This window comes from Tursiops truncatus, chromosome 12 (assembly GCF_011762595.2).
Source record: "Tursiops truncatus isolate mTurTru1 chromosome 12, mTurTru1.mat.Y, whole genome shotgun sequence".
Classification (NCBI taxonomy): Eukaryota; Metazoa; Chordata; class Mammalia; order Artiodactyla; family Delphinidae; genus Tursiops; species Tursiops truncatus.
In genome coordinates, this window is record NC_047045.1 from 35,872,798 (window position 1) to 36,016,976 (window position 144,179).

The following is a 144,179-nucleotide window of genomic DNA, read 5'->3' on the forward strand; positions in this document are numbered from 1 at the left end:
CTCATGAATTAGTTTTCCACTCAGATAATAAGGAACATAAATAAATACCATCAGTGCATATTACAAACAAGTATACTAGGTAATGAAATCGGAATGACTGGGTCGGGTCCCTGGCTTCCCCCACTTAGAACTGCATCTGCCGGTGACATCCAGATCCAGTTTGTGTGAGGCAGCGGTTATGCACCCTGACATCTGTTTCAAGGGTAGGGACGTAACATGCCTTAACATTCTCCCCTTCCATAGCCTGTTACAGAACTACAGCTGATGGACTTACCTAATGTGTTTCTAGTAATTCTGTTTTTCAGCACATATGAAGTCTTGGAAGGCATAAGCTCCATAAGTTTGGATTTGGAGTACTCTTGTTTATTTTTCCATCACTTAATGTCTTGAATATCGTGAAGGGTTCCTAGTGGTATTATTTAGACTTAACTCAACAAACTTTATCCTTTGCTTCCTCGACACACAATACTGTGTTGATATGGTGGGAGGAATACAAAGATGATCTGAATATTTGTGGTCTAGAATATAATAAAATGCAGATAAGTCTAAGGTCTGTTTTCAGTGATTCACAGGGCACTTTATGAGCTTACAACATCACAGAGTCATTCATCATTACGGACATCAGTTACTATTCTATATGATCACGTTTATAAGGAAAGGCTGAATAAGGTCTATAAGATACAAAATAGTGGCAAAAGAGTGAGTTGCTTTCTTCATGCTCCCACAGAGAGCACTCAGCTCTGCATGGAACTTGGAGATTTGTAGTAACTCAAATGCAGAGAGAATTGCCCTCCAGATTCTGATGTGAATTCAGATTCAGATTTTTGCATCCTCAGTACCTAAAATCAGGTGAGGCATGTAGTGCACACTCAGTAAATGTGGAGTGTTGGCTGGACGGATGGATATTTTAGGCTTTCTCTATTTGTTGCCCTAGAAACTACACAATGGTAAACGTTGATATTAAAGACACTCTACTAGCACACTGAAGCTTGGCATTAGCATCGCATCTAGTGATGCTACCATTTTGACAGCAGCATATATGACTGTGAGTAAAGGGTTAACATCAGGCCTGGCTGAGGCAGGCCTGCCTGAGAATGACCTCGGTCTCCCAAGGCCCTGTTTCCTAGGAAACAGTGGAGTTAAGATAAATAGGGAACAGTTGTGACTCCCTCTGTATTGTGTGAAACAAAAACCTGGGGTGGGAATCTGCAAGCTGGCATGCAGACCTCAGGCTTGATGAAAACCATATACCAGACTGAGGGGGGAAGGGGGCTGTGGCCTCTTTGTGACAAGATGACCCCACACACCTTGGCCCTGCACGTGGGTGTGGTGGCAAAAAAAAAAGCGGCTACTAGGGGAGCTGCTGCGCCTCCCCATGAGCTGATGATGCCGCATCTCCTTGCTATGTCTCCTGCTGTCTTCCCTTCCAGAAAGCTCAGTAAGAGTAGTATCAGATTAAAGCCTGTCTGTGTCTCCCGAGTTTGATTTGCCAACTCGGACTCATAACGGCAGCTGATGAGCTGTCACAGTCAGTAACCTTCATACCTGTTCCAAATGTCACTCTCAGCACAGAGAAGAGGCAGTTTAAAAGGAAGAACAAAAGAGAAGCAAAATCTTCTATACTACGCCCACAAGGATGGAAAATAAAACGTGTATATATTTGGGGTTGCCGTGAACCCCAGGCAAAACCCAGACCGGCTCCCAAGAGGTCAGCATACTTGATGATCGTGTCCCAGCAAGATCAGAAGGGAGGGGATTAAAATTAATACAAGTGGCAATGTCTGGAGTAGGCACTGCACAATTTAAACTGCATCACCAAAGAAAGGCCATCTGGGAAAGGAAGCGCAAAAGAGAAAAAGCAGGATGAGGGTAATTTGATGACTGGGAAAAGGTCAAAGGGGCATATTCGCTAAAGGTCCCTCTGGATCAGTGAAACAAGATGGAATAAAAGCATATGCATGTTCATTGAAATTAAAAACCCTTTTAGGTTGTCCTCTCTGCTAAATTCTTATGGCTTGAAAATGACTTTAAATTCCTGAAAGCAACTCCTTCCCCTCTGAGTGAATGCGTGGCCACTTTAAGATGCTTTGCCTGGGAGTTTCATATGTGCCTTCAGCCAGGAAAAGTTTTAACGGGCTCTACTATTCCCTTCAGACATATGGATTTTTTTCAAGCACCAAACAAACAGAGTCCACAAGCTAACAAATGCCTAAAAGTGCCACATGGGTGACATCGGACAGAGTACCACCCAAAGCACCAGGCTAAGAGCCCTTAGGACTCACGTCCACTAGGCTGACCATCTTCACTATCCTTCATTATCATTCTTTTTTTTATTGCATTGAGAGCCCAACATGAGCAAATCAAAGTGGCCCTACCATGTCTTTTACTTCATTTATTCCATGTGTTTATTTCCAAAGAGAAGAGCACTACAGGTCATTACTCTCCGTATATTTTAAAACATCTAAACAACTTTCAGTAGGTCAAGTCTAAAAAATATTGATAGTGTTAGTTACATCAACATAATACTAAAGTAGATGTCTGTGAAATCATGCATCTTCCTCCAATAAAATCCTAAATGCAATATATTTAGTCTACATATACTAATATTATTTTAAGTAAAATTGCTTATATTGCTGTAGTCCTTTATATGTCTAAACATTTTACATAACTCATCTCATTTGATATTCTCAATAACCTGTGATATAGTAAGGCCAATATTATTATTACTATTCAGCTCTCTTGGAAAGAGAAAGTGGTTTAAAAATATCCATAAGAACACAGCGTTTTTAAATGACCTTAAACTACATCCCAGTTAGTCTGACTTCTAGCAAAATACTCTATTACAGAACTTAATAAAAATTAATGCAAATTTTTTCAGTTCATTTCTTCAAGATTTCAGTCAGTTAAAACAATAAAAGTTGTTAAACATATCTCCTTCCCTCAGTAATAAGGTAACTAATTTGTCTGTAAGTAATTATGTAAAAATTCAAGCTTTTGAAAAACATGTAGCCATTTTTGTGAAGCTACTGGGTAAGGAACTTACCCTATTTCTTTTTTTATTTTTCAGGAGGGATTTGTTAGACAAATACCAAGTTTAAAAATTCATATAGCTCAAGCACAAGTTCAAAAAATTTAATCCCAGCAATACGAATACTCTAACTTCCTTGGAAGAAAAATTTTTTAAAAATCAAAATTTGGACCCACTTCCTTTACTACTCATTCTAATAGTTCATCAAGCTCCAAATTTTGTTTCAGAACAATTCTAGTGGGCAGTCCAACCCATTCGGGTAATCTTGAGATTTGATTTAAATTCTTCTGGAAGATTCATACTTTTATAGTTGGGAAAGGAAATTGATGACTTCTATAAAGTATAGAAAAAAAAAGTATTTATAATGGGATTTCGGGGCAGGAGCTTTGCAATTAAAAATACGATTTAAACATTTTACTTAAATCCCACCAAACCGGAGTGTCAGCAAAACTCTATTCGTTAATTTTGACATGATTTACTGAGTATAATCCCCTTAAGCCAGAAGCTGACCTCCACAGCATTCAAGCTTCCTGTGGGATCAAAAGGAATAATAAGAAACATGTTACTACTGTAAATAAGCAAGTCTGGTGTTGTGTGCAGGTTTGTTCCTATGTTGTCAAATAGACAAGCATGCAGCAAATACTCAGCAATAACCAAATAAATGTCCGGAGACCTTTTCCCAACCAACCAAGCCGACAACTCAGCAACTTCAAACAGACTTTTTTTCTTTCAGAGCCAATTCACTTGCAGTGTAGGCTGGTAAAGCAGTATTAATCTCCTGCTTTAAATCACGTTTCTGTCACTGGGCTCCATTAATCTCCCCCCTGTTATCAAGTGTCTCCATGGCAGGAAATTATATTTCTAAATTGAATTTTGTTCTGTTTCAATGTAGTAAGAAATATTTTCCAGACTACTAATAGGATGCATAAAGATTGTGACTCTGACAATGCCGTTAAATAAATAAAAGCTATAAATTAAAACCACCTTCACTCACTATCCAGCAGAATAGAATAGAAAGCATTGATTACCTGGAAAGAGTAATCAAATAAAAGATTTTAAATGAAAAGTGAGGTAGCAGATGGTTAACTTTTTAATTTACCTTTTTATAGCAATTGCCCATAAAGGTAAAAAGGAAAAAAAAAATCAATCCAATGAGTCTCTCGGTGCTAATAAAACACATATTGATTCTTAGTGCATATGCTTACTCTACAAGATGCTAGAACTTGGTTCTACCACCAGTAATGGAAGCAGATACTGTTTACGAGCGCTTCAGTGGAGACAAATTTACAGTAAAGGAATATCTTTGGACTAGATTTATTATCAAAGAATAAAAACTTATAACCACAAGAACAAAGAGATTTCATTTTATGGGCAGGGATCCACTCATAGTAGGCCAGGACAATTCAGCCAAATGGCAGTTCAGTCACTGGAAAAGGTCTTCAAAATGACAGTCTCCTTTTTTGTTGGTGAGCAATATAGTGATTTCAACAAAGTTTAGATTTTTTTCATCGATACAAATTGCTTTGTACTACCTCCTTTAACACAGGTCTAGGTTCTCCTCGACAGTAGCAATGTGGGGAGAGTCTCTTCAACCTGCTATTGAAAGGATGCTCCCAAGGTGGACCATTTAAAACTCCCCATATTTAAAGGTACATTGCACGAAAGAAGCTTTTCATTAGGCATCAATGTAAGGAACTTGTGGAACACATAACAAATGCTACCTATCCTAAGATGCTTGAAAGATAAGTAGGATTTAACAAATGTACAAAAGAAACGGGTAAAAGTTTTCCAGACAGAGGAGAGATGAATGGTTTACCAGCACCTCTTTCCTACTCTAACCTATAGATTTGGCCTGAATAGATAAGATATTCAGATCAAATCACATCTACCCTCTTTAAGTTCAAATTCAGAATATTTCAAACAGAATTATCGTGGTAGACTGAAACCACTGTTACACATACTATCTCCATCAATTTAAGTATTCTGAAGCTCCATTAGATTAAATACATAAAGGTTATTTATAATGGGTAAAGAAATAATAATCTGAAATCACGGATCTTAAGGTTTGCAAAAGTAAAACTAAGGATCTGATGAAAACTATAAAGAATACCTTCAAAATAAGAAATAAATATTAACCAGAACTGGAAAGCACATTGAAATGGAATAAATTACATTCAGAAGAGGAAGAAATACAACATGTTCTTTTTTATAAATAAAAGCAGGTGGTAAAACGGAAGTCAGCATTTGAAAAACATACATCCTCCTCCTTTACGCTTTGAATGGATCTTACCTATGCTCGTGAAAAAGAAAGAAACTGCAGCATCACAAAGTAGAGATAAGTCACATTCCCAAAGAACAACCAACTGGTAATGGTAGGTTTGAAACCCTGTGAAGCTTATCTATTATTATTATTATTATTATTATTGTCATTTAACATAATTTTGACTAGTGAGCAGAAAATAATATGTTCCTGGGAGTAATGGCAGCAAAAGAGAACAACGATCATTATTTTTCTATAGGCTGCAATTTGACAATATATTTTGCATAAACACCACCATCAGGTGTCTAGCCTCTGGACTCACTTTTTATCAGAAAGGCCAGCCAACTCATCCAGTGTGATGTACATTTCAAACATTAATGCCATGCTCCATTTAATACCAAAAGTTTTGGTGGGGTTCCACATGGAATTAAGATCCTGAAAGTTAGCTTAGGACATTCTCAATTTTAATCTAAATCCAGCTGCCAGAGAGTTGCTTCACACATGAAATGTACTCGCTAGTGGCTAATTTTCCGAAGCGTCTCATAGTCACCTTACTGGCACATAAAATGTATACTTCAATTGCTTGTTCATTAAGGGGGAAAAAAATCTATATTGCCTAAATGGGGTACAAAACAGAAGTCACACACAAGGGAGGAAAAGCACTGCAGTCTTTCAGCAAGAGAGTCTTACACCACATTTTTAAAAAATTTTCCAGCACCAGGCATTCTCCCTGGCTAACTGTTCAAGATTTCCATTTTTACCATTAAATAGTCCCATTTTAAAAGGACTGCCTTACTTGGCAAAACATATTTAGACACCCAGTTGCGTTGGTTCAAAGGCTTCTAGTTCTAAATATTTATAGGTAGAAAAGAGAAGGGTTAGGAGCCTACTTCACCTTGCCTTTTCCTGAGATTTGTAAAAGACTGGCCACACACCAGAATGACAGGATGTGGCCAGAGGGCTTCATTCTTTTGCTGAGACAAAGTTTCCCCAGGAAGGAAATCTCAAGTAAGAAAGGAATCAGGAAACTAAGGACCATGGCAGTCATCTGTAAAGAGCTCAAAACACTTCCGAGAGCAAAATGCTCAAACCAGCTCTTTTTCTGAACAGAGAAATCAAATCCCAAGATCAACCAAGAAGAAAAAGATCACAAGGGATATTCTATCTCTAGCTCCAAAAAAAAAAAAAGGACCCATTCTCAATTTTTTAAATGCATCTTTAGTCACTTCCAAGTATAGCTTTAAATATATTGCTTTGAATAATGGTGCTGGACTTTTCATGCCCATGTATCCCAGGCCGTTCACCTTGAATGTCAAAGTGCCCAGGATGCTTCTTTACAAGAACCTCGCTTCCAGAACATACCAGTCCTTAAAACTTGAGCTGAGTAGGAGAATAAATGCTTGATTTTAAGGCATTTTGTCAAGTTCCAGCTGAGTAAAAGGGACAACTCCCAGGCCTAACATAAAGTGTCTTTAAAGATCCAACTTTATAAATAACTGGCTAATCAAGTGTGAAAGCTTAAAGAGGAAAGAAAGTTCACTGACATAGCTTCTTAATACCTAACTGGTTCTAAATAGCCAACATTTATACTAAAAAGCTAAAGTTGATCATTTTTTTCCTGTCTGTGTCAGTGTTAACATATAATCTCCTAGAACTCCTTCAATTATATTCTTTAGCTACATCTATCACCAATCCACAGCACGCTGAAGACAAAGCAGGATACAAATAAACTAAGACAGCAGGGCCCCTGATCTTAACAGAGTTTTTAAACTTTTTAATTCATTGCTGCCATTTAAAAACTTGGAGATTTCCCATAAATTTCCAGATTTCCTTTTTTTTTTTAATTGGAAGATCCAGCATCACTAGGCCCTCAGTCCAGTCTAGCAATAATTGACCGGCACTGAGCGACTGCTGTGTAATCCCTGAGACAGATAATCTCCAAAATTCTGAGTGCCTAAACATGACTGTAGAAAGTTAAACTTTCCATTCAAATTGCATTAGCAAAATCGACTTCGTAAGTGTGAAGTTCAGTACACTTCTTTGAACTTTAAGTGAATTCCAGAATTGTCATTATTTAAAATGACTGGGCAGTTCCTCTTACACGAAACAGGATTACCATGGCAACAACACATCATCAGTAGGGTGAAACTCACCTGTCCCACGACGGAGAAATCCCAGCTCACGTTCCCTGTTAGTGGGTGAACAATCCAAAGCTTGGTAAACTGTGCTTCACAATGATAGGAAGAGCCAACGGCAAAGGACGGAAGAGCAGCATCGCTATGAATGCTTCGTCACCACAAGTCAGTTACGTAGCTCTGGTAACTTTTCTGACACCTCCTACTTAAAACTCAAAAGGTCAGGAGGATTGTGAGGCCCCACTTTCACAGTCTGTATTCATACTGAAAATCAAGATCAAGCGAGTTTTTGCCCCTCTGCCCTGATGGCCCCAGTGCCGATGTGCTTGTTGAAGGAGATGTTGGGAGATGGGAGGCCAGTTCTAGCACTCGATCATGTCGAAGGGGGTCTGAGGCATCATGTTCATCCAGGCTCATCTGCTCGTCTACTTCTTCCTCTTCCTGCTCTGCTCACCTTCTTCCAGGTCTACAGCCTGTGGCGAAAGCTGCTGAAGGTAGCTGGAGGGGCCTACATGACGCTGGTACTCATTGCTGGCTCCAGTTCCGGGGCTTCCCCACGATGGAGCACATCTGTGCCAAAGCACGAGAAGCACAGGCAGGGCCGGCCGTGGCCCCTGCAGATCCCCTGGACCCCAGCCAGGAGCCAGGGCCCGACAGTCTCCAGGGGGCTCTTCCCTGCCACAGAGATAGCAGTGGCGGCCATGGCTGGACCATGCCACAGTCATCCACTCCTGGGCGTGCTTCCTTTTCGAGTCTGGAGGAGAAAGCCCAGACCGAGAACCGCAGGCCATCGGCACAGAGCGCCTTCCAGATGGACTACCAGCCGTGGGTGGCCATGGCCCAGGAGGTGCTGAGGCACAGCGTTAGGAGCGGCCAGGGCAGCTGCCCATGGGAGCCGGCCTCAGCCAGGAGGCGGAGCCGGCGGTGGGCCCGGAGGACAAGGTGGCGCGGGCCACGGCCACCTGATGCAGAGAGCGCTGAGCACCGGGCAGCTGCTGGGGCTACTGGGGCGGGCGCCAGTGGGCCAGCTGGCGGGCCGGCTGCCCACCTTCACGCGGCACCAGGGCGTGGGCTGCAGTGCGCCTCCTCGCGGGAGCCCCTCAGGGGCGAAAGGTGCACAGGACCAGCTGTAGGTGAGCGAAGCGGAGGCCGCGTTCCTAGGCCCCTCGGAGGCCCGCGACGCGCCGAGCACTGCTCCCAGAGGGCTGGAGGCCGAGGAGCTGCTGAGCAGGCCCCTGCGCATCCGCTACAGCCCCCGCAGAAGCAGCAGCAGCAGCGAGGAGAGGGTCACTCAGCCCTGGACTTCCCGCGCGGCGCCCGGGAGCTTTAGGCCCCGCGCTCGCACGCAGACGCACTGGGCCCCCGAGTGGCTCCTCGCAGGGCGCCTGCGCATCCAGAGCCGGAAGAGGCCGAGCGGCTCGTGGAGGGGCGGGCCAGAGCTGCCTCTGCGGCGGACGGTGGGCCAGTGTGTGTCGCGCTTCTCAGAACTGCTCTGCTACTTGGTCATTGTCCTCCACCACGTGGCCACCGCCTCGCCGCCTCCCTGGTGCTGCCCGCGCTGTCTGGCTGTGGGCCAGGCCGTTTCAGTCTCAGTGAGTGGTCCTTTGTTCTGCTCAGTGGCCCTCAGGTGCACCCCCTTATTTCAGTATTTCAGACCCACAGAGGAGGGGTTGAGGTACTTCTGCTGTGGGCCGAGATGGGTGTGTGAAGGCCGACTGCCGTGTGTCAGCTGCTGCGGGGGCAGCGCTAGCTAGAAGTGCCCGGCGTTTTCTGTTAGAGCGCATCTCGCTGCTCCATCTATTCTGTGTGAGTAAAAGCTTTGCTCCGGGCAGCACTTGACAGTGTTGTGTTTTCCTTGGTGACTCTGATACCAAGATGCAGTGGGCAGAATGTTTGGACTTCTCTTCCCGGTGGCAGGCACTGTGATGATCTTTGCTATCCTCCGTGTACATGGCGTTCTCCCCTGGCATTCATTCCTGGTACACAGTGCTCTGCTCAACACACTGCTCATAGATGCCTGGGTTCCTTTGGAGTGATGAAAACGGTCTAAACTCTGTCATCATGATGGTCACACAGCTCGACACATATACTAATAGATGGACATGGTAATGATGCTCTTTGTTGACAAAAATTCACTACAAATTCACTAAAATTAAAACTGTATAACCAAGGCTTTCTGTAGCGGATTATACTCTCAGGGGACTTAGACTCCTAAGAAAGTAGATAGGAGCCCATCAAGCGAGGCTTCTCATCTCCTCCTTCTCTCAGGCAGCCTCCACATTCAACGAGATCAAGAAGCCTAAATATAAAAGGAAGCTGTGATAAAAGCGATGGTATGAGACTTTCCTCTTACTCATACTCGTGTCACTCTATTTTGCCCATCCACCAGAGATAGGTTGGATGTCAGCTTAATGACATCTCAGCCTCTTTTTTTTTTTCTAATCTACTGCTCATGCAGGCCGGAAATGTAATGTCAGGCATTAGGCTTAAATTTCACTTAAATGAGATATTCCACTCATTTTTTTAAAAGATGATTTAAATCTTATCATACTGCTATTTCATTCTCCTTGATAGTATTGTTTCTTCTATTAAATTCCTGGGTCCATTCAGAAAGGGGGAAGTGTGAGACCCCTGCCTATATCTCCAAGTACTTTCTATTGTTCAGCCAGAAGATGAGTCCTTCCTACTCCAGTTCTAACGGTGGTCAGTGTTGTATGAATGTGGAGCAGAGCGGTACCTCACACATCCATCACCACCTTCCCAGTACATCGGGCACAGATACAGTTGCTATTAAAAGCAAAATACACTCCCCCCCCCCCACATATGCCTAGGGTCACTTTTGTTTGGCATTTACACTCCTTCGTGTTATTACAAAACCATACCCCGGAGTATTGCTAACTCAGTTTTCTCTTCACTACATTCGATGTAATTTTCACATCAAGGTGTTTCTATAGACTGGACAGAGTTAGAGTTCAGCTTCTTCTAGCCAAAGTGCTAAAATTTGACTAGACAGCAGCAATTGCTTTTTAATCTAAGCAAACTGATCTGTCAAAGGCAATCCACTCGGGGAAGCTATTCCTGGAGGATCCTAATGATCCTGATGAATCACACTGCCCCATGGGAAACTCAGCTGCTGAACTCTTGACATAGCATGTCACGAGTACTTAGAGGAATAAGTACATACAGCCGAACTCTGTGTTGACACACAAACTCTAGCCTCTTGTGCGTAGGTTAATGATCACTGCTTTCGGTCTGGTGGAGGAGTACCCTCCTGTGCGTGGTGATGTCAGTTCACGTTTAATGATATTACATCCACTAGGCTTCATGTCATACAACCCACTATCCTCACAAGCACCTACCAACAGTGTGCTCCATTCCTCATGATGTAAATAAACCTTTGCCTTGTTGTTTTTAATGACCTCCTATCCTTTAAACAAGGGTTCCCAACCTCATAATAATGCCCGTACCAATTTAGGGCTTTACTGTTACCAAGATCTTTAAGTACTTTATCTTGTTTAGTTATCACAACAACATTGAGAGGTCAATAGAGATGGTAGCATCATTTACATCGTTAGTAACTCATAGGACTGAGACTCAAACCTAGATCTGATGACTTCAAGTTTTGAGGTCTTCCCAATGCTGGAAATCTTGTTATTGGAGCTTCTGTTCTAGGGTTAGTCTAGGGTAGCTGGGTTAGGGAGGGATAGCAGTGGTGAGGTCCTATTCCTGAGTAGGGCAGCACTGTCAGGGTCCCTCTGCTCCCTACAGAGAACTCTTTCACATTTCAGATAAGGAAACAGCAGATGTGGAGGCAGCACTAAATGTGTGGGGTCTGGTGGAGGGCAGTGCTGAAAATTCTCCAGTTCTCCCTAAGTGATGGGACAAGTGTTCTTTGAGAGTGACCTCCACTTGTTAACAGTTGGAGGAGAGCTTTAAGAAAAATATTGATACGTAGTCAGTGCAATCAAAGGGCAATGAAAAAGTAGGTTGGCTAGAAGGTATATGAAGGAACGACAATAATGGGAATAGTAAGAGCTAGGGAGTTCCCTGGTGGCCTAGTGATTAGGATTCTGGGCTTTCACTGCCGTGGGCCTGGGTTCAGTCCCTGGTCGGGGAACTGAGATCCTGCAAGACATGTGGCACGGCCAAAAAAAGAAAACAACTAATGTATAATGTATCAAGCACTTAATGTTTTCCACTATTCTAAATGCTTTATGTATATTTATTAAATTCTCATCATAACCCTATGAAATAGCTACTGTTCTTCTGAGGAGAAAACTGAAGCAACGAGAGGTTGATTAACTTACCTGTGACCACATAGCTAGTAAATGTTAAAATTAAGATTCCAGCCTAGGCAAACTGATTCTCCAACTTGTGTTCTGATTATTGTGTGGCAATAATGATGAATTTGGGAAGACTTCTGAATTCTGAGAAATTTCATTAATTTTTCTAAAAACAATAATGAGTATTTCCACATCAGGCCATAGCACAGCCTAGATAGTCAGTCTAACTGATCCTCTCACTGAAAAACACCTAAAATTGATGCATAAAATTAAAAGGAAAACACTTTTAAAAACATGCTAACAAGCTGGCAAGAAAGTAAGGAGGGGCTTCCCTGGTGGCTCAGTGGTTAAGAATCCGCCTGCCAATGCAGGGGACATGGGTTCAAGCCCTGGTCCGGGAAGATCCCACATGCCACGGAGCAACTAAGCCCGCGAGCCACAACTACTGAGCCCATGTGCCACAACTACTGAAGCCCGCACACCTGGAGCCCGTGCTCCGCAACAAAAGAAGCCACCACAATGATGCGGTGCAATGTTGCAGTGCAATGTTGCGTGCACTGCAACAAAGAGTAGCCCCCACTTGCCACAACTAGAGAAAGCCCGCGCGTGGCAACGAAGACCCAACACAGCCAAAAATAATTTTTTTTTAATTTAGAAAAGAAAAGGAAGGAATACTGAGGTGCCTACAATTACAAGAAAATGTGGGCCTAGAGAGGCAAGCTGAACGGTGAAGTCTGACAATATTCACTGATCCTGAGGACCTGGCTCTCTGATTTCATAGGGTTGTGGGGATGGAGACACAGGTCAAAGTGCAGGGCCTGAGCAAAGTGGGGAGTGGGAGACCTCAGTGACCCAGAGATCCACTGCCCCCTACGTCAGAGATTAATAAGAAAGACTAATTTCTCAATCCCTAGTGCTAGGAGAGGAGGAAAAAAGTCTCTCCTAAGAATTCATAACCACAGAACAGACCTTCATTTGGGTTTCTAGCCCAAATGCACATCACTGGAGTGGTACCAAAGAAACGTCAGGACAGGAATAGGGTTTAGAACGGTTCTGGGCTGGTGGTGCACCCAGATGCCTGGCAGAATCAAAAGCAGCCCAACTCTAAAGGAGCCAACCTTAAGAGTCAGATGCCACGACATCAAAGTGTCCCTTGTGAGAGTAGCTGTTTGCAGAGACAACTGTAACGCAGTGGCTCTCAACTAGAGGCAGTTTTGTCTCCCAGGGGACAGTTGGCAATGTGTGCAGGCATTTTTGATTGTCATGACTCGGGGGCAGATACTACTGACGTCTAGTGGGTAGAGGCCAGGGATGCTGCTAAACATCCTATGGTGCCCAAGACAGCCCCTATAACAAAGAATTATCCAGTCAAAAATGTCAATAGTACCAAGGTTGAGAAACCCTGCTCTACCCGGATATATACTCCATACGTAGCCTGAGAAGAAAAAAACAGTATGACTACTATCTCTCTTTGGCAAGAAACAAAGAGGGTTATTAATGCAGCTAGATACTTCGCTGACTATTTAGCATTCATTCGTGTCACATTGTTGGCTTTTATGAAGCTACTTAGTGGTCCCCGAAAATCCTCAGGGTAGTTTCCCCCTCATTAATTACTCTCAAGCCACATGTTCCCTATATTTTTCAACTTTTTTTTGGAATCAAGATATAAAACTTTAAAATTTAGCTGTTTAAGTTTCATCTTGTTTTTTAATTCTTATTTTTCCAATCCAGAGATATCTTTTTAAAAATTGAGATATAATTGACATATAACATTGTTTCAGATGTAAAACATATTGATTCAATATTTGTATATATTGCAAAATGATCACCACAGTAAGTCTAGTTAACATCTGTCACCATACAAATATTCTTCTTGCAATAACTTTTAAGATCAATTCTTTTAGCAACTTTAAAATAAGCAATACAATATTATGAACTATAGTCACCATGATGTACTTTACATCCCCATGACTTATTTACTTTAGAAGTTTATACCTTTTGACCCTCTTCAACCATTTTGCCCACCCTCCACCCTCCTGCCTCTTGCAACCACCAATCTATTCTGAGAACTTGTTTTTTTGTTTTTCAAGACTCCACATATAATTGAGATCATATGGTGTTCATCTTTCTGACTTACTTCACTTAGCATAATGCCCTCAAGGTCCATCCATGTTGTCACAAATGGCAAGACCTCATTTGTTTTTATGGCTGAAGAATATTCCACTGTATGTATGTACCACATTTTCCTTATCGATTTATCCATCTATGGACACTTAGATTGCTTCCATATCTTGGCTATTGTAAATAATGCTGCAATGAACATGGGGGCACAGATTTCTTTTCGAATGTTTTCATTTTCTTCAGATAAATATCCAGAAGTGGAGTTGCTGGATCATATGCTGGTTCTATTTCTAATTTTCTGAGGAACCTTCATACTATTTTAGAATTTGACTGAGAATATTAATTTTACTTGAATACTGTATAGACATCACTTCAAGCACTCTTCCCCACTTTTTCAATAAGCTTATCAAAAAGAATCAGATATGGCCACTCTTCTCAGAAAAATGTAGAGCCTTGTGGACACAACAGCCTCCAAATCATGAAAGCCACCAGATCAGAATTCTCAAGGAATAACTAGAACATAGAACTGAGCAAGCTAATAATACACTAATGAAATATTTTAGAACTCAATGACTAGCACACATTAGGTTTTTTTTCTAAGTTTATCATGTTTAAGCTTTTCAGTTAGTTGCTCAATCAACAGGCTAATCAATTTCTTTGTCTCCAAATCTAGAGGGCAATTTAATAATTCAATTAGGCCAGATGCTTAAAGCTGCCTTGGACACTCAGTCTACAGTAAACCCTTCTTCCCCTGCACCAATACTTTTCTGTAGCTGGTTTTTACACTTAATCATATGCTACACAGCAGTTTTAAAACCTGGTCAAGTAGGCCTTCCATCTGCCCAACTGAATTTTATTTTCTTTGAGGGCAGGGCCTGGTCACAGTCCCTAAACCAGTATTGAATACATAGAAGGCATTAAAGGGAATTTGCTGAATTGATTTAAAGTTTTCTACACTAACTGTATAACCAGCACCCACCTAGGACTACTTCCCCTCCATTTCACTCAGCATCAAGGGGGAGTGCATCCCCTCGATGCACTCACACAAGTCTACCATTATAGTCATTATATGCTGTTTATGGTTTTAATGGTTTTGCAACATTAGAGGCACAGTGTCTTTCCAAGCACCAAGTAGGCTTGAAATTGAACATTTTTATAAAGATAATAAAAGTTAATGACGACCCATGATCTACAGTCTGACATCTGTTCCTTTTCATCCCGAGATGGTAAAATACCCACCCTAGCTTACTGTGGCACAGCGGGAGAAAAGAAATACAGTCCAAGTAATCACTCTTAACTATCAGCTTAGTAAGTTACAGTTTCCCAACAGGTTTGTCTTCCATGTAGGAGGCTGCAGGTGTTTTTCTAAAAGTCTTTTTATAAATGCGGTTATGCCATAAAGAGACAGCATGGAGTAAAAGAAAACCTAGTGGACTAAAAATCAGAAAATCTAGGTTCTAAATCCTTCCTTGGTTAAGGAAGTCATCGCCTCTCCGGTCTCAAATTTTCTCATCTTTAAAATGAAAGGACTGATTTTAAATTAATTTGTGCCAATTTGCACCGGACCAATAGACAAGTAACCATAATCCAAGACCTAAGAATTTCACAAAGGACATTCTAACAGAAATCTTGTCCACATTAAAATATCTTAGACCAAACTATAAAATTGGGATTTCTGTTACTATTGTTAACCTTAAAATTAAGTTTGTTGCCTAACAACTGTGAAATACGTAGGAAACGGGGGAACATATCTCACACAAAAAAACAACCGTGACTATAGATATACATAGATATGCCTAAATTGTGGTGAAAATAACCAAAATTTTAATATTAGCTAAATGCCCACTCATAAAGACAGCTATTACACTTTCTCCAGCTGACAAAAAGGTTGCACTCCAAAAGACTGTAAGTCCATTTGGGGGAAACTTTATAAATGGAGGCTAAGTTTTTAGTTTAATCCATAAGCACGTAAGTGACCCTTGATGTAGATGAACTATATAACATTAAATGCTTGAGTTCTGGGTCCTGAGACTGGGGCTTGTGTCACATAGAAGATGAATTTCCTTCCCTATTCTTGGGAAGAAGACTGGAAGTAAGCAATTATTAAAACTAATTTACCTTTGTCACAGCTTTCTACCTCCTTCTAACCCTTTTACATTCTGGGAGGGTACATAGCCCTAATCATGCTGTTGGCACAATCCTATCAGTCCTGCTTAAGCGTTCTATGTTCCAACAGCCCCTTCCTAAGCCTTCAAACAGTAATTCCACAACTATGGAGCAAGTGATGAACATTTCAACAAATAACCCAGAAAATGTTACTACTCTGAGACTATAGTGTTGAAAGAGGCCACCTTTTATAAAAGCAAAAAATATTAGAGGGCTTCCCTGGTGGCGCAGTGGTTGAGAGTCCACCTGCCGATGCAGGGGACACGGGTTCGTGCCCCGGTTCAGGAAGATCCCACATGCCACGGAGCGGCTGGGCCCGTGAGCCATGGCCGCTGAGCCTGCGCGTCCGGAGCCTGTGCTCCGCAACGGGAGAGGCCACAACAGTGAGAGGCCCACATACCGCAAAAAAAAAAAAAAAAAAAAATATATATATATATATATATATACATATATATAAAAATCTAAGTGTTAAAAATTTTAGAGAGATGATCAAGTAAATTACGAAACACCTGTATAACAGAATATCATGTCATCCTTTTTTAAAAAGTTTACAAATAAGCTGTTAATAACATATGTTTAACATATAATGCTGAATAAAGAAGATACTAAATGCTATGTTCTTTATGAACACAACTATTGAAAAAATGCATTGAGAAAGATTAGAAGGAAATACAATTGTTGGGTAGTGTAATTTATTGCTTTTTTCAAGTCAGTACATGAATCCATGATTTCCAGATTTTCCCATGTTAAATAAGTACCACTTTTTGTTATTTTTAAAAAAGGAAGGTCTTCCCTGGTGGCGCAGTGGTTGAGAGTCTGTCTGCTGATGCAGGGGACACGGGTTCGTGTCCCGGTCCGGGAGGATCCCACATGCCGCGGAGCGGCTGGGCCCGTGAGCCATGGCCGCTGGGCCTGCGCATCCGGAGCCTGTGCTCCGCAACGGGAGAGGCCACAACAGTGAGAGGTCCGCGTACCGCAAAAAAAAAAAAAAAAAAAAGGAAAATTGGGGGGAAGTGTAAATTCAAATAAATAATTAATAGAATTTGAGAGAGCTATAAACAGTGCTAATTATCAGGCAATATGGAAACAGAGCTTTGTGGGCAAAGGAGCATTCCTTTCTTTGACTATGTTACCAAGAGTTTAATTAGGATACTCATTTTAAATTAATCATATTATAAAATAAGTTTTGTGATTATGAAAACATTACTTATCACTATTGCTATTGCATTTTATAGATTCAATAAAACCTATTACTGAGTCTTCTCTTGATTTAGTATTCTGGACATTTTATATATATCATATAGAAAATAACACAGGGTTGTGATTTAGACAAACAGGAAAAAAAGGTTATATAGTGAAAAAGTCTTAATCCCATCTTACGTTTTCCCAGATATTGCAAGTCTCTGGGCCACAAACTTTTCTTGCATATAACCCTATGTATACTGTATTTACACACTAATAACACTTCTATACACCTTATTTCACTTAATGTACCTTAGAAACATTTACGAATCAGTATGTATACATCCACTGCATTCTCTGTACATACTTCCTATTGTATTTACATAACACAATTAGCAACCCCTTAACGATATTTAAATTATTTCTGTTTTTCTCTGTAACAAGTCTTTAGTGAACGTTCTTGTACAAATATGTTATGTATGGGAATAAGTATCTCCACAGATAAATTCTTATAAGTAGAATTGTTGATTCAAAGACTATGGTGTACATTTAAAAAATGTGATCTTGCCAAATCGCCTTCCAAAGAATTTGTATCACTTTACACTCCGGGGGAACATTTCTAATCAACACAGATTTTTTTTTTAAAGCAAACTCCGATGCTGTCAACAGCCAGGAAAATAAATTAGTGAAGCAGGCTGGGGTAAGAAAATGGCAAACTGGAGAGCATGTTCAGTCATTGCAAGAAGCAGCTTCTACTCAATTCCAGCCTACTAATAATGCCTTCTAGGAATCTCTGCCCAATGTTAAACTGTCAGATTTCTCACAAAAGCCAAAAATCTGGACTTCTGCATGAAATCTCCAGATTTTTAAAATGTTGACAACTCACGAAAAATTTAGAATTGGTGTAACAAACAAAACACATGTGTGAGTGGGACTCATCTGTTGAGCCTCCAATGTGTGACCTATGTTTAAAGCTATCATTGCCCCACCAAAGCCAACAAAGATGTCACCACAACCGGCTGTGTTTAGCATCTTGTTGTAAAACTAGGATTTCAATAGATTACATTACGTTTTTGGATGAATTAGAAGATGGGTTTTATTAACTACGTGGTCACTATCCCCACAAACTATTTGAATAACTTAATCTACTCTTGCCCAGGTGTTTTCGTTAATCAGTTTCCTACAATATGCTCCCTTGCCTTCTAGTTTCATTCCTGTAAAGTGCTGTATTTCTGTTTTCTTCCTTATATGAAACTACCACATGTTTTCTTCCTTATATGAAACTACCACAGTTATTTTCCTGTTAGTGTAATCTTCTTTTACCCAAAGGAGAAGAAAATCTCTAATCATTTTTTTATATTTGCCTTCAACATATCCATCTACTTACAGAAGAAATTGTGGGAATAGAATTAAAAAGACTTGCTGCCTCTAGTTTAAATAGGATTTTTAATCCATATAAAATCTTTTTATATTAGCTAAATTCTTATTGTTTAGAAACTAAAGATAATATAAAAGAATAAACCCTAAAATTGCTAGCTCTATATAAAAAAATATTCAAATTCATGGATATAAAACCATGAGATTTTTAATGTTTTATTATCTCCTCTCCATAAATACCTGCAAAAGAACCAATCTGACAAAGCCAATGTATGATTATAAACAGAAATAAATGTTTGTAAATACTAAAATTATAAGCAATGTAATATTAAATAAATCAGTTACCTAGCTGAAGTTAGAAGGCAATAACCTCTTGTACAATTAAATTTCAAAAACCAACATTTTAAAAATTATTAGCTTCATTTGTTGTAAATAATGCATCTGAATCCTAATTTTAGGGCTAATAGTAATTTTAAAAGATTTCTGTTTTTAATGTAATCTGTTGAGAGATGTTTTCTTAATATTAAAAAAAAACCCACAATAACAAAAGAAGACCAAAAAACATGTATTAAAGAAGTTTTATGACTTAGCAAAGCTTTCAACATATATGCCTAAATACATGTATATACAATACATATTTGCCTATATTGACATATATACATTGTCTACATTTGTCAGTGACAAACACAGTGGCTGCTCATATGAGAAAATATGCATATAAGAGTCATTTTACCAATAATGATGCCACTGGATAATCTATTTTTAGTTTCCAAAGGCAAGGTCCTAAACATTACAAATTCCCCTGTTAGTATTTTTAAATGTCTGAGTGTTCCTACTTCCCCTAAAAGGTATGCTGTAACTACTCAACTGTGTCTTTTCCAAGACACCCTAGAGGCTTCCCTGGTGGTGCAGTGGTTGAGAGTCCGCCTGCTGATGCAGGGGACACGGGTTCGTGCCCCAGTCCAGGAAGATCCCACATGCCGCGGAGCAGCTGGGCCCGTGAGCCATAGCCCTGGGCCTGCGCGTCTGGAGCCTGTGCTCCGCAGCAGGAGAGGCCACGGCAATGAGAGGCCACGGCAGTGAGAGGCCCGTGCACCGCCAAAAAAAAAAAAAAAAAAGACACCCTAAAATTAAACCCACTGCTTTGTATTACATATACATCACTTGAACTCAACATTCTAATAATAAAAAGAAAGTTTACGGAAAAATTAAATTAAATTACAAACTTAAACTGTAATCTGCACATCAGATTACGTTTTCAAATGTATCATTAGAGCTCACAGATAAAACAACAGTAACAAAAAGAAACCCAGTAAAATATCGTATTTTAATTTTATCTAAAATATAAATTAAAATAAGGCATAAGAAAAACTTTGAGACAATATATGTATGTGAAAAACTGACCACTGAAAGATGCAAATAATTCATACAATATAGCATAAGCTTTAATATATAAATTAGATGTCACTGCATCAGCTGTTTATTAGTCACATCAGTCTAAACTTTACATATTAAAATACTGAAAGGCTAGAAAACATCACTGCAATATAGATTCAATATGGGAAAATACATATTTGTGGCTTTATACACAATGTAAATTAATCCATTCTATACAACAGTTTTCCAAAATATAAACGGCACTTTACATGCAATAGGACATACCAAGCTGGATGTCCTAATTAATTTACTATATAGAAAAATAAAGGAGACAACACCTTTTTAACAGAACAGTTACATAGCAGACATGGAATGTAGAATAAGATTCTGCCCTAACACACTCTTGGATAATATTAAAGAAATATGAAAAAGGAGTTTCTACTATTTTCAATTAGCATTTTTTAAATGAAGACTACTGTGATTTATATGTTCTAATTGTATCACAAACTGAGAAAACATAAAAGGGAAAAGAGATGGGGAAGAAAGAAAACCTGATCCTTTATGAATTTTAAATATCAGCCCTGCCTGTGGGCTGCATTTAGGCTGCTTTTCTGTTGACGGTTTCCTAAATTACTTCTGCGACTCTGCACTGCACATCAGCAGTCAGATGAATTTTCCAGACTTCATTATGCCATTGTGTAACCATAGCTGCCACAATGTAGTGCCACAAGAAGCCTGTCCTTGAGTATTTCTTTACTTGGGTATTCAGGTAACTTGAGCATGTTGATGCTTTAAAAGAAAAACATACCACTATTAACTAAGAAATCTCTGAAATTTTTTATTGTTTTGTCTAGCAGTGAAAACACTACTCAAAATTAACGTAAAACCACCCTCTTAAATTTGCAATCAAATTGGAAAACCCTGAAGTAGTATTTACAAAGGAAAAAAAAAACAAAACCCTGCTGCATTGCAGTTTCCTTTAGCATGCAAATGTAGTAGAAGAAAATAAGTTCCCTTCAGCCTAAAATAAATAAGCAATAGGGCAATTTAGTTTGAAATGATGGTGTAACTCAGTGATACTTATGACAGTGTAACTTTAGTGATACTTGAACTACACATATTCAATTAGAGTACAGGTAGGTAGTTTCCTCAAACATTTTCCCTACCAAAAAAGGGGAAGGCAAGAAACTATGTAGCTACTTATTTATCAGTGATTACAAAATGTTGAATAGAGATCACTGTTGAGATTTTCCTCTCAATGCAGCAATACAGTAGTTGGACCTTTGATCATTCAAAATTAATCAGAACAATTTGCAATGCATCTAAATAAACCAATTTAACATACCATGTGCTTGAAGTCGGTAGAAGATTTGGAGTATATGGCACAGCAGCAATTGTAAAGTTCTGCAATCCACTTCCACCCATGATATTAGCAAATCCACCATGTGGGACCCTGGAACTAAGAGTTCATATCTTAGTAAGTCGTAATCATGCAAGGAAAATCTTGGTAACGGGTATATTTCGAATTAGCAAAATGACTAGTATCTAGTAGATGTTCATTAAATATTTGCTGAATAAATAAATGGCTTACTTGATTAATTCAAGCAACAGAGGCTCTTACATGTTATCCAAATGATTTCCCTGTCTGTGAAAAATATCTAGAGTCAAAGCGTTTTTGTTTTGTATTGTTTTACACGGTGGGAAAACTAGAAAATTCTTTACACTTCTCTTTCCAGAGATTTACACATTGGTTGTATTCTTTTCAAATGTCCCCTAACATAGTGAGACCACAGGAAGGTGAACAAACTCAGAAGTCTCACAGTTCCTAATTTCCAAACTTAAACTACAAAACTGCAGTCATCAAAACTGTGGCACTGGCATAAAGACAGATACATAGACCAATGGAATAGAGAACCTCAAAATAAACCCTTAAATATATGGCCAAATGGTTTTTGACAAGAGTGCTAAGAATCTCCAATGGAAAAAGGACAGTCTTTTCAACAAACTGTGTTGAGAAAACTGGATATCCACTACAAAAAAATGAAGCTGGACCCTCACCTAATGCCATATACAAAAAGTTAACTCAAAATGAATCAAAGGCCTAAATGAAGAGCTAAAACTATAAAATTCTTAGAAGAAAATACAGGGGAAAAACTTCATGACACTGGATTTGGTAATGAGTTCTTGGATATGACACCAAAGGGACAGGCAACAAAAGAAAAATGAATTAGACATCATCAAAATTAAAAACTTGTGTGCCAAAGGACACCATGAACTGAGTGAAAATGTGAGCCACAGGAGAAAATATTTTGAAATCATAAATATGACAAGGAATTAATATCAAGAAAATATATAGATCTCCTACAACTTAACAACAACAAAAAATAGGGACAATTTTTAAAATTTAAAAAATAGGGGCAGGACTCAAATAGACATTTCTCCAAAGAAGATACACAGATGGCTTCTAAGCATTCGAAAAGATGCTCAATCAACATCACTTGTCATTAGGGAAATGCAAATCAAAAGCTCATTGAGATAACCACCTCATAGGCATTAAGATAACTATTAAAAAAAAAAGATCACTAGAAAATAACAAGTATTGGAAAGGACATGCAGAAATTGAAACCCTTATGCAATTGCTGGTGGAAATGTAAAATTGTGCAGCCACTGTGGAAAACATTATCACAGTTTCTCAAAAAACTAACCATAGAATTACAGTAAATATCCAAAAGAATAGAAAGTAGAGACTCAAACAGATATTTGTACATCCATGTTCATAGCAGCATTACTCACAATAGCCAAATAGTGGACTCAACCCAAATAACTGTCCATGGATGAAAGAATAAGAAAACTGTGGTAAACACATACAATGGAATACTATTCAGCCTTTAAAAGGACATATGCTACAATATGGATGAATCTCGAGGACATTATGCTAGGTGAAATAAGCCAGTCACAAAAAGGCAAATAATGTATGATTCCACTTACATAAGGGACCTAAAGTAATCAAATTCATAGAGGGACTTCCCTGGTGGCACAGTGGTTAAGAATCCACCTGCCAATGCAGGGGACCTGGGTTCGAGCCCTGGTCTGGGAGGATCCCACATGCCGCGGAGCAACTAAGCCCGTGAGCCACAACTACTGAGACTACTGAGCCTGTGTTCTAGAGCCCGCGAGCCACAACTACTGGGCCCACGTGCCACAACTACTGAAGCCCGTGAGCCTAAGACCCGTGTGCCTAGAGCGCATGTTCCACAGCAAGAGAAGCCACCACAATGAGAAGCACGTGCACCACAACGAAGAGTAGCCCCCGCTCAATGCCAACTAGAGAAAGCCCATGAGCAGCAACGAAGACCCAACACAGCCAAAAATAAATAAATAAATCTATTTAAAAAATTATAAAATTCATAGAGACAGAAAGTAGAACGGTGGTTGCCAGAGGCTGGGGGTAGGGGAAATGGAAAGTTAGTGTTTAATAGGTACAATTTCAACTGAGAAAGATAAAAAGCTCAGGAGATGAATGGTGGTGATGGCTGCACAAATATGTGATGTACACAGAACTGTACACTTAAAAATGATTAAAGTGTTTAATATTAAGTATGTTTTACCACACACACTAAAAAAACCTGTCGAATAATGCACCAGGATTTTCTGTCTGAAATCACAGATGATATGTTTACATTCACAGGCGAAAAAAAAACAATCCAATATAAACAGATCTCTTCCCAGCATTTTTCTTTTCTAGCTGGGAAGTAGTTTGGTTGCTATTAAACACTTTATTGATGAAATGCCTAAGCTTACTTTAGAAATCCAAGTGAACGTTAAAAGGATGCCTGCATCAAAAAAAAAAAAAAAAGGATGCCTGCATCTTGCTAACAAAACACTAACACATGAGCAATTCCTACTTAGGGAAAGAGAATATCTAAAGACCTGAATATGTCTATAAACTGAAACATTACTTTCTGCATATTTCCCTTTGCCTAAAAAATTAACAAAGGTGACCAAAAATGAAAAGGAATAAAAGGCAAGCTGTTTTCAATTTCCTACAGAGGCAAACTTTAAAAACAAGTATTCCACTTCACCAGGACAAGGTGAGAAGAGAGCCTTGACACTGATTCTTACACAAATTATATCACAGTATTTCAATAACAGAATGATCAATCTAATGTCTTTCATATAAATAAATTTTGAAAAATAAGCTTAAAAAAATCAGATGATCCCCCAATTTTCATATCTAAATTGAAATTATTCTGTAAACTGATATTCACAAACAATCTCTGAAACCTTACTCCTCTTCCTCTAAACTACAATGACTGGGGCCCACACTTGAATAACCAGTGGATCTTAGCTAAGATTATGGCTCATCAAGCTTAAGCATGTATGAGAAAAATAAATGGTCTTTGGTTGAGTATTATGACACCTGACATATACAATGTAAAATTACAGTTAATAAAAATGAAATATTTCTATTTTATACACAAATCATCAAGTCTGACTTTCATTATTCTTAAGAGATAATGAAACAAGAGTAAGACATTTAAGACAGCCTTGTAGATAAAATATTGTCACCACCATAAAAATATTTTAAAGTTACTGTTGATACAGATTCTTGCTTCTACAACTGGAACACATTTGACTCTTTAGTAAGATTCTTTTAAATTATACTATGGACACAGAGAAAGACATTTTACAATCTAAATATAAATGATAGAATTTTCCAAAAAGTGGAAAAAAAAAACCACACACACACACTCTAGGTCTAGAATGGCAAATGCAATACCTATTGATAACTGGGTCTAGTGTAAAAGGAAAGTTAAGGTTTAAAAGAACTTAAGGGCTTCCCTGGTGGCGCAGTGGTTGAGAGTCTGCCTGCCGATGCAGGGGACACGGGTTCGTGCCCCGGTCCGGGAGGATCCGCGGCTGGGCCCGTGAGCCATGGCCGCTGGGCCTGCGCATCCGGAGCCTGTGCTCCGCAACGGGAGAGGCCACAGCGGTGAGAGGCCCGCCTACCACAAAAAAAAAAAACAACAATAAAAGAACTTAAGACTTAGTTTGAATTCAAAACAAGGACTCCATGTAGACTAAGTGCTGAAAAGTGGATTCTTCAACCTGAAGGTAAAGCTTAGCTCCATGTAGTTTCCCCTCAGCTTCCTTGGCTTCTACTTTTTTTTTTTTTAACCTCTTTATAATTGCTTTACAATTGTGTGTTACTTTCTGCTTTATAACAAAGTGAATCAGCTATACATAACATATATATCCCCATATCTCCTCCCTCTTGGCTTCTACTCCTTATCCACATTCTTCATCTCAGTTTAAATGGATTCGCAGCTACACTTCTCAACCAATTAAATAGTAAACAGTACAGATCTTTTCAGCACTGCTAACTATGAGTGTACTATTGACACGGGAGACGTACAGTGTATTACTAATCAAAGTGTTTTTTATTCTACAAGAGCAGCAATCTAACAGACATTTTTAGTACTAAAGAACTTGAATAATTGTTTCCTACATCTTAAAGACTCATACCAACTGAATCATGAAGGAAAATATAATAATTTATTAAATGGTGTTTAAATATAAACTGCTTAGAAAAATAATCAAAGAGCCCTGCCTTATAACATAAACCAAAATAAAGTCCAGATGGCTTAAAAATTGGTATGTAAAAACAGAAACTACAAAAAAGTTACAGAAAAAAAGGTAGATAAACATATATATACAAAATCTTGGGTGTACGGAAGAATTTATTTTAAAAACATAAGGAAAGTACTGATAATAAACTTGCAACCTAATTTAGCACTTTCATTATATAATTTTTATAAATTAAATTTATAATCTAAATTACAGGGAAATCTGTATGTTTAACTTAATATAATTAAAAGGCAAATGATAAACTGGGAAAGATATTTGCCGAGTTAATGTCCCTATATATAAAGAACATTTAAAACCAAATTTTTGAAAATGATGGTAGAATAATGTGCAAAAAATAAAGGAAATCCACACCACACCATACATATATGAAACTATGAAAATAAAAATGATTACATCCTGTATTGATAGAATAAAAGAAATAGGCTGAGGTGAATACTGATATTTTTCTGAAGGTTAAATGAACAATGTCTCAAGGTTATAAAAATTTATATACTTTTGTATCTAAAAATTTCCCTTCTAAGAATTTATCCTATATTTTTATCCTATATATCCTATATATCACATTTATCCTATATTTATAAATAATCAAACTGGGCTGCAAGTGTATAAAGCACAAGATTTCCTTATTCAGCATTATTCATAAACAGGAAAATGTAGCAATAAAGGACTATATCAATTAAGGGAGGTCCATAGACTGAAGAATAGACAGCCATTTAAAAAACTAGATCTATAAATGAAACAATGTTTAATGATATATTGCTAAATTCAAAAGTTATAAAATAGGAACAATGTTTTTCAAAAATAAAAATTTATATATGTGAGAAAAATTCTAGAAAAATAACCAAAATGTTAAGTGATTATATTCAGAGACTGATATTAAAGGTGATTTTTTAAAAATTTGAATTGTCAGGCTTCCCTGGTGGCGCAGTGGTTGGGAGTCCGCCTGCCGATGCAGGGGACATGGGTTCATGCCCCCTGCATCGGCAGGCGGACTCTCAACCACTGTGCCACCAGGGTAGCCCTTAACGCTTTTTATTAAATTACCCAAATCTCTAGGTATTTCTGGCACTAAGTAGCCAAAAAAAAAAAAAAAACTGACAAGATTTTCTTTCATAACTTTAGTCTATAATCTGTGAATAATTCATGTTTTATTCTTTGAAATTAGGTACATAGTATATATTATATATTGTATAGGTATATAGTGTATATTTTTCTAATTATATACCTAAAAAACTAAGAAAATACAGCAAAATATTAATAGTGTTATCTCTAAATAGTAATTAATTAATGGGATTTTCATTTTCTTGTATCTATAGTCTCCATTTTCAAAATTTTCTATAATGGTTATGAACTACTTTAAAAATAAAACAGTTGACTTTAAATTACATATATATAAGACAGATATATATTCACACTATGTTTTTAAAACAGGTAGGAAAAAGATACATCAAATTATTTACAGTGCTTATTGCTGGCAGGTGATAGTTTTTCTATTTCTTCTAACTTTCTGTGTTCCAACTTTCTTAGAAGAACCATGTACATTTATAATGGAATGACTAAACTATATTTTCATAAATAGAAGGACACAGATGAAATTCTAACTTATCAAGAATGAAAATCAGGAATTCCCTGGTGGCGAGGTGGTTAAGAATCCACCTGCCAATGCAGGGTACACGGGTTCGAGCCCTGGTCTGGGAAGATCCCACATGCCTCGGAGCAACTAGGCCCGTGCGCCACATCTACTTAGCCTGCGCTCTAGAGCCCGCGAGCCGCAACTACTGAGCCCACATGCCTAGAGCCTGTGGTCCGCAATAAGAGAAGCCACCGCAATGAGAAGCCCGTGCACCACAACAAAGAGTAGCCCCCGCTCACCGCAACTAGAGAAAGCCCATGCGCAGCAATGAAGACCCAATGCAGCCAAAAATGAATAAATAAAAAATAAATTAATTTTTTTTAAAAAGAATGAAAATCAGACCTTTTCTTTTACATCTTTCAGAACTGTAAGTTAGAAGAGGTTTAAATCATCTAGTTTTCTAATATCTATGATATTTAATTGGTTCCAAAAGTAGACTTTCCGAAGTGTGGTATCACAAATTATTTTTCAGGCCACAAATCTTAAGACTTTAAAGTTTGATAAGAATTGGAGAAAAACTGCTGTGTATGGGTATTATTATGTATTGTGTGCACGTGTGTGTGTGTGTTGTCCCAGCAACAAATGTTGGCTACTATCATTGACTTACCTGCAGAATGAAAAGACTACCAGGTTATAAAATATAATATACATGCTGATAGTCCTGATTGGAACAGTTTATCTTTTATACCTTAAATAAACATTTATTGAGCACTACTATATGTTTTAACTTTAATGCCTAAATAAACCTTTGTTTAATATCTAAAAAAATGGAAAAGGAGGTAAGAAATTGACAATTCAGAGTAATAATTCATTTTGAGTTGTCTATGTCTAAGCCATTAGAAATGGAATCTATTAAATTCTTTCCACATTATCATAAAAACACTTCTTACCTGCCAGTAACAAACTGCAACAGAAGAACTCTCTCCTCTGGAGTAATATCTTCCACAACTTCCCAGAACCACTTAAAAACAACAATAAAAAACTTAGCTCATATTTCAGAGCAACTGCAGGCTTCTTAGTACCAGAGAAATATGCAATATTCATAAAGCATATTTTATTCCATGAAACTCATTTATCAAAAAAGATTTCATACAAAGCGCTCATATGCAATTCCCATGAGAAGATTTAGGGGAAAACTTTACTTTGTTAATTAATGTAGGTTTTCATCCAATAGTGCTGAAAAGCTTACAAGATTAAATAGCAAAACTTAACTTCATTCTAAGCTCTGGAGAGACTTTACCTGAATAACTGGATCTTCTCTTTCATAGCCACTTGTGTATTCAGTATTTTTTATCCAATCACTCACATCAATTTCTGGCATGCCAGAAAGCAGTAGCTCCTTTGGGGAAGAAGCAAAATATTTCATTAGTCTTCTCTGGGGAAAAAAAGTGATTACATTTAAATAGTAAATTTGCCTTAATTAGAAACTTTTACATTTAATCCCATGTAAAACTGATTTATTTTTGTAACAGTGTCTGCAAGTCATCAATAACAAGTACTACCTGAGAGAGAACCCTTGATACTAATAATCTCAAATATTGTGAGATGTGGAGATGTCTCTACACTGATACAATTTAATTAAAACATGAGATAGGGCTTCCTTGGTGGCGCAGTGGTTGAGAGTCCACCTGCCGATGCAGGGGACATGGGTTCGTGCCCCGGTCCGGGAGAATCCCACATGCCGCGGAGTGGCTGGGCCCGTGAGCCATGGCCACTGGGCCTGTGCGTCCGGAGCCTGTGCTCCGCAGCGGGAGAGGCCACAGCAGTGAGAGGCCCGCGTACCACAAAAAAAAAAAAAAAAAAAACCATGAGATAACAGTTTACCTTTATATAGAAACACACATGCCACAACAGTTTATATGTGCAATAATTTTGTGAACATTATTATCTTTGATTTATATATATTTTATGAATTTGTTAAATTCTATAAAAATACTATACTCTCAGTATGAAAGTGAAAACAAAGACCTAAATAAATCTGGGTTAAGCAAAGGAAAAGATCAAGAAACCCTAATCACTAGGAAAAAAAGGAGTTATTATAATAAAAATAGTTATTATTTTTAAAAAACCAAAACACATTTAGGCCTTTGAAGAACTCTATTCCGGAATAATTCCAATCCAACTTTCAAGTCAAATTTCTCCAAGGTGAAAAAACAATGCAATTTTCCTACTAATGACTTTTGGTATCCTTCTTTTTTCCAGGAAGATCATCAAACAAACAAAATATCAATCCAATAACTAAGAATGAATTAATAATGGCAAAAGTATTTACCATCATGATCCCCAAGAGAAAAGAGAACATGAAAAAGGCTTATCCAAATCTCTGAATCAGCCCGTATTACACAGGTGGATGTGTTTACACAGTAAAGTGAGGTAATAACTAGCCTAAGCTTAACACCGACAAGCCAGAATAGCAGAGTTTGTTATTGCAGAGATAGATACCATGTGGTTCAAAATCACTTCTCCTACAGCAATTCCTCATAATATATACCTGCCTAGTATAGAGTATGCTCCTAGTATAGAGTATGAAGGCCAATGTAAGGTGGTGTCTCAGAACTCTTGGGTGTTTCTGGGATCTATTTAAGGAGTCTGCAAGGTTCTCCCTTTTCCAACGTATCTGAGGCTGGATTTTCTCCATTTAGTTCAACCAAGCAACATATCACAACAGATTATAAGCAGAAGCAGATATGAGAACCCAGTTTCTCCTATTAAGCCAGATATTAAAGACACTTGCAAAGATATAAAACAATGCCACTTCTCCCACTATTTTTGTTTTATTCTGGAAAATGCAGTTTTAATTTCTTAAATGTTTTATTTATGTTAATATGTAATGAATTGTTATTTTTATGTGAATTAATAAAAAATTTTACATTTCTGTTTGAATTTCAAATACAGTTAAGTATCAATTACTATAAACCACATAAACAAACTCTTTTCTTTTAAGGGGTCCTAAGACCAAAAAGTTTGAGAACTGCCTGTCTAGGGTGTGTTTTAGTCCTCCTTGCCATAGTATTATAAAATACTTTAACTAGACGAAAGCATTCTGGTAGGGTGCATTTTATCACCCCCAAATACATTTTCCATCTTCCTTTGCACATTCTATGCCCCAAGAGGCACAGACTGGCTCTCTTGCCTGTTGGTTTCAGGTTGGGCTCCATCACTGGGCAACAGGCAGGCGTCTGCAGGTAAGGGCATTTTCTGCTCCCTCCCTGCTTCAGTACATCTTTGCAGTAGCTATGTCTCCTCAACTAGAGCTGCCACCTGGTGGCCCCCGGTGGTTCAGGCTCTCACCGGGCTCCTCACAGTACTTCCTCCACTTGTCTTCAATTCTAGGGGTGATAAGGCTTTTCCACTGTTGCTATTCTCTGGATGCCTCAACCATACCTTGTTTCTTCTTAACCTGCCCATGCCTCTTTAAGTTCCTCCATTAAAGTTTCTTTATCTGAACCATCTGGGGAAATTCTGCTCCCTGGCAGTACCCTGACACAGATCTGCCAAAAGGAGTATGGATGATTGTTACATGTTTCTTGTACCCATGAGTTTAATCCTCTTCCCTTCTAGGCTGAAGATAAGCTTTTAATAATATTAAGTATGCTTTCATTGTTAATAATTGTGAATAAAAATGAGTGAGAGGATATTCTCTCAAGAAATTTGAAGCATTTCATGAACATCATATGTTATGACTTTGTGAAGAGGACAAAAGATCTTTATTATCCCATTTAACACCTGGGCAAAAAAAGTTATTAAACTGACTGAAAACAGATGAAATGGGAAGTCCACAATACAAAGCACATATGCATATAACAAAAAGATTTTAAATCCCAATCAATAATTTATTATTTTTTTAATATATATATTTTAAAGTTATATACTTTATTTTTGGCTGTGTTGGGTCTTTGTTGCTACGTGTGAGCTTTTCTCTAGTTGCGGCGAGTGGGGGCTATTCTTCATTGCAGTGCGCGGGCTTCTCATTGCGGTGGCTTCTCTTGTCGCGGAACACGGGCTCCGGGCGCGCGGGCTTCAGTAGTTGTGGCTCGCGGGCTTAGCTGCTCCGCAGCATGTGGGATTTTCCCAGACTAGGGCTCGAACCCGTGTCCCCTGTATTGGCAGGCAGACTTTTAACTACTGTGCCACCAGGGAAGCCCCTATTTACTTTAAGATTTTTTTGATGTGGACCATTTTTAAAGTCTTTGTTCAATCTGTTACAATACTGCTTCTGCTTATGTTTTGGTTTTTTGGCCCTGAGGCATGTGGGATCTTAGCTGCACCCCCTGCATTGGAAAGCAAAATCTTAACCACTGGACCACCAGGAGAGTGACAAAATAACTGAATTGGTCTGTTGGAATTAATTAGGTACAACATATATAACCCATAAACTAATAGTCAGGAACTGAGTCATGCAGGTGTTCACAGCTCTTAGCTTACCTAGCGTTTACATGACTCAGTGTTTTAATATCCTGGTACCACCATGGATAAACTCATAAGCAGCACAGTATGGCAGGACAGTCCCTCAGACATTTGAGGAACCCCTCAACTGTAATAATGTTATAGATACAGTAATCACAAAATGTTGTCACCATTTTTGAACCTGATAATCACCTCTTGACTTGAGACTGCGTTCTGTCCACAAATGGATGAATACACATCCAGTTAAGGACACTGATGCTACTGGATACCTTCTTTTCACTAAAACTCTAGAATCTAACCAGTATCCTTTAACTCTGATTAACATCTAGCTTAGATGTTTGCACAAACTTATTTAAAAAGTTTTCTATCCCAGTGTAGCAGAGCCCTTTCCTACGAAAGACACAAAGTCACACCAAAGGTTCTAAAACCAAGTCCTACTTATATAGTTCACGCCACTGAGAGGCAATACTGATGAAGAGAGACTGGGCTGTGGTCAGAGACCATGGGTTCACAGTCTGGCTGTAACACATACTCTGTGAACATGAGCAAGTCCCATACCTTCTTTGGCCTAGTTTTCCTCATCTGTAAAATGGGAATAATAAGTTACCTCAGGGGTCTGATGTGAAGGTTTTAAAAGTTAATACATATGAAGTACCTGGCAAATACTAAGTGTTTAATAATAATAATTATCATCACTGCATAAGTAAGCATCATGCCAACAACACTGCTCTTCCAAAACAATCCCACCATCTGAATCAGCTCAACTTAGTAAAGCCAGAGTAGAAGACAGACTAGGAATCCTGACCTAACTTCTAATGTAAGAACCACAATTAAAAACTTACCAGTAGCAAACTTAAATGTAAAAGACAAAGGAATAAAGTTTTCAGAAGAAAATACAGGAAAACACTTTCATGACCTTGGAATAAGAAACAGTTTCTTAAACAGGACACAAAAAGCTCCATTCATTTAAAAAAAAAAGGGAAGAGAAAAAACAAGTGATAAACTGAACTGCGTTAAAACTAAAAACTTTTATTAGTTAAAAGACACCAGAGTAGAAGATCTTCATAATACATATATCTAACAAAGACTCCTATAAAGAATATATAAAGATTCCTACAAATCAGTGTTTAAAAAAACACAAAAAACAGAAAACACAACAGAAAAATGGACAAATTACTTGAACACTTCAAAAACAGAGTACACAAATGGCCAATAAAAACACACTCAATACCAGGGAAATACAAATTAAAATCACCAGGAAATACCACTACTATTCCACCTGAATGGTAAAAAGAAAAAAGAAAAATATCAAATGCTGTTTAGGATGCAGAATACCCAGAACTCTCATAACCTGTTGGTGGGAGTGTAAACTGACATACTACTCTGGAAAACTACTTGCTAGTATCTACCCTAATGGAATAAATGCACCCCCTAAATCCCAGCAATTCCACTCCAAGATATATAATCTACACAATAGCCTGAAACTGAAAACTACCCACCAAATGTCCATCAAGAGTAGAAAAGACCAAAAAAAAAAGTATATTAACACAATGAAGTACTACAGAGCAATGAAAATGAACACATTACAACTGCTTGCAATAATACACATGATTCTCACAAACAAAAAGCTGTGCTAAAGAAGTCAGATATATTCTAGGTGATTATTCCATTTACATTAAGTTCGAAAACAGGTAACCTAGTCTATATTATTAGAAGCCAGGAGAGTGGATACCCATGAGGGGTCAGAGTGACTGGAAGAGGACATGAGAGGGATCTGGGGTGTTAGGATTTCTCAGTTTCTTGATCTGGGTGCTGTTTCATGGGTGTATACAGTTTGTGAAAATTCATCAAGCTATACATTTATGATGCATGTACTTTTCTCATGTATATTGTAGTTCAATAAAAAGTTTCATTAAACTCAGTATCAGTAAATTATGAGGCAAAGTTTTTCTCAGTTATTTGTGTTGTTGCTATTTGTTTTTTATACATAGGTCCAGAAAATAATGTAATTTTCTGCTTAACAATTCATAAGTACGCCTCCATTTTTAAATACTAAAAATAGTAACTTTTATGGTTATACAAAAACTAGACAAGTCTATGCTAAATAAAACCATTCATCTTAACCGTAAAAACACAACAAAAAAACCTCAAAACTAACATTTAGTGAAACTAAGTCACCATGGACTTCAACATTATTTAGCAAATTTTGTCCACTACTATACTAAGACATACTATGAGTGATAAATTGAAAATACTGGTATATGTAAAATTAACCGGTACACACCAATGTACTTATTCATATATTAAAATGAAAGGCACAGGGTGAAACTAATTTTATGAGACAGAATAAAAGCCAAAGGACACTTTTCCACTGATCTAAAATTTATTATTCCAAATTATAAAATTTTTTTATTCCAAATCTAAAATTTATTATTCCAAACTAAGAAAGCAGCTGTACTCTATTTAAAATATTGTGTGGTTTTATTAAGGAGTTAGACAACTCAAAGAGCTTACAAATAATTTATTACCAAAAATATAAGAGAAAAAAGGAAATGGGGGAAAATGCAGACATAATTCATATAAAATCAGAAATCCTGTTAGATCACAGTAAAGGGCAAGCAAATTAAAGAAGCAAAACAAAACATTCATTAAAGACTAGGGGCCAGCAAAGACAGTGGACTCCATACATGGTTAAAATGGAAAATTATAAAATTATATACATGATGAAACAAGAAGCTGGAGAAGATAACAGAAATACAAGAAAATCCCTCAGTCAATTTTTATTTTTGGAAAAAATAAAAGGTACAAGAAGTTACTATCAGTATCCTTTACCTCATACAGCCAAACAAAAAATTTAGAAATAATGTGAATATTGCTTTTGGGAAGATTGGCCTTCAACATCTCCCATGTAGAACACTTTGGAAATACATTACATTTTTCTTTATCACCAGCTCACTCCATTCCACATTAAGAAATTGCTAATCTGGTTATTAACCTTAAGAGAAGCACAATCACAAATCTTATACCTCCCTAAAAATCAACATTAAACCATAATGTCTTCTACATTATTCCATTCATCATTGTGCTCCAAAATTATTTCTAAACTACATCAATTGGAGTTTTGTGTTGTGTTGCATAACAACAAAAGAACGGATGTTTGGGACTTCCCTGGTAGTGCAATGGTTAAGAATCCGCCTGCCAATGCAGGGGACACGGGTTCAAGCCCTGGTACAGGAAGATCCCACATGCCGCGGAGCAATTAAGCCCATGTGCCACAACTACTGAAGCCTGCGCGCCTAGAGTCCACACTCTGTAACAAGAGAAGCCACCACAATAAGAAGCCCGAGCACCACAACAAAGAGTAGCCCCCACTCGCCGCAACTAGAGAAAGCCCGCGCGCAAAAACGGAGACCCAACACAGCCAAAAATAAGTAATTTTATTTATTTTAAAAAAAGAAGTGATGCTTTTCCTTACCAATTCATATTCATCAAAAAGTTGTATGAGGGAAGGTGGAATGAACATATGAAAGCCCTGTAAAAAAGCATTAATCTGAGGCTGAATGGCTCTTGTCATTCGAAGTTCAGTGACAAGCTGGACATACTCCGCCTATTAGAAAAAAAAAAGTTTCTGTGATGATTTCTTTTTAATTTCACGTACTTAAGACACTATTGATATAATCATTTCTCATTTAAGAGGTAAAGGTTTAGAATTAATTTGGCAGAAATATTCATACACCTCAGCAAACCAGTAATCTACCATTCACTAACCTGTTTAGGCCAAAATCCTAAGAATCAATCACCCAGGTTTCTCTCACACCCTCTATCAGCAAGTGCTATCAGATCTACCTGAAAAAACATTCTCAATCAGACCTTGTCTCACGACCTCCACTTTTAGCACCTTGGTCCAAGCCGTCATCATCTCTCACCCGGATTACTGCAACATCTGGTATCACTGCTGCCTCTGTTTGCCTCTGTTACTGCTTCTTCACCACACCAGAGTGACTTTTTAAAATTACGTATAGATTTTTTATATATAACTCAGATCACATACCCTCCTTCTCAAAACCCTACAATGACTTCCTACGACACTTGGATTGAAGTCCAAACTCCTTTCCTAGTCCATAAGGCCCTAAATGACCCAGCCTCTGCCTTGCTCTCATCTCATTTCCTTCCACTTTCCCCTTTGCTCCCTCACTCTATCCCCCAAACACAAGCTTGCTCAGGCCTCCTTGTCTGTATACTTCCTGGTTTCTCTGACTGAAATCTCTTACTAGACTGTAATCTCTCTGTAAGCAGGGGCTCTGTTTTGTTTACCAGTATATATCCTCAGCTCTTAAAAAAGAGGCTGTCACTTTGTAAGTGTTCAACAAATAATGTGATGAATGCATACATTCTACAAATTCATTTAAAACACACTTAGAACCTGATAAAAAGACTCATTTAAGTGTAGCCTATTTGATTCTGAGTTAAGGTAACCTATTTTCACACATTTTCTTTTAAAATACACATCACCATCATCTAGAAGAGTGTCTCTTAAAATTTAACTAAAAAAATGTATTTTGGCTCAAACAAAATGAATTATCATCACTCTCTGTACATAAACCCTACCATTGTCATTATTCATATATTTTAAATTACAACTAAGTGAAACTTTTAGAGTTAAAAGCAATATGCTGTATATGGTTCTCACCTCCCAGGAATGAATGCTCTAAACACAGAGGGAGAAAACCTATTTTAGGCCCCTTCCTTTAATATATTTTTTTTTTTTGGCACTCATCTGATGCTCTGTTCCCCCTGCCAAAAAAACGTCAGGCACTGAGCCAGCAAGTTATACATGATTCTGGCTATGAATTCTCCATACATCTCAGACCTACAGAATTGTCACAATGGATTACTCACAGCTCTCCCCAAACCCTGCACGGCTCCTTCTGCAATCTGGCACGGGGAAAGCTACTGTCTCTGCTATTCAATCTACTCCCACCCCAAATCCCACTCCCAACCGCCCAAAGGTTTTTCTCCATTGTATAGGAATTAATCAGTTTCTACAAGTTACATACAGGTAGTTACTAGAGAGAGGGAAATAGAAATGTGTGCCAAACAATCAAACAGAAACACAAACTAAATTTTCAGGATCCAATCTAAAAAAATAGTATATATAACACACTTCCAAGTAATAACCAGCAATGATTTCAGCATTAACACGTGATTATCTTTTAACTGATGTCTGTTCTAACTAAACTGCTTAATGAACATACTAAAATTGTTCTCCTCCATTCATTCATTAATAATTATATATTTCTCTCAAGATGTTTTGCTTTTATAATCTTAAGGTACTATTCACTAATAATTATTCAAGACCTCAAATTATGAAGCATGAACTGCTCAAGTACACTTTATTTTAATTTGCCATTGTATTCCATATTTATCAGAATAGTACACACTCTTTTCTATCAATTAATTCCTATTATTTCCTCATACATTCTATTTTTAAAAATTAATTTCACAAATATACTAATGTCCCCTCTAATATTATTTCCCACATTTATTTTTGTAGCTCTGGCCCACAGTTATTAGATATCAATTTGTGAAAAATCAGCTCCTCCAGATACCAGTCTCCACATTAAGTTAATTTAAATATGGACAAATCTTGGTCTAATTATTTCTCAGTAAAATAAAATCCAAGCCATCACAAAGTCTCCTGAGTTGTTTAGTAAAGTAAGAGTTTTCCAGGTAGTTGAAAGACAACTGTGTTTAAGAGAAAAAATCTGAATCCAGCTGCTTCTAAAATGTTTCCCTGCCTCCTTAAAGAGCACATCCTCAGAGAGAGTAACACACATTAACGTGTTCTTGATGACACAATTATTACTATGAACATCCACTATTATCATACACTAACATTCTGACGGTTCATACTGTACAGAAATACACTGGTTGCATTCCCACCACCTACGAAGGCATCGAAGTGACTCATCCACACACTTCATGCCCTTGAGTAACTACATCAAATACCTTAAATGCTCTAAGGAAACAGTCAACATGTAGATGACAATCAGTCCACAAAACACTGGAGTTGTTCAAATAAACATTAAATATAAACATTAAATAAACATTAAATATAAAGGAAACCTAAAATCCCACTTCATTCTAAGGTATTTAAAGAGATGATATAACTTGGGTGTGGGGGGTATTTTTATCCCCAACAGATGTATACGTGCTCCCACCTGAGTTGTACTGTTAATTCTTTGAGGGCATAAGATAATACCAGATGCCACAGAAGTAAATTGGAGAATTAACTATACTAAAGAATCTGAGTTAGTACCTGTTCTGGTGAAATAGTTATGTTTATAGAAAGCTTTCAACTTACAAAGCCTCAGCATAGAGATAACAAAATTAAAAAGAGCCTTAGCAACTTTTTCCTAGCTCAACCTCTGAGCCTCATAACTGATATAAGATAGGTAAGCAAAGAATAAGTGCCAAGGGAAAAATAAAAACACTAAGATTGAGATTCAACTTTCAGATATTACGTTCCAGTTAAATTGCATGTCTAGTTACAGAAACATTTTGTTTTAATTATCTCCTAGTCTTCTGAATGTGCGCAATGAATAATATCACCCCTTGGAAATCTTCCTTAAAATTTTAACTTCTTTTCAGGCTTTGAATCTAAATTATGTCTTCTTATGAGGAGTGGTGGTAACATTGAAAATTGACACCTTTTTTTTGAAGCTATTTTTCTTCTTGAAAATTTTTTTCACGATTTTTGAAAGAGATATATATGTATCATGTTTACTTAACTAATAGTTAACTTTTAATAGTGAAAGCAAAATGTTCTTATCCCAAGTAAGCTGATAAACTTGGACATACTTGTAAAACTGTTTGAAATAGTTAGTTTTACTTTTAAATTAATAGTTTAAAATGGCATTATGACTGGCATAATTCAATTCACCATTTGAATATAAATGCTTTAGTAATAAAAGCTTCTTTCCTGGGCTTATCCACTTGATTATTATTGCTCTAGTATGTAAGAGTTTTCACTGAAAATTTCTCCACTGAAAACTCAAAGGATACCAGATTTCTTCTGCAGGAATAAGCAGATATAAGAAAAAAGAGAGGCACATTTTTACAATGTAACATTTTCCAATAACTTATCCTTTACCAATATATTCTTATTTTTAAGGTCACTAATTAGTTATAAAGATTGATAGTCTGATAAAAATCCTATTACATCAGTTTCCATAGAACAAATTCAGTCATTGAAAATAGTGACTCTTCAGGTTACCATTACAAGGATTTGGTGATTTTTTTTTTTTTTTTTGCGGTACATGGGCCTCTCACTGTTGTGGCCTCTCCTGTTGCGGAGCACAGGCTCCGGACACGCAGGCCCAGTGGCCATGGCTCACAGGCCCAGTCGCTTTGCGGCATGTGGGATCTTCCCGGACCGGGGCACGAACCCGTGTCCCCTGCATCGGCAGGCGGACTCTCAACCACTGCGCCACCAGAGAAGCCCCGGATTTGGTGATTTTTAAAGTGAATTTTTAGAATATACCGACTAAAATGCAGAGGAAAGTATGTCCTCCTTCACTGACAAAAAGATACTATAGATAATTTAAAACCCAATCTAAAAATACATACATACACTCAATATGGAGAACCTTAGACCTAAACTGTTTTAAAAGTTTTCAGAGTAATAAAAAGATCTCTCATAGTATACTTTTCTGAAGATACACATAGGAATCCACTTTAAGTCAATAATCTATATAGACAAGCTTGTATTTTGTACTTGGATGGGTATCAAATGTGCTTGTATGTGAAATAAATCAAATTAAACTAGCAATAAAATATAAGGTATTAACCAAATAAAAATGAAATGGAGGAAAACATACTAAATTTTTAAATTGAACTATAGTTGATTTACAATGCTTTGTTAGTTTCAGATGTACAGCAAAGTGATTCAGTTATATATATATATGTATATATATATATTCTTTTTCATACTCTTTTCCATTATAGGGTATTACAAGTATTGAGTATAGTTCCCTGTGCTATACAGTAGGTCCTTGTTGTTTATTTTATATATAGTAGTATGTATCTGTTAATCCCAAACTCCTCATTTATCCCTCCCTCCCCATCCTTGCCCTTTGCTAACCATAAATTTGGAAAACACACTAAATTTGTATTTGCTACCTTGTTCATATTCAGTGCCTTAGTATATGAGAGGCCCAGCAGTTACACAACCATACAGACCTCGATTAAAACTGAGGGTCTACCAGTTACCAATTTTGGGCCCTTAGACAGTTATTTGACTGTCTATATTCTAAAGAAATATAGTGTCATAGTTACAAGCTCAGGCTTGAAATTTATAGACTGTCTGGATTCAAAACCACCACTTATTAGTCTTGTGATTTGGAGGAAAGCTACTTAACCTCTCTATGCTTCAGTTTCCTCACCTGTAGAAAGGGGTATCTATACCTCATAGGATTGTTTAAGTGTAAGTTAATACACATAAAGCACTTTTAACAGTGCCTAGCACATTATAAACACCTAATACATGTAAGACGCTTTTATTATTAAAGCTGTTCCCACACTGAATGAATAGAAATAACTATCTCAAAAGGCTGTTAGAGTAAATGAGAAATGCATAAAGAGCACAACTCGAATAAATGAAATATACACAAAGTACTCAATAGGCAGTGGCTATTATCATCACTAGAGAATACAACTGATGTGATGAGGTTGATGACTAGGAGAATGACACCACCCCCCATCATTCTAGAGCCCATCCACCTAAGTGGCTCATCCTGGAGTCCTTCTTCTTTTTCACCTTCCCAAACAGCTAATTACCATGTTCTACAAATTCTACATCCTCAAAAGATGTCTCATTTTCTCCATCCTCACTGCCACTGTCTTATAAAATCACTCATGCATGCTCCCCAGAGCAACGCCACAATCACCTATCAGTTGCCCTGACTCCAATATTGCCCCATTTCAACCCATTTTTCACACTCCAAGTTGAGATTGGTGTTGTTTTTCTTAAAAAACATAAATTCAGTCATGTCAGTGCCCTCTACAGCATCTGCAATCATCCCTAAGCCTTCAGAATAATTTTCAAATTTCTAATTGTGGATGCAAAGTCTTTCAGAATTTGGTCCCTGTCTACCTCTCCCACCTTATCTTTTCCCACTCGTTTACTTTGCAATCTACGCTAAGATCTACAACTCTGACCTACCTGTGGTTCCCCAAACAGACCATGCTCTGCCATCTCTGTGCCCTTCTATAAGCCCAGAACATGTCCTTCTCCCTTTCCTCACTCCTATCTGACCACTTAATGCTTCTCCTCTATAACTCAACTTCCATGCCACCTCCTCCATTCCCTGATATCTGTCCCATCTCACCCCCCCATTTTGTTCTCTCCCAGACTTAATGAACTTTATGATTAGTATGGTAAAAGTGTTGTTAACACTTAAAAGCCACGGAGCTTACTCTTCAGTACTAAGAGCTAGAACTGAAGGCCTAGCAAAAATATGTCACTCCTAACTTAAGGTTTTATGGTTCCACAATTTTATCGTGTGGTCAAGAATTTAAAAGTGAAAGTGAAAAGTTAAAGCAAAACTTTTAAAAATGCTGAAAATACTATTTAAATGTAAATGTTCAGCTCCTGGTAATTCAGCCATTTTCTAAAGTGAAACCAAGTGATCTTATTTTTTCCTCTAGATTTTAAAACAAATCATTGACAGATATAAAATTGAATTTAAAAGAAATTTTATTTCAATTATGGAATATATACTGTTCTGCCTACATTACTTGTATTTATTAATATACTTCTTTTTAAACAAAGGTATTTTATCTATTTGGTTTCAGTCTACAATTACCAAAGCCTTTCAATAAAATTTAGGAATAAATGACTCCCCCATGTGGAGATTAGCTTACATCGACTTTTTCTTACTAACATGCTTGGCAAGTTACTTAAGCTTCAATATGCTTAGAAATTCTGACGTTGATGCCAAATGTGACAATTATAACTTTATACCTAAAGTTAAGTAAGTAAAAGGCTGACCCTAGAGTAACAGAAAAAGTTCATGACAGAAATGTATGTTAAAATATAACAGTAACACCTCTAAAGAACACGGTTTGAAAATTTTATTTGTAAATTGAATAATTTAACAATTCTAAATCAAGTGATCAATTTAAGATGTTAGTATGTTTTTAAAGATTTTTAATTTTAAAAAATCAGGTTGCTTATTGCACAAACATTAAATGCTTAAGCATCAACAATTTGATATACAATTACACTTGACCTTTACTAGTAATATTAGAAAAATGAGAGGCTCATTTTATTGTGAGAAATGTTTGTATCAGAAAAACAAAAGCTGAGAATTAACATATTAATGATTGAGATCCTGCTTTTACCTCTATATTACTGAACCTCATCATCAAAGTTAGCCTGTCATTAACAAAACAATGTCAATAATATAGTTAAATAAAAACGTGCTAAACTTAGAAACAAAACATCCAAGCTCTTTCATGTTACAGCAATATTCCAGCCTCAGGTTAGACTCACGATCAAGCCTCAATATAAGTGTATTCTTATTTGTTATTATTTATTAAATATCTTCCTTCTTTCTAGATTTTAATACAAAAACACAAATGCAAAAGAATAAAATACATATTTTAAAAATCTAAACAAAAATCATGTCATATGGAAGAGAGGCTGTTAGGAGATACAAGTATAAATATAGCTATCTACCATGCAATTGTTAATGAGCCTTTCCACTTTTCATATATCTGAGAGGAGTGACAAATCCAATCACCAGAGAGCGTATTCACAGATAGGAATCATGTATGAGATTCTCTCATGAAAAGCAATCACTTGCTTATAATGAAGATTTTATGACTTCATTACCCCTAATTGAGAGGAGGTAGCCACTGTAAAATAAAATAATAAATGCACTATGAGGTGGACAATCTAATAATTAGAAGATTTTATAAAAATTTCCATTCACTGGCAAGTTCATATAGATTCAAAAAATTATTTTAAGCATTTTACTATTTTAATCTTCCAGAGTTTAACGTGACTCATTATATTAAATCAAGTAAGATCTACCTCAGTGTGATTACTTTTACTAACAGGATGAAGAACCTTATACTTGAAACTAGGAGACCTGGGTTTTGGCCCCAGCTTTACCATTAACTCTTCAGGCTTCAGTGTCCTCATGTGTAAAACGAGAGGGTAGACTAAAACTTTACTAAGTATAAATGTACAAAAACTCAGGTCCTGATTTTATATTCATAAACTAAATTTCTTTTTTTTTTAAATATGTAAAGTATCTAAGTTTCAAAAGGTAAAATTACCTAGCTTAATTTAGGTCTTCATTCCTATAGATATGTGAAACCTAGGAACCTATTTTTATAGAAAACTATCCAATAAAAACTAACTTTTGTGTTGTGTTTATCAGTTTAAAAAATGCTGGTACCAATTCTGTATGGGAGGTATTATTATCCCAAGCACACAGAATAGAAAACTGAGGCTCAAAGAGGTTAAAACACAGCCAAGTCTTTTGGCTTTAAAAAAAAAAAACAAACAAACTACATTTTACTATATCTCTAGTCTACAAAATGATTCAGTGGACATTACTTTTTAAGTTAGCTGATTCTGAAGCTGTCTTGGAATTATAATCCAATAAAAGGAAAGGAAAAAGGTTTTAGTTCTGTTTTACCAGAAGTTGCTACTGGTAAGTGATAGAAGTGGAATTCCAAAACCAGATTTTCTGACTCCCAATTTCCTACATAATCTATCAAAACATAAAATAAAGCTGTATTATATATTAAAGTAATATTAACTTTCAACAGTGTAATTTAAAACGTGCACCAAGTTTTTAAAAAATATGTACAAACAGGAGATATAATAATAAATAAAAATAATCAAGTTATAAAGTTAAAAAAAGATCAAGTTCAGAGGTCCCGTAGAATTTACTGCATCCCAAAAGTGTGTACAAAGTTTAAACACTGGGATTTCTTCTCTCTATTGGAACTATTAATATCGTACTCCTAAAACATGAAATAGGGATCTAGTGCAAACATGATATTGATGTAAGTTTATATTTCTAATCAAATGTTTTGATATGCAGATGCCCAACTTACACAGTCAACTGAACTATGCTCTAGGCTGCTTCAGGAACTGCCTCAGCATATCTAACACAACAATGAAATGATCCTTTATAATTCGAAGTCTGGTATTTGACGGTTTAGTTAATTTAAATATTTTATCTGTTATAAATGTTACAAAAGTCTAACAGTAAAAGTTTTCCTGGCTAGTGCCAGGAGACTTAGAGTAATTAGCAAACTATCAGGGCTAAGTTACAAACAATGGCTAAGGTAAAAATTCAAATACTTACTTTGTTATTTTGTGTTACAAGAATACTTCCACCCCCAGGTTTCAAAGGCACCTCTTCCATTGCTCCAAACACATCAGTCTCAACAGAAAAAGTTAGTTCTAGACCCAAATCACTAATATCATTATCTAAAATCCACTGCAAATTTTTGGCATATTCTGGATCAATGGATGCCACATCTTGGTAATTCACAGGAATACCTAAAAATGCAAACATACAGCAGTTATATTCTAAATGTTTCTGCCTTTCCTTATCTGTTTAATGGTGAAATACTGCCCTCTACAGATACTCTGTAAAACTGCAAAATATAATCCAATTCACAGCATGATTTAAATGAATGTTAATTCCTGAATTTGGAAGTCTGTAAATTTAAGCTTACATTTCTACAATGTAACCTTTCTTTGAAACAGCTATTCAGGAACTTATTATAAACTTTAAAAAGTGCCAATTCTCTTAAGTATATTCATATTAAAATGCATTTTTAGCATAAACATACACACACTAAAATGGAAAAAAAAAACTTTTTTTAATCAAAAATGTAGGTTATTTTTTCTCTCCCTCAGGCCCCCAAATGCCTTACATACACAGTCTCCAATCAAAACAAAAATTATTCACCCAAAATGCCACCATTTATCTACTTAATTTTCGCTAGAGCCTATAAGAAAAACACTTTAAATAAATGCCTAAGGAAATAACAATGGAGCCATACCAAGAATGTGCTTGTAGAATGATCTCGTGAAGTAAATGTTCACCAGCTGCCTATGGTTCAGAGCTAATCCCAAGATCTGTCCAGCAAACCGGAAATAGTTCAAGTGATCGGGATTTACATAGGAGTTGCTATTAGGTTGAAAAGTTGTTCCTATTAAAATAAAGACAAAATAATTTATTTTTAAGACCATGCATAAGAGAGATCATTTCAATGCAGGTAAATTAGTTCACATACAACTTCAGCAAAGCTAAGGTTACATTATGTATAAACGTTCTTCAGCGAAGAAAGTTCTTTGTGGAATATTTAATAGTGGAATTGGAAATACTAATCATTAATTCACACATTTATCAGAATAAGTCTTTGTGCAGAGAGAAAATTTTAGAATACTTTTCACTGAAAGTAGTTGGAAGAGGTGTCAGAGAGATCCTAGAAATACATACACACAATAGTGGAATTGGAAATACTAATCATTAATTCACACATACTTATCAGAATAAGTCTTTGTGCAGAGAGAAAATTTTAGAATACTTTTCACTGAAAGTAGTTGGAAGAGGTGTCAGAGAGATCCTAGAAATTCATACACACACACACACGTTTTCCCAGGCAGTGTGGAAATAACTACTTAGGCTATGAATTAGGGCAGACATTGTTTCATTCACCTATACATGCCCAGCGTAGCAGGTATTCACTACCATTTTGCTCCTTAAGGAATTGACCACTACAAGAGAATAACTAAAATTTTTAGATGTACAACTGTTTTCCTCATGACAAATAATCAAGTTTGAATAAGTACCACTGAGGTATAAAAGTAAAAACAGCATTAGCAATAGTTATTGACTATTGCCAAACTCTAGTGCAATGGAGGGTAATTCCAGTTACATGAAAAAAAAGTCTGGGAATAAGATAGTGGTGAATGTACTTAATGCTACTGAAGCGTACACTTTTAAATGGTTAAAATGGTAAATTTTATGTTATGTATATTTTACCACAATAAGAAAGTCTCAAAAACAAAAATATAGTGCAATGGAAAAACCTAATACCAAGATCTCAACTTTAAATAACCTTCCTTATTTTTTCTGTGTGACCACTACCTCTCATTCATTCAACAAACATTTACTGAGTTCATGCTATCTACTTCTCTTCTAGGCACCTGGGCAAAAAGAAAGACTGATAAATCTAATGAAATAGCATCAAAAATAAATAAACAAAGGAAAAGTGAAAGTATTGGAAAGTGAAATGTTTGGCCATTGAGCATACATATTTTAACTCTTTGTGCTTTGCTGGTCTTTGATTTATCAGTGCTGGCACTGGACTATATTGCCATGACCAGTAAGTTTACTTAGATACAAGGTACACATTTGGAAGCTTATGGCTGAATGACTTAAAAGGGCCACATGAAGCTAGTCATCCACTGTTAAGTACCTTTTGAGACTCATTCCCAGTCATGATATAAGATTGGGTATTAAAAGTCAAAGCAGGGACTTCCCGGTGGTCCAGTGCTTAAGAATCCGCCTTCCAATGCAGGGGACGCGGGTTCGATCCCTGGTGGGGTAACTAAGATCCCACATGCTGCGGGCAACTAAGCCCACGTGCCACAACTGGAGAGCCCGCCCACCGCAACTACTGAGCCCGCGAGCTCTGGAGCCCACGCACCACAACTAGAGAGCCCACATGCCACAACGAAGACCCAGCACAGCCAAAAAAAAAAAAAAGTCAAAACAAAGTTTTGTGAGATGAAGAAAGACTTCAAAGACAAACATAACCATTATTCCAAAAATACAATATTCTGAGAATAATCAGAAATACTTTTACCTATTTCCTCCCCTAGGTCTGTGTATATTTCCTTCTCTAAGTACTTTCCGGGAAATTTGGGTTATTAAAAAGAATAGATACAGAGAAGTCAAAAGAAAAAAAGGAAACACACGGGGGGAAAGGTCTTCAGGAAATTAATAATTTTTAGCTCGAAAGTGAATTAAGATAGAATATAAAGTTTATGTCATGTTTTAAGTTCAAAACCAATAAAACTGTGACATTTCATCATCTCAGAAAAACCCTATTCAATAAGAAAATATCATTTTCACAGAATAGTAATAATAGCATCGGGCTTCCTTGGTGGTTCGAGCCGTGGTCCGGGAAGATCCCACATGCCGCGGAGCAACTAAGCCCGTGCACCTAAAGTACTGAGCCTGTGCTTTAGAGCCCGCGAACCACAACTACTGAGCCCATGTGCCACAACTACTGAAGCCCACGCACCTAGAGCCCATGCTCTGCAACAAGAGAAGCCACCGCAGTGTGAAGCCTGTGCACCACAATGAAGAGTAGCCCCTGCTCGCCTCAACTACAGAAAGCCCACATGCAGCAATGAAGACCCAACACAGCCAAAAAAAAAAAAGAATAAATAAAATTAATTTTTAAAAATATTTTTTAAAAAATAACAATAATAGCATCTAATATTTATTTCTGATTTCTATGTGCCAGACACTGGGCTAACCATTTTTACACAACAGCTGATTTCCCACTATATTACAAAACATAGGTTATCACCATATTCAAATAAGGAAATCAAGGTCCAGAAATACTACATTTATTGGATCAAGATCATAGCAGAAAAAGGGACAGAGCTAGGATGCACATTCAGTGGAATGTGCCAAAGGCCAAACTCTTAGCCACTCTACTACACTACTATTGCTCTATAGTAAGCATCTTAATTTAATTAGAAAGCAAGTTTTAAAGAAATTACTACATACATTAGGTCTATCCAAACATTCCCCACATTTAGGAACCCTAAATGTAATTTTCTTCTTGTCAACTAAACGTAAGAACATGAAAATATTTCATCTATATTTTATTAATATTACAGCCCCAAAGAGAAGACATACATGGCTCACAAAAAGGACGAATCAGAAACTATGGTCTATGTGCTTCATCATATTACCTGCCATAAATTTGCAGAATAAGCACCTCAACTAATGATTCCACACCAAATCTGTTTTTCAGTATGAAACTAAATAAACAACTCAGAATAAGTGACTATAAAGAAAAGAAATAAATCTAAAATACAATGTTTTAATGCTAAATCTTGCTGCAAAGATTAGGCCTAAAAAACTAGGGCCTCATCATACTTGTCGTAAAATCACAAAGACACTAAGTTCATCTCAGAGCAAAGAATCAAAGGTTACAGAATTAAAGTAGGAAGTCCCATATTCCTAAATAATTTCAAATACACTGAATGTGTCTGAGGAGCCCATCACATAGGTGAATATCTGCAGTTCTCTAGCATCACTGCAGCCCACCCCCGCTTGCCTCTCATACAGTCATCCTTCTTATTCAATGGAGATTTGCTGCTGGTTTGGTTGGATACAATAGGAAACTACAATTAATAAGACACTCTCTCCTTATAGAAGAATTTAAACATTGGGAAAGAAAAATTTTTCAGGAAATAAAAGCAACTGAACAAAGCATTTAAAAACTGAAATCCCACCTTCACTTGGATGTAAGTCTTTATTAAGTTAAAGAACTCTCAGGTATATCTTATACCAATGAGGTGGTAACCATTGCCATTTAGCGTATCAAATGACAATTCAGTAGGTAGCAAACATCATTTCGATGATGTTTTTATTTGCATTACATGGTTAAATAAGAGCTTTTTAGTTACCAAGTCTTAATCTTTTAAAAGGGCTAAAAACAAAGTTACTATAAACAAACAGATTATAAGTTAAGATTTAACACACCATGATTTCTAGACTTTGTTTTTAATGACCAATAACTTTTAAGAGTTGGAAACTCAAATAGGGTTAGCAAATTTTAACTTTTCCAACACGGACTTGTATTTTTTTTAAGTTCATCTACTAGCACGATTTTATAAAAGGAAATTTTAACTCAAGAAAGGTAGACTAAAGGACGATCCTTAAATTGAATAAATTTAGTTTTATTTTATACAAAGAACTGATGAAAACTTCCTTGAGGCCAGCACTAGTCCTTGAGACAAGCATTTGAGAACCAACTGTTCAGAGGAAAGAATGCTAGGCTGAGTCAGGTTCCACTCAAGATCCTACCGCTCATTAACTGCTAACATAAACAAAAACCCTGAATTTCAATTTCCTCTTCTATGAAAAGGGAATATCCAACCACCCTAGCTCACAGGGCTAGTATAGGAATCAAAGGATAAAATGCACTGAAGTAGTCTGAAAATGTGACAACTCACAGAAAAAGTCATCTAGACTGTACAACTTACCATCAGCTGACTGGGTAAACAATGCATAATCAGGATTGACTATCTCATTAGACAGAATATCAAACCACTCACGCACAACACCTTGACCCTGAGTTCAAGAAAATAAGATTAAGTATCAACAGAAATATATGGTGAAAATTTTTTCTAAATAATAATAACATTAAAATTATATTAAATTTCTTCCATTATCAATTAAATATTAAACTTTACTGAAGGGCATTTCAATCTTTTAGAGACAGTGATCTTAACAACACTTATTTTTATACCCACCATGCCTTCTTCCCCATGGAACCGTACAGCAATTCCTTGCTTTAGCTTTGCACAATTTGCTTTTGACACAACTTCACAGCTACTCCTAAAAATAGAATCTAAATATGTAGCATTGGTTAATTTTACATATTAAAATTTACAATAACTAGTATTTTGTGCCTCACACACACATCACTTTGTTAAACATACCTCTGTGAACTAGCAGGATATCATTTTCATTCACTGGCCTGTGCACCATGTCTGAATCTGGCTGTCCTGAATGCAAATGTTCATAGAACCATTCACAGCGATCTTTAAATGGCTACCCCAACAAATAACAGTGAAATATGTTAGCAGTATTTCAGTCACTTAACTGTCAGATTTACTTAACTAGCATGCTAAATGCCCTTTCTACAAATAATCATTCTTACACCTTTATTTATAATAAGTAGTTCTAGATAAGGTTCTGACATTACATCCACTATTCACAAAAAGGCAGATCTGAGCTGAAACACTTTGACTACCTAGAGAGCATATTTCTTTTTATTCCCTATATTATCAACAGAAAAGACTTGATAAATTAAAAAGAATTCAATATCAGACATACAATTGAACACACTCTCAATTTCTTTTAAACCCAAGAAGGCTTGTAAGAATGAATTTCCACATCCAGAAAAATTATGTTGCATGTTCATTTAATTTTCTATGAAAATAATCTTTATGGCTAATTGTAATTTCCATCCTCTGAATATATGCAGCAACTAGAAAGGAATTTGTTATCCTTTTTTCTTCCCTTCCTCCACCCTAAAAACTGAAGAATAAGATCTCGTGAACAGTAAATAAAGTCTCTACCTTTTGTTCTTTTGCCAGATATGCAAACTGTAAGTGATTTGTAATTTTATTCATCAGAAAGTATTATTGAGTACCTAGGATGTGTAAAATGTAAAAATTTCATTGCTGAAAACTGTTTAATACACTTAAAGAGATGAGAATAACATTGGAACAATATAACACATAATGATATCAAGTTCTAAACAGTGAAGTACAGACCACAGTGCACTAAGAATTCAGAGATTGTGCGGATAAGTGGAGTACAAAGGCTTCATGAGGTCCTGGGTAGGTCTTGCTCAAGAAGGAGGAAAAGAAAGCACACCAGGCTAAGGGAGACAAGGAAAAAGGCTCAGAAGGAGAAACTGTCACTCCACGGAAGACGCAGTGAAGGCGCCGGCATAACTCTACACATATTGAAAGAAGGAAGTTTTTGTAAGTAAATCAAGGACATAATTATGGATCCTTCGAATCAAGTAAAAGACACAGTGGCCACTGAAGATACTTGGCCAGAGGAATAGCATGGTAAATGCACTCACTAAAATGAGAGTACTACCAGGATAAAGGGAGGCCATCTAGGCAGCAGTTGAAATAATACGTATAGACTGATACGGTCCTGGTCATGGTAGGAAAGAAGAACAATGAAGTAAATCTGAAAGACATTACTCCACTGAATAAAGAAGAAAAGTAAAAGATCTCTAGGGGCAGAACTTAAAATCAGAAACAGCTTAGAGGGGGAACCCCAGCACCACCACCGCCTACCCCACTCCTAGAAGGCACTGGTGGAAGACAACGAATGAGGTTTTATATGTTCTGAATTTAAGGTTACTTAGGATATAACTACTAAGAGCTTAGAAATAAATACTAGAACGTTCTGCAGCTGAGACATGAGAAAGAGAGTCATGAACAAAGCTGAAATGGGAGACAAGGTAATGTCCCTTGTTCAAGAGATTAAAGACACAGGGACAAACACCAAGAACAGAGAAGTTTATGATCACAGGTCAGGATTGAGAATTTGCTTATTAGCAAATGATACACACAGCTAGAAAAGTCAAAGGAGAACCAGGGTGGTGCAATACCACAAAAGCCAAAAGTTTCAAGAGATAAATACGATTCATGTCCAACACCACAAAGAGGTTCTCTCTCATGCAATTTTTAGGATACCAGTAAATTTCTTCATCTGAGCTAAACTAAACATTTGTTTTCTTCCAAAGACTTAAACATCTTTTTATTAATTCTTAATAAAAATATTTTTATGAAAATAACTGGTGCAAGATTAATTGTTGCCTTTTAATGCCTGTTCTTTCAATAAGAAAAGAGTAAATGCTCCCTTCTCCAAAGTTAAATGTATAATTTTGTCCATACTTCTAGCAGTTTTCCACATTTTAAATAAAACGCTGCTGTTGTTATATTCATTACTGGTCATATAAATAAAATATTTCATTTTTAGTAAACAGGCTAGAATGTTAAGTGCTTGAAATTTTAATGCTGATTATTCCTAAAACTTAGGTAAAAGAGGAGAGAAAAAATATTACACAGAATTAATGTATTTAAATATGGGCTTTGAAGTTTGATAAACATGGTTTGAAATCCTAGATCTGCCACTACTAGGTTTGTGATCTTAGGGGAATTACAAGTTCTCTCAGAACTTTAGTTTTCCTACCGGTAAAATGGGGAAAATAATACCACTTCAAGGGCTAATTCTGAGGATTAAATGAAATAATGCAAATACAGAACAAAATAATAATAATCATAAATTAACTAACGTTTATTAAAGCATCTATAAGCCAGGTACTGTTTTAAGCACTTTACATGCATTTTCACATTTAATCCTCACAACACTCTGAGAAAAAGGGACTTTTATCATCTCCATTTCATAGAAGAGAAAAATGCAGCACCAAGAGGTTAAGTAATTTGTGCAAATACTCAACTCCCAGAACGCTAATAGATGTTGTTCTTATCACTCACAACAACGTAAAAATTATTGCGAATAAGTATTTTAAATGACAGTAAACTTATCTGCCATTATAAGATATTAAATATTAAATTCTATCCTTCATATAGAAAATGTGGACCATTTGAAAATAAATACAAGTGGCAATTTTTTTAAAGTAATTCAAATGTAACATTAAAAGGTACAAAATGCTACCTTCAAAAGCTAGTAAGTTATCTGTTAAGATCAAAACATCCACACACACATCCATATACCTACAAAGCCAAAGACCACATTTCTGTATGTAAACTTTCTGAGTACCTGCATTTCCATAAAATAATTCACAAAACAGGACTGATTACAGAGGCTCTTCTTAATAGTATTTGTACAGCAATACAAAATGTCTCTCCCTTTAACTAGCAGGCCACCTGAAAACCACCAACAGAAGAAGAAGTCAATCCCTTAGCAGAGGTAGCTGTTTTTGTTTTTACTTTTTTTAATAGCCTCCAAGTTACAGAAAATTTCTTAGTATAGTACAATGGTGGGGTTTTTTTTCCCCTAAGGTGAAAGTAAACTGCTAACATGAATAGTACAATGGGGTGTTTTTTTTTCCCCTAAGGTGAAAGTAAATTGCTAACATGATGTCCAGTTACCCCTAAATACTTCAGTGTGTATTTCCTACAAACAAGAGAATTCTCCTACACAAGCAGTTTACAATCATCAAAATCAGGAAACTGACACTGATATATTACTATATCTAATCTTCAGACCCCATTTCAAGTTTTGCCGGGATCCATATAATGTCCTGTATAGCATAATGACTCATGAACTGCGTTCAGTTGTCCGCTTTCATTCAAGCACAGCTGTTCAGTGTTTTCTTAATTTTCATGACCTACATTTAAAGATTGCAGGTCAGTTATATTGTAGAATGTCTCTCAGTTAGAGTTAGTCTGATGATTTCTCATGATTAAATTCGGGGTATGCATCTTTGACAGGAATATCAAAGAAGTGACACCGTATTCTCAGTGCATCCTATCAGCTGGCACACTGGTATGGCTGCTGTGATCACTGCCAAGCTTCTCCACTGTAAAGTTCCTTTTTAATCTTTGTAATTAGTTAGTATTCTAAGAGGAGATACTTTGAGACTATAAAAATATTCCACCCTTCATCAAACTTTCCATTTATTCATTAATTCTTTCACTATAGACTTACAGGTTCCGACTTTATTTGCAATATTTTGCCATCATTATTTATTTTGATGTTCAAATTGTTCCAGATTTGGCCAGTAGAATCCATTCAAGTTGATTCTGAACCGTTTTGACATAACCTCATAATTCTCTACACAACTTTCTGGCACAATAAGATGATCCAGGCTCATCTTGTACTTTCTCTGAATTAGCCATTTCTCCAACAGGCCCTCGTTCATTGAGAATGGTATTCAGAGACCAAGAAATGGATGCCAGGTTTGCTGTATCTATCTAACCACATAGGAAACTATAAGTTCACAGTGATATCTCCAATTCCAATCCAATAGTACATGATTCATCGTTTTCCTCCATTTTTTAACTTTCTCCAACAGTGAGACACATTATCTTTACTATACTGACTTATTCAATCAACTGCCCCACCTCATATATAATCAATCTTCTGTCACTGACACGGACCATTCACTGCATAGATACCCTATACTCCACTCAAGCTTTGTCAAATTACTCTGAGCAACTGTCACCACCCTGCACACTGGACATCCTCCATATACCGTGCCAACTCACATACTCCGTGCTGAGCTCCTCTTCTACACAAACACCCTCCTTAGCATGTCCAAGCTCCTCACTGGGCCACCACTATGCATGTGGACACCCGCACTGGTCAGGCAACAAAACCCCCTCTGTGGGTCAAAAAGGTGGATAGCTAATGCAGATGCTTTTGCAGGAACGGAAGAGGGAAAATGAAGTGAAAAGCAGAGACAGTGTTAAATATAGCAAACTACCTCTTCCAAAAACTTAAAGCTTCTTTCACCTATAATCTCATTTACCCTAGAATGGAGTAATTTAGTGTAGATTAAGAAAATGAACTTAAGAACCAGATGGACTTTTAAATTCTGGTTTCCCCACTTAGTAGCTGAATGACTTAAACAAGTTGCTTAACCTCTCCGGCTTCAGTAAAAGAGTACCTATCTCACATGATTGTTACAAAAATAAAATAATCTATGTGAAAAAATGTATGGAACCTGACATAAAGTTAGCATTAAATAAATGCAAGTTATTACTACTACCTTATCTTTTACATCATCATTATTAAACAGATGCCAAAGGAGACCTATATACATGTGTATAATTTTATAAAGATTAGTTCTTAGCTTTCTTTAATTTCTAAAAGGATCAGTGTCCCTGAAGACAATTTAAAATATCTATAGCCTTTATCTTATGACTACTAACCAAACCATTACCTCCAGTCTAGCCTACATTTCAGACAAATTATTTCCTAAAACTTTGTAGGATCATGTCATTCTCCTAAAATTATTAGTGGCTCCTGACAGCCTAGCAAATGGAGAGTCTGCAATCTGGCGATCAATGTTCCATACATTGTAACCCTAATCTACCTTCCCAGAATTACATCTCATTCCTCACCTACACAAAATTTCTGCTTTAACCCACTGTATTTTAATACACTTTTCCAGCTATATGTCCTGACCCATATCTTGGCTAGAATGTTCATCTTCCCCATTTACTCCTTTCAAAATTTTGCATGTTTTTTAGATTAAAATCCACCTCCTCTTTGAAATCTCCCTTGACTACAGCAGCTAAAAGCAAGCTCTTCCTCCCTTAAACTCCTAAAGAATCAGGTCATACTGTAATTACTGTATTTTACGGGTACGTTTATTATCTCCCCTGCTAGACTGAATTAAGATCCCCTTGGAGACAGAACATATCCTTTCTATCTCCAAAACAACTACCATTTATTGAACATATATACAAGTCACTATTTAAAACTTATTATTCACCATGGAGGTTTTATGAGGTTGGTGTCATTATCTCTGTTTTACAGATGAAGAATCCAAGGCTCAAAGATGTTAGAAATATGCCCAAAGTCACATAGCTGCTAAGTAGCAAAACAAGCTTTTCCCAAGCATGTTTCATGAAACATGAGATATATGGAATGAACCCTCATCAGGGAAAGCTCTCAGGTCAATTAAGTTTGGAAGACTAACAAAGCTAAATTATTATTTTTACCAAAGGGCTTCTCAAAGCCTTTAGCAAGCTGCTGATATGCTTTATCAATCTCCAACAGGGCATGTGTTATACTTCCCAAATGTATTTGGGGATAAAATCCCCAAGGACCATCAGCCTTATAGGACTAGTGTTCCATTTCAGCAATGTGGCAACATGTTGTCTTTGCACATAGTAGGCACTCAATGCACATTTCTTAAAGTTACTCCTCGTACAAAAGTTACATACTAATGTAACTCCATATACTAAAGTAAAGAATAAGGTAACGTCACTCCACTTACAGCAGGTGGTCTCAAGTATAATAATTACTGAACAGTATTCAAATTAGCTGAACAGTATTCATTAGACATTCTAAAAACAAGATCAAAAAAAGCACTACCTGTGCTTTTATGATATGCATGAATCTTGACATCAGTTCAGGACATTCAAGGAGGAAGTGAAAGTGGTCAAATATAATCTTGGGATTCCTAAAAGAAAAACACATTGTTTACATGGATGGGAAGGATGAGCAGCATTAAGTGACATGCAAATTTAGATATACAGATATTGAAACAGAATAAAAATACATATTAATCCACACCTACTATACTTGTACTTGTCATTGAGCATTTTTTGAATAGTAACAGAAGTAATATTTTTTCTGTTGAGATAAAAACTGTAAGAAAAGGCTACAATAGTAATCCATGAAACCAAGAAAGCTTTACCTGTTAACAAAGCATTTTAAAACTTCATCATGTTTGCAGACAAATTCAATGAAACGGGGTGAAGTCATTCTGTGGGGGGTAAAAAACAATCAGAACACACAGACCAAAGTTGGTGATATGGCAAATGTGACTACGCGTTGAATTGGACTGGCTTCTACACACACACAAAATGGGGTTTGGATTGTCTTTATGGAATCTGAGGCATGCCTAGTCAATTTATAATATGAAATATATATACACACTCAGATATATATATATAATAACTTTTCATTAACAGATGATATAAACAAGTGACTTTTTAAAAACCTTGAAATTTTAAGCATCTCTGTCTATATGTTTCCGATACATGGTTAAATGATCCTATAGAAAGTGACATTCACCATCCAACATGTTAATAACATAAATGATGCTTAAAACTCAAATATTCTGTACTAATTCCAGATCAGTTCAATAAGTATCCTAAAGATCAGAAAACCAAAAACAGCAAAGTATTGTTATTTCTGCAATTATAAAAAAAATTATAGCTTTTCTTCATCTATCAGAAAAGGAAATGATAAGCATGTAGCGTAAGCCCAGATAACTGGGTTTTCTCTACTCAGTAATGCAAGTGCCTGACTTAAGGTTTGATTGGCGAACTATCCACTTCAAAGATGGCTATCTCGAATAAACACAACGCCAGGCCCACAACTAGATAAAGAGCCAGGATGCCTCCCACTGAGTCTCCTGTTTCAGAGATCTTGGTTAATTTTGATAACTGACCATTTGGGCTACTTGTTTTTTTCTCTTCTCATGCTTTATACTCCCACTCTTACGTTTAAATTCACCAATAGTGAGCCCTCGAAACCCTAGTCCCCTGCCCTCGACCCCAGGCTTGTGTGTGCTCTTTCCCTCTTTCTCTCTCTCCCCCCACTCCCTAATGATGACCTGGCTGTGTGGCCCCAGGTGTGCCATGTAATTTCCAGGTCCTATAAGTAAAAAAACTTTTTTCCCCCTAAGTTTCCAATGGTTATTGCTGAAGGACATCCTGTAATCATACGAAGAATCACAAGGGCCAGTCCGGCCACGACATTGGTCATTGATAGGTGGAGACTGGCACACAGAACAACTGCCGTACTCAGCAGGACTGCATGACTGCCCTGCAGGGAACCAAGAGGAACGCCCTTTGGCTGCAGCTTGCTTACCACCACCTAACTCAGGTAAGTAACACCATCTGGGAAAGGAGCACCACTTGCTGGGGATCTGCCTTGCAGCAACGTGCTTTTGCGTACTGCCTCTGTCACGTGTTGCCTGAGACATCCAACCCAAAAGGTCACAGCTGCCAACAATCTCCTCAGAGCAGTATGATCAAGGCCATACATGGTCTAATGAGACGATGAGACCACTAATTATAAAGGCCTTGAATGACTATTAATGTGTGTGAGGATCCTCTTCGCCTCAAGGCCAAGGAGAGCTAAGGAAACTGAAGTGGACAGCAAGGCTATCACCGCAACCCAAGGAAAGGCTCTGGGCTAAAGGCACGAGAAGATTCCGTAGGTGAGGAGGGGAGACCTCTGTCTGTAACCACAGTGTCAGTATGTTGTGCCTAGACTGAGTGTCCTAACCCAGCAGAGTAAAACAGCCTCACAGTGGAAACCAATGGTACCACCTGACGGAAAATACACCAGAGGCCCATGGTCTGTGTCACCACTTCACTCACTACTGTCACTCTTTGTCCACTAACCCAGTGGGATATCGGGTCCAATCCCTGGTATAACGCTACTGAAAAATGAAGCGCCAGTGCTTCCTAAGAACACTGAGGAGGTACACCAGCTCTTTGATAAACGCAAAACCCCTTGGTCGCTACCTGGGCATTATTCAACGCTATGCATACTAACATGCCAAGAATTTGATATTATCGGGTTGGCCAAAAACTTCGTTCGGTTAATGAATACATCGTTCAATAACGTTCTTGGTGAAAATGAAAAATGTGTCTTCTATTTTTACTTAAAACCGAACGAACTTTTTGGCCAACCCGATACATTCCAAAAGGCTGGGGGCTTTTCCCAACGAGCCTGAGTATCTGGTGCTAATAGAGGCCGACCACAATCCTGGAGTATTCTCTTGGGAACCCTTGAAAGGAAAGCAGGCACCTACGAAGGGGCTAACAGTGACGTCACCTAAAATTTTCCAGTAACAACACATAAGATTAAGGTAACAGGAAAAAAACAAGAAGTAGAAACTGAGTTCAAAAACCACTCCTTAATTCAAAATTCAAACCCTTCTCAAAGATTTTATGCAACAGGAAGAGGAGAAGGGAGCAGACTACTGCAGGTTTTCTTGTTTGTTTAGAATGAGCTCTAAATTGTTGCGACCACCAAAATGCATCAACTGGTCAGTATCTCTAAAGACCCTAAAATCCATAACTTTGTTAAAGATCCATCTGGACTACAAACTTGTTTCCTCCAAGAGATCACAGATGCTGAGCCCCTTTCCGCTTTCCCCTGAACGGGGCAGAACTAAGAAAAACGCCTCACAAGGCATCCCTGCCACCAAGGCAAAAGCTGACAGGGTTAGCAAGGCCTCTAAGTGAGGAAAAAAAAAACGGATATGAGAAGGCAAAAGCACCCAGAGCCACAGATATTCATACCAGGGCACCTCCTCTCCTCACTTGGATATTTAATGCCTGGCACCATGCCGACTCTTCCATACTGCTAAGGCTCACTGTGAATGGAAAACATTACGATGAGGCCCATCTCCTGCTGTGCAAAACTGGCATGGTCCAATGGATTTATCATTTCCATGACCATAGTGACCCAAGTGACCTCCTCTTCATTTCCAACCCTAGAGAAGCCCCATTTGACCCTGAGTCCAGGGAATTATTTTTACAGGACACTCCCCCTAATTACAGGTTGGCCCTACTACATTTTATTGGGACTGCCAAAACCATCCAAAAGGCACTAAAAATCCTAGGAGGAAACTTACATTCTTTCTCTGTCCCTTAAGATGTAAGTCTTACCATGTTTTTGAAATACAAATACCCTAGGAGGTAACTAAAACTCTGCCCACAATCACCTGAGCCTGAAGGAAAAAGAGAAAGGGAAAGAGGCCTTTTAAAATATAAACTGTTGTAAAACCTCTTACCCCAAATCTAGTCCACACCCTCCTTAAGAAAACATGTCAAAGACAAATACAAATCTTAAAAGTCTTCTCCACAAATATTTGTAAAAAGCTTTAACCGCTGGAGCAGGTAACCTTAACTTGTTCCATCTGCCAGACACAATTTGGACTCAAAGGTAGTCTGTAAACTAGTAAGTTGTATATTGTTGTACCTGATCCACAGCTAAAATTTTAGAATGGAAGCTATAGGGTCTCTGTGTCTGGCTGCATGCTTATGTATGTCTATACAGATGTATGTTACATGCAAGTGATTTTTTTTTCTACCTCTGGATGGTATTGACAAAATTAATTTGTAAAAGAGCTGTATTTAATTGGCTTAAAAATAAATACTATGAATTAAGTATTCCTAAAACTCAGTAATAAACTAACCCTAACGTTTTTCAAGTTCATGTGATCTGGGATAATCTTCTGTAAATAAAAGGTAGTTTAAACTTGCTGGTTTAATTTAAAAAGGCATATCTCAGATTTATCAACATTAGATATAATGCAGACATGCAGCTTTTATTCTACTTGGGTTTACAATTCAAATAAGTTCATATTATCTAGGTTACACAATTTGTGAGCAAGAAAAATAGCTTGGGATGATGGCCAATTTTGTCTAATGCCTAGTGAGACTTTCATGAATAATCTAGACGTAATTGTTAAGAACAAGTGATTTAAACAGATGTAAGTGGAGTAAAGTTTAGGTGAACTTTTCAGCAATAGCTATGTTTCATGCTATGTCTACTTAAAAAGAGTTTCCCAAATCTCTTTGGTAACTTAAAAACTTCAGAGTTTTGCTAAGTTAAATTAAATGATGGAAAATTTACTGAATATCTAGGTCATTTCCAAATAAGGTAAGATATTGAAACATTAATTACTAAACATAGGTTTATCCACTTTTGGCTTTCTATTACAGAGGAACTAATGATAAATTTGGTTCTCTTACTAAACATGTCTTGTACCACACTGAAAAATTATACTATAAGAAAGCACTCTTGTGGATATCAGATTCTAGTCCTGTTAACTGCCTTTGAGGTTTTCTTTTTCTACCTGTAAACTGTACTGGACGCTGAATTTTCATTTCCTCCAATATCCAGCTACAATTCTTCAAATTAATGTTTCCAATTTTTCTCCCACCCTTCTCACTTGGAATCACTGAGAACTAAAACTGTTCCTTTTCCAAATCCATACAATATAAAGTAGAATAACTTGATGTAAAATTCAGAGAAACAACAACAACAGCTCATATATGGACAATCTTTGTGCCTGTTGCTATATGGGCCACTCAGAAAAATCACCAGATACATTCAGACTGCAAACCAGGAAAATCTAGCAGATTGCCTCCACTTTATCCACTTCAAAGAGGCATCCGCTTCAAAGATGGCTATCTCGAATAAACATAATGCCAGGCCCACAACTAGATAAAGACCCACCCCTCCATCTCCAAGCTCCTTTGTTTTAGAGATCTTGGTTGATTTCAATAACTGACCATTTGAGCCACTTGTGTTTTCTCTTCTCATGCTTCAAATTCCCACTCTCATGTTTTAAATTCACCAATAAAGAGTGAGCTTTCAAAACCCTAGGCCTCTACCTTCAACTCCAATAAAAAGAGAACCCCAGGCCCTCGAGCTTTCTTTCTACTGGCAACCTTGCTGTGTGGCCCCAGGTGTGTCATGTAATTTCCACGTCCTGTAAGTAATAAACCTTTTTTTTTTTTTTCAAAGTTTCCTGATGGTTATTGCTGAAGGGTGTCTTGCAATCATAATAAGAACCACAAGGGCTGCTCCAGCCACAACATTGGTTATTGATAGGCAGAGATCAGCACACAAAACAAGCAGAAACCTTCTTACCCTGGAGGCATCTGACAAGAACAGCACATGTAAAAAGCTTGAATGACAGCACTTAGCCGGTTAGCTGTCATAGAAATAACATCCTGGCAGTCTGCACTGGCTTCCTGTTTCCCTCCAAGAGCATCTGGTTTAGATTCCCCTGTGCCAGTGGATAGATTTTCATAGCTCCCAGGTCCTGGAGGTTCAAATGCAGGAATGGAAGTACCATCTTGATCTTGGCCTTTTTGTTTCAGTAAAATAGAAGTGATATCCGTTGAGTCCTTTTTGTTTTTCATTAATTCTGTAGCTATTAAAACTAGCCATTCATCTAATGAGTGCCAAAGCAATTCAAGAGGCTAAGAAAAAAAGAAAGTGTTTTTTTAAAACATCATTCTTAAACTGCAGGATAAAAAACCCACTCAGACAAATATTATAGAAGAGAATATTTACTCTAGATACTTTTATTTTCCCAAGTTTATGTGTCAGCAATGCCTAAAGGTAAGTAACAAAAACATAAACCTCATATAAATGACAATTTCTTCATTTATAGCAAAAACTTAATTTGCACTTATTTATTCCTTAGAATAAAAAAAGGAAAATTAAACTCTAACCAAAAAATGCATAAGCAATATTTCTTTTAAAAGTTTTCAAATATTTAGTTTTAAACCATACATTACTTTTATGAATACAATCCCCCTAACCTTTACTGTATTAATGTGTCAACTATTTTTAATTATGTTGTTTTTCAATTAAAAAAATGAGAATTCATAAAGAGCTTAATAAACTTAGTTTACTGCACTCTTCTTTACATGGAATCTCTGAGATTTTGAAAATTTATGATGAGAAACTTTAAAATATGATGTGATATTTACATCCACACATACACACACACACACACATATACATATACAGGCATACCCAACCACACACGAATCCATCTCTAATAACTAGAAACTATCAAATATTGGCTAGCAAATCCATAATTCAAAGTAAAGATCAACAGCTTAATAAAAAGGAACACATAGGAGTAAACAGTTTCTTAATTCTATACTATTTTAAATATTCCTTTTGAGAATAATGAAATGTCTTTTGTAAATTAACAGCAAATGAAATTTTATCTTTAAACTACTATGTGATCACAAATGCTATAACAGGACTAAGTACTAGAGAAAAATGAAATATATGTATCATCTCTAGTGAACAGTAATTTTTAACACAAGGAGAAATACAAATGCCCAACTACTATTAAAAGACATGCTACTGGGGATCTAATGTACAGCATTGTCACTATAGTTATCAATACAGTATTGTACACTTGAAAGGTGCTATGAGAATAAAGCTTTAATGTTCTCACCACAGCAACAGCAACAAAGTGGTAATTATGTGAGGTGAAGGATGTGTTACCTAACCTTACTGTACTAAACATTTTGCAAAATATACTTGTATCAAATCATCACACTGTATACCTTAAAGTTACTCAACCCTATATAACAGTTACAGCTCAGTAAAGCTGGGGGGAAGAAAGACCTGTTAGAACATTTTTTAATCCCAAATAAAGATGAACAGTGAAGGCGCAGGGGAGCAGGGGGGATAGTGGTTTAATGTCTTCCATTCCTACACTATTCTAAATATTCCTATTGACAGTGATAAATTGTCTTTCTACAAATGAATAAAAAGTTAATCTTACTTTTTGATTCTTATATGATCACAGAACACTACAAACTAGACCACATGCTTCTGAAAAACCCACCCTAAATATTTCAACTAAAAGAAATAATCTTACTTTTAAAGACCACTATGTAAAGAGATTATACAACCATATTTGGAACTTTAGGAAATGTTTAAATAACCTGTTCTGCCAAGCAATTCTTTACAATTATTATCTAATAAATCCCCCTGCTGTTATCGTCAGCCTTTCTTCAGATTTCCAGAACACTCTCTATTTGAGAATAATCTACTTATTGAATTTGCAAACAATTAAATCACCCCTAAGTCTTCACTTAAAAATTAAACCAAAAAGCAAGAAGGAAAAAACCCTACCACCATCAACAAAAAACCAGTTTACTCATTCAACAAATATTTAGTTAGTACAGCCTAGGTAAACAGGTAAGCAAAGTGAGGTAAGCAAAGGGTTTCTGAGAAACCCTTTCTGAGGTTGAAATGAGCACCCTTCTCCTGCACAAAGACGGCTTTTCCATGGTTAGTCACAGCAGTTGGATGCCTAACTTCTTAAAGGGTCCCTGAACTGCTTAAAAGAAGGGCAAGAAGCACCAGCTGCCATCAACACTGACATGGTACCTTCACTGAAAATGTCTTAATTTTAATCATGATCCAAGTTTGGGTCTATAGTCTCTCTTCATGAGAAAAACATTAAACCCTGCTATAAAAGATGAAAAGAACTTCTTATGTCAGCAAAACTATTTAGCTTTCATCAAAAAATGAACTTCCAAAAAAGAAAGAACAGGTGGTGATGAAAAACTGCTTGAAACAAAAGGAAAAAGGAATAACTGGCCTCTAAGTGAGAAGGACTAAAACCCAGAAAATCCCCACACTAGATAGAGATGAAGGCTAAGGCTGGAAGTGATACCTGCTCCTCACGTGGATGAGAGTGCTGAGCCTGAACTACGATCATCCTATTCTCAAATACTGACAACCTGCAAAAATTAAAGGTGAATTCTGAATCATTCCAGAAATAATATCCAAAAACAGCCAGATCTGTGTAAAAATGATAGTGACAATAAAGATACCGAGAAAAGCTAGAAAGAGTTTTCAATAGAGTAGCACAGCAAAGAATTAAAAGAGAATGAGGGAAAAAAAGAAGTAGTAAATCATCTTGGGCTTTTCTTTAGTTTTCTCTTTTCCCCACTGTTTATTTATTCATTCACACATGCACTAAAACTAAATCCCAACCTTAAAGCATTTTTACCTAGGGAGTTGTCCCTTTGAAGACTTGTTCAGAAAATTCATTCCTCAATAACAAAAAGAATACCGTGAAAATAACTTTAATTTCTAACTGTAGTAGCAGTCACAGACAGAAAGGGTTAAATTTTAAAAATTAACAATTGCAAACCATGTCTATGAGGCTTTTTCATACTCATACATAATAATGATAAAAAACATCAATACAAAGTACCATACATATTAACTGTTACAGAAAAATGAGTCAATGACTATGGAAAATATTAGGCTTCTTGGCACTATGGAAGTATTACTTCATTTCATATTATTGAGTGATCTTCACCACAGAATTATATTCTACCTATAACAACGATTTGACAAGCATACATGATTTTCAAAAACATTTCAAGTTAACAAGTCAAAGCTATAATATATAATCCCAAACTTGTTGGACAATTTAAAAAATCTCAAGATCCATGTGTTAAATAAGATACAAATTTGACAGGAAAGCATTACTAACAAACTTATTAATAGCATCTTGAAATTCTGTTAATCGGACTGTTCTCAACTCGATAATGTCAAATGCCACGATCCAAAAGATAAGATCTTAAAGTTAAAAGTTTCTCAATCTTTCTTGGCTTCCAATTATAATTCTATGAAACCGTTAATAGTCGCAGCTTACTACTCACAAAAAAGGAGCATATCAAGATTCAAGAAGCCTAAACTCTCTTCCCCACGCTCACCCTACTTCTATAACCAGAACTACTTTCTCCTTCAGATGTTCCAAAGTTCACAAGGCTCTAGATAAAAATCTCTTAACACTGAAAGAAGGGCTAAGTGTTAAGATTAACTTAAAGGACTTCTAAGATAAATCAGGAAACTAATAACAGGATGTTAAACAAACCTACTACAAACACATGGCCTATAAACCCACTCATTCTTAATGGAAAACCCATTAGCTAACCCCAACAATAAAGTGACATAGTAACTAGTTAATGAAATAGAAAGTAGGGATCAATTGCTACCATAGACAAAATGTGGTAAAAATTAAAATGGTATTTCCAATCTAAAATTGCAGTTAACTCACCAGATGGTTCAGATTTTTACAACTTCAATCATCCCAAAATGAAAAGACCTTAAATACATGGATGACAGTGTAGTTTCTATTTTTATCCATGTAAGTGGGAGGGCAGATCATTTTGCCATCCTCCAAAGAGTCCACATTTAATTCATAAAATTAGATAGAAAGAGATTAATCAGTTCCTTAAGAGTAACACTTGTTAATGTTTTAAAAAACTGGCTGCGTTTGTAACAAAAATGTTTTACCAAAGTGAAAGGTCAAAATTTAAGAGAAAATAAGTGCTCAGAGACAAAGGCAGTTGTCAATGATACAGGGAAAAAAAAAAAAAAACCTTAAAAAGAGAAATAAAGATACTAACAAATGAAATAAAAGAGAAGGAAAGAACTTTATATATTATATATATCATTGATATATAACAATGAAAACAAAGAGTCTGGATTCCATAAAAGAAAAGCTAAAAGAAAAGCAATAATATCCTTTTCTACTCTGTTTTATCTGTACTGACGGTCTAGATAGAAAAATAACATTTAAATCAAGCACTAAACGCCTATAAAGAGGTTACTTAGCACATAAGTATTTTCTGATATCATTAGCAACAGGTGGCAAATTGAAATTTTAACAAAAAATAAGACAATAATAAATATAATATATACTCAATTTGTCAATAGTGACCATATCTATACTTGGTTTGATTTTCATTCATCATTACAGATGAGTAGAAGGACAAGTAGAAAAATCAATCAGGAGAAGTTTCAGTAACAAACTGCATGAGTCATATTAGAACACATTAAGAACAACTTCCTGTAATATGAATGTTTGAGCAGTGAAACTCACTTAAAACAGCACTAACAAAACAGAGGATCAATAATTCAAATTCAAATTTTACAAAGACAGGAAGCTATCACTTCTAACTAGTATTAAAGGAAGTGGTACGTTGAAAAGCTAAAATCTGAATTACAAGAAGATGCATAACTTCCTTCTTCCAGGAGATGGCACAGTAGGGGAAAAAAAAAGAAGGAAGAAAAAGACACATACACACACACACACACACACACACACACACACTCGCGCGCACAACTGTGGGGGGAGGGAGAAGCATGCACACATGTGGCTGAACACTCCTGCACCAATGTAAAGAAAAAAGAGCCTGAAGCAGACGAACAGATGCACAGAAACTGATACATACCTATTCTAAAAGGTTATCATACCTATTCCAGGTATTAAAGAATTGACTAGTGTCAAAACGCTTGCTAACCATTTATTTGTGTCTGCCAAAAACTTGCCATGTAAGACTAGAATCATTTAGCATACATCATTAATTTAACTTTATATAACTTCAAATTTTATAGATAAGTAAAGCTGTCAATCACAACTCATTTTTGAGGATGTGGCACGTAAAAACTTTTATATCACCTTTTGGACAGACAACCTATATTTATACCCAAAAGACTGTTTAAAGAAATATAATTTTTCATGAACCCAAAAGCTAATTTTATACTATGAAAAGCTCTCCAGATAAATTACCTTTAAAAAAATAACATGAAAACAATTATTACACATTTGTCCAAAATCTGAGTTATCTGAAAATATAATGCCACAAAAAAGCATTAACAATAGCAATTATAGTCATGTACATTTATTAGCAATAGCCATTATAGTCATGTACATTTTGCTTACTTCACAAAATTGTAATTTGACATGGTTACACTGCCTTGGAAATCTTTCTTCCAAGGATTCCATTCATAAATGTGCTTGTAAAGAAGCAGCAGCTGAAGCAATATAAAATACATTAAGAAAATACCTCAATGTTTCTTTCTTGAAGTAACCCAAGGAATTGTTAATAAACCCAATAAATGAAAGTAAACTTATTTTTAAAAAAAATACACGGACACACACAAAACACAAACGATAATAAAACCTAATTAAAAACCGGATGTCTTCCTTCTGAATAAGACATATTTTTTAAAAATCATGATGGCTGCATTTAGGACCTATAATCCAATTTAAAAAAGTAGATTTAATTATATTTAAACATTAAATACCTTTACCCTTAGAATAAAACACTACTGAAATTAAAATTTTACTTGTAAGAAAAACAGAAAGCTCACCAAATGAGACTTGCTGCTGATTAGACAGAGATGAAAGGAAAAAGGTCTTAGTTTACAAAGTGTCAATCACTGGTATAAACCAAATTTACATCCTGTTTATGAGGTTTCCAATTAATGAATGTATGCTTTGTCAAATTCATCTCTTTTACATCTATCTTCCTAACAACATCATATACTTCTCTGACCTTGAACACCTGGCTTCTTGGAGTTTTATTCCCATTGTAGCCCATATCGATTCCATTACTGGGAGAGGATGGACCAATTCGAAAGACATGACAAAATATCCTCACAATCCTTAAAAGGCTCTTCATTTGAGCATCATAATTACTAGATATGCTGAAAATAAAAATTAAAATATGAACAGATTAGATGGAATAAAACAAATTACATCTTAAAATACTGATTTTAAAACATTTTCATTACATTTACCATCTGTTTCATAATTTAACGAGTAAAATTTCTTTCCTGCCATGATATGGGATGGAATGTTTTGTTTACCAGGAAGTTAGCAAATGTACATTATTTGGATTGCATGTGGATGATTTATTTACTTTTAAGTAACTAGAATATAACCAATGATCAAAGCATAAAATATGAAGAAAATCACCAGTATAGAACAGTATATTTATAAATTAAACTAATTCTTTAGAACTCTGAGAACATTTCACTGAGAACCAATAGTAGGAATGTTGATTATGATCTTAGGCCAACCCACAACTGAATTGTAGAGGCTGAACTCTACTATTCTATCCATAACCCCATTTTCCCTAACTCATCCCAGAATAGTAACCAATTGTTCACATACAGAACATGTACAAATTGAATAATCTTAAAGTTACTATCTGTATCAGGGTGGTTCTCCATATTATGGGTTGTCTTATGACTGTATATAAATAAGGGAAATACATCCTACTATGAAAAAGACTGATCCAATTAATACTAAACCGTATTAAATATAATATAAACTTTCTTTGACTAATCAAAAAGCCCTTCAAAATCCCAGTGCCTGGGGATTGTTCATCATCATCATGAATATCAATCATTACTCTTCCACAGAGAAACTGTAGGAGTTAGGGTAAATGTGTATTGAATCTAATGATAGATCTTAAAAAAAACTTGTTGTTGTTTTTCAGGGGTGGTTTTATTTTGAAACCTCCAACATCAGTTATCTTGTATTACAATGGTTACACAAAAGCAGAGTAAAGAGTTGCAATGACATTTGGGCAGAATGATATGACTGCCTTTGCATAAGTTTAATCATCAAAGCTTACTCTATCTTCCTCAGTTCATTAAAATCTTCCTCTATGGTATTTTTAGGTATCCTCTAACACGAAAAACAATAATGATTAGTTATGTGGAAATAGCAAATGCCTATTGTAAGTATTCAGATTTGATAAGTGAAAAATCAGAGAGTATTTTCTATTCTGGTGACAACTGAACCAAAATTTCCTGACATTTTTACTTCAACATTCATGTTGTTTTCTCATTCTAAAAATTATTAAATTGTTAAAAACAATACATAAAAACTAGCTATCAGTTACAAGTGTTAGTAAAATACAATAGCTATTGCTATCCATACTGTATTTGACTGGGATAGCTACAACACATTAGCAAAACTTTTTCTTTGTTTTACTAACTTTGAATCAAATGTGTATAGAATCATTAGTTTAACTCACACTGATTTTTACATATTTGCCTTTACAAAGTTGTTTTTAATTCTATATCATAAGATTGTTGAGACTGACAAAAGAGAAATGCAGTATGGTTGAAACTATTTCCTTCTTTTATTGTGTTGCAGCTATTGGAAAAGTTAACTCCAATGACTCTCAAATTCTTCTATGAGAAAGATGTGAATTTAATTTTCCTCTGTGAAATTACCATATATATAAATATTTGTTTTAAGTACCTGATTTAGGGAACTTCATGAGTTACCTTAAGGTAAGAAGTATTCTCTTATACAATGGAGTCTGAACATCATCAATTATTAATATAGTCTAATAACAGTCTAATATAAGATTATTAGACTATATTAATATTACTTTACCCAGTTTAAACTTCTTCCAATTAAGTCACTGATCTAAAAAATGTCATTTTTCACTTTCCAACCAGTGAAATATCTCTTTCATATTATACGAAAAGATCATAAAATCCAAACTTCATCACAAACTGCTCCAGCTCATCACAAAATGATAATTTCTTCCCAAGCCACCAGGTCTCAAAATAAAAGTTTAAAAATTAGTTTCCTAATTCAAAGCCCTGTCAATGTACTTACCTTTGTTAATATAAGATTATACTTTCATTCAGTATCTTACTTAGCAAATAGCTGTGAATTCTCTTTTCATTTGCACATTGGTAACTATCTTTACCTTCAATCATAAATATATAGAAAGCAAGATGACTCACTTATTTAGTGAAACACAACACTATGTGCAAAAGGGCCCTCAGTAAATATTTATTATCTTCAGCAAATATTCCTAGAATCACTTAGACAAAAAGGCTAACCATTTTTCCGAAAGTATGCTAAATAACACCTCAATTGCCGCTAATTAATATGTATTTGAATTATTTTCTTAACTAAAATATCTATTAAAATAAGTGGCCAAAATTACATCACATTGTGGGTTAAGAAACATAAAATGATTGACAAATGAACAAAAGGAAGACAACCTGCAAAAGTACCATTAAACTAAATTGGCAGGGGGGAATGATTTGTATTTGAGGTCCTCTTAACAATCTACTTCGGTAGCTGTGAGATAACAGAAAAATATATATGTTTTCTGCCCCCAGCCCTTTTCCTGGCACAGAGCTCCTAAAAACCCTGTAATTTCTGAAGTGATAAGTGCACTAGGAGCACCTTCTGTTCTCATATTGGGTCTCTGACCCTGGTTCCTGACACAGAGCTCCTAAATCCCTTGGAATTTCCTGGGTGATAGCAGTAGCTTTTATTCTAATGAGGCAACTCTTAGTGGGCTTTTGGATGGGGGCTGGTCACCAGAAAGACCAAGCAATGATTAGAGACTTGGAATTTTCAGCCTTATCCCTCATTACCCAGAGAAGGGCTAGAAATGGAGTTAATGATCAACACACCCATGTGATGAAACCTCCATATAAAAAACAAAAATATGGGGGGTTCAGGGAGCTTCCAAGTTGACGAACACATCCACAAACAGGGAGAGTGACATTCCCCAACTCTATGGGGACAGAAGCTCCTGTACTATGGACCCTCTCAGACCTCATCCTATGTATCTATTCATCTGGTTGTTCATCAATATCCTTTATCATATTCTTTAAAAAACTGGTAAACAAAATTAAGTGTTTCCCTGAATTCTGTGACCTGCTCTAGGAAATAACTGAATCCAAAGGGGAGGAGGTCATGAAAACCTCTGATCTGTAGTCAGGTAACAAAAGTTGTGGGTAATCTGGGGATCCACTAATTCCAAGTGGCATCTGTGGTGGGGGACAGTCTCCTAGAACTGAGCCCTTAACCTGTGGGATCTAATGCCATCTCTAGGCAGAATTGAGGTAACTGTAGGACACCCGGCTGGTGTTAAAGGATTGCTTGGTGTGGGGAATAAAAACTCCCACCTCTGGTTTCCAAAGTGTTGTGGGTGTGGTAGTAGTGTGAGAGTAAATGAATGTGGATGTGGTAGTAGTGTGAGAGTAAAGGAGAAACGCAGCAGGAAGACTAGGTTTTGCCAAGATGGTACCAATACAGTAAATTCTAACACAATACTAATAACCAATACTGGTTACCAATCCCAACAAAGAGATGTTTACAGACCAAATTGGCCATAATAACATACTCTATAAGACATATGAAAGGTATCATTGTAAATGGTGAGGCAGTAAGTCTAGCAAGGTAATTTTAAAACTTGTTCTGGCATGGATCCCTCTTTCCTACCCTGTTTCTCCTGTACCACTAATATCGCTGTCATTTTTAAGAGCTAAATTGGAGCCCAGGATCTGCTCTTTATCAATTAGTAAGGATGTAAATCCTGGTTCTTCTAGCCTAGCAAATCACTGAACTTCAATTTTCTTATATATAAAATGGAGATAATATCTAAATCACAAAGTCACTGTGAGGTTTAAAGGAAATAATGTATCTGAATGTTCTTTAGCTTATTAGAACCTGCTTAAGTACGTATTAAAGGTGAACTTAAAATAAAAACAGAGAAACATAAATGCTTTCTGATTATTAGGAAGAGCAGAAAATAGGGCAGAGATTTAAGTAGAAAAAAGTTTTCTAATGTAGGAAAACAGGTTAAGGTATTATGAGGAATTTAAAAAAGAACCATCATTATCACCAGCATCATCATCATCTCTACTACATGCCAGACATAATGGTTGGCACTAGGCTTACAGAACCTTATCATTTCATTCTTACAACAATTCATTAAGATATTTACTATCATTTTCCAAGAAGGAAATAAAATCCTGACTAGACTGTAAATTAAGTGTAGGGTGAGATCTTGTCTGTTTTACTCACTGTTATCTAGCAGATGGCCTAGTGGATAGCAGGCACTCAAAAATATGTATTGGATAGATGGATGGATGATGAAAGGAAACTCCGAAAAGTTACTTGCTGGGGTCACACAGTAAATGGTGATGTCTGGATTAAATCTGAGTCTAGCTGACTCCAGAGCCCATGCTTTTTACTCAGTATGTCTTAGAAAGTCCTCATCATATAAATGGATTAACAGAAATGGCTAATAAAAGGAGAGCATTATGTAAAGCTGGAATTCAATGAACCTTATAGACAAAGTTTAAAGTAGCCTCAAAAGTAGAAAGAGAATAATAGAAAAATTAGCAAATGGCATACTGAGTAGGACTGCTGAAGAAAGACTTAACAGCTAAAAAGACACAAGAAAGTAATCTTGGACCATGAAGTGTAAGGGGCCTTCTAAGCAAACAGTACAGAGTGTGATTCTGGTCTGAAGTATATGAAAAGTACGAAGGAAGACAGGAATAAAGGGCTAACATAATGGACTTGACAGCTGATTTACAGAAGCAGCATACAGTTGGGAGGAACAAAGTCCAGTTCCACATACATAGGTGAGAGAAGACCACGACCTATTCTAATACTGTCAATGTATTAAAAGTTGACATGAAAAGAAAACTATTGGGTTAGCCAAAAATTTCATTTGGGTTTTTCCAGCTTACGGAAAAATCCAAACGAACTTTTTGGCAAACCCAATCAAAGGAAGAAAGCATCCATAACAGAAGTAGGCCAAATTTAAGCTAAGAAATAACACATTAACCATTTTTAAATGGCTGTTTACTCCTAACTGGGGTGACTAACCACATACAAACAAGCGGAGGTACAGGAAAATATATAAAGGCACTAACTTCATGGACTTAGTGATGAGCCATTAAAAGCACAGATTTGCAAAAAAACAAAGAACTGAACTGAGCGGGACAGTTCAGGGAGAAAACTTTATAAAGAAGCATGAGGGTATAATACTGCAAGGCTGAACAGTAGCCTATACCCAGTTTTGTAAATTACTGATCAAGATTCCTAAACTACGTTCTTGATTCTTTTTTATGAACATTTTACTTACATGACTAGTCTAAGCAATCATTTTCTAAAATTCTAGACACATAAGTCCAAATCCACTTAAGTAAGTCTCTATTTTTAGTCTCTTTAGACAGGCTAAAGTCTCCTCAGGAATAACTGATTGCCCTGATCCTTTAAAACAAAACAAACAGTGATAACTCAACAAATGTTTAGAACATCTTAACACTGACAAAAGACATCAACAAAATAATCAACAAAATACACTATTCCCAGAAAAGCCTAAAAAGTGACGAAGCTGACAGATATTGCTGCCTACCGATTTGCTTATATTGTGAAACACTTACCTCAGCAACTTATGACCATTTGTTGTGGCAACTTCAGCAAGGCTTGTTAGAATCTTTAAATACTGGTTCTCACTTTGCTGAGATAAATGCTCCAGAACTTGCCGTAACTAATTTTTTTACAAATAAAAAAATGTGATTACATAATAATCCACTAAACTTTGTCAAGAAATTAAGTACCTATTAGTTTAGTAATCATCCCAAAGCTCAATTAGCTGAAACCAAGTCCTTTACAGTTATTTGGTCTTGCATAAAATCAAAAGCTTATAGAGAGATAAGATGACATACAGTATTTGTTCAAAATCACCCAGTGAAAAAGTATAAACAGAGAGAACAGAAATCACCAAGTTTATTTATGGAAAATTAATTCCAAACTTCTAAAAATGTAAGAAAAAAACTCTGTAATTATTCAAAGAGTAGAACTATTAACAAATACAGAGCTCAGTAAACTAGTGATTACTAATTGTAACATGATATTCCTCCTTAGATTCTTTTCCTCTACCTATGGGAAATATTCTAATTATCTTAAGGAGAGATCAAAGGCACAGAGGACAGAAGACTCATAGCGCCAAATATTAGCATAAAGTTTATTAATTCTTATATAATTCATACTTACCCTATAATGCAGATAAGCCAATTCAAATTACTTAAATATTTATAATAATAAAATCAATAAACACATTTGTAAGATGCCATATACACCAAACATGAACAAAGCTTGTTCAGGGGCTTCCCTGGTGGTGCAGTGGTTAAGAATCCTCCTGCCAGGGGCACTGGTTCAAGCCCTGGTCCATGAAGATCCCACATGCCACGGAGCAACTAAGCCCGTGTGCCGCAACTACTGAACCTGAGCTCTAGAGCCCGTGAGCCACAACTACTGAGCCTGCATGCCACAACTACTGAAGCCCACATGCCTAGAGCTTGTGGTCCACAACAAGAGAAGCCACCACAATGAGAAGCCTGTGCACCATACCAAAGAGTAGCCCCCGCTCGTCACAACTAGAGAAAGCCCACATGCAGCAACGAAGACCCAATGCAGCCAAAAATAAATAAATTAATTAAAAAAAAAAAAAAAGCTTGTTCATTTAATAGCTACCAGCACAATTACATTACCATGTTTTCTCGGAGATCTTCATTCTGTGTCATTTGAATAATTGTCTGGAAAAGCCTAGGGTGATACTGAATTAATACTTCACAAGTCTCTCCATATCCACCCTAAAAACAAGATTTAAAATTATCTAGGTTTAAAAACAAAACTCCTAAAGGAAAACATTTCTTCTATATATAAGTCTGACACCAAACATGTGGGATTTCCACACCAACCAATTCTCCAATTCTCTGTGGATACCGATTGGGTGTCCAATTTAATTCAATTATCATGCTAACTGCCTAGAGTTAGGGCAGACCACACAGTAGGGTTCCGTCCCACAAGAGTGCCCCCCACTTCAAAAGCCAATCACAAGTCCAGGTCACCCATACTTCTGACTAACCAGCTGTACGTAAGGAACTCCCTCGACCTCCTCCTCAGGTTTGATAATTTGCTAGAACAGCTCACAGAACTCAGGGAAACACTTTATTTACCATTACCTGTTTATTATAAAGGCTACAACTCAGGAACAGGCAAATGGAAAAGATGCATAGGGTAAAGTGTGTGGGAAGGGGCACAGAGCTTCCATGCCCTCACTGGGCATGCCACCCTCCCAGCACTTTGATGTGTTCACCAACCCAGAAGCTCTCTGAGAACCACACTGTTTAGGGTTTTTATGAAAGTTCCATTACACAGGCCTGAATGACTAAACTCAGTCTCTAGCCCCTGACTCCTCCCCGGGGGTGGGGGAGGAAATTGCCTTCTAATTACATGGTTGGCTCACCTGTCAACCAGCCCTGTTCCTGAAGCTACCTAGGGCCTTTCAGCCACCGCTCATCTCATTAATATACAAAAAGACATGCTTATCACTCTGGAGATTCCAAGGGTCTTAGAAGCTCTTGTGTTAGGAACTGGGATAAAGACCAATATATATTTCTTATACTATCACAGTTCCTTTTAAAGATCATATTCTTAACAGAATAAAAATCTTTGCACCCATCCTCTCATTTGAGGAAAAAAAGTGATCTTGTCGGTTTCTCTTACAAAGTAAGGGACTAAGAATATACGTGAACAGCGTACCTGCACACATAAATCCAAAGGGCTTACTCCATTTTTATCCGGCAGATATTTGGCTCCTCGCAACAGAAGAATCTGTGCTGTGTCTCTCTGACCATGACTGTACAGAAACAATGTTTAAACATATAATCTTTTTAATTTTAAGTCTTTCTCTATAAATTATGGACAGTTAGCATCAATCAACAGAGGATTAATAATCTTAAAAAATTGAGACGAAGATCTGAACTACAACCTCAACCGTTAGAAAAACTTCCCAACGTTAAGTCATACTTTTTACAATGTAGATAAGAAACTGGCCTACTGAATCTTAGAATTGAACTTGGGACACATTACCTACAATAAATCATAATATTTTGGGATAAGTTGCTGGTACTCAGGCTTATGCTTTATTTTTTTCTTCCAATCTTTTCCTTCTCAACTCTAGCCTGACCACCTCCCTACACATACGTCCAAGTCTCCAGACTTCTTAGTCCAAAAGAACCTCAATACTCAAAACAAAAGTACATTTTATGACACTTTAATATGTGGTAAAAAAATAAAAACAAAGGAAGGAGAAAAGACAAATATCAAAATGAGTAAATGGGGGGGATTCATTAGCCAAAAATACTAACTAACTGCCAACCTTCATTTTATCCACCCACTCAGTTTGGCTTCTGCTGACAGCTATTCAATCTGACATGGAATGAACAACTCTCATCCACATGCCCCATTCTCTCTAATTGTTCTTTCAAGTAGGTTTAACAACCACTCTTTAAGCTAGGAGGAAGCTGCTTTGGGGGTAATAATAACTAGACTCTACATTTCGTTATTAAATGAGCTAATCTGATCCTAGACAGACAATAAATAATAAATTTATAATGCAGGGACATTAAAGTTTAAAGCTAATTTTACAAAATGCCCAAGGAAGTCATACAGTTTGGAAGAGTATCTCATCAAAGAATTTTATTTTGTAAATTGATACAGCCACTATGGAGAACAGTATGGAGGTTCCTTAAAAAACTAAAAATAGAACTACCACAGCAATCCCACTACTGGGCATATACCTAGAGAAAACCATAATGCAAAACGACACATGCACCCCAATGTTCATTGCAGCACTATTTACAATAGCCAGGACATGGAAGCAACCTAAATGTCCATCAACAGAAGAATGGATAAAGAAGATGTGGTATGTATATACAATGGAATATTACTCAGCCATAAAAAGGAATGAAATTGGGTCATTTGCAGAGACGTGGATGGACCTAGAGACTGACATACAGAGTGAAGTAAGTCAGAAAGAAAAACAAATATCGTATATTAACGCATATATGTGGAATCTAGAGAAATGGTGTAGATGATCTTATTTGCAAAGCAGAAATAGAGACACAGACATAGAGAACAAACGTATGGACACCAAGGGGGGGAAGCAGGGAGGTGGGATGAATTGGGAGATTGGGATTGACATAATACACTATTGATACTGTGTATAAAATAGATAACTAATGAGAACCTACTGTATAGCTCAGGGAACTCTACTCAATGCTCTGTGGTGACCTACATGGGAAGGAAATCCAAAAAAGAGGGGATATATGTACACGTATAGCTGATTCATTTTGCTATACAGTAGAAACTAACACAACGTTGTAAAGCAAATATATTCCAGTAAAAATTAATTTAAGAAAAAGAATTTTATTTTGTAGATGAAAAAAATTACTATTCAAGCACAAGTGAAACTAGAACTCAGATCTCTGGTCTTCTAGACCAATACTCTTCCCACAGTACCATTACCTAAAAAGGTATGTTATTTCACAAAGACTACACAGATTCCTCAGAAACTTAAAACAAACAAAAACAACCTATTCTTTCTTTTCCACAAAATGACGCTGCATAAAGTATAATTGGACTTAATTTAAAAAAACAGGATCATACTAGGAAGCTGGTGGCAGGCATTAGGTATATCACTCTCTTGATACTTTACTGTAATACTGATTACCTTCCTTAATACAAATATCGACAGACGAAAACTAACTTAAGAACAATATCTAATTTACTCCAGAAAAAGCAGAAAATCAAGAAAGCAAGTACATCAGCAATCCCTCCAAAAGCAACAGTAACTAATTTTACTAGTCTACATTAAGAAAATTCTTCATCAATCATCATTTGTCATTTGTCAGCTGGGCATGCTGGCCAACACATTATATATTACAGCTAATAGGAATTACTTTATAATTAACACTGTTCTATTCTGTATAATACCTAAGTGAAAAGAAACTAACCTGAGCTTAATTTATTTAAGGAGTCAGTGATTTCTTTCCGAGGACCCAAGGTTCTGAGAAACCCAGATTTGCAAAGCTATTCTGCTCAACTTTAATGACATTTCTTTTACAGTTATTATCTGTGTTAGATGTGCTTAATCTTTCCAACTAAACTATAAACTTCTTGACAATACCCTTGTTCTATAACACCAAGCATGGCTTATAACATGTACTCAATATACTTGTTGAGTTGAGGGCTTTAATTTTAGATACCATTCACCTGACAAGTAAGCATTAAATAAGGTACTAAGCTACACAAAAATAACAAAAAGACCCGAATCGTTATTTAGGATTAATTTTGTACCACATATAGCAACAAGAATAATTAATATCAAGAAAAAAATACCACTATGACATCTTTAGAAAGCTGGAGTAATTTCTAAAACTACATTAAAATCTCATCTGTGAACAGGTGGCATTTCATTTCAAAAGTAAATTAAAAGAAATGATTGCTAATAATATATAAAATCTGCATAACTTCATTAGGGGCTCAAGTGCCCCATGTGTAATATTGCAAAAGGTAAAGATTATCCTGTTACAGACTGCTCAAAGTGTCGCATGAAAGACTTTTCAGTTCAAATAACTGCAAAAATTTGCTCAATGAATAAGTGTTCTTTACAATTGAACTTATTTTTTTTATATTGATTGAGATAATACTCCCTTCAAGGAAATGCCAGTGTATTTTCTGGAAACTAAGAAGTTGGCAAAGATTTAACTAATAAGAAACGTGTAGTGCTTCTAAAGCACTTAGAACTGATTTCTCAAGCACTTTCAAGTCTCCTAACTTCAGGCTTTGCAGTGATACAATTTGAAAATTTGGCTAACAGTGCATATGTACTATATATATAACAACATTTTTTGGAGCTGCTTATGAAACAAAGAGGCCATATTTTCTAATGGTCCTTTTCTATTCTAAAAGTTTGCAATTTTGAATCTATGGACTGTTTCACGTGGCTACTTCGTGAGTTTCCTAATTGAAAGGAGTTGCTTAGCAGTAGCTGCAAACTATGTTCAGAATCTTACCTGTTTCTCACTTTATTACAGACCTCCAAAATTCCATAAAAATCTCACTAATTTACTGTATCTTTATAACCCCAGCTAAACCTTGCTTTCCTTTACAGAATAAAAGTTTTCTGCAGATACAGAAAATATTTGAAAATCATTATACATCCAAACCTTTATTTGAGGAACCCAGTTAAGGGAATGGGAAGTATTATGACGAATATAAAACCAATCTAATCATTTAAGGACCTGAAGCATTTGCAGATACCACATAAAAGTCCTGAAAACAAAGGCACCTGAATGGGCGGGGGGGGGGGGGGGGGGGGGTCAATATATGTGTGCCTATAGTCCACATGAAAGAAAGCTAGTGAATTAGAATGTCTTGTACAAAATACCTAGAGAGGAAAAGTGGCTGGGAAATAGTTCCTGTCATAATTTTAGGTCAAAATCAATCTGAAATGACTCACTCACAGAAGCATTACTTTATTAAATAGTGCTCAGAATTAGAACAGAATACAAAGGAAAAAAGAAAAGGCCTGCCTGTATGATGGGATAAGAGTCAAATTTCTTAGAAAACCATGCATTGCAATGAAATTGAAAGAGGACAATACAACTTTGCGCTCACTGGGTGTGGAAAAGTGTACTAGAGCTTACTGAGCACCTACCAACTACTAAGTATAAAATCCTCTGCAGGATGCTTTATATAAGCCACCTCATTTAATTATCACTGTAGTCCCACGAGGCAGATATCAGCATTTCCACTTTACAAAGAAACAAAGCTTCAGAGGTCAAGAAACTTGACTAAAGTTGCATAGCTTTGGGGATGGGATTTGAACCCTGCCTCCCATATATTTCAATACAGTTTCAATTTAAAGAAACAGTTTTAGCAGTTAATCACTGAATTAGACATATGACATATCTAGTAACATCCCTCAACAATAAAAATTTACATTAAGTTCAGCTTTATATCTTAGAGCCCTGTAACTTGTCTGCAGGATCAACTTGTTCTATTTCTCACATTCCTTTCCCTTTCATTTATCAGAGACAATACATTGGGAATAATTTATAATTTTTAATGTATACCTCTATCTAGATATCATGAATATAATTAGAAGTCTGCCTATAAAATGAACCATGTTCCATATTTATCATCCTGCAACAATGAAGAATTTATATTCTAGTTTCAATTTTAATCATATTTGCTTAGCCATCTCCGTTCAAAGAGAGCTAATGTTTGCTAGATAAAAACTTAATGATGGCTATACAGTACTAGCAGAAAGTACTTCTAAAAAATTCTTTTACCATAACCCTATGCTCAGACTAACTATACAAATATCACAGTTATGTGAACACTAATATATACCTATATTTTACCAGTATACATGGCATTATTTTATATATTTTTATATATTTTTCAAAAACGTAACTATAGTGATTCACTCATTCAAAAACATTTACTAAGCATCTAAGCACAAAGCACTATACTACACATGGAATATAAAGTGATGAATAAAACAAAATTCTTGCTTTCATTGGGCTTTCAGTCTAGCAGGGGAGACACACTATAAACAAGTACATAAACACTATAAAGTACAAAGTGCTACAAAAGAAATGATCATGATACTGTGATAGGAAATATGGGGAGAGGCCTACCTAGATTGATCAGGAATTCTTTCCTAAAAAGTAACAGTGAAGCACTGACATGGAGGCAGCCACATAAAAACCCTACGGAAGAAGGTTTCAGGCAAAATAAATAGAACATAGAAAAGCCTGCTGGAAAGAGTCTGATGTATTGGGGGAACTCAAAGAGAACCAACGTGGCCGAAGCACAGTGAGCTAAGCAGGGTCAGACCATGCAGGTCACATGGAAGAAGGCAGAGTTTGGATTTCATTGGAAATGCAACAAAGAGGCACTGAAAAGTTTAAAAACAAGGTTTAAGCACAAAGTGACAACAGCCGGTTCATTTTTTAGAAGGTCACTTTGGCTTCTGAGGAAAGAACAGAAGGGAGGGAAAGAACAGAGGAATCTGGAAGACCAGTTAAGAGACTACTGCAGTATTCTAGACAAGAAGTAAAAAATTTAAGGTGGTTTAGTGAGGTGGAGAGCAGTAATGAGATTCAGAATGTATTCAGAAAGTGGAATTTACAGAACTTACTAATATATTCCAAGTTGAGGGTCAGAGAGAGAGACAGAAATAAAAAATAATGACCTAGTTTCTGGTTTACACAACTGAGAAGATAAGGGTTCCAATGACTGAGATGAGAAAAACTGGAGGAAAGGTTTGAAAAGGAAATCAGAAGCTATATTTTGGACATGCTAATATCTGAGATTCCATGAGACTTGCAAGTGATGATGTATATCAGGTAGATGGACATTCAAATCTGAAGCTTCAAAGAAACGTCTGATCTAAAGATAACCCCTCAAGATAGGATATGATTTCAGGGAATCAAACAATGATATTATTCATAAATTCAGGACACTAAAAAAGTAATTTGTGTTCTAGCCAAGCAATCAAATTGTAAGTATAACATAAGAAAAAGCCTGGATTCAGGTAAGATCGAGAAGTCTAGAGGTCCAAAAGTCCTTGTATTGTAATTCAAGGCTGTTCAATGATGATTTGAATCAGTCAGACCAAAGCAACATCAGAGACCCTAGAGAAAAGCTAAACGAGAAGAAAAGCAGATCTTTCATTTTAAACAAAGCTCCAGGGAATTCCCTGGCAGTCCAGTGGTTAGGACTCAGCACTTTTCAATGTCAGGGCCCAGGTTTGACCCCTGGTCGGGGAACTAAAATCCCACAAGCCACATGGTGAGGCCAAAAAAAATAATAAAAATTAAACATAAAACAAGGGCTTCCCTGGTGGCGCAGTGGTTGAGAGTCCGCCTGCCAATGCAGGGGACACGGGTTCATGCCCCGGTCCGGGAGGATCCCGTGTGCCGCGGAGCGGCGGGGCCCATGAACCATGGCCGCTGAGCCTGTGCGTCCAGAGCCTGTGCTCCGCAACGGGAGAGGCCACAACAGTGAGAGGCCCGCATATGGCAAAAAAAAAAAAAAAAAACATAAAACAAAGCTCCAGTAAAATGACATAAAACAGGAAAAAGGATAAGAAAAGAGGAGCTTTCTGGAGAGCTTTATATCTAAAATAGAGCCTAAATAAATACTACAATTCCTGTAATCTAAACCAAAAAGAAAAATCAAGTGAACTGCTCCTAATTGCAACTAAATTTACATAACATATTATGGGGGGGGGGCCGGGTATGTGTACAATTATTACACTGTTAGCTCCTTAAGGACTGGGGTTTATTTATTACTGTATCACTAATGCCTATAATAATGCATGGCACACAGTGAATGCTAACTAAATGCTTATTACATGAATGAATCAATGAACAAAACATATGCTTTAGGAAAATGAACCAGAAAAAAAGAAAATGAATCAGGAAAGAGTATTAAAAACAACTTAATGCATAACTCAATATCTAACAAGAATGATTCAAGAAACTTTTTAAAGTTACAAATACAGAGAAAGCAAAGACATGGCTCTGAACTAAGGCATACTTTAATAGCTTATCCCATTGGAACTAACTTGATAAAGAAAACTATGAAAGTTACTGGATTATTGGTATGTCTTTTTTATTACTAAGTAATTCTAAAATCTAAGTAATCAAGTAAATCAAAAGCTCCCACTTACAATATATAAAAACACTGGCAATATAAAACACTTTTCATCATGCAGTTAAGTAACAGAACCATAATGCTATATACTTCATCTTAAAAGGGAGCATAGTATTTCTAGGAAAGGAGGAGTTTTAGAAAATACACACAAATGTTTGTGTTTGGAAATATAGCAGATTCAACATTCTTTAATGAGAGCATCTGGCAATATAAATTATCATACCTGCAAGCAAAGTACAATGGAGTGGCTCCTGATACATTCGGCCTGTTAATATCAGCACCACTGTCTAGCAAGCATTGCACTGTCTGGGGGAAAAAGAAACAAAAGTAAAGCCAGAGAAGTTGAACAAAGACACAGTTATCACAATTTTAGTACATATAAGGAAAGTTCTCACCACAACCTGAAGCTTTAAAAAAGAAAGAATAGGAACATGCCAATTATGACGGCTGAACAAATTCCACTTTTTGGTAAGCTCTGAGCCTCAGACGCTACACAGTATATGTGGAATTATCAATGTAATGTAAATTGTGTTAACCTGGGAAGGTTCCAGAAAACCACTGACATGTGTAGTAGCTACCAAAGGACTTGAAATGTGGCTAGTACAACTGAGAAACAGAATTTTAAATTTTATTTTATTATAATTAAGTTTAAATAGCCACATGTGGCAGCACTGGACAGTGCTGCTCTAGATTTCTGAATTTCATTACAAACCAGAGTTTTTTGCCTCTAAAAACAAAAAGTTGGTACCAGAGCTCTTTCTCAAAATTCAAAGAGGATAATTATTAAAGTACAAAATATTAAAAAGCTAAGAAGTCCTTTTGCTACTGACAGTCACCAATACTGACTTAGTTTCTCTGATTGTCCCCTAAGCTCTACTTCTGCAATCATTTGATGTGTACTAAGGGAAAATAAGTTAATATAAAATTTTAAAAATAAATATCTTATGATTTGGGCTTCCCTGGTGGCGCAGTGGTTGAGAGTCTGCCTGCCGATGTGGGGGACGCGTGTTTGTGCCCCAGTCCGGGAGGATCCCACGTGCCGCAGAGCGGCTGGGCCCGTGAGCTATGGCCGCTGAGCCTGGGCGTCCGGAGCCTGTGCTCCGCAACAGGAGAGGCCACAACAGTGAGAGGCCCGCGTACCACAAAAAAAAAAAAAAAAAATCTGATGATTAGGAATACGGCAAGGCTTGCCTGAAAAACCTTAAAAAAGAGAATCTTTTCTGGTTTTAATTCCTATGATCTTCATTTTAGTTTCTCCTGCAAAAAGGAAGACAAGATGTAAAAACTTAAATGTTTTTGGAATTAGACTGTTTAATAATTACTTCTGGATTGAACACACATGTTCATCTTTATTGCTGCTCTAAAACCTAGTACATTGTCAGCAAAATATTAAGACTACAAACTCGAAGGAAGAACAGCAAAGAATACAACACATACTAGATAAGTCAGAAGTTTTAGGAAAATGGCAAGCAAGTGAAAGAAGAGTAACTGACTTAGCAGATCAAAGAAAGCTGAAGTCTAAGTGTCTGCAAATGCAGATTCCAACAAGAAACCACCAAATTCTCACTACCGAACACACACACGCAACACAGGAATTGGAAGTAACAGGTATCTTGGAAGACAGGGATAGTTATATAGAGCTAAGACAGGAGAAGTAGTTGAAAACCTAACAGCTGGGCCCTCCCCCAGGACCCTTCCTCCCCATCCCATACAGTTAGCCACTATCCCTCCCTATCTGTCTTGGAAGTAGGGAGGTTTATTATCTGGACAAAGTGAACAGTGAGGCTCTGGACTGGCAGACAAGAAATACAGGGAAGAGCAGGGATGAGCAGCCATGCTGAAAACAACTAATTAAGTGAAAACCTCCAGCCCCCACGCTCCACTAGGCTCCCAGAAATCCAGTAGCCAGGCTTAAAAGCTTAAGCAGGAGGAGACTGAAGGTTTCCTCTCTGGAAAGTGGCACCAGAGAAGAGTCTGACTGATACTGGCATTACAGACACCAGTGAAACAGCCCAGTTGGCCACAAGGGGACATTCAGCAATGCTGGGAGACTTTTTTGATTTTCATTACTGGAGAAGGGAGGGTCCAGTTGGCAGCTAGTGGGTAGAGGCCAGGGTACGTCTAAACATCTGACAATCTACATACAGGCCCCACAACAAAGAATGTTCAGGCCCCAAATATCAATAGGGCCAAGATTAAAAAACCTTGACGTACAGTGAGACCAGTCAACAAACCCAGCTCATGTACACAATGCTTTCAGCCCCATTTCAGTGCCTCACCACTATACATGAATGGACAGACAATGTTTAAGACACAACTGAAGCAGGCCTCTAACCTGAAAAACAAACAGAAAAAGGAAGTAAGAAAAATAAAGACAATAAAGGGAACCAAAAAACAGCAACAAAAATTAGAAAAGTAACTGATACCCTCAGAGAGAAAAGAAAAAATACTATCCATGGGACAAAAACAAGATGCTGGGGGAAAAATATTCAGAGAATAAGATATCAAAAATATGATGGAAGAAATAAAAATTCAATAGAAGTTAGAAATACAATGTTGAAAAACTCTACAAGAAACAAAAAGACGAAGAAAACAGGAAAAATGAGAAAACTAGTAGATCAATCCAGGGAGTCATTGTAGAGATTGAGAATAAAGAAAATGAAGGAGGTGGGAGACCAAAACGAAGTAATCAAGAAATAATACCAAAAAATTTCCCAGAACTGAAGGACACAAGTTGCCAGATTGAAAAGGCTCACCAGTGTCCAGGCTAATAAATTAAAAGACCTTCAACAAGGCACATCAAAGTGAAATTTCATAATACTGGGGATATAAGATTCCAGAGATAAACAGAATTCAGATTGACATTAAACTTTTAAACAGCAACACTGAAATTTAAAAGGTGAAATGCCCTCAAAATTGTAAGGTGAATGACTTCCAATGTAGAATTCTATAGCCAGCCACACTATCATTCAAATACATGCTTTTAAATAAGAAATAGGCTTAGCTATGTAAGATTTCCAAAAAAATTACCTCCAACGCACCTTTTCTCAAGAAGCTACTGGAGGATATCCTCCTCCAAACAAGGGAATACATCAAAATAGAAGATGTGGAATCTAGAATACTGAAGATCAAACACAGGAGATATCAAGAAATTCCCAGGTTTAGAGAAAAACAATGGAGTGACATTATCTAATGAATTTGTCTTTGAAGAAAACAGTACTGAAAAAGATTCTGTGGGAGCATATAGGAAGAACTACTGATTCACCAAAAAAAAAAAAAAACCTGAGCTAAGCTAATAGTCACCCTAGTAGAAAATTTTATTATAGTTCACTACTTGACTCAGCAGTAAACAATATTTACCTAACTGTATATGCAACTAATATTGTCTCATTTAAATTTATGATATAATTAATTTTAGAAATGGGGCGACAGGGCATGGGAAGAGGATTTAAATGAGTTAAACCCTCACTCACCATAACAAGAAAAGATTCAGTGATATCTAAAAGTCATAAATTGAGAAAGAGCAGTAGAAGCATATTATGTGGAAATAGATACCAGAAGAAAAGCTAAAAGAGCTGAAAATTGCCGCCTAGTGATTGTGAATTGACAAAGAAGGGTGATTTAAAGGACTATAGTTTTTTATTACAAAGATTTTGATAAAAATATTTTAAGATATAGTATTCATGTATTATTACTATTTGAATTTACTTCTATCTCACGAGGAATTTGAAAATCTATGTAATAGAAACATTGTTACATAAAACTTTATTATCAGCTATATAATTCTTAAACTGTGGACAAGCGGTCAAGTACTGCTCTCAAAAATATAAGAAAATAAGCATTTAGGTTATTATAAGGCAAGGCCCACTTGAGCCTTTTGATCATGGCTTTGCCCTTTTTGATATCTGACCTAGAAGTTGTGTGTATGTGGTCCAAATCAGAAGTGAGATGGATAGCAGCAATAATTTTCACTGACTGTTACAGAAATTATATAGACAATAAGCCATCTCTCCAAAAGGCTCAGGAGAGATAAAAGCAATTATATCAAAAATACATATTAATATTCAATTAAAACCCAGCAATCCAGAGAGAAGCCGAAATAAAGTAATTATTAACAAAACATACTATGCATTCATAAAAATTATATAATTGTTAAAAGTATATAATGATATAATAGTATGAATAACCTTAGCATGTGCCTGGATACTGTGCTAATAAGCATTTATCATTTCATTTACTGCATCCTGATGGAAGTTGATATCCTTCTCTGCACTTTCACAAGTAGGAAACTGAATCTCAAAGAGGTCAAGTAATGCGCACCCCAACACACAAATAAACAGGGGAGCGGGGATTAAAACCTAAGCCCATGGTCATAACCACTAAGCAATTTACCAAAAAACAGAAATTCTAAATTCAGAATACTAAATAGTATTCTGGCTAATTTGGCATATCTTCATAAGCTACATTAATCACAGATGATCTACTAATTCCCTACTAAATAACTATTTGAGAGTCAAGCTCAAGAGCCTAGACAGTTATTTCCGTTCAGTTTTTAAATAATGCCATTTCTAAATTCATATACTTTTTACAGTATTTCTGTATTTTTATTTATACTGTAGAGCTAACAGTAAAACAAATTAGCCATTAAACTAACACTAGACTAACATATTCCTCTACAAAGTGGTAAGACAAACTTCAGGCAAATCATAGCAAGACAGCATGATTTGTTTTAGCAAATTTCTCACCCCAAAACTCCTACACACAAATACTTCTGTGTCATATGTTTCTATCATACCCTTGTACACAGGAAATATCCTATGAATACATTAAAAATTCTGTTCTTAACAGAGAAAAACTTGATTAATAAAGTGGAAAAGCTCATTCCAGCATTTTCTTTTACGTTCATAAATCTGCTTTTCTGTTTTAACAAAATTATCTCAATTAAGATCCTCAAAATATACAACTATTAAAAGAAACACATATTTTAAAAAAGCTTTCAATAGCTCACTTGTAGATAAAATGTTGCCTGAAGTCAAAGAGGGAGAAAAACCCATTTCCCTCAGAGTAAGAAGAAAAAAAATACATAAAGGGATTTGAATGTAAAAAGTAAAAAAAATTGCCTTGCAGCACTGACATGAGTGAAAAGTCATCAATCTTTGTGATTTAAAAAAAATGTATGCAGATTTCTTTTTGTAAAATCTCTGAAACAGGAGGAGTAAGGATAACACAGAATTCAATTATTGATTAAATAGCATAATAAAAAAAGCAAGAAAGTCACATAACTTAAGAGTTTCGTTTTTTTTTTAAATTTCCAATCTATGTAAATGAAGGGCAAAATAACTTTGAAACTAGGAGAATTCAGGTGGAGGAAACTATTAAATTAAAAACGTAAAAGCCCTTGAAGAAACAATACTGCTTGAAGATTTTAAATTATACAGAAGCATAAGGCAAAACAAAATCAAAGAGAATAAATTCTGGATTCAACCACTACAATCCCTAAGGAGTCTCAAAAGCAGAAATTTTCAGCAATAAACAAACCAGATACAATCTTCTATAAGAATCAGCACTATCAACATACGCTTCACTTAAAGGTACAAAAGAAAAAAATTACAAACATTTACAAACGGAAAGAAAATGGCAGAAAAAACTGCTTGGAATGATACTGCATTTGACTAGCCCATTCCGTTTTTCAACAAAAATTTCAATGTTGGTATGTGCTAGTAGTATGTGCTAGATGTTAGAGTCACAGCAATGAACAAAATGGACAAACATCTGCCTTCATGAAGCTTACATTCTAGTGGAAAAGGAAAACAAAGGGACGTGAGAAATAAAATATGTAGTATGCTAGATGGTGACTAGTGCTATCCAGAAAAACTGATAGGATTCTCTATGACAGATTTGGATTCAATTTGTTTTAGCAAATTTCTCACCCCTAAACCCCTACACACAAGTACTTCAGTGAAAACTGCATTGTGTCTGTTTAACAGACTATAAGCCATGAAGTCCAAAATAAACCACAGTAATTTACAACGGTCATAAGTTCCCCTGTTTTCAAACTTTTATGGCTTCTCATTTACTTGCAAAAATTAAGCTCAGCAGCTTACAATTTAGTAAATGTAAACATGTAAAAGTATACTAACAAATATCTGTGACTGAGAGCTGATTACCTGTATCTTTCAAGTTAATATAACATAATTTTAAGAAGTACACTGAACTAAAATCATTTTATGTGTGTAATATTGATCACCAAAATATGTTTTTAAAATAATTCAGACCTTCAAATTCCCTGTCCAACCCTCTCCCCCTTAAAAAACAAAAACACATTATTATCCTATTCCTAGATAATCTACAAGGGGAGTCTTCCCCCTTACAGAGTAAGGAAGAGCTGGGAAGGAATACTGAAAGAAAAGCATGGAAAGGCGATTTTCACATAGGCGTCAAGAAATCCTCAAGAAAAAACACACTTTCAACACACGTCATGACCTTTCAAATGATAAAACAACATCCTGAGTGGAAAACTAATGTGCAAAGCTAATGTCTGGGTCAATCTCAAAAGTCATTTAATTGAAGGCAGTGACTAACCAAGACCACCTGTACCCAATACACTGATAAGTTACAAAGCAAGAAATCCAAGGCAGCTCTACTTTATCAATGTCAACTCTCTGAACGACACTGACCAAAGTAGAAAGGAATATTCAATATTAAACCATAAGTAAAAACCAATATTAAACCATACAACATAAGTTGTATCCTCATTTACTAAAACAATGATAGCCAAACAACAAAAAAAGCATCTTTCATCTCTTATTAAAAGTAATTCTGGGGCTTCCCTGGTGGCGTAGTGGTTGAGAGTCCACCTGCCGATGCAGGGGACGCGGGTTCGTGCCCCGGTACGGGAGGATCCTGCATGCCGCGGAGCGGCTGGGCCCGTGGGCCGTGGCCGCTGGGCCTGCGCTTCCGGAGCCTGTGCTCCACAATGGGAGAGGCCACAGCAATGAGAGGCCCACGTATGGCAAAAGAAAAAAAAAAAAAAGTAATTCTGATGACAGAACAGCAATGCACAAACAACTTATGCACTAAGAAAAATGGCCAACTCACAAGTCAGTGACTGGTGTTTATAGGTCTTCTCTAGAAACCTGTCCACCTAAGCCTATCAAGACTTTGAACCCTTATGTAATACCTAGCAAAAAAATCAATATTACCCAGTTGTGTTAGGAAAAAAAATCACAGTAATAGAATTTCCTATTATTTGCTCACATTTCTCAGAAGTGATGAAAGGAGAATTCTAACATTAGAATAAATAAAATTACTCTGAACCTAAAAACATATCCTGAAATGTTAAGTACATCTACCTTCGTGCTTCAAGGCTGAATCCAGTTAATGTTTTTGCAAAAGCTTTCAATTAAGTTTGCATGGCTGCCCTGTAATTCTCTGGATGAAAAGCTTGGAAGCTGGCTAAAGATATCAAGAGAGCTGACTGAACGTAGATGAGCACTGTTCCTTAACAAGCCTACAATTTCAGTTAAAAAAAAAAAAAATGCAGTCAGTTCTATCAAAGGTAATCTACTCTAAGCAGGGTTCAACTATCATTTCATATTGTTTGTGAACCATCATATTCAGTTATCTAAATTTAGCAATATAAAGTCTATTGTGATAAAAATAAAATTTCCTTAAGTGAACTGAAATTAGTTCAAGAACTAATCCTGCTGTGTACTTTAACTAATAGAAATTGAGATTGAACCGTTTGACAGTTCTCTAGAGTTTCTAAGTCCAAGTTATTCCAGGAAAACAGTAATCAACCATTTGTGGCAATTCAACACATCAATACATCTTAAAGACCTAATGACAAAGAAAAAAATTACCAAAAAGTAAGTTCAATTTATGGCCAAAAGAAAATGGAGTCAATTATACCTATGTAGAATAATATTAGGTTTTACTACACTTTCTAAAAATGAGATTAAAAATCAAACAACACATTAGGCCTAGCTTACTGCATAAGAGCAAATGAATGAAGAGTCCAGGTAGTGCTCTTTGTACTGTTCTTACAGAATCACATCATCAATATTAATAATGGTAGTAACAGTACCAATACTATCATTACTCTTTTTGGTTTTTTTTAAGATGTTGGGGGTAGGAGTTTATTAATTTATTTTATTTTTTGCTGTGCTGGGTCTTCGTTTCTGTGCGAGGGCTTTCTCTAGTTGTGGCAAGCGGGGGCCACTCTTCATCACGGTGCGCAGGCCTCTCACTATCGCGGCCTCTCTTGCTGCAGAGCACAGGCTCCAGACGCGCAGGCTCAGTAGTTGTGGCTCACGGGCCTAGTTGCTCCGCGGCATGTGGGATCCTCCCAGACCAGGGCTCGAACCCGTGTCCCCTGCATTAGCAGGCAGATTCTCAACCACTGCGCCACCAGGGAAGCCCCTATCATTACTCTTAAGTATCTTCCAAAATATTCACAACACTTTCCTTAATTGTGTAATCAGCAGATTATATCTTAAGAGGTAGATAAAGGCAGGGGAAGAAAAAGTTGTCAAAGACTATATAATAAGCCGAATGAATAACCAAATTCTCTAATTATTTTTTATTTTAAATCAATATCCAAAGACAAACCATAATTCTGGTATTGTATAGCTAGTAACAGCTGACCTAAGGAAATTTATAAAAAATTAAATTATTAAGGAGTTGATCATTTCTTTCATCTGATCATTTTAAAATAGGAATAGAAGTCGTTTAAAATCATAGTGCTATTATGTTACAAGAACAAAAATGGTCACGCTGCACTCTTCAACTGCCCAAATCACTTCCTTCCAACAAGATGATGAAAAGACCCTTATCTTGGTTTACCTCTAATTAAACAGATGCATGTATAGGAAATCATGGCAAAAATTACTTGATTTCTTAGTTATGACAAAATCAATCTTTCTTCCAAATCTTTTACCTGTAAAAAAGTCATGTAAATCTAAAAATTATTTGTCATCAAAGCAAGAATACGGTATTCAATTATAAATTCTACAAAGCTTTAGAGCTCTTAGCCAGTTGTTCAAAATCTTTTCGTGCATTCTTGAGATTTACCTTAAAATGAGATTAGAAAGTAAATTTCAGAGCATTTCTTTATCATATCATCCTCTTTTTTTTTTTTCGTATCATCCTCTTTAATTTGAAATGAGCTGATGTGCTTTTGAGAATATTTTTAAGGGAGTTTCTTTAAACTTTTACATTTAAAGTTTTACATTTCATTCTATAAAATATATATATAACCAATATATATAAATCTTGAAACCTATGTGCACTGGTATATGTCTACATGGACACAAGTTTTGAAGACCTTTTAATGAATTTATGCAAAAACTGACTACTTTGAGACAATGAAAAGGCCATTTTCATTTGCTGAAATCTGACAGAGCATTTTAGACTCTGTTCAACTTATGGAAAGATATACAAAGGGTTAAAAACAAAATCAATAACATCTACCCTGTAATAACATATCTCAGAGCTCTTAAATCATATCCAACTCAAGATAAAAGAATATTCTCATCCACTGAGATCTGAACATGTCCCAGAAATACATGAGTAATTATGACACACAGGTAATAATAGCACAACTATCAACACAGATTTTTAGGGGTATAATTCAGCCTGGAGGCTAGCAGATGGCCTAATTTTTCAGGATTCCTTTTTGCCCTATTGAAGGATTAAAGGTGCATACAATGAATTGGAAAATAGTGCTAAACATTCTCTTTGTATACGATCCTCACAGATAACTATAATGGGCCAACTATGACAGAAAGGAATCTCACTCACTAATACAATCAATCACAAGTCAACATGACTTTTTGTACTCTTCCTCCTGTATCATACCTGCAAATCTCACCCTGTGAAGCCCATCACCACAGTGAAGTCAGGCCCCCTATAAATCTTCTGAAAATACAATTCTTCAAAGGCATATGCTATGAGGACTATGAGGAATTCTCCCTTACTTTACCACGCCTGCTTTAGGTGGTAAACCATATGGAGCGTATTATACTTATACTAACTACTCTTCAATAACTTCAGAGGCAATTCTAAATTTTTAATGCACCCTGTAATGCACATGTTTTGAACCAAGGTTTTTTGCGTCATTCTTGTTTCTTCACTGGCTTAAGGCAGCTAAAATTAGCCTTTGTAGGTAATTCCTAATCTGAATTCCCGTTTTTTACTACACAAGTTCCCGGGCAACAAGTAGGTTTACAATCTTAGTAAATGACACGCCACTCGTTCGTTAACGGCAGGGAGTATTTCTATTAAAGCGGGTGCTTTTCTGTCCTGTAAGAGCTACCAGCAGGACTCTTTCTCTAACAGGCAGCAGTTGCTTACTGGGGCCAGTCAAGATTAGAACATTTCAGATGATTTTTTGTTTTCCACACAGAATACTTCTTAAATTTAGTAGTACTGACATAGAGAAAGTAAAAGGTAACGAAAAGGAATACTCCTTGAATACAAATGGGTTAGTTTTCAGATGATAAAAGACAAAAGAATAAAAACGAACATTGGTGTTCAGAAGAAATGCCAGGGAAGAAAAAAAGGAAAAAGCATATATCCTTCCTTTTATCCAACTCTTATTAAACATAAGACAATGTCAACCTTGAGCTCGCTATCTTAAAAGAAGTGCAGTATTCTATGAATTGAGGTCATACATAAAGCATCTAAATACGTAGGATCTGACATCCTGAACCTAGGTTAGGAAAAAAGTGTTTGCACGGGGCTTCCCTGGTGGCGCAGGGGTTGAGAGTCCGCCTGCCGATGCAGGGGACACAGGTTCATGTCCTGGTCCGGGAGGATCCCACATGCCGCGGAGTAGCTGGGCCCGTGAGCCATGGCTGCTGAGCCTGTGCGTCCGGAGCCTGTGCTCCGCCAACGGGAGAGGCCACAACAGTGAGAGGCCTGCGTACCACAAAAAAAAAGTGTTTGCAGAGACAGAAATCTAGATTCTACTAGGAATTCTCCCAACAAAAAGATAAGACTCAGTGTATACAAAAAAATAAATATAAACAAGCAAACTTCTGTATCTTTGTAGATGCTGGTGGTGTTTTTTGGTTTTCAATTGGTTTTTGTTGTTTAGTTAGTAAATACATAATATTCTATTATCCATAATGTTAAATGTGGGAAAAAAATGAAAGTAACCAGGATAGGAAAATACAAAAAGCAGAAATTCAATCTAAAATCTTAAGCTAACAATCTTTAAATAAAGCACCAGTCTTCTAATGAGAGAGAAAACTATTAGCAATTTTAAAAGCCAAGTGTTTATACATAGGGATAACAGGAAAGTACTGCCTAAAACAAATGCATGATTTTAGAAATCAAAAGTAAGGAAGAAACCAGCTGTGACTCTAGCACTTAAATCATATTCCAAGAGAGTAGAAAAATAATTAATCCAAGTTGAATTATTTAAGCAATGTCAGAGCTCACTTTCTTCACTAATTCCAAAACTTGAGGCTTAAGGGTAAAAATATGAAAATGGTAAAAAATATGAAAAAGTTATTTGATAAAACTGAGGACAAGAAACATTATAAACTGTTAAAATTATTATATGTGAACATACTACATTTAAAATTTAAAATATTCAGCTATTAGAATCTATGAATCAGAAATAAAAAAAAAGAATCTATGAATCAGAAATAAAATTGAAATCCAAATTACAAATACATTAAACATATTTAAAAACACTATTTTCTGTTCCTTTTATCCACATAGAATATATTAATCAGAAGACCACATGACACAGAAAATGTTATAAGATTTTGCTTCATGTTTCCAATTATACACAGTGGAAAACTTTTCATGAATTCAAAGTTTAAACAGATGCAACTTAATTTAAAGTCCTTGAGGCTTTATTTACCGTCTTGTGACCGTTCTGGCAGGCCACATGCAGCGCTGTCTGCCCCATCGCATCCTCAACATCGACATCACTGACGTGCTGTACAAGGTCATGGAGTAGTTCTGTCCGCCCATTCACAGCCAGCCAGTGTATCTGTGCAGCCATTTAGGTTACTTAACATTTGTGCAAGAGTGTTTCATATAAAAGCAGCAGATAAATAATGCAATTATTCATCAACTGTGAGCATGATACGCACACTAAATATTAAAATTTAAGCCAATATACTTTTTTCCTATATTTTTATATGGGGAAAAAATATGCATCAGGATGTAGGTTACACCACCATGTACTTCAAAATCAAGCATTTCATGGTTTCAAAGTAGTTAAAAATCCTAAACTTAGGATCACCAAATACTCTGCTTCTTAGATGACCATGGACTGTATGTATAGCTTATCTCTAGAGAAGAGGTACTGGATATTTTTCCTCCCCCAGAAACAAACATAAGTTAAAAAGTAATTAATATGACAGTAGGTGTCATATTCTTTACTTCCTATATTTTACACATAATGCATGTAACATATATAAATAACATATATGGGGAGGATTAAAAAAATATAAAACACCTGTAAGTCTACCCCACAAAGATAATCAATGTTAAAACTTTGGACTATGCTGTCCATGCATTTTTCATCTGACTTTTTTTCCATTAAAAAAATATATCATTAAACTTTTGTTTTAAAATGGTAACTCTGAAACCATGCATCAGCTCCTACTTCTTCCCCGAACATCACTGAAATGACAGTAAAGAGTACTTTTTCTTAAAGGACAGACCTATTAAGAAAAAGAAAAGGAGAGAATACAAGAGCAACACATTTTGCAAGCTGGAAGCTTTTGTCTGAATTGTCAGAACAAAGAGCTGAATCCTAAACCAGTAATAGAGCACCAAGAACGTAGATTCAGATCACAGAACTCCCAAAAGGCTCAAGGATAGGTAGTAACACTCTGCTGCACTTCTTGAAGTTACATATAACTTTTATATGCACTAGGAAACCAAAATATTTGTATGACTTGCTTTATCTCAGTATTCATTTTATTGACATGGTCAGGAACAGAACCTGCAGCATCTCTGAGGTATGCCTATAAATAAAAACCCAAAACAAAAGAAAGGCAAAGGAATCTCTGGGATGATGGTGAAGAGATATTCCAAATAACGCTGTAAAGCAGGCCTAGAAATCAACCAATCTCACTTAGAGAACAGCAGTCCCCATAACAGACTCCTTCAGAACTATTCAAGAAGGTGAAAGGTACTGAACACATGTTATGAGGATATTTACAAAGCTCAGGGAAGTCTAGTAATGAATTAACAACACGTATTTAGAAAACAAAAAAAAAAATGTTAAGGTTCAATAAATGAAGAAACAGAAATAAAAGACATACAGATTGGAAAGGAAAAGATAAAACTATCTCTATTTGCAGATGACATGACCGTCTATGTAGAAAATCCCAAGGCATCTACCAAAAACTCCTAGAACTAATAAGTGAGTTCAGCAAGGTCACAGGCTACATGATCAACACATAAAAGGCAACTGCATTTCCATGTACTATCAATGAACATGCAGAAATAAAAATTAAAAACAATGTCGCGGGACTTCCCTGGTGGTGGAGTGGTTAAGAATCCACCTGCCAATGCAGAGGACACAGGTTTGAGCCCTGGTGCTGGAAGATCCCACATGCCACGGAGCAACTAAGCACATGTGCCACAACTACTGAGCCTGCATGTCACAACTACTGAAGCCCGCATGCCTAGAGCCCGTGCTCCTCAACGAGAAGCCACTACAATGAGAAGCCCATGCACTGCAACAAGAGAAAGCCTGTGCACAGCAACGAAGACCCAACGCAGCCAAAAATAAATAAATAAAATAAATTTTTTTTAAATTAAAAAATATAAACGTCACTTACAATTGCTCCAAAGAAAATAAAATACCTAGCTATACACTTAAAACATGCACAAGATCTGTAAGCTGAATAATACAAAATTCTGATGAAAGAAATCAAAGACCTAAATAAACAGAGAGACATACTGTGTTTATAGATTGGAAGACTCAACATAGTAAAGATGTCAATCCTCCCCAAATTGATCTACAGGCTTAATGCAATTCCAATAAGAAATCTCAGCAAGGTTTTTTGTCATAGACAAGTTTATTCTAAAATGTATATGGATAGGCAAAGAACCAGAGTAGCTAACACAATCTTGACAAAGAAAAATAAAGTGGGAGTAATTACTCTACCTGATATTAAGACTTACTATATAGCTAGAGTAATCAAGACAGTGTGGTATTGGCAAAGGGACAGACAGATCACTGGAACAGAACTGAGGACCCAGAAATAACCCCATACAAATATGCCCAAAAGATTTTTGAGAGAGAGACAAAACCAATGTCATGCAGGAAGTATATAGCCTTTTCAACAAACAGTGCCAGGGTAACTAGACTCCATAGGTAAAAAAAATAAGCCTTGGCTTAAGCATCACAGACAAATGTTAGCTCAAAATAGATCACAGGTTTAGATGTAAAATTTAAAAGTATAAAACTTTTTGAAAAAGATAGGAGAAAATCTTCAGGATGTATATAGCTAGGCAAAGAGTTCCTAAACTTGATACCAAAAACACAATCCATAAATGGAAAAACTGATATACTGAACATCAAAAATTAAAACTTCCGTACTACAAAAGGCTCAGTTAAGAGTACTGTAAATCATCTATGCTTCAATTTAATAAATAAATAAATAATAAAAATAAATAAAAACATAAGTGATAGAAGAGTGATTTTGAAGGTGAAGGTGGGAAGCGCAAGGTGTCCTTGAGTAATCAGCTTGAGGAAGGAGCACACATATAAAGGCTGAAGACCTGGAAAGTGACCCCCTTAACTATCCATGCTACAGACCTTTGGAAGTCTTCATAAACCCCCAGCGGTATCTGAACACCAGTTAAGCTCACTGCTCCAATGTAGCATGCTCTCTTGCATCTCCAAGCCTTTGCCAACCTATTCCACAGAGCTAGAACCCCACTACCACTCCCAACCTCACAATCACCACTTACACTAGTCTAACTTCTGTTTGTCCCTTTGGCCTCAGCTCTTGTGATACTTCCCTGGGATGCCTCCTCCAATGCCATTGGTGAGGATGGGTCCCCTTATCTGACTTCTACAGCATCTCCATCACCTATGTTAACATTCATTACAATGTGTCACCATTGCCTGTTGACTATCCTGACTTCCTTGGAAGTTTGGGGAAGACAAGGACTGGGTCAGTCAAATTACTGCTCTAACCCCATACCAGTAAAGTGCCTAGCACATAATAGGTATCCAAGAAAATCCTGTTCAAAGAACAAATGAATGAAGAAACATGAGGAGCCCTTTGTGAGGGTGATCAGCCTACAAAGTATGCAGTCAACAGTTCTCTCCTTTTGTATGAAAAATCCTGGGGATCTTGACTCCCCACTGAAGGTTCTTCCATCTCAGGAGCCCTTGACTTTACTGCCCCACATGCTTGGTGGCCACTATTCAATTCTGCAGCACCACATTTCCACCATCCTAGCTAGCTTCCTTCAGCTGATGGGGTCAATGTGCCTGGCTGTTGAATTAATTCCATCATGTGACCTGGGACTAGGCAGGAACACACTTGGTGGCCAGAACTGTTTCTAAGAGAAGGAGGCACACCACACCAATCAGGGCCACAGGATAGAACACTGAGATTGGTCCCAGGCAGAAAAAGAGCTGAGACTGTTTTTATATAATAAGCCTTGTAGAATCATTTGACTCTTTAAATATATGCATGAATAATTTTTTAATAAAAATTTTATTTTTAAAAATTTTATATTCCACTTCCCTTAAAGTTCAGGAGTGAAGGGGGAAAATTAGCAGATAAAAACTTATGCGATTAAACAGACTATGTTAGTACTGAGCATCTTATCTTACCTATACTAGAGAGTGTCCTAAGGATAGAGCTATGTCAATTCCATAGTTTTATAACCCTCTGTGGTACCTACCATATCACTATAGCATTCTGTAGATATTTGGAATACAGTTTTCCTTTACAGAGTAAATGGTGTTATATTGTTACTATGTAACAAAAATGTAGATTATCACAGGAATTGTGAATTCCATATAATAATCATGATTGAACTTAATCTTTAACAAGTCATTCTCAGAATAACTCACATCTTAGGAAAGCTGTTTTGTTATGCCCCAGCTCCCTCCCTGCCCACTGAAAAAAAAAAATTTAATCAGAAAGGCCTTGAAAACTAGCATGGTATGTAAATACTCAATATTCTTCTTTATTCACAAATTAAAGGACTCAAAATTTACAAAAACTACCAAAGGAAGGTTAAAAAAAAAAAAGTTCAGCTTTATTGAGGTATAATTGACAAAACTGTAAGACATTTAAAGTATACATCACAATGATCTGATATACATTGTGAAAGGATTTCCACTATCCATTTAATTAAAATCTCCATCACGTCACATACAGGAAGGTAAAATTTAACAAAATTTATTTCTGTCACAATGTCAAAACAATTTCTCAGTAATCACATAATTCTATTTTATCTCTACTTCTAAATCAAATATGCTCCATTAAATGACAATATGATTAAAATTTTTGGATTTCAGCAATCTCTTCAGAAATATCCCACACCACCCTCCCTACAATATCTATGTGGATCAAAAAAATATAATCATATTTTTGAAAAGAAAGTGACATGGCAAAAAGGATAAAAATACTAGTTTAAGTAAGATATAACAAGTCTGAAAGGATACAGGCTAAAATATTAACAGTGATTATCTCTGAGTGCAGGGAGTACAGGTGAGTGATCATTCCCTTAGTTACCTTTTATCTCCTTTCCTTTTTTTTTATTCATTCCTTTCCTTTTTTAAAACTAAAATGAGTTATAAAAACATAGCCATCCAAATTTTCCTACCATGTATATATTAAAAGAATTTAAAAGGACATAATGAAAAACAGCTGTCCTATAATGAACTCATAACACACCTCAGTGGAGATGCTCCTACAAACTCCCTTGAAAGTCAGTGACAAAAGCTAGGGGATCAAGACTTCAAAATAAATGAAAGGTCATAAAGTTAAAAAATAAGGGGAAAGGAGAAAAATGGTGAACCTTAACTTCTCTTAATAAATATAGCTGAGAACTGTGTCTCAATCATACTGTATCTTCCCAATTACCACAAAGAGGAACTGCACAAATACTTGTACTACATTTTGCATACTATCACCTTCAAATATTATTTTCTAAAAAGTATTTTTAAAATCGCAGATAAAAATTCTTAGCACTTACTGCTGTAAGGCCTTCATTATTACAAATGTTGACATCAGCATTGTATTCTAATAATTTACTCATGCATTTCTTCTGCCTGAAAAGAAAGAGACAGTTACAGATAACTGGTACTAGAAAAATAAGCAAATGACAATTATTTTACTGAAACAGTAACTATACTCAACATTAATTAATGGCAAATATCAACTTCCATCTGCAATATTTAAATAAGTACTGTAACATCTGAAACAAAACACAAAATTTTTTCTATGACTCAAAGATAATAGGATAAAGAAAAGGCACAATGAGGTTTTCATGCCATTGGGACAAATTCATCATTCAAAATGCTGAGAAATTTCTAGAGTTGACAGAATATTTGGAATAGTAATCTTCATTAGAAATGTCAGACAATATAAGTCTAATGGAAGGGGAATGGACAGAGTAAAATGATGTCTCAATGTTGTATCCTACATTCTTGATTGCAAAATATTTAAAATACTAAGATGAGTTATAAAAACCACAAAATTAATAAAATGCCTATCTATTCATCCCCCTACCTACTTCACTTTTTTTTCAATTTATTTTACTGTGGTAAAATACACATAACATAAATTTATCATCTGAACCATTTTTAAGTGTACAGTTCAGTGATATTAAGTATATTCATATTGTTGTGCAACCATCACCACCATCCATCTCAAGAACTCTTTTCAGCTTGCAAAGCTGAAATTCTATATCCATTAAACAATAACTCCCCATTCCCTCTCCTGCTAGCCCCTGGCAACCAGTATTCTACTTTCTGTATCTATGATTTGGGTTTATCTAAGTACCTCATAAAAGTGGAATCATACAGTTTGTCTTTCTGTGATTGGCTTATTTCACTTAGTATAATGTCCTCAAGGCTCATCCATGTTGTAGCATCTGTAGCATCAGAATTTCTTTCCTTTTTAAGGCTGAATAATATTCCACTGTATGTATATACCACATTTTGCTTATCCATTCATCTGTCAATGGACACATAGGTTCCTTTTGTTTTAGCTATTATGAATCATACTGCTATGAGCTCAAGTATACAAATATTTCTGCAAGACCCTGTGACAAATTTTGGGGTGTTATATACCCAGAAGTGGGACTGTTGGATCATATGGTAATTTTTTTTTTTTTTTTTTTTGGCCACGCCATGTAGCTTGTGTGATTCTAGCTCCCTGACCAAGGGATTGAACCTGGGCCTTCAGCAGTGAAAGCGAGGAATCCCAACCACTGTACAGCCCAGGAATTTCCCATATGATAATCCTATTTTTTATTTTTTGAGGAAGCACCAAACTAGTTTTCAGAGCATCTGTACCATTTTCCTTTCCCACCAACAGAGCACAAGGGTCCCAATTTCTCCACATCCTCATCAACACTTGTCATTCTGTCAACACTGTTTTTCTGATAGCCATACTAATGAGTGTGAGTTGGTATCTCACTGTAGTTTTAATTTGCATTTCCCTGATTAGGGGTATTGAGCATCTTTTCATGTTCTTATTGGCCACCTATATATCTTTTTTTTACAGTACGCGGGCCTCTCACTGTTGTGGCCTCTCTCACCGCGGAGCACAGGCTCCGGACGCTCAGGCTCAGCAGCCATGGCTCACGGGCCCAGCAGCTCCGCGGCATGTGGGATCTTCCCGGACCGGGGCACGAACCCGTGTCCCCTGCATCAGCAGGCGGACTCTCAACCACTGCGCCACCAGGGAAGCCCCCTATGTATCTTATTTGGAGACATGTCTACAAAAGTCCTTTGCCGCCTTTTGAACTGCCTACCACTTCATTTTGGTCACAATGTTTCCTCCTAGCCTGAGCCATTCCTAGTCACTCTTCAGTATTTATCTCAATTTCCCCTTCATTAAATAATTAAATGAAAATTCATGCTTTGGAAACAAAGTGATACACACACTATATATATATATATATATAAATAAATTAAAAAATATGCTTTTTATGTATATACTTAACTATGCTCAGTATTGAATTAAGGAAATATGATTTAATCCATGGCATGAAAAAGTTTATGATCTAGTTGAGTAAATGATATATATATATATATATATATATATACACACACACACATAAAAAATATAAAATAGGGTATGTGTAATAGCATATTATGTATAATGTTACACAATATTGTATATATAGTATTAATATGAGTATTGAGATACCATGATTTATGGGAAAAACATATATTTGGTTTTAATCCACACTTTTTGGGTCACAGCTCCCAGACCCTTTGAATTTCCTAAGCAGTTAAGGGCAATGGCCCTCATTTCCTGAAAACATTTCAGGGAAGGTGAATTTTGGGTCCCACCCAAGGGTGGGGGTTGGTTGCCAGGAGAACCATATGACTACAGGGTACTTTCAGTCCCACCCTGATTTCCAGGGAGGGGAGAGCACCTGGAGGTTGAATCAACTGCTAGTGGCCAATGATTTAAGTCAATCATGACTATGTAATGAAGCCTGCATAAAGACCCAAAAGGAGAGCTTTTTGTCCCTTTCAGGGAGAGCTTCCCGGATGGGAATCAAAATGTTTCTCCCTGTGACCATGCCAGGACCTTCTTTGTTCAGGACCTCACCCTGTGTATCTGTCTCTTCATTTGGCTATTGATTCGTATCCTTTAATACCCTTTTATAATAATCAGTAATCTAGTGAGTAAACAAACATTTTCCTGAGTTCTGTGAGCCATTCTAGCAAATTAATTGAACCCAAGAAAGGGATCGTGGGAACCTCTGATTTATAGCCAGTCAGTCAAAAGTACTGATAACAACCTGGACTTTCGACTGGAATCCTGAGTTGGAGGGGGTTGTCGGAACCTCCAATTTGTAGCCAGTCAGTCAGAAGCACCACTTGTGACTGAGCTTGCAAATGGCATCTGAAGTAGAGAGTGGTCTTATAGGATTGAGCCCTTTACCTACAGAATCTGCTTCTACCTGAAGGTACATAGAGTTAGAATTGAGCTGACTTCTAGGACACTCTGTTGGCATCCGAGAATTGCTTGTTGTTATGGGGAAGCGTACACACACACACACACACACACACACACACACACACACACACAGTGGAACTGGGTCCAGGAACCCTTTGCAAATATGCTATATATATATATGACATACAAAGAATATACATAATACATGTAATATATATAACTATTTACTCAGATAATAAATATCTTTGTGCCATGGATTATATCATATTTCTTTAATCAACTCAGTACTAAGCATAACTAACTGATTACTAATTAGTAAATCTTATAATCAATAGTTAAAATTTTTATTAACTGAATAAACCTTTTAAAAGAGAACAAATTACTTTCCTTGCTTTGATTTTTTATATCTAAAATGAGATTAAATGTCATTTAAAATCAGCTTTATAATCAAAGAAATGGAAGAAAACAAAGCTCTGAGTAAACGTTTAAGTTCAAAAGTTTACAAAGTGGGCTTCCCTGGTGGCGCAGTGGTTGGGAGTCCGCCTGCCGATGCGGGGGACACGGGTTCGTGCCCCAGTCCGGGAGGATCCCGCGTGCCACGGAGCGGCTGGGCCCGTGGGCCATGGCCGCTGGGCCTGCGCGACCGGAGCCTGTGCTCCACAGCGGGAGAGGCCGCGGCGGTGAGAGGCCCACGTACCGCAAAAAAAAAAAAAAAGTTTACAAAGTTCCTTCATCTAACACATTGTTATGAAAACCTTAGAAAATAAATCTTCAATAACGTGAGGCAACAGACCAGAAAGTCTTATTAAAATTAATATTGCATTGTTTAAATTATGTGTGTGTGTCTGTGTGTGTGTGTCTGCACCCATATTGCTGGATTTCTAAAATCTATTCAGAAGCCTGTTGTGGACCACTGGCATATTGTCAAAATAAACACTTAGGTGGGACTGTACCAGGGAAAAAAGCTCTAAAGAAGTGTTTAGGGTAGAGATTGTTGAAGAAAAGCAGCAATCCATAATCCCCATCCCAAAAATGAACTGCAAAACTACGGGGCAATATAAGAGAACTATATCTTTTTTCTTACTTAATAATCATTATTGCTATTTTCCAGAACCCTGAGTAAATCAAAAAGACCAACTAAGTGCACACCAATTTTGCTTAGAATGGAGCTAAAATGTTAACTAACACATGAGTTCTGCTCTTTATGAGCTCACAATCTAGCCCAAAAAATAAAGAAAAAATGTTTCTGGGACTTCCCCGGCAGTCCAGTGGTTAAGACTCCACACTTCCACTGCAGGAGGTGCGGGTTCAATCCCTGGTTGAAGAACTAAGATCCCACATCCCGGTGTGGTGCAGCAAAAAAATTTTTTAAAAAAGAAAAAAGAGGGCTTCCCTGGTGGCGCAGTGGTTGACAGTCCGCCTGCCGATGCAGGGGACACGTGTTCGTGCCCCGGTCTGGGAGGATCCCACATGCCGCAGAGTGGCTGGGCCCGTGAGCCATGGCCGCTGGACCTGCGCGTCCGGAGCCTGTGCTCCGTGGCGGGAGAGGCCACAGCGGTGAGAGGCCCGCGTACCGAAAAAAAAAAAAAAAAAGAAAAAAAAAAAAGAAAAAAGAAAAAATGTTTCAAATCTGACCAATATGCAACATAAGGATAGACAATAATTTTTAAGTCTTCCCTTTTTATATTCTCATACAATCATGAGCAATGCTGGATCCTACTGTACAGGAAACAACTATTTTCCTGCCCAGATACTGCAACAATTATAAGAAGTTTATGGTAACCCAAATGACACAGGGACTCAGTCATCCACGTGCTCGGAGGCAGCTTACTGGGTTTTCCACTGGAAAGGAGGGCAATTTAGTATTAATGCACTGATGGCTGAAGACAGAAACACTAAAGCAGGCCAAGACAAATACTCTGACAACAATAGATGAGGGGACAAAACAAAATCCCCCATAACCCAGATAGACCAGCAAAAGGGGTAGAATTCACCTATGACTTCTGCTTCAGTCTAGACAAATTTGAACTTATAGAGAAATTAGAGCCAAAGACTATTTCTGAAACCATCAAAAGCTACAGGAAGCAACAAGTAATCAAGTCACTTAATAAACATTTACTGAGCACCTCTGTGTTGTACAAGGCATTCATTCAATATATAAAAACCAAAATAGTTAAGTATGGAATATCAAAAGTAATCTTTATAGAAATAGAAAGGCATCCAAGTTAGATGTTATGTTAGGGTTATGGACTCTTCTTACTCCTTTTCTCTTCACTGATTTACCATATGAATTATGTAATAATATCTGTTATATTTCTTCATCTTTAAAATGTAATGGTCTCCAAATTCAATGTCTCACCAAAAAAAAAAAAAAAAGATAAATATGTGAGGTGATGGATATGTTAATTAACTAGATGACAAAAATCCTTTCACAATGTATAGATCAAATTCATCATGATGCACACTTTAAATGTATTATAATTTTATTTACCAATTATACCTCAACAAAGTTGGAAAAAAAAAAAAAGCAATGGTCTCCTAAATGACTAAGTCTCCTACTACAACAGCAGTAGACATTTTATCCCTGCTGTGCACCAATCTGTCCTTTCATTTACAGTTGTTGAGACACTGTACTAAGATATTTTTCTATATGTAACTTTTTCAGAGAGCTTTGTCACTATCCTACCAACATTTGGGATAATGTATCTAGACCTGAGATCAATTCAACAAGGGAATGAATGATTTAGTCTATGACCTTGGGTGTGACACCCTACAACATACCTAATGTGGCCAATTATTAGAAAAAACAATGGTTTAATCAACACATTACCTCTTGCAACAGTGGACAACTAAACTGGTTCACGTGCTAAGTCAGGAAATGGGACAGACCAGACAGGGTCAAAGGGCTATGCTTCTCCTCTGTCCAACTGAGACATCACTATGGTTCTAGTCTTTCTGGTTCCACTTTAATCCTTGTCTACAAAAATTTGGCCTCAGACTGAGGCAGTGGACAATTTTAGCCCCATATCCATCTCACTTAGGCAGCCACCTCAACTACCTAGAATTCCTGTTCAAAACAGTCAACAAAGATACTTCTAAGAGTAATCAAAAGAAGAGACATATAGGAATAGTCTTTCATAGAAAAGTTTTCCAGAATTCAAAAAATGTTTATAAATGTAAAGTTCCTCAAGCCCTGAATCAAAAACTACTTATTTTCATTTTAAACATAATTCCAACTATTTTAGTCTGGTTTCTCAGTCCAACAGAAAAATATTGTGGAGGCAGACACAGAGACATGACTATCTGAAATTCTTGACAAAGAAACTAGGTATAGGGACTTCCCTGGTGGCATGGTGGTTAAGAATCCGCCTGCCAATGCAGGGGACACGGGTTTGAGCCCTGGTCCGGGGAGATCCCACATGCCGCAGAGCAGCTAAGCCCTAGCACCACAACTACTGAGCCTGCGCTCTAGAGCCCGCGAGCCACAAGTACTGAAGCCCGCACGCCTAGAGCCCGTGATCTGCAACAAGAAGCCACCGCAATGAGAAGCCCACGCACCGCAACGAAGAGTAGCCCCACTCGCCGCAACTAGAGAAAGTCCGCGTGCAGCAACGAAGACCCAACGCAGCCAAAAATAAATAAATTTATTTAAAAAAAAAAAACTAAGTATAATGTATTTACTCTGTCTTTAATTGCATTAATAAAATTAACTAAACAATGTGGAAAATAAGCCATGGAGTTCAACAAGGCAAAAGACTACCAGGAAAAAGGACACTAAAACAAAGAGGTGAAAATTACGCTTTTCAGAAAATGTCATTATAATACTAGTAAAAATAAACTTTGACAAATATATCTTCAAGAAGAAAAATATTAGTAAACTTAATAAATTATTAAAATTATAGTTTAAAAGTGTAACAAAATAATCCAAGACCCTCTTCCCAAGGCAAATACTGGGCAAAAGAAAAAAAAAATTCCCAAATGAAGGTAGAGTACCTTGACTACTCTTAGTCATAACAATACAACTTAAGCTACTTAAGAAAAAATATTTACCCATTTCTAGCTGCCAAATGAAGGGGTGTACAGCCTGAAATATCTTGATAGTTAGGATTTGCTCCTTTCTTTAAAAGCAGAACCAAGCATTCCACCGATCCACAACTAAAACAATATTAAAAACAGTTCAGACACATTTAACAAACAGCCATAGTTGACATAGCTTAATTAAAAAACAAAAAGCCCTATTAAACACATTATTTTGGGGGTCCATATTGACCTACAATTTAACTCCTGTCACAAATAGTAAATATCCTCTACTTTCAAGATGGTACATTCTACTGCAAAAGCTATTAAGTATTTGAGAAGTTCATATAAAGTGAAATAAAGTATTAGCACATAAAAGAAACCATACAGTACTCTCAACTTTTGGCTTTCCAGAATCCAAATTTATATTGAAAAATCAATTTTATTTAGGTAGAGTAATCTCAACCTAAATCCTAAAGGGTGATGAGATATCAACAAATTGATTAGCTACACACTGGAATATTATGAATAAAAATCATTCCCACAGCTAAGTAAAAAATATAAAGCCAACAACTTCACATGCAATTAGCATATAAAATCTTATATTGGTGGGATAAAAGTAAAATTTTGGTGAATGTACCCTCTTAAGTATATCCAGGAAAGATAATCCCCGTGCCTAATCTCCTCTAATCTGATCTAGAGCAAGTTAAAACATCAGATATAAGACTTGAGTCCAATCCCAAGATTAACAATCTATCTAGTGAAAGAATGTAAGCATAGCACACTATGCCCTCGACAAAACAAAGAACCACTCAGCTGTCTGTTCTCATCTCTCTCCATAACTACTATGGAACACACTGATTCAAAGCTTACTGATCATTACTCTAGACCAAAATTTAATCCAAAATGTCTTAAGTCTTACTTTGCTGCAATGTGAAGCAAGCTTCTTTTCACACGTCCAAATGCATAATTGACATCAAACTTTGAATTTGATAGTAGTTCAGAAACAGACCTATGCCAAAAGAAAATTGAGTCAAGGTTAAAAAAAAAAGTTTTTAAAAACATAGTAACTCAAGTTAATAGCTGTTTAGTGTTACTCTTACCAATTATTCAAAAGGTTTTGTCCCACATCAGCCAAAAAACAAGGCACTACTCTCTAAGCGTAGCACAGCAGCCAGTGCAGCATCATCCAGAAACCAACTGCCCTCACCTATAAACTGGTGCTGAAGGGTTCCTCGTCTGCCGCTCTGACTATGTCACCTGCTCTGAGGACACCTAAGTTGGCTTCAGCTCCCACTAGATTCTTGAGAAGCAAAGAGAGTAGGACTGGCTGCTCCCCCTGCAGAAAGTTGAGCCTATCTATATTAATTTTGGTCAAATAAGAAAAATCAGACAAAAACATGCTTTAATTATATCAGACAGGAGTTCAAAGCAAAAAAATCATTTATATTTTAAACGTGTTTCAAAATACAGAGTCTCTTTACTTTCTCCTCATAATACCAAACTACCCAATGGCTAACCACAGCAGAGCTGTCTGTTACAGCTCTCTCATCACACAGCCAGACAACCACACCTCACGTGCGCCCTGGAAAAGAAGTGTCGACACTACCTCAATAGAAAGAACATTAAAGTAGTAGAATATTAGGGAATAACTTGTCCATCAGCCCTAACTTTGTGCTATAAAGATCAGTAGTGACCTCTAACAGAAACCATCATAATGTTTCTTTCACTGTCAGTGACCAAGCAAATACTTGTTTTAAGTTCTGACTATGCATTTAGAAAATTTCTTATCATAGAATTTTACAGTTGATACGAATCTTAGAAAATCTTGTTTCTTATTTCACAGACAGAAAATTATAATAGAGGTTAAATAACTTGCCGCAGGACAAAACCTATGTCCAAACTCTATGGTGTGTTTGTGTGTGTATGTGTGTACGCAACATTTAGGTAAATTTATATTCTTAAAAAATATAAATTTGTGGAAAAAACATATAAATTTGTAAATAGGCACTCACCTGTGTTGATCAGCCATAACCATTGGCATTAATGTATAAACAGCAGTTTCATTATCTAAGTGTTAAAAAAAAAAGAAAAGGAATTAATTTATCTCCTACTTTTTCCAAAGGGTGATACTTATGACTACTTCAGAGTTTTCTTAACTCTAAATAAAAAGCTAGGAGAAGAGGTGGAAGAAGATTATGGATAGTGAAAAACACCAGAGGTATTGCAAGATTTGCAATAATGCACAATGTTTCATCATACTTACAAGTACTTGGAGGAATGTTAAGTATATATGAATATCAAAGATAAATATGCTAAAATTATTTTAAAATATTACATATACATAGTATTTGCTCCTTGTCAATAACACAAGAAATTTTTATGAAACAGCATTAAAGTCTTATTTTTACTTACCTCACATTTTCATTTATTATCTTTTATAAATTCACAGAAATATGATCCAAAAGAAGTTAAAAGTCAATAACATCTATGATCTCATGCGATACTTATATAAATTTCAGATAGCGTTTGAATTTTTTTTTTTGATGTGGACCATTTTTAAAGTCTTTATTGAATTTGTTACAATATTGCTTCTGTTTTATGTTTTGGTTTTTCTGGCTACGAGGCATGTGGGATCCTAGCTCCCTGACCAGGGATCAAACCTGCATCCGCTTTGGAAGGCGAGGTCTTAACCACCGGACTGCCAGGAAAGTCCCTGAATTTACTTTTATGTATTACTAATGGTCATTCCTCAATTCAATGCATATTAGAGCTTTACGTTTTTTAATAAGTTACTTACAGAGAAGTAACACTGACAAGTCCCATTTAGCCCTTAAAAAGTTAATAGCAGTACTAAAATTTATGAGTAAAAGTTTGAGAAAAAGGATATTTGCATAGTATCAAAGTATTTCCCCCACAGTGAACTTACAGTGGAGAACCCAGCAGATTATCACCTTAATCATCTGATAAAGGGTAACATCACCAGAAATAATACCTATCAATATATTGTAGCCCTTGAGTTTCCACTGAGAAGGGCACATCACTTTTGTAGTATTCTTGCCAAAAATCTGTAACTTTAATCTACTCATGGGAAAACATCAGACAAACCCAAATTAAGGGGAATTCCACAAAATACCTGATCAGTCCTCTTAATCAAGACCATTAAAGTCAAGGAAAAATTGAAGAAATATCACAGTTCAGGGGAGGTTAAGGAAACATGACAACTAAATGCAATGTGGTATCCTCAATTGGATCCTTATATAGAAAAAAGACATTAGTGGGAAAACTCATGAAATTCTAATAAAAGTCTGGAATGTGGCTAACAGTATTACACCAATATTAACTCCTTAATTTTTTTTTTTTTAACTCCTTAATTTTGATCACTGTTCTCTGGTTGTATAAGATGTAAACATGAGGGGAAGCTGAGTGAAGGGTATACAGGAACTGTTTATGCAACTTTTCTGTGAGTCTAAAATTACTTAAAAATGGAAAGTTAAAAAGAAAAAGAAAAAATAGGGGGAACTGTTATCATTAAAAGATTCTTAAGAGATGAGTCAACCAAATGTAATGTGTGGACCTGACTGGATACTGATTCAAACAAACCAACTGTAAGTGAATATTTCTGAGGAGAAAACTGAACATGGACTGGGTATTTGATGAGAATTAAAATTACTGTTACTTGTGTTGGCTCTAATAATGGTATTGTGATTATGTTTGAAAAAACATTATATATGTAGAAATATATCCGGAAGTATTTAGAGGAAGAGAAAAAAAGTTACCATTTCTTCACATTTTTGTTCATTATTTTACTATTTTTGAATGTATACATGAAGAGCAATTTAGTCCTTGTCAACATTCACAAGTACAGTATGCAGATGCAACAACTCTTTCACTATAATAATAATTCAATAACCAAAGAATCCTACTAATAACAGCCAACATGTTTTAAATTATTACCTTAAAGGCACTGTTCTAAACACTTCACATGCATATGCATCATCTCTTTTATCTTCACAGCCACCTTATGAAGTAGGTACTAGTATTATCCCTATTTTACAAATGAGAAAGCTGAAGCACTAAGTAATAAGCCGTGTGATGGTGGCATTAAATGGCTAAACTGGAATTCAAAGCTGGCTGATTCCAAAGCCCCCACAAGAAAAATCTTCCACTGCCCCCAGTATACACTATATAAATAGCCAAAAGGTCTACAATACTATTCTTTTTTTTTTTTTTTTTTTTTTGCGGTACGCGGGCCTCTCACCGCTGTGGCCTCTCCGCTGCGGAGCACAGGCTCCGGACGCACAGGCTCAGCGGCCATGGCTCACGGGCCCAGCCGCTCCGCGGCATCCTCCCGGACCGGGGCAATAACCCGTGTCCCCCGCATCGGCAGGCGGACTCTCAACCACTGCGCCACCAGGGAAGACCTACAATACTATTCTTAACATGTACAATACAGTCTAACTTGTTTTATTCTCGTCCATCTCAATTTTTTCAAAATGCTGACTGAAACCACTCAATTATTCTCATTATCTAACGGTGAGTCACCAAAAGGAGTTGAAAAACACTTCACTAAGCCTCCCTCAGCATGGCAGCATTCTTTCTCTCTCATATAATACACGCCCCAATAAAAATCTGAACTTCTAAACCATGACAATTTCAATTAAGTCACTCCATAATAAACAAAGTCATAAACAGGAAATACCCTTATTTGTGAATTTAAACTTATAAATCAAGATAGTACATACTTTTAAGTGAGCACCATAAGGTTCGCATGGGTTTTACTTATAGGGTGTTCATTTAGATAAAATTTAGAGGTAGATCTTGTTTTTTAAGTAGTATCTAACCTTATTAAAAAATAGCTCACATACGCTAAAAGGTACGAAGACACAAATATAACCACAACTATGATGCTAGAAGGAGACTATCCAGGAAATACTATACTAAGAAAGTACTGAATAAAATTTGCTGTCAGGTGCTTCCTTCTCCACACTCATGAAGAAATCTTGAGAACTAGGTATGTAACAAAAGTTTTCAGAGTGATAAGAAAAGTTTAATCAATCTCTCACTTTATCAGATATGTTGGCCATTTTTATTAATAACATTTCAGAACTCAGCAACTAAAAGGAAAACCTCAAAGAACAGGAAGCTCAGATTCACTATGCTATATTCAATGTCTCAAACCATAAAATGGGAGAGATTTTTTAAAAAATTGATAACTATCCTAATCATTATTCAAATATATGCTCAAATGGGCTCAAGTTCTATTATTTTATTAAACAAATTACATTCACTGTAAATGCAGTAGTTTAAGATTACTTTTTCCACATAAATGAATAATATAAGCCAACTTTTTACAGTCCACAGAGAATCTATACCCCTAAAATAATTGTTTTCCTTTCACTTCCTGTCTCACAAGAATATTCCTGTTAGCCCTGCCTAAGATGACTCAACAACCTGCACTCCATTACTTAGAGGGAATACTCAGGTTTTCATCATCCCAAGGAAACATAAATATGTTTTCCCAGAATTCAATTCAATAAATAAAATATCTGCAGGTTAATCCTATGCAACAAAGTTAATTTTAGAGTGAGGGCTGATTAAAAACTTTCCAACCTTAATAATTAGCTCCAATCAAGTGCTTATTAATCACTGAAGTCTAACAAGGCAAGATAAACATCTGATTATTTCCTAAAGTTAGACAGATCTCAGAACTTCTGTTCAGCCCTTAAAATGAAAGCACAACAATCTAAATTTTTATAATTAGAATGTAACACACACACACACACACACACACATTTGAAAGGGCCAATCTCAGAGAATTCAAAAACATTCATCTTAGGGACAAAGATAAATTAAAAGGACAGGATGAGCAAACTCACTATAATCAAAGAAAAACAAATGTAAGCAACATGGGGAAAAGTTTTATTTTTAATTACTCTAGTTTCCAGGGACTCTCAGACTGTGGGTGGAACTTTCTTTTCCAAAGAGTTAGTTGAGAGGTTGATACTCAGTCTTAAAAATGCTGATATAATTAGATCTATACTCTTCTATGTAATAATCCTAAGGAAATATTTATAAAGGCAGACTGAGATTTAAAAATTTACAAACCTGTTCCTCATAAAATCTATTATAAAAACAATAATTAGATTCAATATTTGTTACATATTAACCTACAAAATAAACCTACATTAAATCCTACAAAATAATTAAGCATTTAAAGATATAATAAATGTTGTATGTTTTCTAAAAGCAAAATAAAAGACTATATGCAGTATGATCTTAGTTTCAGTAGAGAAAGAGAAAAAATAATAATAGAAGGAAATAAAGAAAATACTAACATTGTTTATCACTGGGTGTGAAATGACAGATTATTTTATTTTTCTTTCTTTTCAAAATGTTCCACAATGGGGCTTCCCTGGTGGCGCAGTGGTTGGGAGTCCACCTGCCGATGCAGGGGACACGGGTTCGTGCCCTGGTCCGGGAAGATCCCACATGCCACGGAGCGGCTGGGCCCGTGAGCCATGGCCACTGAGCCTGCACGTCTGGAGCCTGTGCTCCGCAACGGGAGAGGCCACAACAGTGAGAGGCCCACGTATCGCAAAAAAAAAAAAAAAATGTTCCACAATGAAAACACATTACTTTTAAAACAAGAAACATTATCAAAGTCTTCTAAGTCACATTTACGTTAAAAAAAAAAACGGGATTTAAACTGAGCAATACAAATACCGTGTAAATGAAACTACACACGCAGCAAAGGATACCAGTAATTTGACTGCGGAAAATGAGTGAGATCAGCACTTAAGAAATGGACTCAAAGGTGGAAGGTGGAAAGAAAACAGAGAAAGAAAACGTTGAAGTCAAAAGTCTTGTTCCTAAAATCAGGATCATTTTCAGTCTCTTACTTTACACTAGCAAGGTACCAAGTACAAAATTATCTTTTGAGAAACAGTCGCCACAAATCATCCTGTTCTGAATCATAAGTAGAGTACTAGGGAAAATTTTCTTCAGAAAAATTATCCTCAGGTCTCCAGTCCCACATTTCTTTTATGGCTCTCGCCCAAGTTCTCCTTCACTAACCTTACAGATCACCTCCCCAGCAGCAATTCAAAGAAATTTTTTTAAAAAATGATATAAGATAAACTAATACAATGCATTTAAAAAAAAATTCACCAGACTTAACTCCTACCCTTTCTCTCAGTTGGGCATACAGAATCAAGCCTCTTAGAGACAGCACTGCGCTCTCCCACTACCACTAAACCATCTGAATTCATGAGGCTGCAAACAAAACGGCTTTCTTTCTCTTTTATTACTAGTGTTTTACCTATTCTGAAGAAATCCTGGCACACTGAACTAAAATTCCTAAACGACAGGGCTCATGCCTTACTCCTCTCTGTAGAAGCGCCCCAGCCCCCTCCGTCTGATGAATAAATGAAGGCAGACATGCATATTAAAGTGAAGTGTATATATGTAAACACACACAGTACTTCAAGTACATGTTTGATATTTGACACTCTTTTATTTATTGCCAAAATACAACAGTGCTCTACATTTAGAAAAAGAAAAGAATGCTTAATTCCCCTCAGCAGCTTAAAGTAAACAATACTACTTGGGGAGCATCTCTCTAGCCCCAGCAGGCAGAGACTGTAAAATGGCCCACAACTGTGATGTTTTCTGAATCCGGATCTCCGCCCTCCGGGTGGTATTTCTGCTCCTTCGCCAAAACCCCTAATCGATAGTCTGGAGAAACTTGGGTCTATCCTGCTTCTTCTAGCAGCAGAACCTTCACAGCCCGGACCCCTCCCCCAAACTCCCACCTGCCCCGGGCGGGAGCGGCGGGCGAGGGGTAGCAGGAGGTCCCAGCCCGGCCCCTGCCAAGGAAAGTAAATGTGGGCGTTTGTTCAGCTTTTGGTTAGTTTTCCCAGCCGGGCCTCCCCGCGCCCCTAGCCCGCGGGCAGCTCACCGTCCGGCAGCTCTACGGTGCGCGCGCGGCGCAGCGAGCGCGTCAGGCGATTGAGCTGCTCCATCGCTCTCTCCATCCTCGGCGCGCCCTAGGCGCTACCCCTGCCGCGCCCGCGGCCTCCGCGCCCAGCGCCCTACATCCCGCCCCGCGCCCGTCCCGCGGGCGGAGGCGGCGGTTCGCCCGGGCCAGCGCCCGGGACTACGGGGCCCGTTAAGGACTGCGTCCTCCGTCCGGGGGCCGGGAGCTGTCGGACAGACCACCGAGTGGACACCCGCGGCCGGAGACGCCGCTCTGGCCCTTCCTGCCGCCGCCACCGCCTCTTCCCTCCCGGAGTCGCACAGCCTTCTGGGAGCGGTAGTTCCGAGCCGCGCGCCCGGGGCGGAGCCACGCTGGGTGCGCCCGTGGCTCCGCGCCCCTGCCACGCAGACGCCTGGGTAGGGCGGTGTGTGCGGGAAGCTGCGCGCAGGTTTGCGGAGGGACTTATTGGGTGTCCCCACGAGCCCCTTCTCCTGCACCGCAAAGCTGTACGAGAGCAGCTCCCTTCAATTCTGTCACTCCCCCCTATATAGACGATTGGGGATTTGCACGGTTGTTCTTAAATCCATCGTCAATCATTCCCAGTTTTGGTACATTTGTTTTCCAGATACATGAACTGTTGAAATATTACATTTTCATATGTTAAAGAATGATAAAGTCAAACAAATGCAAACGCAGAATACACTTTTTCCTTCATTGCAAGTAACGTAACCGTAGCTTAATTATTTGTCTCCCCTGCTGGGCGATTTCGTGAGGGCAAAGCCGTCCCTTTATCTTGTGCCTTGTATTCCCGTACTCACCACAGCACCTGACACAAAGTTGAAACTTTGGGGAATATATGGATGATGACATCCTAAAAGAAAATTTTAGTTTATTTGGGAACAATGCTGAAGTCTCAAGATGATGACAGATCCCAGTGGGAAATCCAAAGACTGATTTCGTGAGTTGCAAAAAAACTTGACAATACCAACAAGTGTGGATGAAATTAATTAAAAGGAAATCAGTGGGGAAAAATCATATTTGTCAGCTCTACACAGAAGTAGAGCACAAGCCAGGATAAAAACAAATTTGAAGCAGCTGAAACATGAAAGAATTTATCCAATCCAGGTGAGTATGAGCCTACCTAACACCACTGACAATGAAAAGAGGAATTTTGTCTTCTTGGGCATAACCAGTGCCAAGATGATGCTGGAGTTAAGAGAGAACCAAAGAGCTTGGTCTTTCTCAGCTTCTCCTTCCTCAAAGAGGCAAGGCTGCTCCTGCAATGAATGGGCACATGTACGTTGGTGATATATATTAGCTGGCCCAGAAGGAGAAAGAGAATCTCACCTGACCTTCCAGGATATGCAGGGGCAGATGGTGGCTGGCATGGGTGTTCCCTGCCAATGCCATCCTGAATCAGTTCCAACCTGCTGCTACCAGTTATTTGTGCCAGTGATGCAACAGGCTCAGGGTAGACCTTCTAACCAGTTGGTTCAGATGAGACCTAAACCAGTCCAACAACAAGGTGGAGACGTCAGAGCTTCGAAGGAATGCCAAACACTATGGGCTAGGCCATGTCCAACCCTTTGCAACCTAGCTTCAACTGGAAATGGTCCTGCCTTTCTTGGCTTCCCCATACCATTCAGAAAGTCAAGATCCCCACTGCTATACAGAAGTTAGCATCTCAGCCTCTGCTATTACTGCCACCCCTTAAGCTGTTGCTCCATATAAATCATTTCCGATGTCCTCTGGGCACCAAGACTGGATTTTACGTGCAGAGCAGGAGTCCCCAATAACCTCTATGGTGGGCATCTCTCCCCATGCTGGTCACTGTTCACCACAGGAGTAAAAGATGCTGGAAGAATGTTACAGAATGCTGCTGTGGGTTGTCAGTTCTAAATCCTGCAATGTGATGCACTCTCTCAAATAGCTCTGGTCCAAGGTGTATGAAGCTGTGGTACCGCTATAGGCTTATCACTGCCTGTCCAATAGAACTTTCTACAATGACAGAAATGTTCTATAGTCTGCGCTGTCCAGAATAGTAGCCACTAAGCAAAAGGGGTTACTGAGTGCTTGAAATGTGGCTAGTGTAACTAGATTTTAAATATTTATTTAAATGTAATTAGTCTAATTTAAATTAAGTAGCCACATGTGCCTAGTGGCCACCGTATTGGACAGGGCAGTTTATCACACCAAGAAGGAAGCTGCCCATGAGAACAACAAAAAAGTGAAATAGCTCCTCATAGGTTATAGTTGAAGAACTGAAAATTCTCACTTGCCCTGTGGAAGTCAACACCAAGAATATCAAATGAAAGCTTTAAAAGGGCATTTTGTATCATAAATTCCATTATCAAAAATATAGCGCTTTTCACTTATAAGAATCCAGATTTCTCTGTGACCCAGTTTTAACTTTCTCTTTTCTCTTTTTGGATTTTCTTCTCCCTGAAAATTGGTTTTATTGGAGATACCTAAGCTTAAGTTTCTCCATTTAAAAGAAGAAAACAATCAGTTCAATAAAAGGCAGGAAGAGAGTGGGGGGGGGGGGGGGACAAAAGAAAAGAACAAAGAACAACCATTGTAAAAACAAAACACAAAAATAAGATGGTAGAAATAAATCCAAATATATTCATGGCCATAATCACAGAAAATATAAACAGAGTCAACTGTGGATAGGGTGGAAAATGTTCTCCTTTCCAGACAACATATATGCTTAATATATGAGAAAGAATTAGTCCTGGAAAAATCTAACTGCAGTAAAAATTTTTTTTTCTATTTTCTTGTGTCCTGAGATAACACACTACAAATATTGAGGATATATATTCAAAATCCATATCTAACTCTATGAATTCAAAGCACTATAGAAACCAGTTCTCCCTGCATATCAACCATGGGAAGGAAGTATATACCAACAGCCGCTATTCCTCGTGGATATGAATTGCAAGCCACCAGAACTTTATCGGGAGGTATTGCAAGCCTACATGAAGTTTAGGATTAAAAATGTATTAGCGGGCTTCCCTCGTGGCGCAGTGGTTGAGAGTCCGCCTGCCGATGCAGGGGATACGGGTTCGTGCCCCGGTATGGGAAGGTCCCACATGCCGCTGAGCGCTGGGCGCATGAGCCGTGGCCGCTGAGCCTGCGCGTCCGGAGCCTGTGCTCCGCAATGGGAGAGGCCTCAACAGTGAGAGGCCCACGTACCGAAAAAAAAAAAAAAAAAAAAAATGTATTAGCTCTTGGGAGAGATGTAAAGTATGGGATTTCCATAAATCATTTAAATTGGGATTGTGTAAAGGAGGGGCTTTTGGCTATGACTAAAATAATTTTGATGTTTCAAATTTTCATATACCTGTTGCAAAAATTTCATGGTTCATGCTACTATTAAGAGCAGTGCTATGTCTTCCAAAGTAAGGTATTACTATATACATAGAGATAGACAACATCCAAAATGAGACATACTGAGAATTTAAAAATTTTAAATCATTAATAATGCATTTGTAGAAATCTGACTTTTGTAATAAATGAAATGAAATCAGTAATTTCATGAGATTACTATGAAAGGATTTTCCTAATTTTATAGTAAGTTTAACAATCTTAGTGATCACTGGAGAGAACATGAAAGATAATGTCTCCTACCAAAAACATAATAGTGCTAAGAAAACCAGTATCACTAAACTTGTGAATATTTGAAATCTTTTTTTTTTTTTTTTTTTTACGGTACGCGGGCCTCTCACTATTGTGGCCTCTCCCGCTGTGGAGCACAGGCTCCGGACGCGCAGGCCCAGCGGCCATGGCTTACGGGCCCGGCCGCTCCGCGGCATGTGGGATCTTCCCGGACCGGGGCACGAACCCGTGTCCCCTGCATCGGCAGGCGGACTCTCAACCACTGCGCCACCAGGGAAGCCCAATAACTGCCTTTTTAAAGCATTCAATTTGGATTAAATAGAAAATGTTGGTGAGTTTACTCCATCATCAGTAACTTGGTCCCAAATTCAAAGCAAACCAATATTTATATGCAAGGTGGAAGTACAATAAAGAATAAGACTTTTGGGCTTCCCTGGCGGTGCAGTGGTTGAGAGTCCGCCTGCCAATGCACGGGACGCGGGTTCGTGCCCCGGTCTGGGAAGACCCCACATGCCGCGGAGCGGCCGGGCCCGTGAGCCATGGCCGCTGAGCCTGCGCGTCCGGAGCCTGTGCTCCACAGCGGGAGAGGCCACAATAGTGAGAGGCCCGCGTACCGCAAAAAAAAAAAAAAAAAAAGAATAAGAGTTTTTTCACTCTCAAGGAGTTCAACTTCTGGAAAGGAAATTAGACATGCACAAATCTGACAGTAATACATAGCAAACTGTGGAGAGTCCTTCATGCTCTACTCAAAACCCTGGGGATGTGGGGGAGAGAATCATCCCTTCATTGTAGAGAGGGAGCAGAATCAAGGAAACTTCCATGCTTGAAAGGAGATCACATTAACACATGGGAAATAGAAACAAGCAGGACAATCTGATGAACAACAAATATTAACAGTTGATACTTGTTGAGCATCAATAGCTTATTTAGCTAAGGCTTGTGGGTAATTGGAGAATTAAGGCTAACATGTGTTAGTCAGATTTCAGTTAGCCTTGAATGTCATGCTTAGGAGCTTGAAGCCAGTTCTGCAAACAGCAAGGGGCAACACAATTAGATGGTAGCAGAAGAGAATGGTAACAGCTGAATGAGTTAAGAGGCCGCTTGTACAGGTGAGTGGAAACAAAACACTGTGTTAAGGTGGGAGTGAAGGAAAAAGACAGATATGGGTACTGTGGATTGACAGGATGCAGAATTTTGACTCTACATGAACAGTGGACTAGATGGGTAAGAGTTAAAGATGACTCCAAAGTTAGTAGTTGTCAGGAGTAAGTTCTTTTGAGAGGAAGAAAGTTGTTCAAAAGTTGCATGTTCTGGGGACTTCCCTGGTGGAGCAGTGGTTGAGAATCTGCCTGCCAATGCAGGGGACATGGGTTCGAGCCCTGGTCTGGGAGGATCCCACATGCCACGGAGCAACTAGGCCCATGAGCCACAACTACTGAGCCTGCGCGTCTGGAGCCTGTGCTCCATAACAAGAGAGGCCGTGATAGTGAGAGGCCTGCACACTGCGATAAAGAGTGGCCCCCGCTTGCCACAACTAGAGAAAGCCCTCGCACAGAAACTAAGACCCAACACAGCAAAAATAAATAAAATAATTAATAAACTCCTACCCCCAACATCTTCAAAAAAAAAAAAGTTGCATATTCTGTTGCATAACTCCAAATCATTAGATTGCAGAATCTGAAGAGCCTCATCAAGGCTGAGTCTGGAGTATGGGATAATCCTATACTAGATATATTTAATAAAGGCCTGTTTTCTGAGTGCTGGTTTTCCACATCCGTATTGGTGTGGGTTTCAATTATATTTAAAAATCACTTTCAATTGCCCCTGAGGAAGAATTATTTTGTTCACCTTTTCATCAAGACAAATAGTGCAGTTAAAAAAAAGTAAAAGGTCTAATTTCTCAGGGTAGGGTGGTTTAGGGCTACAGATTGGAGACATAGTACTGACATTGAGACCAGAAAACTGTGATTCATTTCAACTGTCTGGTTTCAAGTTTCCTCATCAGCAAAATGAAATTTATTAATCAGGACTTTTCCAGTTGCAAGTGACAGGAATGTGACTTCAGCTAGCATATGTCAACTAAAAAATTTATTAATACAAGCGGATGGCTTAAGGACCCCCAAGGGATGGAAGCACCATTAGAACTCTCTCTGTTCTTTGTCAGAGTTATCTTCTTAAAGAAAAACTGGAAACATTTCACTTCCTCCCTCAGAATCTATGCAGCTGTCCCCATTCTCCATAATTTAAAGTCTAACCTCCTAAGCATGCTATTCAAAGCCTGACACAATCTGTTCTCACATAACCTTTCCAGTCCTGTTTTAATAATTGTCTGCACTTATTGAGTGCTTATTGCAACCAGGATTTGTCTTAGAGGGAAACAGGCTACGATTAGAATTCCTGGCTCTAGCCGTACTAACCACGTGCCTTGAAAAAACTTCCTTAGCCTCTGGAAACCTCCATTTTCATCATTTGCAAAATGGGGGTAATTACAGTATCTGTCTTATTTCACTTATTTCTTTCTTCATTTCATGGAGGGGCACATGATCTCATATCTTACAGCTTTTCCTGATGGCTCATTCTTGGATCAAGGTGCAGGGCCAGGCTATTTAAATAGGCTGCTCTCTTAAAAACCACGTACATGGGAGATGTAGTTCCCCAAAAGGTAGAAGCTGAGAGATGCAAAATAATTTGGCCAATACAGAGGATGTGGACTTATTTATTCAATCCTACAAGTCTGTGTCTGGGAAATAGCATCCTTATTTGGCACATCCTTGACATCTATTCTTCCAAAATGTTTTTGTAAATTTTTTGCTTCTTTTGTTCGTACTTCCAGCCTTGCATTTATCTCCTGAATCCTTCAGTTTTAGCACTACCACACCCCAGGAATTCTTGATTAATTGAATATCTTATCACTTGTTTTTTTGTTTTTTTTTTTTTAAAGTAAGCTGAGCTGATCTAGCAGAATTTGCTGTCCCCTCTACCCTCTGTAATAGCCATTGTGGAAGACTGCCTCCTCGCCACTCTCTTGACCCAAATTGGCCGTTCGGGACAGGGTCGAGAATGTTTGGTCAGCCTCCTTACTCTGAGCCTTGGAGGTGGTGGATTTCATGCTGTCGAGAGAGAGCAGTTTTCTTACAGCTTTATTTCACCTGGACACATACCACAGCTCCAAAGTCCTTATTTAACCTTAAATCTCCCTTATTAACCATTGATTTCTGTGCCCCCACCTGCTTCCTACCTAATCCCACAGCTCCAGTTTAACCCCTACATTTCAACATTTTGGGCACTGGTTCTTCAAATTACATTTATGACTTAGTATGCCTATAGCATTCACAAAGGCAGGGCTACACTTCATGCCAAAAAACAATAAAAATGATGGATCTATCTTTTCTTCACAATTACCTAAAATGTGCATACCTGGAAATGGAGGTATGTAGATGTAGAAGTGGAGTGTAGCAAATCTTTGATGCTTAATGGTACTTTCTTAGCTGAGCACTAAGTTGGTGAGGAATGATTTCTTTTCATCTTCCTGATTAATCTCTACAGAATCTTTAGTCTCTCTTTCTTTCTCTGAATTTCAAGACAGTGGATCCAGTTATACTTCCTGGGTCATGTGGAGAGAGGTTTGGTGGGGATTGGGGCAGAAGGCTGATGAAAGGGGAAGTGGGTGCTCTAGACTTGACGTCTGAGAAATTGTCCAGGGGTTGGGGGGATCATCTGTACTCTGGTCTGTGCTCAGACCCAGCTTCCTGTTAGAGAATTAGAAGGCTCTGACCACCTCATTTCTGGAAGGGGCTGTTCTCAGGAGCACTGAGGGTGGGAAGGAGTAGAGTCTGATTCTCACTGAGGGACCCACATGGCTATGAACCGCTTACAGGGATGCTCACAGAAGTGCCACTAGGCCGGCACTATTCTATTATAGCTATTCTATTACAGTTATAGAATAGCTACTATACTAGCTATTCTTTTCTGAACAGCTTTTTATAATTGAGTTGATTATAACTTTAAACATTTTTGGAAGATAGCATCAGACTGTAAGGCTAAAAGAAAGCCTTTCATCCTTCTGACACCTCTTTATTTCTCCAAATCACTATTTCATCAGTGTTCAACAGGTGGAAAGAGGGCAGAGCCTGTGCTTCATGCTGAAGGAGACACTGATTAAATATAAGGTGTTGTCCTTGTCTTTAAGAAAATAGCAAGCGAGAGCTGGTGGTGGAGATGGGGGAGAGGTGAAATACTTGGCAGAAAACAGATTAAGACACGCGGGTTTTTTGTTTTGTTTTGGCCGTGCTGCGTCGCGTGGCATGTGGGATCTTAATTCCCCGACCAGGGATCAAACCCGTGCCCCCCACAGTGGAAGCACGGAGTCTTATCCACTGGACCACCAGGGAAGTCCAAGACACACACGTTTTAATTCACTGAACACATATTTATTGTGTATCTGTTCCATTCCAGGCACTGTCCTAAGTACTGGGGACATAGCTATAAGTAAAACAGACAATATCCCTGTCCTCATGGGTTAACATTCAAGTAGAGAAAACTTAATATATGAAAATAAAAATAAATAATATAATATTAGCTATCTAAAAGTGCTAGGGGAAAAAAGCAGAAGGAACCAGAAGTACAAAGGTCATGAAATGGGAAAGAGCTTGGGGTGTTTGAGGAATAGCACAAAGCCTAGGGTAATTAAAATACAGGGAGCTTGGGAGAAAGTGCAAGGAAATGACGTAAGAGACCATAGTTTGAAGAATCACCAAATAGTCTGAACCTATGGAGTGATGTAATCTAATGTATATTTTTTAAATATTTCCCTAGCTACTGAGTAGAAAGCAAACTGTAGGAGTATAAAATTGCAAACTAGGAGGTCAGTTAGGAAGCTATTAGAACAATTCAGTACAGGGATGGTGGTGGCTTGAACTAAGATAACTACTTCACTGAAGGTGGTGAGATATGATAGTTTTCAAGAATTTGCTGGTAGATAGAATGAGGAGTTTGAGAGAAAGAGGGAAGACAAGAGTCTAAGATTTAGAGCCTAAGGATTTTGTCCCGAGTTTCTGGGTGACTGGGGTTGCCATGTATTTTTTTTTCATTCTCAATTTTTTAAATTGAAGTGTAGTTGATTTACAATGTTGTGTTAGTCTCAGGTGTACAACAATGTGATTCAGTTATACATATACATATATATATATATATATATATTTTTTTTTTTAGATTCTTTTCCCTTATAGGTTACTACAAAATATTGAGTATAGTTCTCTGTGCTATACTGTAAGTCCTTATTGGGCCATGTATTGATATGGAGGACACTGGAGGAGAAGATGGTTGGAGATGGGAGAAATCAAGAGTCCTTTTATGCTTACTAGACATCTAAGAGGAAATGTCAAGTTGAAGGCTGGATTATGAGTCTGGCATTGAGGAAAGAGGTCAGGATTAGATATAATACATTTCTCATATTACATATCTCATCAGCACTAGATTGTAGTAAAACAACAGAACTGGGACTTACCTCGTGGTCCAGTGGTTAAGACTCTGCACTCCCAATGCAGGGGGCCTGGGTTTGATCCCTGGTCAGGGAACTAGGGCCTGCATGCTGCAACTAAAAAAGATCCCACATGCCTCAGTGAAGATCCCACACACAGCAGCGAAGATCCCACATGCCGCAACTAAGACCTGGCGCAGCCAAATAAATAAATTTTAAAAATAAATAAGTAAAAAATAAAACAACGGAACTGAATGAGACCCCTTAGGGAATGACCGTAGATAGGGAAATTTGAGGTAATAAGCCATCCAACATTTACAGATAGGGCAGTGTAGATAGATCTGGAACAGCAGGCTAAGAAGGTGCAATCAGTGGTATTTGGTAGACTAGAAACCAAGTGAAAAAAGGGTTTAAAGCACTCTTGAGAGTTAGAGTAATAAGACTGAAAATCGATTACTGAATTTGGCAGTTTGAGGTCATTTGTGTCCTTGACAAGTGTGGTTTCAGTGGAATAACCTGCTTGGAATGGTTTGATAGGAAATTGAACAGCTTTCCTGTATCGCTGAGGTAATGTTAATTAGTATAACTCATCTGGAGGACAGTTTGGTGATATCTATCAAAATACAAACCTTTGCATTTTGCTGTACGCGGGCCTCTCACTGTTGTGGCCTCTCCCATTGCGGAGCACAGGCTCCGGACGCCCAGGCTCAGCAGCCATGGCTCACGGGCCCAGCCGCTCCGCGGCATGTGGGATCTTCCCGGATTGGAGCACGAACCCATGTCCCCCGCATCGGCAGGCAGACTCTCAATCACTGTGCCACCAGGGAAGCCCTTGACCACTGTCCTGTATAAATTAATACTGTTAAATTAATTAAATAAGGAGGCCATTAGACTGAGGCCGTCTCTGTAAGCTAACCAGATACTAAGCCTGTAAGTGCCTCAGTTCTAAGAACTCAAAACCTAAGGACAGCCAATCACAAAGAGCCAACTAGTCTTTCCCAAATAAGGCAACCACTTAAGCTATAGCCAATCATCTAATTTCCTTGCTTTGTTTCCATGTCTTCTCTATAAAAGTCTTGCCCCAGCTCCTGTTAGTGGAGCACTTCTAACCACTTCCAGTTGGATGCTGCCCAATCTGAATGGATTTTTGCTCAGATAAACTCTTAAAAAATTTAATATACCTCAGCTTATCTTTAAACATATCCATCTGACCCCTCCTGTCATCTTCTAGCTCCTTCATCTTGTTTTATTTTTTCTCATTACAGTGTATTTATTTCTGCCTGACACATAGAGTTGTTTGTCTCCCTGCACTGGACTTTATGCTTCTTGAGGGTAGGACCTTTGTTTACTTTTGTTCATTGTTATATCCTCAGAACCTAGCACAGTACTTGGCAAGTGTAGAAGCACAAATACTTGTTGGCATGAATGAGGTTCTGGAGGGTAAGCATTCCAATTCTAACTTCCTGGCTAATGGATTAGACCCTGTCCCTGAGGATGTGAGTTCTCCAGGTGTTTAGCCCTTAGTTCTTTCCTCCTGTTTCTCTCCATCAGTTCTCTACAATCACAACTTTTTTCTTAATGCAACTTTGATCCATTTCTTATCTTTTGCCACCGTTTCAAATTTAGTCCCCTTGTCCTTCCTCTGTGACCTCCTGAAAACTGCTACCCTCAGTCCACTGATGTCTCCAAAATACATGAACATATTACTATTTCTTCCTCTCTCTTTCCTTGTTTGTTAATATTATCCTGAACACACACACACACACACACACACACACACACACACACACACACACACACACGAGGTTTCTGGAGTAGAGACAGATCGTTATTATTCACTTTAAACTAAGTAAGCACCCTGTGGTTCCCCAAGTCCCTATTCTTTCCCCTGGGGTGATACAACAAAAGCCAGATATTACTCTACAAATACAGGGATTGTATTGCAGGAAAGGGTTCCCCACCACCAACCAAAAGGAATCAGGACATTTATATAAAAGAATCAAGCAGCTGTCCCCTTCCCCACAGAAAGTGTCCTTGGAGGTAGAATGGAAAGGATCCTGGATTCTCATGTAAATAAACCTCTCGTGGAAAAGACCATTGTCTTCAGCTTTACAACCCACAGATGCCTTCAAGGTCCTGGCTTTCACCCCTCCCTCCGCAACTCTAAACACATGCCTCTCTGAAGTAAATCTCTACAGAACTCTCATTATCTAATTAGTCGTAAGTCACCTTTAAGGGCTTGGTAGAACCAAGTTCCAGGAACATTTGTTCAGAAAGCCCTAGCTAGATAGACACATAAAAACATTTTCTCTACAGCCCTACACCATTCTACCCTCCAAATTTGCTAGTATCCATCAAAGAACTTGATCGCAAGCATCAGAAACTTATGACTGATTTAAGCTGAAGAGGAGTTACTAGGAAAAATACAGCCAGGCTTGGGAACCAGGCAAACCCAAGGGAATCTGGACAGCAGCCAGGTTACAATCAGGATCACTCTGCAGAAAGAGTCTGATGCATAGCAGACTATTTTTTGCTATAGTATCCGACTTGGTTCACTTGAGTCAGGCCTCGCCCCCTGCAATCAATCTTCCATACTTCTATTATACAAATATCTTTCAAATACTTGATCATATCATTCCCCTACTTAAAGTCTGTAAGGTGGTGTTTTGCTTTTTTTTTCCTTTTTTCTTTTGGCCGTGCTGCGCGGCTTGTGGGATCTTAGTTCCCCGACCAGGGATTGAACCCGGGCCCTCAGCAGTGAAAGAGGGGAGTCTTAACCACTGGACCGCCCTGGAATTCCCTGTCAAGTGGTCTTTATCACGTTCAGAACACAGTTCAGACTAGTGGAATGGCATGCAAGACCCTTCTAAATCTCCATTTTCAGCTTCATCTTCTTTGATATTCTGCTATATGAACCCCTCACTCCAACCATGACAAAATATTTGTTCTCCAAATATATAGTGCTTTCTCACATATCACATCTATGATGTGCTGTTACCTTTCCTTGGAATGTTCCTCCAGCCTCATTTACTTGCTTAATTCCTACTTTTTCTTCAAGACTCAGCTCATGACACTCCTTAGACGAGTTAGGGGTATGCCCTCTAGGATCCCATTGTTTATTCTACACACACATATGTGTTAGGTTGTTTTACTGTCTGGCTCCCTCACTAAGTGATTTCATTGAGGTCTTTCTATCTCTATATTCTCCCTGCTCTTCCCTACAATAGCTACTCTTCTACAAGACATACTGCCTCTTATGAAAATCTCACTACAGATTTGATTCTGGAAATATGCTCCTGCATATGGAAGGGACACATGATTTTCAGTAGAAAATATTAAAAGGTATCACCCCAGCAGCAAGTCTCATTGGTAAGAGGGTACATAGCCTCAGGAAAAGTTACCCAGGTTTTATCAATTTCATATACACAGAAATCCTATCATAAAGTATTTAAAAGTCAATGTCTTATAACACCATTGGCTGATATGCCTCAGTGATATTTGAGGTAATGTTACTGAACGTGAAAGCAAAAATCTGGATTTTGAGAAAGACAAATAATGTATAATATCACTTATATGTGGAATCTAGAAAAGACAAACTTCAGAGAAACAGAGAGTAGAGTGGTGGTTATCAGGGGATGGGGGTGGGGGAAAAGGGGAGATATTGGTTAAAGGGTACAAACTTCCAGTTATAAGATTAACAAGTTTGGGGATGTAATATACAGCATGGTGATTATAGGTAATAATATTGTATCATATACTTGAATGTTGCTAAGAGAGTACATCTTAAATGTTCTCACCACAAAAAAATAAATGGTAACAATGTGATAGGATGGAGATGGTAATCATTTTGCAATTTATAAATGTATCAAATCAATACACTGTGCACCTTAAACTTACAAAATCACATCTCAGTAGAGCTGGGAAAACACACACACACACACACACACACACACACACACACACAAAGAAAACAGCTAATGCAAGAGGGAAAAGTGTCTGGGATTTAAGGAAGCAGGTAATGTTTTAAGATATCAACATGTCAATAATATGGGGTGGCTTTGTGCTATCACCCTCGTTAAGCAAATCAGATAATTGTTTACGTCCCTGCCAGTGCTTTGATGCTGTAATTGCAGTAATTGTATGCTCAATAAAAGTAATGGAGAACAACTGACAGGCAGTCATGAGCACATGGATGACCCAGAACAAAGCTGTCAGACTCTGCATGTTAGGGTGTAATTATGGACCAGAGCAGAATCCACCATGATTGGAAGTCTAATTTTGGCTCAGTACCATGACTCTGGGAAAACCAGAGAAGTATTTCCAAATCATTACTGCCAGGTATTTTATAAGCTCAGGCTAACAAGTAGCCATACTTACATGGACTGTGGTAATAATAAGTGATAAATATTTTCTTTTATCTTTAAAACTGCATCCTTTTTTTTTCTTTTATACCAGGAAGGCTCAGAAGCTTGTCATTAGAATAATGAGACAACAGACTCAGCTCTAAGATGAAATAGGTATTTTAAATAGATGAGTAAATTCCTTTTTATTTTATTTTTTATTATTTTTTAAAAATCTATTTAAAAAAACTTTTTTGGGCTACGTCAGGTCTTAGTTGCGGCATGTGGGATCTTTCATTGTGGTGTGGGCTCTTCATTGTAGCCCGCAGGCTTCTCTCTAGCTGTGGCATGCGTATTTTCTCTCTCTAGTTGTGGCACGTGGGCTCCATGGCGCATGGGCTCTCTAGTTGAGGCACGTGGGCTTAGTTACCCCGCGGCATATGGGATCTTAGTTCCCTGAGCAGGGATCCAACACACATCCCCTGCATTGTAAGGTGGATTCTTTACCACTGGACCACCAGGGAAGTCCCTAAATTCCTTTTTAATGACTATTATTATCTCTCAAATGCAATTAAGTTTGAAATTCAATTGACAGAAAAACATCACACAATTTGTTAACACATATATGTATAATAGAACTATATATTTATAAATTTACACATTGATATTCATTTTTTAAAAAAAATCTTCAAGGGTAATACCCATGAACCTGATAAAGGTGTTACTTCTGAGGAGGGACATTATATTGAGAGAAGTAAAGCTAAGGCCACATGCAGAAATTTATACATTTATTTTAATGTCTCTATATTTTTTAAGTTTTTACCAAAAAAATCCCAAGTTGTATTAAGTATTAATCTTGCCAGTTGAAAAACAAAACAAAACAGAAAAACCACATGAACTGGTAGAGCAGGATTTGACACGGACTTGATAGAATTTCCCATGCCCCTAATAGCTCTGTTACTATGACACAGTTATATTTTAAGCATACTTACATAAAACATTCAGAAATAATTTTAATATGTATCTGGTATTTTATTATATAGATGTAGTATAATTTTATTCATAGGTCTCTTATTTTGTTCCCAACTATATAAAACAACTTTTAAAACTTTTTGTTACGTTTGCCAAACACAAACAAAAGTAGAGGGACTATTCATAAGTAACCCCCAAGTATCCATAATCTAGCTTCAGTGATTATCAATTTATGGCCAAATATGTTTGCCTAAAATGAAAACTTTACTTTCTCTATTCATATAACTTCTTCCTCTTTGTAATCATCTTTCTCTAAAGAAGAGATTTTTAAAATAATTTATTTTTTATTTTATTTTTTAATTTTTGGCTGTTGGGTCTTCGTTGCTGTGCACGGGCTTTCTCTGGTTGCAGTGAGCAGGGGCTAATCTTCCTTGCGGTGCACGGGCTTCTCACTGCAGTGGCTTCTCTTGTTGCAGAGCACAGGCTCTAGGTGCATGGGCTTCAGTAGTTGTGGCATGTGAGCTCTAGAGCGCAGGCTCAGTAGTTGTGGTGCATGGGTTTAGTTGCTCCGTGGCATGTGGGATCTTCCTGGGCCAGGGCTTGAACCCATGTCCCCTGCATTGGCAGGTGGATCCTTAACCACTGTGCCACCAGGGAAGCCCAAGAAGAGATTTTTATAAATATCTGGATTCTGATCCACTCACCATTCTCAACAGTTTTAATTAGGCTTTGAAATCATCTTTCATTAATGACAAGGTCATTTATCAGAGTTCCACAACTATCTGGGCAAGCTTATTTAAAATCTAGATCCTCTAAGATTTTTCTCTATCCCTGTGACAAAAATGAAATATCAAAAAATATAAAAATCCTGTGCAAAGAACTACAATGATAATTATGTATATAAACCTATCAGTGTGCACTGACAGATAGTTAAAGAGTTGAGTAAAGTAGAGGGATCAGAAAATAAAATAACTTGGAGAAAAGTTCTAAGATTTGTACCCACACTTAACATTTTCTTTCAAGCCATGGTCTTTGGTTTTAAACATGTTTTGATCAAATGAAAATAAACTCAGGTGGCAGATGCAGGCCAAGTTCACTATTTCAGGGCCTCCACATAGCATCTTCCTGGAGGTGCTTTGCAACTTAAAATAGTGTTCACGTCCAATGCTTGGCAGAACAGAATTCAGAGGCCAAGACCGTGAACCAGACTGGAGAGCAAGATAAATGGAGTGTAGGTAGATCAGAGAAGACAACACCGGGGTGTTTTAGCGCAGTGGTAAATTCAGGACCATGGACAGTGATGTGCGTGCCCTTACCACCTCTGTTTTGTTTTGTGTTTTCTGTATCATAAAAGTATATTTTTTAACATCTTTATTGGAGTATAATTGCTTTACAATGTTGTCTTAGTTTCTGCTGTATAACAAAGTGAATCAGCTATATGTATATATATATATCCCCATATCCCCTCCCTCTTGCATCTCCCTCCCACCCTCCCTATCCCACCCCTCTAGGTGGTCACAAAGCACTGATCTCCCTGTGCTATGCAGCTGCTTCCTACTAGCTACCTATTTTACATTTGGTAGTGTATATATGTCAATGCTACTCTCTCACTTCGTCCCAGCTTACCCTTCCCCCTCCCCGTGTCCTCAAGTCCATTCTCTACGTCTGCGTCTTTATTCCTGTCCTGCCCCTAGGTTCATCAGAACCATTTTTTTTTTAGATTTCATGTACATGTGTTAGCATACCATATTTGTTTTTCTCTTTCTGACTTAGTCCACTCTGTATGACAGACTCTAGGTCCATCCACCTCACTACAAATACTCAATTTCGTTCCTTTTTATGGCTGAGTAATATTCCATTGTATATATATGCCACATATTTATCCATTCATCTGTTGATGGTCACTTAGGTTGCTTCTATGTCCTGGCTATTGTAAATAGTGCTGCACCACCTCTACTTTGGATAGTTTGCTTTTATAGAAAAGCATATTTTATTGTGTATCATGCAGTAGTGGCTGGAGTGAAAGCACAGGCACAGTTCAGAGGCCAACTGCAGAGGCCAATCTGGCATCCACAGAGCCCAGGCAGAGGCATGGTAAATGTCTTAAAATCAGATATCCAGGAGTCACACTCAAGGAAAGGAAAAGTCAAATCTGAGAACAAAAATAAGGATTGGGGTACAAGCTAAGGCTGTATAAAATAGAAAGGGAAGGAATTCAGACTTGAGAACTAGAAACAGCACTTTCAAGTGAAGCAGCAGGCAAGCAGCTGCCAACAACAGTGCACAGAGAATAAGGTCTCCCTGCCCTTTGATCTGATTCAATTCAATTCAGTTTGATTCAAGTCCACAAGTACTCAGTGCATGCCAATTATAGTGAGACAATGGTTTTAAGCAATAATCCTGCGTGGATAGATAACAGCGAACGGATTTGCGCTGCTCACAGGCGTGAACAGCATTAAATGGAGGCCATTGATTACAACTGTGACGTAGGTCCTCTGGAGCCCTCATGGTCTTGACATTTTAGAAGCAAATACCTTAATTCACTACCGATTATTTTGCTCTAACCCAGAGAAGATTAAAAAAAAAAAAACAGAATGAAAAGAAGAATGAGGTAATTGGGGAAGGAGGAAAAATGATGAGTACTGATGTGATTATTCTCATCTTTATTTTAGGAATTTCATTTTAACTTTTTTTTCCTGTCAAGACAAAAAATGACTTTATATGAAGCTGCTTTAGGAAGAAAGCCACAAGTGTGTGTGTGTGTGTGTGTGTGTGTGTGTGTGTGTGTGTGTGTGTGCATATTAGTTGAGAAGACATTTTGTCTTGAATTTATCCAAAGTAGATAAAGGGGTGCGAACACAATTGGGAAAAATAGATAAGTAAGCATAGTATATAGAGAAAAGTTTTTTCCATTCAAGAAGAAAGTCACCTCTTACTTAAGGGTAAGAACAGAATCCTTATAATCTCTTTTTACCTATTTTAAATAAAGGACAGTCTTATTAAAAGAAGCAAACCAAGAGTACAGGAGGTAAGATGGTTAACATCAGAGGCTCTTTTCTCAGAGATTGACAGTGTTGGCCAACTAAGTGGGAAGAAACTCTAACTAGAAGTTCAAGAGTTTGGCAAATAAGCAAGCAGAAGTAGTAGAAGACCATATACGCACTTTATTTTGCTACATCACCAGCATAATTATCACGGATGCAAATGTAATGTGGTATTAACATAAGTTCATTGACCTCCTCAATGGATTTGGTATAATGTGACTGACTACATGGATGTCCTCAAAATTCTTCAATGCTCCATGTGTACTTTTTCCAAATTCGTGCTTTGTTGGTTACAGGATAAATTTCTATATAAAAGATGCATTTTCTTGTCAGAGATATACAGCAAACTATACCACTGCCTAAGACATTCAGGTCTTGTCTAATAACTGGGAATATCAAGGGCCAAGCCTGGACCATAATGATTTTTATTCTGCACATGCTATGACTAGGGCCTTGGAGCCAACTCCTAGAAAAGGTGTCAACTAACTTTCTATAAAGGGCCAGATAGTAAATATTTTTAGGCCTTTGTAGACCCCATATTCTTCTCCATCACATATTCTCCTTCATTTAAAAAATTTTTAAGCAACAATTCAAAATGTTAAAAAAAATTCTTAGACCACAAGCCAGATTTGATTATGTCCTATGACATAATTTGCCAACTCCTGCCAGGAAAAAAGTTAGAAGATTAGAGTTAATTGGTCTAAAGAAAGTAGTGGGATGAGGGTCTATCAATGAAAACCAGAGAAATATAAATAATTTTCTAAAGAAGATGTGCCAGTCTTTTTTTCAAAGGAATGATACGGCCATGCTACTTATGGTTTGGCTTTTTTGAAAGTTAAAATTAATTTGTCCTTTGGAAAAGGATATGTGTCCATTCCCTATGAGCAGCAATGTTTATAGGAGTAAATTAATAAGAAAGACTGCTGACAAACTCAAGTGGAATATCACTACCCTCCTTGATTTTCTTCTTCATGACAGAACTGTTTAAGCAATAACTCGAGAGAAGAAAACTTTCCTTCTATATTATATGGAGACAACTTGTATGTGGATAGGTGTGTGTATTTAGATATAAGAAATAGATGAAATATATGTTATATATATATACATATATGATACTGAATATATAAAATGTGTATATATAATTATATAAACATATTTACGTATTTTCTCTAGTTCACAGTTCTTACTTTTGCAGAACACAGCTTTCATATATAATTTCAAAAGATATATAAAGGAGCTAATAGAATATGATCAGATGAGTAGGAGTGGTGCACAGCCATTCAGTTAACTAGTTTGTGCAATCATTACCTCCCACCTCCATAAGGTACTGGACATACCCACTCATGTAGCGAAGAGGTCTCCAGTGTCACGTTATAGAGCAGTACTCACGTCTGGAGTGAAGAGAGTTCTGCATTTGCCTGACAGCTATTGCCAAGGTACACCTTACCTGTTTCAATTAATCAATCTGCCACTCCTCTTAGGGGAGGAAGTTTTTCATAAATGTATGAATTTAGATTAAACTTACTATCAAGGAGGTGGCACTGTCTGCTACAAATGGATCCCATATGTGCTAATTACGGTACAGAACACAGGAGCTATAGAGATTAGGGTAATGACTTGGATGGATGAACAAATAGGTCAGCTAGAGATGAGGGAACTGATTTGTCTAATATTAGAACCAAGCCCTACAAACCCCCTGCCTGAACTAAATCATTCAATTGCTTCTGCAGCTTTAGAACTTAAAGTATGATTTTAAACCTTCAGAGTTTTTGATTTTCATGTATTTGCAGGTCATCTGCCTCTGGAGAATTACAGGAGATGTAAAAACACACTATTTAACAAAACTGCATTCCTAGGGGTTTATGATTTGTCAGAAGATTCTCTACCATTCTGTAAGGCTTTCATTATTTCCCAAATACCCATCATATAAAGGCTCTGTACATGAAAATCCTCAGCAACTGCATGGGCTGCAGTCATGAACAAATATCAAAATATAACAAAAAGGTGTTCCTCCGTAACATTTATCAGCAGATGGGACTTTATGATTTGAGTAGATAATACATGGTGACAAGCAGCCAACACATTGGGTTGGCTGCTGATCTAGGAGTGGAGGGACACAGGCTCTCAGTTCATTTCTGCCTTAAGGGCCTTTGTAAATTTAAGACATTTAACACCTCAGTGCCTCCTTTTTCTCTATAAAATTGATTTCACGTGCCAGGATCTATACCTTAGTTAATGCTAACATTATCTGAAAGAAGGAACAGGAGAGGGTTCTTTCTCTCTGCATTTCTCTCTGCCTTTCAAATGTACCCTTCTCAATTTTTATCCCACAAAAATAAACATACCAGATTAAGTGATAGGATGAGAAGGATCATTGGTAAAAAAACAAAAGCTAAGCTACTGGGCAATATGATCTGATGTAACACATCAATTTCCTTAGTCAACCAAAGACCATCTCTGTATGTGCTGCCCAGACATCTCACCTCTATGGCGAGAATTGGGTCAGAGAGTTTAAAAGAGACCAGTTTTTACCACCATAGGAAAAATCGAAGGTTATTCACATTATTGGATGTAACGGGGCCGTACTGAGTCAAAATCAGCATTTAGCCATGTCTGGACCAGACTTTTGTTTTTCTACTTTTCTCCCCTGCTGTCTCCCACACCTGCACACTCCCGCCAACCACATACCTGAGGCCACAGATGGAGAAAACAGTATGTTCTGTGTCTTGGATACTTGGAGCCCTCCAGAAAGAGAAGTTACAAAAAAAAAAAATTCCAAGGAACACATTATACGGCACTCTAGGAGCTAAGGGAACACAGCTGGACATAGTGAGGAACAGGGGTATTATCCACCTGTCTTCTCACAGCACAGCATGACTTGGCATCACCAACAATAGCTTCAGAAAATGCAGGGCGGCTTCAGCACCTCCAGATTTGGCAGCTCTGAAAGCAATGAAAGATGGCACCTTCAATAGATTCAATATTATATTGGAAGTGGGCAACAATGCCAGGTACCACTTTCAGGGGCTTCCCTTCACATTAACCAGGTGACCAGAATCCCAGATATGAGAGGGCTTCCTAAGCTGATGTGAATCATTCCTTAAGATTCAGAGGGATCCTGGAAGTCCACTGATAGTAGGTGGGGGCAGTAATGTGAAATTTGATTGATCACTTATTTAACGCCATTTGTACCCACAGGCTGGTAAAGACTGAGGAATTCAGCATTTGTGGATTTTCTGGTAAAAATCCAGATTTCAAATAAACAATGGAAATGCATAAATTTCATCTTCAAGTTATATGGCCCACTTGGGGGCAGAAATATAGTTGCCATATTCATATGTTATAATCACAGAGGTGTTGGGAAGAACCCTTGCTAGAAAAAAAAATCATTTCCATTGACTGCTGAAATTCTACCATAAAGAACATAAATAATATATTCCTTTTTTAAAGCACTGCTCTCTGAGAGCAGATCTCTTCCTTTATCAGAAGAAAAAAAGGTGGAAAAGGAGTAACGGGGGGTGGGGGGTAGCAAAGAAATGAAAATGAGAGGAGACAATGAAGAAAATGTCTTGTGCCTCGAAGTCTTCCTCTGGCTGGAAGGCAGAAGGAAAGGGCCCTTTCAGTCTCTGCTTCAGTCTCCCCCCTCCCCAGTGTGTCTCTGAGCAGTTTCTAGTTATGCTGGTAAGATGGGTGGCATGGTTGGGTGAAAGGATCACTGGGCTTAGGAATAGGACACCTGGTTTTAGACCTGTATCTCTAACTAGCTAACTACAGGTTCTTGGAATGGGGGGTGGTGGGAGATGAGTGGCCATGATTTGTAGCATTTGCCAATTTCTGTGATGTATATGTTCCCACCATGACCTATTTCAAGCTACCAGCGTGATGTCACTGAACGTGGAGTTGTGAAGAGATGCAAAGTGGCACATCACATAGTACTGCTACCATACACACATAATAGATGTAAACAGTAACCGCAAGAACATAGATGGCAATAGAGTATAGAAAAATCATTAGGAAATGATGAGTCCTAAGTATTTACCTGTGTGCGTGTGTTCAAAATAGCTGAATTTTACTGAATTACTACTGTGGGTCAGACTTTTTTTTTAAAATTAAGGTCTAACTGGCATAAAATAAATAGCACTTACTTAAAGTGTACAATTTGATAATTTTTGGTATATGTATGCACCCATGAAACCATCAATAAAATATCCACCACCCCCAAAATTTCCCTTGTGCCCTTTTGTAATCCCTCCCTTTTGCCCCTCCCATCCTCACTCTATTCCCCAGGCAACCACTGATCTGCTCTCTGTCACAATAATTTGGATCTTCTAGGACTTTATAAGAGTAGAATCATACAGTGTGTGCCCTACTGTTATCTTGCATCTCTCACAGACTAATTATTTTGAGATTCACCCATGTTGTATATATCAATAATGTATCCTTTTAATTGCTGAGCATATTCCATTGTATGAATATACGATAATTTGTTTATCTATCTACCTACTGATGGATGTTTGGGTTTTTTCTATCTCAAAGTTTAATGACTCTCATTTTTAAAAAAATTCTTGGGATTTCCTTGGTGGTCCAGTGGTTAAGACTCTGTGCTTCCACTGCAGGGGGCATGGGTTCAATCCTTGCTCAGGGAACTAAGATCCCACACCAGCATGCCATGGGGCGCAGCCAAAAAAAAAAAATTCCTTTTACTCTTTTGAGTTTCATTGTAACAGCTTCTATAGCTATGTATTCAAGTTCCTCCATTTTCTGCAATGTCTAATCAGCTGTTAATCCACTCTAGTATATCTTTTCATCTCCAACCTTGTAGTTTCATCTCTAGAAATTATATATGGGTCTTTTTTTCTGTCTTCAGTGTTTCTACTTAAATGTTGACCACATGGAATATAGCTAAAATAAATAAGTGTTTTACAGTCTTTCTGCTAATTATGACCTCTGCGTCTGTTCTGAGTTGGGTTTAATTGATTAATTTTTCTTTTTATAACTCCTGTTTTCCTGCTTCTTTGCAATCCTGGTAATCTTGCATTAGATATTGTGAATTTTACTTTGTTGAGTGCTGCATGTTTTTGTACTCCTCTAAATTTTCTTGAGTTTTTCTGAGATGTAGTTAAGTTACTTAAAAACAGTTTGTTCCTTTTGAGCCTCAATTTTTAGGGTTTTTAAGGTGAGGACAGAGCAGTAGTTAGTCTAGAGTTAGATGTTCCCCACTACTGAGGCAAGACCTTTCTGAGTATTTTATCCAAATTATGAGTTTTTCCAGCTGGCGGGAACAGGTACTATTTCACATCATGTGTGAGCATAGAATACTATTTTTGGTAATCCTTTCAGATAGTTGTTTTGCCAGGATCAAGTAATTTCGTTATATACAGGTACTGGTTAGCACTCTGCAGAATATTCCAGAGGGACCCTGTCCAGAGCTCTAAGATGCTCTCTCCCTGCAGCTCTCTCCTCTGCTACTTTGTCCTGAGAACTGTAGCTCCCGTGGTCTCACTAGACCCTCAGCTCTATCTCAACTCAGTGAGTCCAGGCTCTGGCTGTGTGCTCCCTCTTTGCTCCATTGCCTGGAACCTTTCTCAAGGCAGTAAGCTGGGGCCACTTGCAGGCTTCTTTTTGTTTGTTTCTCATCTCTCAGGCATCGCTGTCTTTTGTTACCAGATGTCCACTATCTAGAAAACTGTTGTTTCATATATTTTTGTCTAAGTTGAAAATTTTCTTTTTCAGGTGGACAAGTCAGGTCATTTCCTGTTACTCCATCTTGGCTGGAGGCAGTATAATTACCTTTATTTTTAGTATAATTTATTTCATTATAAGTTTATACAATTTAATTTTTAATAAGGATTGTGTAAATCAACTCACAAAGTTCCTGAAAATTTAGCAATTGGCTTTCACAAATCAGTATAAGCTGCCTCTGAGCCTCACTTTCTACATCCATCTGACAAAGAGATTATCTTATTCAATTTAAGATTACTTCTAGTTATCAAGTCTAAATTCCATGGCCTAAAGAACTGTTCTAGTCAGATTTATTCAATAATTTAAAAAATTCTAATTAAAAAATGAAGCAAATAAAATAAAATTAATAAATTCTTTAGGATTCAGCCTCAGGATTTAACTTACCCTATTACTCTCTTCTCTTTATTCAGTGGAGTCTCTTGCCTCTATGCAGGCCAAGGCACATTTCTAGCTCAGGCCTTTGTCATCTCTAGATTAAGAAGTTATTGCAGGGCTTCCCTGGTGGTGCAGTGGTCAAGAATCCGCCTGCCAATGCAGGGGACATGGGTTCGATCCCTGGTCCAGGAAGATCCCACATGCCACAGAGCAACTAAACCTGCAAGCCACAACTACTGAGCCTGCGTGCCACAGCTACTGAAGCCCACGCACCTAGAGCCCATGCTTCACAAGAGAAGCCACCACAATGAGAAGCCCACGCACCGCAATGAAGAAAAAGAAGGAGAGTGCTCAAATCAATAAAACTAGAAATGAAAAAGGAGAAGTTACAACGGACACCACAGAAATACAAAGCATCATAAGAGACTACTACAAGCAACTCTATGCCAATAAAATGGACAACCTGGAAGAAATGGACACATTCTTAGAAAAGCACAACCTTCCAAGACTGAACCAGGAAGAAATAGAAAATATGAACAGACCAATCACAAGCACTGAAATTGAAACTGTGATTAAAAATCTTCCAACAAACTAAGTCCAGGACCAGATGGTTTCATTAGAGAAGAGCTAATGCCCATCTTTCTCAAACTCTTCCAAAAAATTGCAAAGGAAGGAACACTCTCAAACTCATTCTACGAGGCCACCATCACCCTGATACCAAAACCAGACAAAAAGAAACCAGATACTACAAAAAAAGAAAATTACAGATCAATATTGATCCTCAACAAAATACTAGCAAACAGAATCCAACAACTAATTAAAAGGATCATACACCATGATCAAGTGGGATTTATCCCAGGGATGCAAGGATTCTTCAATATATGCAAATCAATCAATGTGATACACCATATTAACAAATTGAAGAGTAAAAACCATACGGTCATCTCAATAGATGCAGAAAAAACTTTTGACAAAATTCAACACCCATTTATGATAAAAACTCTACAGAAAGTGGGCATAAAGGGAAACTACCTCAACATAATAAAGGCCATATATGATGGATGCACAGCAAACATTACTCTCAATGGAGAAAAACTGAAAGCATTTCCTCTAAAATCAGGAATAAGGGAAGGATGCCCACTCTAGCCACTATTATTCAACATAGTTTTGGAAGTCCTAGCCATGTGAATCAGAGAAGAAAAAGGAATACAAATTGGAAAAGAAGAAGTAAAACTGTCACTGTTTGCAGATGTCATGATACTATATATAGAAATTCCTACAGAGGCCACCAGAAAACTACTAGAGCTTATCAATGAATTTAGCAAAGTTGCAGGATACAAAATTAATACACAGAAATCTCTTGCATTCCTATACACTAACAATGAAAGATCAGAAAGAGAAATTAAGGAAACACTCCCATTTACCATTGCAACAAAAAGAATAAAATACCTAGGAATAAACCTACCTAAGGAGGCAAAAGACCTGTACACAGAAAGTTATAAAATACTGATGAAAGAAATCAAAGAGGACACAAACAGATGGAGAGATATACTATGTTCTTGGATTAGAAGAATCAATATTGTGAAAATGACTATACTACCCAAAGCAATCTACAGATTCAATGCAGTCCCTATCAAAATACCAATGGCATTTTTCACAGAACTAGAACAAAAAATGTTACAGTTTGTATGGAAACACAAAAGACCTTGAATAGCAAAAGCAATCTTGAGAAAAAAAAAAAAAACGGAGCTGGAGGAATCAGACTCCCTGGCTTCAGATTATACTACAGGGCTACAGTAATCAAGACTGTATGGTACTGGCACAAAAACAGAAATATAGATCAGTGGAACAGGATAGAAAGCCCAGAGATAAACCCACGCACCTATGGTCACCTAATCAATGTCAAAAGAGGTCAGAATATACAATGGAGCAAAGACAGCCTCTTCAATAAGTGGTGCTGGGAAAACTGGACAGCTACATGTGAAAGAATGAAATTAGAACACTCCCTAACACCATACAGAAAAATAAACTCAAAATGGATTAAAGACCTAAATGTAAGGCCAGACACTATAAGACTCTTAGAGGAAAACACAGGCAGAACACTCTTTGACATAAATCACATCAAGATCTTTTTTGACCCACCTCCTAGAGTAATGAGAATAAAAACAAAAATAAACAAATGGGACCTAATGAAACTTAAAAGCTTTTGCACAGCAAAGGAAACCATAAACAGGATGAAAAGACAACCCTCAGAATGGGAGAAAATATTTGCAAATGAAGCAATGGACAAAGGATTAATCTCCAAAATACAAAAACAGCTCATGTAGTTCAATATCAAAAAAACAAACAACCCAATTAAAAAATGGGCAGTTGACCTAAATACACATTTCTCCAAAGAAGACATACAGATTGCCAACAAACACATGAAAAAATGCTCAACATCAGTAATCATTAGAGAAATGCAAATCAAAACTTCAGTGAGGTATCACCTCACAGTGGTCAGAATGGCCATGATCAGAAAATGTACAAACAACAAATGATGGAGTGGGTGTGGAGAAAAGGGAACCCTCGGGCTTCCCTGGCGGCGCAGCGATTGAGAGTCTGCCTGCCGATGCAGGGGACACGGGTTCGTGCCCTGGTCCAGGAAGATCCCACATGCTTGCGTACCGCAAAAAAAAAAAAAAAAAAAAAAAAAAAGAAAAGGGAACCCTCTTGCACTGTTGGTGGGAATGCAAATTGATACAGCCACTATGGAGACCTGTATGGAGGTTCCTTAAAAATCTAAAAATATAGCTACCACATGACCCAGCAATCCCACTCTTGGGCATATACCCAGAGAAAACCATAATTCAAAAAGACATATGCACTCCAATGTTCATTGCAGCACTATTTGCAATAGCCAGGTCATGAAAGCAACCTAAATGCCCAGTGACAGACGAATGGATAAAGAAGATGTGGTACATATATACAATGAAATATTACTCAGCCATAAAAAGGAACGAAATTGGGTCATTTGTAGAGATGTGGATGGACCTAGAGACAGTCATACAGAGTGAAATAAGTCAGAAAGAGAAAAACAAATATCGTTTATTAACAAATATATGTGGAATCTAGAAAAATGGTACAGATGAAGCAGTTTGCAAGGCAGAAATTGAGATGCAGATGTAGAGAACAAACGTATGGACACCAAGGGGGGAAAGTGTGGGGGGGATGAATTGGGAGATTGGGATTGACATGTATACACTAATATGTATAAAATGGGTAACTAATAAGAACATGCTGTATAAAAATAAATAAAATAAAAATTTTTTTAAAAGAATAAAAATTATTGCAACTGGTATTTCTGCTTTTAGTCATGTTTCTCTTCAATTCTACTCTCCATGGCATCAGGAGAACCTGTTCTAAAGTCACAGGTTTGATCAGGTGTTTTCCCATTGCCTCCAGGATGAAGTCCAAACTCCTTAGGATAATATACAAGGCCTTTGCAATAAAAGAAATATAACAAAATAAATCACTGCCAAATCTTATTCCCTTTGGTAATATTATACATCCACATCCTTGTCATGGCTCCATGGAGGCACAGGGTGATTTCCCACCCTTTGACTTTCAACTTGCCCATGTGATTGCTTTGACCAATGGTATGTTAGGAATGTGACATGAACAGGGGCTTAAAAGGAGCTTGCATGGTTGGGCTTGTTCTTCTGCCATCACTCTAAGAACATACTGTGATACCCTTGGTCCCTGCGGCCTGAGACTAGAATGAGATATGTGGGCTGGACCCACAACCTGAAGCAGAGCTTCCCAGCCAACCCCTGCTTAGATCAGCTGATTAGCAGTTGAACTGCAGACCTATGAGCATGAAAATAAATGCTAGTTATTGCAGGCCAAAAATATGTTCATGGTTATTTATTACACAGCAAAAGATGATAGATACAATAACTAACATTTTAGTCCTTATTCAGTGCCAGGAACTTTCACATCTATTAACTCATTTAACTTTCCCAATAACCTATGAAACAGTCTTTCTTGCACTGTACAAATGGGAGAACTAATATTTAGTGAGCTCATGTTACTTGCTTAAATCTATAGACTAAGTAAGTGTGGTGGATATGGGATTTGAACTCAGATTTGTTTTTCCCCACTACACACCTTCATTTCCTACTGCTCCCCTAATTTCTGCTATTTTCTGCTTTGGCAATAGCATACTCTAAAATACCATTTATATCTCCAGCCTTTGCACATGTTGTACCCCATGCAGCACCTACCATATGGTAGGTGCTCAACAAATATTTATGGAATGGCTAATGAATAATGCCTGTTTAGAATTCCTCTTTTTTGTCACCTAGATAATTCACAAATAATCTTCAAAACCTGGTTTAGAGATCACTTCTATGTGAAGTTTTTTCTTCATCTCTCCAATTTCCTCCTTTGTGCTTTTCAATCTTTACCACAGTCAAAAGTTCTGCCTCTCATACTAAATTGCAGTTATTTCATGACACATTTGTTTTCCTGATCTTAGGATTTCTCAACATTAAGTTTCACAATAATTCATGTTGCATTCCTAGGGCTAGTCTGGGCACATGCCTAATAAGTGTGTTTTCATTCTAAGAGGTAGTTTTGATCACCAAAATAATACCAGATCTAAGCTTCCAGGAAATTCTAATGAATTTAAGCATCATGACCATCCATCAATGCTATCCACATTTATAAGCAGACACTAAAAACAAAGTTAAAACTAGTAAGTTTCAAGAGGTGTAGGAAACTCCTTACCTGTAACCTAGGACTTTCCACCTCTCCTCCATGCCCTTCCTGAAAATCACTGCATAGAGCAGGATGTTATGATGGGAAAGCACCACACCTGTGAAGGACATACTTGCAGGGGGAAAAAAGTTTGTTTAATCTCAAGGTTTCAGACTGATTTTTCTTAACCAAACTATTTGAAATGCATAGAGTTTTATAAGGATAAATAAAATTAACTACATTTTGAAGTAAGTACTTTTAAAATCACTTATTCTGATAGAAGCTGCAGAAAAGACTCCCTGGATAATACTTTATCACTTTATCAAAGAATTGCAACAACCACTAGATGTCAGCACTTATGAACTGAAATCCTGCCAATGGTTCTGATGTCAGTTTCATTTTTTCTTTAAGGTTATGATTTATGAGAAAAGATAATTGGAAAACATATGAAAGGTTTGCTTGAAATATATAAAATAATATATTTAGAAAATAATAAACTCAATTATGGTGACAATTCTTAAAACAAGAAAAAAAATCTAACTTTAAATGACCATTTTGCAAGCCCTGGAGGTTCACCAACTGGCACTTTGCCAAATCAGGACCAGGACAAAATTCTATGTGCAAGGATTCTCTACAAGCAGTACCCTATCATCTCAAGAACCAAATAACTGGACTTTGAATCTAAGTATTTGGGAGTTCCTTCAGGTCATGAGACCAAGATGTTCTTCACAAAAGAACCACACTAGCTATGGTCCTGCACACGTGCTGCCTGTGTTGCTTCTTGGCACCTGCCCAACAACTATTTTCAGTCTCCTTTCAGATTTAGGCCATAGAATCACTAAGTTCCCTTGTGCATCTCTTTTGAAGCATAGTCAACAAAACAAATCAAGATCAGTGCACTGACAGGCTGCTTAAAATACAAAAATTGTTTGCTTGTTTTTCCTGGAACATAAAAATCCCTCTTGGGCCACTTCTGAGCAGGAAAACAAAGCGAGATGCGCCAGGAGAAAGGAGCATGGCAAAGGTGTGCCGACTGGGCGGGGTCTGTGAGCCTGTGGCTGGAAGTCCTGCAAGTCTAATTAGCTGCTTAATGAACTATTATTAAGCTGTCTGGGGTTGAGTGAGGAATGTACACAGTTGGCTCAGCTGACTGGCATCATTTTGCTCAGAGTCTGCAGTGAAACAATAGAATTTGTTAGGTCATTAGATATATTTTCATAGGTAGTCTCAGAGATCTCTTCCATAAGTAAGGTTCCATAACACGTGAGGCTAATTAAATAGCCCCTGTCTCTTCCACCACCTGAACTTAGTTTTAAGAATATGAAAATGTTTTTTTCTTATTTAAAAATAAAAACAAGGTAAAAATCACACCACAGAATTAACATTTCTATTGAGCGTGCCTTATGACAGAGAAGTAAAATAAGGCTCTAATATTGCTTTCCATTTTCCCCAGCCTCACATTTTTGTTTGCATGCTCTGAGAATTTTGTCCCAGACTATTAGTTAAATCATTATAATACACTAAAATTTTCTTTCAGTGATTATAAGATTTATATTCCACTTTCTAACTATAATTACCAGAGTTATTTGAATTTAATTCTGTGTTTAAGTGGGTTCAATGTGTATCGACAGTTCTTTCCTACATAACTTGATTATATATTTTCATTTACATTTTAAAGATGAAGAAAAAAATTCTTAAACTATTTTTGTTTACTTGTTTTATTAAAGATTATATGAAGGTTTAGAGATAGAATTAGGGTTATTTGACATTCTTTTCTTGTTTTGTAG

The 144,179-nt window shown here is 37.2% G+C and overlaps 1 protein-coding gene across 5 annotated transcripts; it reads right to left on the bottom strand.

Annotated features, from left to right (window-relative positions):
- Nucleotides 1-19,116: 19,116 nt before the first annotated feature.
- On the bottom strand, nucleotides 19,117-114,387 carry HACE1 (HECT domain and ankyrin repeat containing E3 ubiquitin protein ligase 1). 5 transcript variants are annotated; one of them, XM_004314661.3, is made up of 24 exons: nucleotides 114,065-114,383; nucleotides 108,120-108,174; nucleotides 107,027-107,116; nucleotides 106,138-106,242; nucleotides 99,143-99,218; nucleotides 93,816-93,947; nucleotides 82,164-82,246; nucleotides 74,969-75,065; nucleotides 73,915-74,016; nucleotides 72,805-72,911; nucleotides 67,131-67,281; nucleotides 60,880-61,214; nucleotides 55,892-55,960; nucleotides 55,567-55,654; nucleotides 49,407-49,518; nucleotides 49,218-49,315; nucleotides 48,948-49,035; nucleotides 44,714-44,863; nucleotides 44,008-44,204; nucleotides 35,094-35,225; nucleotides 28,452-28,550; nucleotides 28,102-28,172; nucleotides 21,275-21,388; nucleotides 19,117-20,718 (listed from the first exon to the last, which is right to left on the bottom strand). In XM_004314661.3, exons 1-24 carry the CDS (start codon nucleotides 114,138-114,140, stop codon nucleotides 20,616-20,618), a joined length of 2,730 nt encoding a protein of 909 aa, XP_004314709.1. In that variant the 5' UTR covers nucleotides 114,141-114,383; the 3' UTR covers nucleotides 19,117-20,615. The 5 variants fall into 5 exon arrangements, 4 of the variants coding, with proteins under 4 accessions (XP_004314709.1, XP_019785056.1, XP_019785058.1 ...); XR_012324766.1 differs by having other exon boundaries at nucleotides 20,684-20,718; nucleotides 21,275-24,935; nucleotides 114,065-114,386; XM_019929497.2 differs by lacking the exon at nucleotides 35,094-35,225 and having other exon boundaries at nucleotides 114,065-114,385.
- Between the last annotated feature and the right edge of the window lie 29,792 nt (nucleotides 114,388-144,179).

Coding starts and splice junctions, on each gene's coding strand:
- HACE1 (XM_004314661.3), bottom strand. CDS start 114,140: ATGGAGAGAGCGATGGAGCAGCTCAATCGCCTGACGCGCTCGCTGCGC. Junction 35,226..44,007: donor TTGTAACACAAAATAACAAA/GTAAGTATTTGA, acceptor TTTTTCTAATAG/GCGGAGTATGTCCAGCTTGT. Junction 21,389..28,101: donor TTGCAGTTTGTTACTGGCAG/GTAAGAAGTGTT, acceptor ATGAACTCTTAG/TTCCAGGGTCCCACATGGTG.